We start from the raw sequence: 119,758 nt of genomic DNA on the forward strand, positions 1-119,758 counted from the left end.
GCTGAACTCTGGCTACTCTGGCTAAACTCTGGCTGAACTCTGGCTAAACTCTGGCTACTCTGGCTAAACTCTGGCTGAACTCTGGCTACTCTGGCTGCTCTGGCTAATTTCACGCACATATCGCTCTTATGGATTTTCCTTATATCAACTCGGAAACGTACAGACACGCTTATAATTGACCATTTAACATTTAACCTGCTAAATTTCTAAAACGAACTGGTCCATCATTCAATTTGGGAAGTACCACGTATTATTCAAAGGGGTGTTCACTGAAAATGTACTGACTGAATAGCGAACAATGCAGACCATGATCAGTTGATTTTGGTCTGCACTGATTGCAAATGCAAAATCACTTGCCGCCAGCAGGCTAAAGGTTAAACGTCTTGTTGAAGGTGAAAGTGATGAACTTGTTAGTAAACGGTGTTGTATAACAGTAAGGTAATAAAAAAAAGTCCTTTTTAAAAGGAATGGCTTGGCTAACTGAGGAAATATAGTACAAAAAGGCACCTGTTTCAGGCAAGTTAGTGTCCGGCGATTGAAAATGTGTATACTAGATATCCGGAAATTACTTTTTTTATCAATTGCTCAAGACTTCTGTGTTAATCAACGCTGCTGCTGATCGGCTAGACAACATAAGCATAGTAATTTGCGGCAAAATGTACCCCGCGATATCCATTTGGCAGATTCTTTCTAATATTGACATAAATGGTTAATGTATGCACAATCAAAAATGAAATAATAAGAGAGTTGTGTCCCTTGGATAAGATGGTCATGTTTTTTGTGCTCTGATAATAACTTAAAATTTTGGTGGAAATAAACTATCAACATTAAATAAAACTGCATAAAACAACTGTGGAATATAAAAGTATCTAATTGGAAATAAGAAATGTGTTTTTAACAAGAACAGGATTAGGAACTATGTAAACATTTTTGTCAAAGGTTATTGAATGGGTAGCCATTGTGTACATTGAGTGTATTGGATTTATCTATACATGGACACTGTGTAACAGAAACACATGGATTAGGTGGACTGAATCAGTGAGAGTATTGAAGTGACTATAAGGCCAAGCTAAAAAAAATAAAACTTAGGTATATAATATATAGTATATTGTACAACTGTAAAAGTTCAGGATGTCTGAAGATAGTAAAAGCAAAAATGCACGGGAAAGCGAAAACGAAATGAAATGAGTAGTGTAAGCGAAAGTGACACCAGCATGAGTGCAACACCAATTAAAAGTGACAAGAAAAAACAAAAACATGAAAAACAAAACGAAGAGTCAAATGAAAATACAATGAAAAGTATTCAAACAGAACTAAAGCAAATTAACAAAAAGCTAGAAAATGTTATGACTAAAAATGACGAAACTCTCAAAACGCTGATCAAAGAAACAATACAAACTATGAAAGAAGAACTACTAGCCTCAACAGAGAAGAAAGTGGAAATACTTGAAGGTAAACTGTTTGAGAAAGAAAAGGAAATTGACAAAATGAAGACAGAATATGATAAAATGAAGGAAGATATAAGCAGGTTGAGCAAGGACATGTCTGATCAAAATGCAAATATAGATAGATATAAATATGAAATGAGAGATAATGCTTTGAAAACTGATGAATACCTTAATGACTGTGAACAATATAGTAGAGTAAACAATATTCGAATTTTTGGTATTCCAGAAGAAACTTTTCCTAAAATACAAGTTAGAAATGAGAAAAAGAAACTTGATGAAAACATTGACACTAAACCAGCAGAAAAAGACACGAGTGAAAACAGCGAGAGTGCAGAGAAGAAAAGTGTGGAATCAAACCACGATACATACGCCATGAAAGTAAGTAACACCGAGGAGGAAAACGAAAAACAAGTATCAGAAAATGATGAACAGACGACAGAGATAGTAAGGAAGAAACTGAATGAATATGTACCGGGTTTAAACCTCAAACGTGAAGATTTTGTCATCAGTCATAGAATTGGGGCAAAAGGTGATAAACCAAGGCCGATTATTGCTCAGTTGAAATCTAGACTAGATAAAAACAAAGTAATGAGAAACAGAAAGTTATTTCCAAAATCAATATCCATAATGGATGACTTAACAGCTGAGAATTATAAAACTCTTCAATCGGTGAAATACAAAAAACCAGATCTGGTTCAAGCAGCATGGTTCCGTAATGGGAAAATTTTCTATAAAGATCAAACAGACCACGTTATTCAGCTCCATTATAAGAACTTTAGGTTCTGGCAAAACCTAGCATGGCCAGAAGCACCACGTAAAAGGGGAACTTCTAACAGGTTGGCATAACTATTCAAATGACAGTTTGAAGTATTCTGTACAGAAAATAAACATGCAGTAAAACACGAATTCTGTATGATTTGTAAAAATATGAAATGGACACAAAACATTGAACTTGATAACAGTGCATGTATTCACATGGTTTTTGATGAGATATGATTTGCTTTTACAATTTTTCAGTATTGTCCTGCTTGTGAGTCTTTTTTCGTTTTGCAAGACTTTAAAAAGTCAGGATATATGACTATTATTGCTCTTTAGATCAAACCCTTTTTATTTGACATTTTTTGCTTTCGACCCCTTTTCTCCCATTTCTAAACAGAATGTCACCTAAGAAAACGATGTTTGGTTTGTGTGGCCTAGTAAGATGAACTATTAATGGCCTGTAGGCTGTTTTGTCTACTGTCAAGTTGATAAATACACACCAAATGTTAATCCCTTCTCCATGATGTTAAAGGTGGTTAACCAGTTTTTATGTATATAATATTTCAGTACCCATTACATCTTTTGTTTTGAAAGCAGTGATTATACAACTGATTTTTATATAAAAAAGCAACAATCAAGAACAAAAAAAAGAAAAGAAATATGTTAAATGGAGAAGGTGTTACAACATCTATAAGTATCTACTAGCCAATTATGCTTATTGAATACCATGAATATTAAGCAATTAATGAAAACAAATGATTCTGTTTTTTAGCTTTTAAGCTAATAATTATTTCAAGGATCATCCGTATCACATGGAATGTTAAACAATACCAGTGAAATCTTTGCAGCTGCTTATAACATGTTACATCCCCTCTCATAATATGACTGGATAAGTGAATTATGCATAGAATCTTCTTTCCCCTTTGTTTTACCTTTTTTGGTTCTAGTAGAAATGCGTTATATAACCCATAGTACAAATGTATATAATGTCATTTTTTTATCAGTCTTATTATATGACATAGCAACTAATGAATTTGTAATTAAAATATGGTTGCACTCCTTTAACAAGCATCTGTGAAACAAGTAAAGGTGTAAAACAGGTGAAATATGATTGCCTATTTATAGCTTAGGTAAATCCCAGTCTGTGTAAATCATGGGTGAATGATATTTATAGATTTAGAATGAATATTGTAAACATAATGTTGCCCTTGTCAATTAGTTACAGACTGTATTGTTATTGAACATTGGTATGATACTGGTTAAACATATGCAAAATATGTACATGTATATATTTTTTCTGATAAGAAGGTAATGTTTACCATTATAGCAAGGACACGTAAAATATGTGCACATGTAAATAACAATGAATCACTGCTGTAATAATTACAATGTTTAGCATTAGACACTGAGATCCCAAATTTAGACCTTTTACGTAATGGTCAGATCAGTAAGTGTGTGATGTTGAATGACGTTGACCGTGGGTCAAGTTTTTTAATGAACACATTGTCATGTTGTTATACAATAAAATAAACGTGACAACCTCTACAAATGAAAGTACAATATATATTGCATTAAAATAGATGAGTACGATAGGATCCTTTTCTATTGGTGGATCAATTTAATTAAATATTATTAAACTCAGAATTTCATATATTGAGCCAGTTTTGACTACATAGAACTTTAATAATTTATATTAAAGTAAACTCTTATCATATATTGTATAGGACTGCATTTGTCTTTGTATGTAATTTTTAAAATTGACATTTGTATTGTATGCACTCAAATTGTAACTTTGTTACTTAAAAAAGTGTACCCATTGACCTATCTCACTAAGATGTGTATCAAACAAAGCAATATTTTTCAGAAATCTCCGCTCGTTTCCTGTCTTTATAATGATAAAACAGTTCTCACTCTATTTAATAGTATATGGAATCCATAATTACTACATTGAATGTAAGAGGCTTAGGAAACTCTAGTAAAAGAAAACAAGTGTTCCAATGGTTAAAGTCCACAAAAGCATCAATATTTCTGCTACAAGAAACTCATTTACCTGAAAATAAAAGTAAATTTTGGGAATTAGACTGGAATGGAAAAGCATTTTTCAGTGGAACTAGCTCTAATAGTGAAGGTGTAGCTATCCTTCTAAACATATCAGAACCATACAAAATTATAAACTATAAAGAAATAGTCAAAGGCCGTCTTGTGGCACTAGATTTAAATTATAAAGTTCAAGATATTACTATTATCAACATATATGGTCCAAATAATGATGATGAGCATTTTTTCAAACAACTTGAAAACTTTTTACTTGAAAATGACGACAAAAATTTTATTATTGGGGGAGATTTTAATGTTGTCTTAGATCCGTTGATAGATAAAAGAAATGGCCGCTTACATACACATACTAAATCTAGGAATAAATTGAAAGATATCATGAGGAATTGTTGTTTAACGGATATATGGCGAAAATTGAATGGAATCTCACACCAATATACATGGACCTCAAATACAAAACCTAAAGTATACTGCAGACTTGATTTCTTTATTGTTTCAGAGTACCTTTCAAATTTAGCGAGCAAATGTAACATAATACCGGGCTTTAAAACTGACCACTCTTCAGTTAGTCTAAACTTAAAATTGGAAAAAAGTAGTAGGGGACCAGGTTATTTTAAGCTGAACAACAGCATTCTACTAGATAATGAATTTAAGACAACACTCCAAAGAAATATCATTGAAACAGCTGCAATAAACTCAGAGGCTCAGCCAGACACTCTTTGGGAAATCATAAAGGGAACAATAAGAAACACAGCTATTAGATATTCAACCTTCAAAAAGAGAAATGATAACATACAAGAAGTAACATTAATAAAGGAAATAAATGAATTAAAAGAAGAAGCTGAACAACTTATTGACAACAACAACAACAATAATAATAATGACAATAATAATAATGACAATGATAATAATGATAATAATATAACGGATAGAATTTCAGAAAAAGAGAATGAACTGGAAAACCTGTATGATAAAAAAAATAACGGTATTCTGTTAAGATCCAAAGCTATCCATATTGATGGAAATGAAAAGAATTCAAAATATTTTGCAAATTTAGAGAAAAGGAGAGCAGAGAAAAAAAATATTTCAAAATTGATTATAGATGGAGAGGAAATTACTGACAATAATGCAATACTGACACAAGAAGTTAAATTTTACAGATCACTATATAAAGAAAAACCTCAAATCCAGTCAGATATAAACTTCTTTAAAGAAGATATTGTTAAATTATCTACGGAAGAACAAACTTCATGTGAAGGTGAACTCACAGAAAACGAATGTAAACTTGCACTCTTTCAAATGAAAAATCAGAAATCTCCTGGGTCTGACGGATTGACTACTGAATTTTTTAAACTATATTGGAATGATATTAAAACCTATTTTTTGAATGGTATAAATTTTGCCTATAGGAAAGGTGAACTCTCAGAATTACAGAAACAAAGTATAATAACACTCTTACCCAAAACAGATAAAGATCAAACAAATCTCTCGAATTGGAGACCAATAAGTCTGCTAAATATTGACTACAAAATAGCAACAAAAACAATCTCTAATCGAATAAAAAAAGTTCTTACAAGATCATTACTCATGAACAAACAGGCTTTATCAAGGGACGCTATATTGGAGAGAATGTCCGTCTAATATTTGAAATCATAGAATATATTGAAAGCAAAAATGAATCTGCCTTACTCTTTTTCTCAGATTACAGAAAAGCTTTTGATAGCTTAAATGATGAATTTATCATACAATGCTTGAACTATTTTAATTTTGGTCCATCACTTATAGACTGGGTAAAACTCTTCTATAAAAATATAAGCAGTATTATGATAAATAACGGATATCTGACAGAAAATTTCCCTATAAAACAAGGTGTAAGACAAGGATGCCCTTTATCTTCGTCCTTATTCATAATATGTATTCAACTTCTTACAAATGAAGTAGCCAGAGACACAGAAATTAAAGGAATAAAAATAAATAATACAGAGATAAAACAAACCCTTTTTGCAGATGATGCTACATATATAAATAATGGAGAAAAAACTTCCTTTGAAAAACTGATAAAAGTTATCAATGAATTTGGTAAAATATCTGGATTAGCATTAAATACATCAAAATCTATAGTATTAAAATTGGGAACCCTTAAAAACATTAAATTGAACTATGCAGAAAATATGAATTTTACTTGGACATCAAAACAAGCAAGAACCCTTGGTATAACTTTTCATACAGATTTAAAACGCAATACTGAACTTAATTTAGAACCAAAATTACAGGAATTTAAATTGTTTAAAACAATGGCAGCACAGAAAACTTACTCTGATGGGAAAGGTAACAGTAATCAAAACATTTGCTTTACCTAAACTTATATATCCCTTCACAGTACTTGAAAATCCACCAGAAAGTATTGTCAAAGATATAACAACAAAAATTTTTAAGTTCTTATGGGATGGAAAAAATGATAAAATCAAAAGAAACACTCTCTTCAGTAATTACAGTTTAGGAGGCCTTAAGTTAACAGATATTAATACATTCCTAACTTCTATTAAAGCATGTTGGGTAAAGCGCATAACTTCGAATGAAAATAATGGTTACTGGAAAGTCTTTTATGGAAACATACTTAACAGGGTTGGTAATACTTTCATTCTACAATGCAATATGAACCAGAAAGATGTATCAAGAATATGCACAGGTCACCCTTTTTTGAAAGATGTACTTGTTTCATGGTTTTTAATAAACAGTTATTATGCTGAAAACAATGAATTACAAAAACATATAATATGGAACAATAGTGAAATTAAACTTGGAAATAATGTAATCTACTGGACAAGATGGCATGAAAAAGGTATACAATTCATTGATCAACTTTTTGATTTTAGAACAAATACATGGTATCAATTTGAAGACGCAAAACAAATACTTGATCTGAATGAGACTGACTTTTTGAAATATCATCAGTTAGTATCAGCAATTCCGAAAAATCTTAAAGACCTTATTTCAATGCAATTTCTTTATGGAAGCAAAACCAACCACCTTATTGAGAAACTGAAATCAAGTAAAACCCCAAACAAGTTTCTTTATAACCTTTTAATGAGTAAGAAAACATATGAAAAACCAACAGCTATATTCAAATGGGAAAACATTCTTGATAATGAGGAAATTGATTGGAAAAAAGTTTTTAGTAACCAATTCAAAGCCACAATAGATAACAATCTTAGAAGTTTTCAATATAAATTGTTAATGCGCTTGCTCCCAACAAACAAATATCTTTATAAATGTAAATTGTCTCAAAGTAATTTATGTGATTCTGTTGCATGAGTAATGAGAGTATAGAACATTTAATTTGGGAATGTCCAAAGGTACAAATTTTCTGGAACAGACTACAAGTCTTTCTGGAAAATAAGGGATACAATGAGTTAAAACTAAATATAAAGGATGTTTGTTTTGGTTACATAGGTAACACAGATAAAGAAGATATCCTAAACTTTATCATTATTCTTGGTAAATTTTTTATCTTTAAAATGAAATATACAAAAAATGTTCCTTCTTTTGATAACTTTTTTACATTTTTCAAGCAGAGAATTAGAATTGAAAAAGAAATAGCAATGATTAATGACAGGCTCCATAAATATGAAGAAAAATGGTTAAATTTTACTGAAGTGGACTAATATTGAAATAAGCCAAGCCTCTCAGCTATACAATACAGTACCAAACTATCAATTACGAAAAACAGGAAACGAACAACACTATCCTTTAAAAATATCCTTCCTTATGCCTTTTAGGATCATGATTCCAAGTGACATAACTCAACTCGACTTACTCTTCTCACTCTCCCTTCTCATCCTTCCATTCTTGCCTGAATGATTATTATCTTTCCCACTGTCCTTTCACTTCTAAACTCGTTAACTTTTATTTAAATCTCTTAGATATAAACATGTAAATCTAGTTGTATTATTGTGTTTGAGTGTAATTTGAAATATAAACGATTTGTATGTTTGTATTTATGATTGAAAAATAAAAGAGAGAAAAAAAAAAAAAAAAAAAAAAAATGAAATAATCGTTACTGTCAATGAAGTTTTAGTACATGTAAATTACTTTCTATTTGAAGATCTTGCCATACTGCTGTTCATAAAACAACCTGAACTAAAAACATGATATAGCTGTCCAAACAAACCACTGGGACTTATGTTTGACTTAATTAACTCATCATCGCAAAATAAAACAACAATTAAATAACAACGCGGTGGCTCCAAACCAAAAACGAAAAATGTGTTAAAGCTGTCACACTTGTCTTAAAACGATAACCAGCCTTATCTTGTATCTATATATCTTGGTTCATATAAATTTATCAAGATCTACATCACCGTATCCAATCGTTAATTTGGAAAACCAGATCTGTAACGTATGATCTCGGATCAAATGGAGCGGTTTTGGTAACAAAATTGTCTTTTCCGGTTATTTAGAAATTATTGTCAGAGACGGCAAATAGCTTGGGCTTACTTGTTTTTATATACTAATAGTTAATCATTCTTCTGATGAAACTCCGTGTATTACTATTGATTTAAGGACTGGAATCCGGTCGCACTGTGGTCAAAATGTTTTGGACAGAAAAAGGCATGCATGTACTAAGTCCTGTTGTCTATATTTTCTATATAAAGTAAAAAAAAAAATATGTACAGATAGTTTGCCCCATTTCAAATTATAAGCACGCGATGGCGAGAAAGCCATTCTCGAGAAATTTTCCTGAGATCAAAATTAAAATGCTGTGACTTGAAACTACTTTTCATACTACAGTGTAATTTTATTTCGCACATCTATTGATGCGTTTCTACCGAAATGTCAAAAAACATTCGCAATGAACACGCACGTATTCCTTTAAGAATTCCTCAAGTAAGAATTTGCCCCCACCTACATGACTATTCTTAGATGATTCCCACCCTTGTGATTTTGCCTCCTTTAGACTAGTTTTTTTTTTTCTTTCTTTTTCAGACTAAAAGTAAGGCAAAAGCTTATGGGTCCTTGGCGACATTTTCACTACGAACTTTATTCAATAGTAAAAATCGACAGTATCTAAACGGAAGAATTACGGGATTAGCAATTCTTCAGCAGAAGTAATTCAATTTGTCTAAAAATACAAATTATCATACCACTGCTTTTCACGTTATTCTCTCATAATCACGGCCTGTAAACACCAGTTCCACCTCTTTTTGGAGGTGAGTTGGAAAAAAAGAGTTAGTGATACCCCATGGCAACGCTATAATTACCGGAACTTTAGAAGTTCTAAATGTAAGCAAAGAAAGAGGGTGAGTCGTTGCATTATTCTTTCATTGTTATCGCTTCATGTGCTACATATGCTATCAATCAAAATGAACAAAATCAAACCTAAAGAGACATATGAAAAGACAACAAGACAAAATTCGCCAGCGTAACAGATGTTATAAGTCATTATACTGTGCTGGCGAGCTGATGTAAACCTTCATGGAACAAGGAACCCAATGGTATGTCCACAGTGTAAAACGCTTTTTCTATTACAACCAGTATAATTGTATACCTTGTGAATCAGTACTGATTTAAGTTCTTATGTAAGTTGGAGCCGTCCTGTTTGTTCTGACTTCATGTATTCAATATTCATATATTTCAATTTAGTAGAAAACATATGGTGACGTGACTCTTACCAGATTGGAGCATTAAACATTTTTTTGATCATGTTGTTCTTTGTGTTGCCACTACTTATCACTGTTTTGATAGTAAAGGTTTGTTTCCCTTATAAACTGATGAAAACGAACACAGAAGAAAACTCAGAAGCTCCAATATTCATACTGAAGAATTGGGCAAAAATCGATTCTATTATCTTTCCTTGTTTATTGAGATCAACGCTACAATGTGATCACCTCGGCCTTTATGCTACGTATTTACCGGAGTATACGGAAATGCCCGATGTTGCACGATTGATCAACGCTATACCTTGTTGTCTCCCTTCGACTGTCTAGCTAAATATCGATCACTATCGGATATTTTTTAGTGAGTGTTGCAGATCGTTATGCATGGTTCGGCTATCTCCGCTTGTCGTATCACGGGAGGTGCCGATCATAAAAAACAAGGATTATAGATTAGAGATCTACTGTAAGGGTGATTTATTTCACACCAATTTTAAGTACCGGTAAAACAACAACAGCAAATATAGTCATCAACTTGGTTTAATTATGTTTTTCAATGTAAAATACGGGACCCTACGTTATTTTTAGGCGAGCATAACATACATGTAGATGAAAGAACTATTATCTTAAAAAATAGAAAGCTGGAAAAAGTTATAATTTTTAAAAAGTGCTTACATCATTGACAATTTCATTTTCAGTTATTATAAATAGATGTGAAATGCGGTTTTTTTTTATTATTATTATTACATCCAATGGAGTGAAAAGTTGAGTAATTAATCAGTTTATTGCAGAGTGAAACTTTAAGTAATAAATCAATTGATTGCATTTAATCATATTTAACTTGTCAAAATTAATTTTGCTATGTAATGAACATTTGAAAAACATATTGTCACACACTAATGAAAAATGAACAGAAAAACAAACTAGCAAACATACTTGACAATGTAAAAGGTATCTTTTTATGACACAAGAGCCTGTTAATTGGAAGTGTGACCTATTTGCCCTCGAGCCAGTCATTGTATAATAAAGTATGTGCGAATTATGACCTCAAGGTTTCTCAAAGGGACTGACTAACTGATTTAATAAATGTCCGATTTTTAAAATAAAAAGTGGAAAACCTAAGAACAAAACAAGCTCATCATAGTAAAAAGTATTTTAGGAAAGATTAAGGATAATGTGACACTAAAGTAGTGTAAAGGTTATTCATAATATTATCACGAATATTTTTACTAAATGAACAAGGGATTACAGCTTTTTCATATCTTTTAGCGCGTGCTATACCTTCTTGAGATTAGCTGTGCATACATTAAGTTCAATTCAATTTCGATTTATTGCATAAATATAATGTCTACAGCAAGTGAAAGCATTATATGATATGGAGCAGAGAGAGTACATAATAATTTTCAGGAGAGAAATAAACCAAAGAGCTATAAAAATGTATTTTATACTTCTTTGACTAAACTAATAAATCAATAAACGACAATTTTTCACAATGTTGTCACAAAACTTTTATAGTATGATATTTTCACTCTGAGGCGAACCTTCGAACCTTTCACACGTGTTTTTAATATCGAAAAATTAACCTGTATTCAGGACAAAATACTGTTAATCAAATACAAGTAAAAACTCAATCACTGTCACATTATCTTATGTATCTAACAACATTTGTTGTTGAAAATAAAAAAATATATATTTATTGTGTATTTAAGTCTCGTTCATTAAACATGCCCTTACGTTATCACCGAGAAGATTATTATCTGTGTAATAAAAAGACCTGATCGTCCCTAATCCCCTAATAAAAAGGTGTTGATAAGCAATAAACTTGCAAAAAGCTGTTAATTGGTAATAAGCAATTATCGAAAAGTGCTTTTATATGGCTGTTTCAGAGGCTCCGAAAACAATTTATTCAAAATGTTGCATCATATAAATTCTTTATAACATATTTATGGTTAAAACTTAAACTAAAGGGTATTAGTATAATCAAAGAAGTATAAAATACACAGAATGGCAACTGGCTGTAATCTCGCGTGAGCTCGTGTCAGAGCGTGATTCGGCGTTATCTTACTAAAAACAAACATCGGCGGGCATGGAGTTACAATTTGTACCTTTAAAACTATATATAAAATACATGTTAGCTTCTAAAACAAAATTAGTTTATTAATGAGAAATGGTCTTAAGACACGAAGTACAGGGTTTTTTTTTTTTGCCATCGAAAGAAGCGTGGTCATACGGTGATAATTATTTTACCGATGAATAATTGCTTTCGCATACAAAATGGCGCGTGGATAAAGCGCCACTTCCGGTAACGAGATCTCGTTTTTTTGTCACGGGAGGTTGGCGAGATTTGCTCTATTTGCCTTTCAAGTTGCCAATCTATTTATTTTTATAGCTCTTTGGTATAATTAAACGAATCTTTAAAATACTAGACAGTGGCTATATCTTTTTTTTAAGAAATATATATACTTGCAACGTGCATCATGTCTTATCATTTTGCAGTCGCTGATCCTGTGTCTTCTGCGTTACTGACCAGCACGGTCATGACTCGCCTTATATTGGTCTTCCAAGAAATATAATTCATCATTTATGATAAAATATGTTACAGGAATGTGTCAGTGATATCGTGGAAGTAGTAATTTAGTGTTTTTGTCCGATAACGTTCTGAAATAATACTTTTTCTGAGTCGTTGCATTGTTTACCTGCTATTTTCGCATGGTTTTCCAAAGTAATTGAGAAAAAATGCTTAGATTTACTGGAACTGAATGAATAGCAGCCGTGAATGAGTAGGCCTATATCATAATATTTGGAGCACATCTTACGCTATATGCCGTCCTTCACAACAAATTCTAAATAACAGAAAAATATCATTTTCGTACCCAAAATCACCAAAACCGCTCCATTAGATCCGAGATCATGCGTTACTGATCCTGTTTTTTAAAGGCGTACGCTAGAATTCCCTGTATATGAGATGGGCGAAAATTTTCCCAATAACAGAATTTCTTTAAACTTTGGATATTGAAGGACAATCATCTAAGAAACAAAAAAAAAATGCAATAAAAATCATAGGTCACCGGATTCGAAAAAGAGTTATCTGCCCTTGAAAACGTCATTTTTGGGGGAAATGCCGTTTTCAAGGGCAGATAACTCTTTTTCGATACCAGTGACCTATGATTTTTATTGCATTTTTTGGGTTTTTTTTAGATGATTGTCCTTCAATATCCAAAATTTAAAGAAATTCTGTTATTGGGAAAATTTTCGCACCAAATTCTAGCATACGTCCTTAAAGTAACGATTGGATACGGTGTTGGGCCTACTGACATCATATCCATACGAATAATTTAACCTCCATACTTAAAGATGCTAGAGCTTACAGTTATTCTCTCCACAAATATCTATGTATCTTGTAACAATGATGAAGCGTATCAACAGAAGAAAGAAAACTTAAATAGTTTTCCATTCTAAATGAATCGAAAGACATTTTGTTGCTGAAACAATTTCTGTAAAAGAAACTGTTAGATCTATTTGACGCCTTGTGTAAGACATTTCACAACTGTTTTGATGAGTTCACAGGTAGTCAGTTTTAAATGTAAATTATGTCTTTTTAAATGGTTTTAGTTAAAATGGTACGATAATATTCGTTTAACATCAAGGGTTTACGATATATTTAAAATGCGCGCCAAAACCCAATCGCTTTATGTTTTACCTCCCTTGGCTGAATAAATTTGACTTTGTAAAAATAAGAAAAATACATGTGGCATTTATTTTTTCAAAAAAGAAATAAAATCTTAATAGACACTTCTAACTTAAATGGTTTAAATACAGTATAACGAAAAGCTTTTAAGCTAACTTTGTTACTTGATTTTTAAAATATGTTAATTTTTTTTTCTATTGTATGATTTTATCAACACTGTTCGAATGTCTTATCATTTTCGTGACAACATATAAACAGCCAGTTATAACAGAATCTTCGGAGCGTGTGTCCCGGTTGACACATCTGAACATTGATCGCTGGCTCTCGGCTGATCTGTCCAGAGTAGCTGTCCCTCCACACGTTTCTGATACCGGCGCTCTCGCTGCCTAGTCGCACGATCGAGCACCATCAAAATTGGCCCTCAGTCGCTCTCATTGGGTAACTGTGTGTGCCGTAGGGTTTACGTTGTTTCTGCCTTGCTTCTCTAGTAACTTAGGTTCTAATTTGGGAAGTTTGGGGTAACTCAATGATTTATGACGCTCCCATACGGCACTGCAATGTGTGCAGTCTGCCATTCTTTTGTTTTTGTTCGTTTATTTTTCTAAAATAATAAGTACTTGTTGCACAGAAAATCGATATGCAGACACAAAGTCTAATTATATGTATTTTCATCAATACAAAAAACTTTGCCAAAACAAATAAGTATAAAATTGCTCTTTGGCCGAAATTAGAAATGAATTCAATCATAGCATATGCTTAACTGTTATGTTAAAATGCAAAATGCATATTCTGTAAGCGTTAAAAGGTAGCGTTCAGAGGTAGGCCTACATAATACACGTTAAAAAGTTAGTCCAATATGGAAATCATCCAAATTAACTTTTTGACTGATTATGTTAATAGTCTTAGCAATTTTTTTGACAGCGAGTCAATTTTAGCTGTGAACTGCAGTTTTGTAATTCTTTTAGATGGGCTAAGCACGCAACGTGCTAAGTATGCAGCTAAGCATAGTAATGCTTAGCCCATGTTAAAAAGAAAAAAAAACGTTTCTTTGATCTGGGTCTGTTATAGGTTGGCTGATTTTCAAAATGTGTGCCCCCCCCCCCCCCCTCCCCCCATCTGGAAATGCTTCCTACCCACCTGTTCTCAGTGATCCAAATCGTTACATTCGTGTTTCTACTGCACTCTTTGAATGCTTAGATCGTGCAAAGAAGTTTATTTTTATAGCTCTTTGGATCGTGCATATATCATTGTTTATGCATCAATAATCTTAAGATAACCTTCTTCTTGATGCATCAATTAATTGAAATATTTTCATTTTTTAACATTAAACGAAACTGTGGACAAGTCAGACTGGAAAATATACTTCTAAATACCATTCAGATTGATATGCTAATGTGAGGATAATTTCTTTGAACATTGACTACCATGGTTACTGATCAGAGGCAGGAAGGTCTAATACGGGAAGTAGAAACTCCGTATAAATCAATACATTTATCTGTATTATGCTGTCGTCCATACCTGTAAATATCGACCAGTCGTTAGCGATCGATATTTTGTTTTCGCCACTATCGATTAGCGTGTAATTAGAATATTACCTCATGTTAATCATGGAGCTATAACACTTATTGTTCAAAGGGTTTACCAGTCACATGTTAAGTGGCGATAATTAGATGATCAGAGATTGATCTAAAGGGATTCTGAAGCAAAAACAGCATGCGACTGCATGTGGTGATATGCTTAACTCGAGCTCACTTCCCTGAAGAAATATTTTACCAGGTAACTTCAAACCTTTATCAAAGGGCCGATTTTTGTTGGATTTGAATTTTAAAAAATGGAAAATAACAGAAAGCTGACACTTTTCTTAATCTTGTAGAGCCATAATTATAATTATTGTTTATAATGTCAGATTTCTAAATACAGAGACAAACATTCTTCTTGAACGTAGGGAATGTTTCAAACGAAATTGTTGTTTAAACTCCAAAAATTAGTTTAATAAATTTAATCTTAAAACTGATGTGTGAAAAATACAATGTATTTAAATTAAAATAACAATAATTTTTTTAAAAGGCCGACAACGAAGTTACATTTAGTATTCCGAACTTTTAGATAAAACTGCAGAAAATCATCTAGGTTTAACACGCATTTAAATGGTGAAGAACAGAGCAATATCATAAACAAATATTTTCAGGCAACAGTTTACAGTTTTGACTTGCTATTTTCATTAAAATATGTCCTAATTTTTTTGTTCTAAATACTCTGAATCAACAAGGCAAATATCATGTAAGAAACGACATCTTTCTCTCTGGGTAAGACAAGTCTAGATTTAGCCATTTTCACAGGGCGAAAAGTAACATTAATGTAGATATTTTCCATTTAAAAACAGATGCAGGCAATAATTTCATGGCAGAACTTTTGGTTTCAACAAAAAATTCAACAAATGCTTTCCCAGATTTTCACTGAAAGGACGAGTTAAACTGTAAGGCGTATGTGTTTGAGTAATAGCAGAATAACCTATGGCATACGCTTCCATTGGACGACAGAATAAGATAAGATAAATGCCGGTTTCCAGTCCCCGTATCAGTTGTTCCAGTCAGAGGTCAGAGGTCAGAGTTCCATAACAAAATCTGAAGGCATAATTAAACTACAAAAACTTACGCGATGTTCGGTTTTTTGTTTTGTTTGTTTTTTGTCAGTCATTTTGGACAGGTCCTAATGTACGGCTACACATGGAGTTATCATATAGTGAAGATTCATACACATTGTTTTCATAATTTTTGGTTAAAAAGGAATTGAAGGGTTACACCTAGAATATGAAATATTTTACACAGAAATATTATATAAATATCATATGGCAGCGTGTGTGGCAATATCAATGTAACATACGCTGCCATATGATATTTATTTTATTATACCAAACAAAATTTAGTACACAAAATGTTTAAAAATGTTTTTAATTCATTTAATTTAACAGTTTCATCTTTAGCCAGTACTCACGCGTGTACAAACTGAATAGCGACGTCACTACTATATGTGTACAAGGGAGGCAATCATATGGCTAACAAATTGAAGCAGTTAATTGCACTTAATATGACATTCAATATATCAGCGCGGTCACATGACCTGACAGTCACTTTCGCTTGGTCAAAATATCTCTTTCTCGGGTAACTGGATTTTATCATTGTAGACAAAAGAGAGGTATAATAATTGAAATTATCTTCAGCCATTTTTGAATAGTACATGTGGTTTAGTGTTTTTAACATCTTGGCTTACAAAACACAAAACATAGTTTTTGTACATTTTATTTTAAAAAGCATGGAATTTTGTCACTGTACCATGTCACAATTCAGACAAACTAATAAATGAATACAACATCAAAAGCAAACTTATGGTAAATCATGTATCAATTTAAAATGTAAAGTAGACAATAAATCTTCTTATAACTTTTAGCCTGCTGGTGGCTAGTGATCCTGCCTTTGCGACCAGTGCAGACCAAGATCAGCCTGCACAGATCATGGTCTGCACTGTTCGCTATTCAGTGAGTAAACTCCTTGGAATAATAAATGGTATTGCTAAAATTGAATGATTTTTAGAAATTTAGCAGGCTAAGGGTTAATTTAGAATAATCATATCATTAACAACTGTCATCTGATACAAATATACTGGTGATGAGATATCACTTTTTCTCAAAACCCTTGCAACTGACTGGTTGATTATGGGATCTATTCTGAAATGGACCAATAGCAAGATTGAAGTCTGAGACTTAATTGCCGCAAAACCTCAGCGTTATTGTACATTTTGTATTATTTTACTACACAATGTATATGCAAGATTTTGCAAATTATATACATTCTCCCTAAATTCCAAATTGGTCACAACATTTTATTAGATAGGCTTCATTGAACAAACATCAAGCACTGCAAGTGACACCAAAGTTATTTCTTCTTAACAGCCATGGTTCATATAGAAACCTATTTCAGCAACTTACAACTAAAAAAACAAGAGCTGTCCATAAGACAGCCAAGCTCGACTATTCGAAATATTGTCACAGAAGCAGGGAATTATTACCCAAAATGTTAAATATCAAAAGAGTTTTAAGTTCGAAACGGGACATAATTTGACCAAAATGCATATCAGAGTTATGGGACTTGATGCTATCAACTAGTTTAATAACCCCGAAGAAACATGTTAAGTTTCAATTCCATATCTGCATTAGTTTTGGAGATAGTAACTTGCATGTAAAACTTTAACCAGAATTTTCTAAGTCCAAAAGGGGGCATAATTTGCTCAAAATACATGTTAAGAGTTATGGAACTTGACCCAGTGAGGTTGGTAATTGACCTAGAAAGAGAATAAATAAGTTTCAAAGCTATATGCCTTTTGGTAATAGCTGTATGTACTTGCACGCAAAACTTTAACCAGGATTTTCTAAGTCCAAAAGGGGGCATAATTTGCCCAAAATACATGTCAGAGTTATGGGACTTGATTCTATCAACTAGTTTTATAACCCCGAAGACACATGTGAAGTTTCAATTTAATATCTGCATTAGTTTTGGAGATAGTAACTTGCATGTAAAACTTTAACCAGGATTTTCTAAGTCCAAAAGGGGGCATAATTTGGCCAAAATACATGTCAGAGTTATGGGACTTGACCCAGTGAGGTAGGTAATTGATCTAGAAAAAGAAAAAATAAGTTTCAAATCTATATGCCTTTTAGTAATAGCTGTATGTACTTGCACGCAAAACTTTAACCAAAATTTTCTAAGTACAAAAGGGGGCATAATTTGGCCAAAATGAAGGTCAGAGTTATGGGACTTGGTGCTATCAACTAGTTTTATAACCCCGAAGACACATGTGAAGTTTCAATTCAATATCTGCATTAGTTTTGGAGATAGTAACTTGCATGTAAAACTTTAACCAGAATTTTCTAAGTCCAAAAGGGGGCATAATTTGCTCAAAATACATGTTAGAGTTATGGAACTTGACCCAGTGAGGTTGGTAATTGACCTAGAAAAAGAATAAATAAGTTTCAAAGCTATATGCCTTTAAATGATAGCTGTATGTACTTGCATGCAAAAACTTTACCAAGGTGTGACGCCGACGCCGACGCCAGGGTGAGTAGAATAGCTAGACTATTCTTCGAATAGTCGAGCTAAAAATGGAAATGGCACCCTGTTGGTAGTTTTCGGGTATGACCAATGTTCCATTGTACGATACTTGATCATATGTTAAATGAAAAAATTCGAAAGTTTAATAATTTAGTATTTGTTTGTTTGTTTTGGGTTTTAATACTTTGAAAAAATTGCAAAATGAAAATTTATGTAATGTTTTTGAGGTAGTAATTGTATTCAAAGCATGCAAAATACTGTATCAGTTTTGTCCCCTGGAAGAAGTTGGTTGATGATTTCTAGTGGAGTTTTTAATAAGGCAGTGGCTATGATTACAGTACCGTAATCCTAGCCTTCGATTCTAGGATTACGGAAGTTCCGTATTCCTAGACAATCCTATGAGGATAGGCTAGGATTACGGAAGTATGTAACAGGCATCAAGTATATGTTAGAACATGTATAAATGAGGTTGTAAACTTACTTATTTCACTTAAAACAACTATTTTTCATGCCTGACGTACATACGGGTGTTGATTTCGCCTGATTCTATTTGCACGGAAGTCTAAAGTGACAGGCGAAATCAAATCATAAAATTTAAAGTATGAAATATTTTTTTAAAATCCTTTTTAGCTATCATTAAGAATATAATCCGTGTTTGTCTGTCAATTAAAAAAAAAAAAAAACAAAGAAAAACATTTAGTATGGTTTTGGAAAGAAAAACTTATAAATACGGGTGTTGATTTCGCCTTTTTTCGTGGAAAACTCGAGTGACAAACAAACTTATCTCATAAAATTTTAAGTATAGAATATTTTTTTTAATTTAACATTAACCCTCATTTTTCTATAATATTTCCGTGCCGCCATTAATATATCGTTTAAGTTTATACTAACATATATTCAACAATTAAGAGAATATTATAATCAACTTTAAAATTACATCGACTGTATTATATAGAAACCACTTGCTTCAGATAGTGTTTTAAAAGCCATAATGCTTTAAAAACAGTAGTTTTCATACAAGATACATATTTCATGCATGCTATGCTTAGAGAAAAAGATCAGAATAATCAAAATTCTTTCGAAGAACATTTCCTTAACACGGTTTTCACTCAAGCACAAAGCAATTGCAAAGCCAACAGTGACAGACATGCTTGATATCTCTATGTCCAAAGAGAGTGATACACAAAGCTCATATCAAATTGGTACATATATATAGTCCCAGGGTTATAAAGTTTTTAAGCAGGAGACCAGTCTAAAATATCAAGCATCTGATTGGATGGTTCCCAGTTCATTCTTGAAATTGGCCAATGACAAGACAGCATTCTGAGACTGGTCTCCAAATTCTTTTTCATAACCTCTTAGACTGGTTTATCACAGACAATCAATCTGAAGAATCCTGAGTCTATAATATTCCTGTGTCAGTCCATTGTAAATATTCTGGATGCTATATCATCTATAACCCAGTCAATTCCTTCTAGAAGATTTTCACCAGTTACTGCACTGCATCCCTGTATTAACCAGTGATGGGTGGTTATTTCATCTAAATTCAAGCCCTGAAATTTGAAAAAGTAAACACTGATTAAAGATAAAACACCAGGCACATGATCTGTATCTTGCATTACAGATTTATTAGTTACCGTACATAGTTTGTTGGTGATAGATCCTAAGGATAATGAAAACACATTGCAGCTTAGGAAATCCAATATAAGGTGAGTGTCAAAATGGATTTAAAGCTTGAATAGAAGGCAAATTTCCTGTTTTGTTACCAACAAACATTGTCACAATTACATAATACCAACTATGTTTAACTTCCATATTTGTTGAAATCAAACACTGGCACCAGACCAGAATGAAAATGCCATTATATATGTTATACCTTTAACAGGGAAGTTCTAAGTTTTTACTGTACTGATGACCAAAACATAAAGTACCCCCGAGTATCTCTGTGATAAGAAATACTAAGGCAATGTGACTGGTGCATGATAGAAGATAAATTACCACTTGTTCAGTATGCATTAATACCCATTTAATGCACTGTATGTTTTCGGTGAGAAATCAGCAACTGAAAAGAGCTAGTATATTTTCCATTTAACCCTTATCATGCTGGACACAACTGATTCTGCCTTTGCGACCAGTGTAGATCATGATCAGCCTGCACATACGTGCATTCTGATCATGATCTACTCTGTTCGCCATTCAGTCAGTATCTTTTTGGTAAGATCCGGTACCCCTTTTAACAGTTAATGGTACTGTGCAAACTGAAAGATGGACAAGTTCATTATAGAAATTTAGTAGGGTAAGGGTTAAGACTATGGTTCTCCTAGTATCCTTAGGAGTAAGATATAACATGTACAATAACATTTTCTTTTTGGTGTTGTGCCAGTGAATCTGGACATATTAATCCATAAAAGATTATTTCATTCAATGTGACATCAAAATTCAATTATTTCATTCAATGTGACATCAAAATTCAATTATTTCGTTCAGTGTGACATCAAACATCAGCTAGAAGATGCGTTTGCACAAAAGCACATGTCTCCTCCAAAGCAGTGTAGTACAATGCAACAGGCAAGAAGTGGACAGGAGCAAAAGTTAAAGTGACCCTGATGGTTGGCTTAGTGACTGCAATGCAAATGAGATCATTTACTAGGCATGTCTAATCATCCCAAGAAGTTTCAATGTTCTGGGCCAAGTGGTTCTCAAGTTATAGACTGGAAATGGTTTTCCATGTTCTTACCCCTGTGACCTTGACCTCTGACAGAATGGCCCCCAAGATCAACAGTATATATATATATATTATACCTCTGTACAAGATAAAACAATTTAAATAGGTTACCTTTCTTATTTCTTCAGCTGATAAAGCTCCTGGGAGATCCTGTTTGTTTGCGAACACAAGTAAGGTAGCACCTCCAAGTCTCTGAAACACAGAACACAAGTAAAGTGGGGCATGCCTCTGCACAAAAAATCTCATGTAAAGTAGAACATGCCAGTCCCTGAAATACAGAACTCAGGTGAAGTGGAACATCCTAGTCTGTGAAAAAAAGAACACAAGTAAGGTGATATCTGCTAGTCTCTGAAATATAGAACAGTGCATCAGTAAGGTGGCACCTGCAAGTCTCTGAAATATAGAACATCAGTAAGGTGGCACATGCAATGCTCTGAAATATAGAACACAAGTAAGGTGGCAGATGCAAGTCTCTGAAATATAGAACACAAGTAAGGTGGCACCTGCAAGTCTCTGAAATATATAAAACAAGTAAGGTGGCACCTGCAAGTCTCTGAAATATAGAACAAAAGTAAGGTGGCACCTGCAAGTCTCTGAAATATAAAACACCAGTAAGGTTGGGCATGCTAGTCTCTGAAATATAGAACACAAGTCAGGTGGCACCTGCAAGTCTCTGAAATATAGAACACAAGTAAGGTGGCACCTGCAAGTCTCTGAAATATAAAACATCAGTAAGGTGGGGCATCCTAGTCTCTGAAATATAAAACACCAGTTACGTTGCACCTGCAAGTCTCTGAAATATAGATCACCAGTAAGGTGGCACCTGCAAGTCTCTGAAATATAAAACATCAGTAAGGTGGGGCATCCTAGTCTCTGAAATATAAAACACCAGTTACGTAGCACCTGCAAGTCTCTGAAATATAGATAATCAGTAAGGTGGCACCTGCATGTCTCTGAAATATAGAACACCAGTATGGTAGCATCTGCTAGTCTCTGAAATATAGAACACCAGTAAGGTGGCACCTGCAAGTCACTTAAATGTAGGGCACCAGTAAGGTGGCATTTGCTGGTCTCTGAAATAAAGAACACCAGTAAATTGGAACATGCTAGTCTCTACAGTACAAAACACAAACAAGTGGCACATTCTAGCCTCCAAAATTTGGAACCTAAGTAAAGTGGAACATGCTAGTCTAAGAAATACCGAACCAAAGTAAAAAGGCACCTGATACTAAGCCTCTGTAATAAAGAGCATTGAATCAATGTCTACAAAGTGCAAAGTACAGAGTATACTAGTCAAAAAAAAACTGGGCCAAGTTAGGTATTACCTGCTTGTTGCAGAAATATAAAATGCAAGTAAAGTGAAAGGTGCTAGTCTAAGGGAAACAGAACACTAACAAGGTGGCACCATCTAGTCTCTGAAATATAGTACACCAGCAAGGGTGGTACTTGCTAGTCATTAAAATATAAAACTCCAGTAGTTAAGGTGGCACCTGCTGGTCTCTGAAATATAAAACATTAGCCTACAAAGTGAAAAGAAATCATTTTTATCTCATACAAATCGGCCTTTTAAATAGCTAATTTTACACCAAGATTCACAAAAGGCCCCCAGGCTTCATTATTGCACAAGTTGTGTCAATAATGACCAGAAGGCACAACGCAGCTGTTTATTATTCCCAGATTAGTACATTCTACTATAAATTGGTGTAGTTATATACCTCTTCCACAAGTAGACCGTGAAGTTCCTGTTTACAATCCTGTAACCTCATCCTGTCTGCACTGTCCACGACCCAGATAAGACCGTCTGTACTCTCAAAGTAGTTCCTCCAGTATGACCTCAGTGACTTCTGACCTCCCACATCCCACACATTCAGTTTGAATCTGCAAAAGATCATTAAATCATCACCTGGAAATCTTAGAAATTTGTACATAGTTGGGGAAAAATCTGCTGTCTACCTCTATAGTTTTGGGTTACACTGTACTAAATTTCAGTCCCATATTTTCAATCTGAAATACAAGCAAATCTCTCTGCCAACATATTACCCCATGACTAAGGTTCTAATAAAATTAAGTATTTTCCATTAAAAATAGCTGGTAAATATAAAAACTAAATGAGCCGCACCATGAGAAAACCAACATAGTGCGTCTGCGACCAGAATGGATCCAGACCAACCTGCACATCCGCAAAATTGCAAAAGGCTTTGAAAGCGAACAGCATGGATCCTGACCAGACTGCACGCATGCACAGACTGGTCTGGATCCATGCTGGTGGCAAAGCCACTATGTTGGTTTTCTCATGGCGCGGCTCCAATTATCTCTGACATACTCAAAGCAAACATATGGTAAGTAAATCTTATACTTACCCTCTATGCTCTAAGGTCTTGATATTGAATCCTAGTGTAGGTGATATTGTGTCAATATCTTCACCATTAAACTTCCTTAAGATAGTTGTTTTCCCTGCATTATCCAGGCCTCTGTATTGTTGTTAAAGTCAACAGATCTATTTTTTTTTCATATTAAAGTTACAAAATTCACTGAGTGAATTTAAATTACAGATCTACAAAACGTACCACTTGAGAACACAAAAGAAGAAATGGTAAAAAGGTTGTGAGCAAAACATATTACTGACATTTCTAACAAATTTTAGAATGGTGAACTGATTGGACAGGTGCTAAAATTCAGTGAAAGAGATAAGAAAGCAATCTGCTGTAATCAAAAAATGTCAAAGATGATTATAAGCATGCTAGGGTTCTCGCCAGGCTATTATCGCATGTCGGATATGACACACCTTCAGGCTTTGAGCTATATATTTTCTATTTTGAACTACACTAGAACGTGCCAAAAGAGTCATTTAAACCAAAACATTTCTGAGGGAGGCCCCTGTATGCCCTCCAGGAGGGAAAGTCCCTCCTTCAATTTCCCCTTTGCCGCTGTTGGTGTCTCAAATTTTCCTTGCAACATGCCTTCCAAAATTTCTGGCTAGAACTCTGGATGCCCCATGCAGGCAACACGGAAGTATATAACATCTAGCCCTGTAAAATATGGTCAATCACTGACAATCAGACAACATTTGAGAAAAGGGAAATATTTATACTGGCACCAGAAGACATATCTTCTGGTTTTAACTGTTCATCTTTTTGCACATGATTTACTTTGCCTTATTATGACTATAAATAGAAAATGATAACGAAAACGTTATTGGAAAAGTCGATTATAAATGTCTTTATTGGTAATTCAGTGTTTACTTCATGGTAATTAAATCAGGGTTTTCTTTATAGTCAATACGATTCAAAATTAGTACAACTATTTTGTCAGGGATAATGGTTTCACTACCCGATTTCCCTTTTCTCAATAATAACATAAACATGTTATTGTTACAAATACCGTGCGTGAGTAGTATCAGTTAATGTTTTTTGTTAATTAATATAGAATGTAGCATTAACTTAATTTGTAAAGAAAACATAGAATTTGATACCCTAGGCTAGGTACAAATCATGAAAGATGTTTGATTGTTTATCATGTTAACCTTTAGCCTGATAAATTTCTAAAATGGAATGGTCCATCATTTAATTTGGGCAGTACCATTTACTATTCAAAGGGGTGTTCACTCAAAATTTACTGACTGAATAGCAAACAGTGCTGCACTGGTTGCAAAGGCAGAATCACTTGATGCCAGCAGGCTAAAGGCAATAATGCAGCTGTAATGCTGGACATAGTTGTAAGTCCAAAACAATTAAACTTGATCACATAAAATTTAGCCATATGATAATAGATTAATTTCTATATAAGAAACAAAAACTTTATTTTTGAACAGGAAAACAATTTTAATGATTAAAGGGAGATAAATTTTAACTTAAAAAAAATGTAATATTTTGTTCTTAAATTTGAATAGGCCATTTCATCTCTATGACGAAAACCATAACATTTTTACGTATTTTCAATCACAAAATCAATCCTTTTGGTTGATTAAGTTAGAATCAATTTAATATATTTTGCAGAATTCAACAAACTTTTGGGATATTAAAATTTTAGAATAGATCAATAGATTTTCTTCTTTATAATTTTTTCATGTAAACTCAAGTATGAAAAACAAGAGCGCCGCCAAGCGGGGCAATATACGCCCGAAGGGTTACATCACAGGATGGGAGCAAAATTTAAAGAACATGACTGTTGAAGCCCAAAGGACAGGAACAACAAAAAGAAGAAATTCCAAAAAAAAAAAATTCTAAGTCCACAAAAAAATTCTTACCAGGTAAAGTTATGTCAAAATACATCTAAAAATTGGATGTACCATCCATGTTGTACCACAGAAGTGGTCTCGGTTTTTCCCTACAGCCAATAATAAAAAAGTTTCAAAATAAGCTATATATAGTAACAGAAAAGGGAAGTAATTTAAAAAAAAATTATTGTAAGAGAACAAAAAGTGATCTGCCAAATAAAAACAAGAGCACTGCAGTGCATAGCAATATATACATAGCAGAGTCATATATGACCTTTGACCCCTAAGTGTGACCTTGACCTTGAAGTTAGTCATCCAAAACAAGCACTCTGCACGTCGTCTCAGTGTGGTGAACATTTGTGCCAAGTTTCTTTGAAATCCTTCAAGCAGTTCAAGAGTTACAGAGCGGACACAGCAAAGTCATATATGACCTTAAACTCCTGTGACCTTGACTTTGAAGTTAGTCATCCGAAACAAGGGCTCTGCACGTCGTCTCAGTGTGGTGAACATTTGTGCCAAGTTTCTTTGAAATCCTTCAAGCAGTTCAAGAGTTACAGAGCGGACACGAAACACACTCATATAACCTTTGACCCCTAAGTCTTACCTTGACCTTGAAATGAGACATCCAAAACATGCGCTCTGCACGTCGTCTCAGTCAGAGTGTGGTGAACACTTGTGCCAATTTTCTTTGAAATCCTTCAAGCAGTTCAAGAGTTACAGAGCGGACACGAAACATACTCATATGACCTTTGACCCCTGAGTGTGACCATGACCTTGAAATGAGACAACCAAAAGATGCACCATGCACATCGTCTCAGTGTGGTGAACATTTGTGTCAAGTTTCTTTGAAATCCTTCAAAGGGTTGAAGAGTTAAAGAGCGGACAAGAAATTGCTAACGGACGGATGGACAGACGGACACCGGGACCATAACATAATACGTCCCTTTGGGCGTATAAAAATGGTACTCAAAAGGCAGTCATAGTGGAGGGTGTTATTATGGAAAACCTTATGAAATAAACACTATGAAGTAATGTAACATAATGTGTTCATAGCATTCATCCATTTACTGCTGCTGTATTCATGGTAATTGTAATACCTTTTTATAAAGGGCCACATGCTACTTGCCGACAATGCAAGACAAAATGAAGTTTATATTGTTACCTTAATTGTTGAGAAATCAAACTGGAAAATAAACTTCAAAAAGATGATATTAGACCATTTGAGCTGCGCCACGAGAAAACCAACATAGTGAATTTGCGATCTGCTCGCACTCTGGTCTGGATCCATGCTGTTCGCTAACAGTTTCTCTAATCGCAATAGGCTTTGAATGCGAACAGCATGGATCCTGACCAGACTGCATGGATGCGCAGGCTTGATCCATGCTGGTCGCAAATGCACTATGTAGGTTTTTTTAATGGTGCGGCTCATTTATACAAGGCCTTAAGCATATTCACTACGTGGACAAGTTTAGTTTAAGCAATTCATACAAAATTTTATTAATACTTACTCAAGGGCAATAACCGTATTTTACTGGGTGAATCAGGTGCAATTTTCACATGGTTATAATCATATCTGTAATGTCTGATGCTGTAGGTCAAATAGTGGTTTAACAATTTAGAAAAAAAAATGGCAGTAACTGTTACTGGGTAAAATCACAAAACCTCAAGTGTACAGCTTAACATGCTGGTTAAAATTTCAGTAAAGTTTCGTGTCTGTAGGTCATATACTTATTAAGTATCATACCACACAATGCTGTGATGCACAGAAAAACAAGGCAAATCTATAAAAACTTCGGGCTGGGTGTAAGGGAGGATGGGTACAAGACTTTTAAGGGTGACTGTGTAAAAGGATAGCGAGCATACGTACAGTAGACTATAATATAAGCTTCAATGACTTGATAAATAATTTTTAATAAAATGACACACCTGAAGATACGATGCCTTTCAAAGACATGTCAGATGATTCACAGTACTTGTAAAACTTATTATGAAGATGCACTACACTTTCAACAAAGAAACAAGTAATCTTGTCCAGAAAGAGACTGCAGTTCTATTTATACTTTGTTAACTGCTACTATTATTATAGTTGAAATGGTCTCCACTTACTATTAGAATAACAAGATTCACTTCATGGATTTTTATGTGTGTGTGGGGGGGGGTGTATATTTTTTCATCTTGAGATTATACTATTAAAATGAATATGAAAATATCTAAAAGATATTACATTTGAAAAAAAAACCAGATTATTATTATTATTATTATACCAGATTTGTTGAGCGCCCTTTTCATATGAAATATACGTTCTAGGGCGCTTTACAATTAAACATGTGACATATCACAGATATGTAGGAAAATCACAAAACATGGCATATGCAATATGGACCACAGCGGAAGCCAACCCGCGGCCCTGACAAAAAACTTGTAGCATCATAAACCAGCATCTTAGACCACTCAGCAGTCGCGGCAGATGACTATATAAGGAGGTGAGTATTTTTACTATAACCATTGATGATATCGTCTGTTTCCCGGCTCTGTTGGTAACTTTGACTGCCCAACACCAAGCTCGAATCTATTCTAGTATTCCTTGGAAAAGCAGTTTCTGTTGAAACGCTCGGAGTAAGTTGTCTTTACTTTTTATTGCATTGATAGTAAATGATAATTTTCAATTTAATCCAGTTCAATTTATTGACAAGCAGTGATAAATTCAAGTATTTTATTTTTTAACAATAATTACAGAGATATTTTTTTTTCATTTTTCATTATACCATTTTTATAATTACAAGCAGTTATAAATTCAAACATTTTAGCAGAACATTCCAATTTGAAAACCAATAGCAAAATATTTTTAAATGTATAATAAAATCGTTTCTCATACTAGCAACTGTACAGGCAATCAAATCCTGTAAGAACAACTTTAATTTAACTCAATCTTTCCCATAGAAATGTACGTTGTCAACAATTTCTATGGACTTGAGCTTATTAAATCAAAGCTGTTTTCACAAGTAATTATTGCCTATTCACAGTGCTACACTATGAGATACAGTTACTATATAATATATAGGTGGTACATTAGGTGTTAAAGTGGTACACAAAAGACCTGGTACATAATGGGGTAGGCCTAAAGTGCGAAAATAAGGTTATTTTCGCGAAAATAAGATTTTTTTACGAAAATAAGCCATATATTTTTTATTATATATCTAATTAAAATTTATTTTATATCATTATATAGAGATGATCATTTGACTCTTACAAAACAAAAATAAACGATTTTAGTCCAACAATTAGGAAATTATTAGCGATTTTAATTAACATGCGTCAAAATCGCTTGCGAAAATAACTTTTTATGTGCGAAAATAAGCTATATTTTATTTATTTATTATCTAAATGAACTTTAGTTTTTATCATTATAAAGATACGATCATTAGGCACTTACAAAACAAAACTAAACGATTTTAGTCCACAATTAGGAAATTATTAGCGATTTTAATTAACATGCGTCAAAATTGATTGCGAAAATAACTTTTTATGTGCGAAAATAAGCTATATTTTATTTATTTATTATCTAAATGAACTTTAGTTTATATCATTATAAAGATACGATCATTAGACACTTACAAAACAAAACTAAACGATTTTAGTCCAACAATTAGGAAATTATTAGCGATTTTAATTAACATGCGTCAAAATCGCTTGCGAAAATAACATTTTATGTGCGAAAATAAGCTATATTTTATTTATTTATTATCTAAATGAACTTTAGTATATATCATTAAAAAGATACGATCATTAGACACTTATAAAGCAAAATTAAGTGATTTTAGTCCAATAATTAGGAAATAATAAGCGATTTTTAATTATAATGCGTCAAAATCGCTTGCGAAAATAACTTTTTATCAGCGAAAATAAGTTATATTTTAGTTATTTTTTATCTAATTCAACTTTAATTTATATCAGTATATAGAGTGAATTATGAAGCGAAAATTAATGAATTAGTGAAATTTATTAACATACCTCAAATCGTAACGAAATAGCTTTTTATTTGCGAAAATAAGTTACTGAAATTTGTAGACTAGTTTATAAGAATAGAGATCGATTATCGTTTCATTCATTTACGATAATGACTTGTTTAAATTGCGAAAATAAGGCAACAGCAGCTGTTTTTTATTTGTGACATCATTTTGTTCAGTTTCGAGACAGGATATCCGAGTAATAGTGGTAGGTCACTGGTGGGTTTCAAAACAACACATAATGAATTCTAATTATTATTATTTTCACATGAGCATAAATATATACGAGTATAAATACCAGTAAAATTACAAAATTTTCTGTGTATTCAGTTACAAGCTCAAAATATAAGTTAACAAATATTCAAAGAATGTAAAGACATGTCGAGAAAGTTGTTGCTATTTGAGATACTATTCAATTACAAATCAATACAACATACATTAAAATAAATACACAAGACATAGCATATATGATAGTAAATAAATATCTAATCAGATATAAATATTGATGACATGGTATATTTACAAGCATATATTCCAAAAAAATAGCATGAAACACAGAAACATTTATGAATCAATACATCATTCATTGAGTTAAATACACATCAAAATATCACATCACATATATCATCCATGTACAATCATTACAGCATAAGAGTAATAGTACCTAATACATATCAAAGTATTACATCTTATCATCTATGACTGTATAATACAATACTCTACTAAATCATGAATATCTACATACATGCAGGAACATTATGATCATTACATCATTCATTGAATAAATACATATCAAAATATCACATCGCATATATCATTAAGAGTAAAAAAATGAATATTTACATACATATTCATAATGAAATCATGAAATAAACGGAAACAATCAAACATACAACTGTTGGCGTTAAGATGCCAGGATTCCTTTGATTTGTAATACAATACTCTATCAAATCATGAATATTTACATACACATTCATAATTAAATCATGAAATAACAGGAACAATCAAACATACAACTGTTTTCTTTAAAATGCCAGGATTTCACATAACAAAATATTACATATATCATCTATGATTTTGTAATACAATACTCTATTAAATCATGAATATTTACATACACATTCATAAGCATTTCACAAACAGGTCTGTATTTATAGCATATGTCGGCGCGAATCACGCTAGAGACAGTGCAACACTGTTCTGTTACCGACATACACTATTGAATTAGTTTCAAAACATACAACTATTTTCGTTTAGAAGCCAAGCATTTCACAAACAGTTCACTCCTACTAAAATGTGTTTTATAGCATATGTCGGCGCGAATCACGCTAGAGACAGTGCAACACTGTTCTGTACCGACATACACTATTGAATTAGTTTCCTTTTAGCAGATGGTGTTTGGCTTCTTTCAGCGCGTTTCCGTTTTATTTGATTTGGGTTTTCCCCCACTGAAGGTGTTTTCAGCACTGTTCTCAATCCATCAGTTGAAACAACAGTGTTTTGATTACATCTCCTTTATCAGATTTGAATTTATTTCCCGTTTTTCACGTTGTTCCTTTGTGAAACTGACCAACGATCAATGTCTATGAAATGGTGGCGCAAAGTTATTGTCAATTTAAAGTTACCAGCCCCCCGTATTGCTCGACACCTCTCAATCTGTTCCCCTAAAACAATATCATAAAATGTTCTAATGAAGTCTGGCAGATTTTTAAGTTTCCACTGAGTTGCGCTTTTCAGCACGTGATTGGCACTTTCGCTGTTGTTATAGGTCCAGTTGGTAGGGATTTTTCCTTGTTGCGCTGGTTTAATTACGTGTACTTGTAGAAGAGGTAACAGTTTTGACTCCCAGTAGACTTTAAATGTTTTTTCGCCTTCTCTTACCCGCCGGTCCTTTTCATCAATTTTTTCCCCTAAACAGTTAACTTTGTGGTTGAAAGTATCTGTGTCTTTCGCCTCGACTATTCCATTTGCACCGAATATATCATCCATTATCTCTTGTCTGTCTTTAATATGAAATCCCACTTGATCCTCCATATATCTATTCGCGTTTTGTTTTAAATGCCGCGTACAGAGAACATGCGTACACCGGGGAAAGCAGCGCCGAATGGCATTTTTGAAGGACAGTTCCTCGTCGCTTCCTATAGTCAACATTGAAATTTCATGGTCTGTTAAATTATCGGCAATTTGATGCATGAAGTGGGAGTAAGTTTTAGTTGTTGAACTTGTGTGGATGAAAGTTGGCCCAAAGCATATCGGATGCGTTTCAATTTCAGATTTTCGTTTCAAAACAGACTGGTCTTTATAAACAGTCGGTGTTACATGAAAGTCCCCTAAGTTGTAGGTTTTATCTATACCCAGCACACTTCCCCCTTCTTTACAACAGAATCGTTTAATGTCCTTAATTTGCTGTTCTGTGTATAATGTTATGACTGGATACTGTAATCCGCTAATATGCGAAACACTTTTGACAAAGTCGTGAGTCTTAGTCATTTCCTCTACACTGATTATATGATCGGCGACATTATTTGAAGATTCAAGTGGTGGGCGATTTTCTTTATTTATGGAATACTTTATGTTTTTTAGCATCTTTTCATTTCGTTGTTTTTCTGTTTCATTAGGAAATTGAATGTTCATTTGTCTTTCAACCACTTTCAACGGTTTTTCCTTGAGTTTTCCCTTAAGATTGTCCCTAACCGACTGTTTGCTTCTAATGAATACAGTGTTCTTATCCGCATTTAAAACACGACCATGAAACTGACGCTGAGGAAATGTTCCTATGTATTCTACGATTGCCACATTTGTTGGAAGAGACATGTTCGTCGGACAGTTCTCAAGCCATGAAATTCTTCTTTTGAATTGTTCTTTTCCAGTGGGAGAGGCTTTTAATGTCTGGTAAAGTCGATGTATTTCTAACACAGTGGTAGGATCTGGTTGCGGTTCTAATGGAATAAACTCCCTCTTTTTGTTGATCTGTTTAGCTGTGCAAAATACTCCATTTATTTTTACTACCGACACTAGCTTTCCTTCATGAACGACGTAGTATGTTGCTGGGGATGCGGCGTTCTTCCATGCTCCACAATCATCCCAGAAGTTTGAGCGCTTTCCTTCCTGTCTTTTTTCAATGTTTTCAGTATTGTTCAGTACATAATAGTATCCGTCTTTCCTTCCCGTTGGAATTTCATTTAACTGGCTGTAGGGTCCTTTAAGAATTCTTATGGTTTCCGTAATATCCATAAACTTATTGCCTAGTGGACCTGGATTGAACTCAACCTCTTCCTCTTCACTATTATCTTGAATACTGTCGTTAGGTGACTGAATGGGTGACTGAATAGGTGACTGAATAGGTGACTGAATAGGTGACTGATTAGGGCTTTCAATCTGTATGTGTGTGTCAATGACATCATCAGTTGGTGAAGTTTCCTCGGAATCACTGCCTGCACTATTCGTTACATTACTATTCAATGGTGACACTGTTTCTATGATATATTCACTCTCTTCAATAATGACAGACAAATTTTGAGACTTTTTTTTCAGGCGAGTGTGACACTTTTTGTGGAGACTGTGATTTTATCTCGGCTGTGATTTCCTGTACGTCGTTGTCAATCATATCCTCACATACAGGCTGATCTAAGACAGAAAAATTTCCGAATCTGTTCGGTGACGCAAACACTGATTTTGTTGTATCATTTCTTGCGCATGCGGCTGTACTCTCGCTATGATCAATTGGTTGTTCTCTAGTGGCATCTACCAGTGGCACGAAATGATTTGGATGCCATTCTCTCTTGGTTTTCTTACTGTTTGTGAAGTGGTTACTGTCTGGTCGCGACATGCTTGTCCACATGATTGTGATGCGCCCTTTTTCCGGATCCGCAAATGGCGGGCGGAATGTGGTGTTCAATGCTTGAAATGCTATGTGCTTACAGCCGTTGATTAATGGGTACACGCACTCAGTAGGTAGATTCAGGAGATTAGACAGCGCTATTATTCGCCACACAGAAGAGTAAGAACCTTGTTTTGCACAGTCAACACAATCCTTGTCGTAATCTGGAGAAATCAATTCTAATCTTGGAAACAATTTATTTCTCCTGATTTTTTGGCCATTTACGACCATTTCAACACAACACCGATACCTTAATTCAACACTCATAAGTGCATTACCCACCAAACAGGTTGATACTGCGTTAAACAAGCAGTCACCGTCACCCGTGCTCTGTAATGCCGCTTTGGAACTGGTGTGATAGCGCGCGAGTATAAAGTTAGACACTGAATCTTGTTCGTGACTGTTGAATTCATTGTGGAGCGTTGTATGTAATTTTACGTTCCTGAGAAATAGGACCTCCCTCTCAACGGCAATTTTCAGTTTCTTCAGTCCTTGCTTTGAACTCTGAATGTAAAGAAAATTATCCCTTTAAAAGCTGACAAACAAATCAGATCAAACTTTATGACATGTTTCTTACACATATGTTTTATACGTATCATAGACCATAAAATAATCTTTTTATATCCTGCCCAGAACATAAACAATTAGAAATGCAATTTATTAAATTATCATTACCTCCCTTTATATATCTTGTATACGTATGTTGGACTTTATCTGTCTTTAAAATGTAATGAAGCCGGTTTCCATTATTCATTTTATATACTAGTATACGTTATCATACTGCTGTTTCCCGCTATTGTGGGACTTACGCGCTTCATCAATAGCGCTTCTCACTCATGAAAAGAATGATTTTCCGATGTACTTAACCTAATTCAAACAATATATGAGCCGCGCCATGTGAAAATCAACATAGTGCCTGTTAGATCAGTATGGATCCTACTGAAGCCTATTAAATAAGCATGGATCCTGATCAGACTGCGCAATATATCATATATCTTTTTATTATTATATATTTGTTATATGATACGAGTCCGTCTGTTTAAGACAATGCCAACTTGAAAATGTCTTACAGATGACTTGACTTGTAATTGTCAATTATCAAATACACACAAAAAAAATAATTACCTGACGTAGCCTTTCTGACCCCATCAAGAAATCAAAAGAACCGTCGTCTTGACAGCGGCATCTGACACAGATGTAAGCTAGTGAGATTCTGGACCATTCTTTCTGGTCAGTTTTCTCCACGTTCTCACAGCTGTAGTGAACCCATGTATTGCACGTCTGAAAACAGAGGAAAATTCTATAACTATTCAGAATCGTAATATTTCTACAAATGATATAGCATTTATTTCTTTTTTTTTTAAGTATTTTTATTCAATTTAATTAATATAGCTCTAGCTGAACACCCGAAAGGGCGTTTATAAACTGAGTTCGGTGAGGCGTTACCTTGGTTTTGCTTTTATAAGAATTTTAACACACACACACACACACACACACGCGCGCGCACATTAACAAAAAAAATTCAAAAGTATTTAATAGTCTATTACTTCATGTATGGTGTTCTAGTATTTAAGATGAACAAATATTATTACTTCCCTTTAATTTAAAGAATGACCTTTTTTTCCTTTCTTAACAAAATGTAATATCCAATACTTTTTATTTATTGAATGTATCTTTAATTTTCAATAATCTTTAAATGGATTACTGTAAATATATGTTCAATTTTGTCCATTACTCTTTCCTTACATGTTGTCAAATAAGTTGCAGTTTATATTTACGTTTGTAATATGAAAAATTATCTACATCACTATATGCTGTATAAGCTACATAGTATTCTGTTGGAATTTACAGAATTTATACCGATATCCTAAGTGGTGCATATATGTCTATGTTAAATAGTACTTTCTACAAAAATTAATTCCGAAAATAGATGTCACGTAATGCTGAAGTTCGTAACACGTCACGTGCAAACTTGATTTAAAGGTAGTAATTATGTATATTGTTATTAACGCAAACAAAATACCTTAAAAATATTTTTCATATTTTTCTGGGATGTATTCACAGCTTACAGTACTAAATAATAATTTGACACTTTTAACTATAGACATGATGTTAATCACTCACCAATATATATATGTGTTACTTTTCCTTCAATGTCATATCAACCACTGCTGAATGAATGAAAAAAAATGTATGCTGTTTTTGGAGATAGCTATATTTCTCGTTTAGACGATTACACAACCAGAGGAAACAGAGATCTAAGACACAATTACAAATTTTATGGAGTACCAGGAATGTCAACACAAAGAAAGATGTGGAACAAATTCTATGAAATGGTTGCAGATAAACCAAGGTTAATACCGTTTTTATGTATTGCTTTTTAACACTAAACCTTTTCGTTAATGTTTTCCATTTATTAAGTATTTATAACGTGGCTATATTACTTACTTTTTTATTTCATATATTTCTATCTCTCCCGATTGTGCAGTTTTGCACGATTTGCACGTGCTGCAAATAGGAAATGCCCATAATGCCTAAATTCAGATGGGCTATAATTCAGAATTTATAAACGAAAACAGTATGTAACTACGACTTCGATGAGAATTTGTTGAAATGATTTATATTTTGATAACCTTGTATAATGCCTTAACTTCTATTATATATTTCAGATATGTGTTTATCAATCTAGGCGGAAATGATATATTGGACAAAGTGAATATAGACGATATCCTGGACTATCTAGTAAATATTGTGAAGATCCTTAAGGCGAATGGAGTTGAGAGAGTTTTTGTAGCCAGCATCATTGAACGTGGGTCGTTTTTTGACTGGACTGGAATGAACAGAAGCAGATTTAACAAGATCAGACGCAGCTTGAACGCAAAATTAAGGTTTAAATTTGGAAACGATTTCGTGAATGTTTGTAGGAAAATAAAATATCCAAGACATTACGACAGAGACCTTGTGCATCCTGGAAAAGTTGAAGGCGGCTTGAGGATACTGAGTTTTGTTATACACCGGTGTTTTATGCAGACCAATAAAAGGATGTAGATAATTTATACTGATTACACTTGTTTCGCTCGCCTTTATCATGCTTGTAGTTGTGTATTGTAGTTGTGAATAAATTATACATAAATTGACTTTTTCTTATTTTATATATTATACGGTTAAAATTGTCATTTTGTAGAATGAATATCCTTCTGTAATAACCATTACAACAATATTACAACAGTGGTGACTAAACCACGAAATCCACGAAAATAAGTCCCCCACTGCATATTAATGATTTCACAATAAATCATTCACATTTTACAAATAATGATATGTTGTAGACGATATAGTATGTACAAGTCTGTATTATATTTCTGTTCTATTCTGTTGTTTCGATTCAAATTTCTTAAATATACACTCATAGACAATTATTATCTGTCACCTATAATTTTCTCATACTTTTTAAGAATGCGCTAATAAATTTTAAAAGAAATCGTATAGGAAAATCATAGGTGACCGATTATAAATGACAGTCTTCGTAAGTAAAGAAAAAAAGGAAATAAACTCACCTCGCACAATATACAATCCGTCTTACAGTTTAGAGAACACACGTTACAAGCGTATTTTTTCGACATTTTGAATGAACGAAATATAACGCGCACAAAAAATTACATGCATATATACTGAGAGTCATAATTGCAATTTCTCAAATGAAGAAAGAAATATTTTCATAATAGTCGTACTTTTCTTTGAAGTTTAAAAACCAAAGCGTTACCCGATGTCAGCACAATCGCTTAATTGGTTGTTAATTGCAATGCGCATTGCAGATAATATACACGTGCTTTATATAAACAAACAATTAATCAAGGTGTGATAATCCAATCAGACGTGATATGTTGTTTGTAGTAGCAATTAAAGGAATATAATTATTATATACCACATTATTTCAAAGAGACATAAATCGTTATTTTGTAAGATATAAACTATTTTTCTATGTATTTTACGGAAATTTCACCATATAAGTAATTATTATTCCCGTTTATTAAAATGCGAAACTTGCATCTCTCTGCATATATAAATATATATAGGCCGTTTTCCTGTTGATGATTGTAAATATTAATATAATGAAGATGGTGACATCATAAACTATGAATAACATTACATTTATTTATATTTGGATGAAACCCATTGAAATGAGATGCATGTATCATTCATAAAAAAAATAGAAATAATAAAAAGAGATTAAAAATATGTAAATTTATTAAAGTTATTTTCGTAGTTAAAATCCCCGTAATCTAATACATAATTCCCGTTATTTTCGTTAATAATTCCCGTTATTCTCACTAAAAGATAAAAATGATTTATTTTTCACATAGAGGCATTATCTGTTATAGTCTTTAAGAAAGTCAAAGAAGAAATTTAAAAAAAAAAGTTTAAACGATATGGCTTATTTTCGCAATTATTACTGCTATTATCGTAATTGAAATCAGCGCGGCTGACTCATAAATGCTTACTATTTCGTTATTATAAGATTCAAATTAATCATTTTTCGTATGGGGGCATGTATTGTTATAGTCTTTAAGAAAGGTAAAGAAAAATATCTAAAAAATAAACTGACATAAAAGAAATAGCTTATTTTCGCATTTATTTCGGTTATTTTCTTAAGTAAAATCAGCGCTGTTGGCATATAAATGATGATTATTTCTTTATTATTGGATAAAAATCACTCATGTTTCGTATGCAGGAATGTACTAATACAGTCTTTAAGAAACTAAAAAAAGAATTTAGAAAAAAGAACTGATATAAAATATATGCCTTATTTTCGCATTTATTACGGATATTTTCGTAAGTAAAATCAGTGCGGTTTGCATATAAATGATAATTATTTCTTTATTATTAGATAAAAATCGCTCATTTTTCGTATGGAAGCATATACTAATATAGTCTTAAAGAAACCAAAGAAAGAATTTAAAAAAATAAAGAAATAAAAAATATATGGCTTATTTTCGCATTTATTACGGTTATTTTCGTAAGTAAAATCAGCGCGGTTTGCATATAAATGATGATTATTTCTTTATTATTAGATAAAAATCGCTCATTTTTCGTATAGAAGCATATACTAATATAGCCTTTAAGAAACCAAAGAAAGAATTTAAAAAAATAAAGAAATAAAAAATATATGGCTTATTTTCGTAAAAAAATCTTATTTTCGCGAAAATAACCTTATTTTCGTACTTTAGGCCTACCGTACATAATGGACTGGTACATAAATGGCCGCATTGGTCTAGTAGATCCAGTTAACTGTTAACTGTACCCTGCCAAAGATAATGTCTAAATCTTTCATACAACCTGGAAACTTTTCAAATGTTTGCATTATCATGTTCAATATCTTTGTTATCGTTCTAGAAACTCTGTGATACATGTAACAGGACTAAAAGCAGTTATGTTTTGGAAATTGAATGAGTAGAATTCGAATTATCGACTATCCGAAAAGCCCTCACTTCTATCAAGAGTTAAAGGCCGTTAACAGAAAATAATATACAAAAAGGATACAACATTAGAATTCTGACTTCTTTTTCTTTCTGTTTCATTTTCTTCAATATGGTAAGAAGTCCCATTTTGTCTTTAAAACGCAAAAATGCAAAATTATGACTAATATTTGTTTAGACACTGCTCTTCAATTTGAAGGTAGGAAGTGTCTAGCCGTCCGGTAACCGGACGACTAGCCTGCGTTCTAGTCGTCCGGTTACCGGACGGCTAGCAAATCCTCAGGGGATTTTCTAGTCGTCCGGTAATTGATTTCTTAATGAATAAGTAATTAATTTATATAGTTTTAAATGTTATTTACTTAAAATATCAATACTTATCTGATTTTTCAGTCGATTAAACGCAAGAGATCGTGTTTGTTTACAAATCCGTTGATATTCTATTTTTAGAAATGATAAAACATTGATCGCCGAACGTCCGTATAGTATGCTATTTTGTAAAAAGTTATGTTTTTTCTAACGGCCTAAACTTTAATTATTAAAACACAAATCTATATATATATTTTGAAGAATGGAAAGCTTAAAAAAGCAATTCATTCATTAATTTTGACTATAATTATTTCAAAATAAAATGGGTTAATTATGAACGCTTAACTACTGTTTTTCTTAAAGTTTTGAACATCACGCAGCCGCTTTTGAAATTAGTTGTCATTTAAAACAGTTATAATATTCATTAAAAAATATTTGAATACTAAAATATGAAAATTTGAAAGTACTTAAAAACTGTTTTAATTTTGAAAATCCAGTGAAAAAGTTGTTAAAATAAAAAAATTCCGTTCCCATAAAAGCCTCCAGATGAACAGATTTTAATAAGTGACGTCACGTCGATCTCGCCATTATTGAGTTCGGCAAACTTCCATTTTATCGGCTGAATAATGCAATGATTTATTGTAAATGTTTATATAGTATGTATTTTGTTTGCAGATAAGTATCGATATCTTAAGTAAGTAACATTAAAACTATATAAAATCATGTCTTATTCATTAGGAAATCAATTACCGGACGACTAGAAAATCCCTTGAGGATTTGCTAGCCGTCCGGTAACCGGACGACTAGAACGCAGGCTAGGCGTCCGGTTACCGGACGGCTAGACACTTCCTTGAAGGTAGGACAAGTTGATTTAAATAAAATAATTTTGGGCCTGATCCATGCTGTATTTTCTGGCTATAACAGTTCAGCTTCAGAGATGTACCGATTTGTGTCTCTGGCCTTTGATATTACATCTGTTGTAAGGATAGCAAGTTGAATCAACTTATTATAACCCCTTCTGGTTAGATAACCAGGTATTATCCGACCGTAGTCTTTAATGTGTATTTTTGTCACCTTTTAATATCAACAAGGCTTTTAATTTTATGTTAAAATCAGATGAAACAGCAGTCCAAACAAAGAATATGCATAGTTCAATGATTAGGAAAGACAAAGAGCTATAAAAATATGTATTTTTAGTTCTTTGGGAAAGACTACTTTCAATACTGAAAAGGTTATTAATAAAACCCGGCCCGGCCCGGCCCGGCCCGGACCAAACCACGGAAATAGCCGATTCCGATTGTACGGAAACCACCGGAAACTTACGGACGGAAGGCTAATATAATTACGAATGGTGATACCGTCATCTTAATCAATGCAAATTTATGTGTTTTTTATTTCATTATTACAAAAGTAGAAGCAAAGTATTTAATATTGACGATACGTATGTCTGATGAAGTATTGCACTTGACATAAGCAAAGACCTAAAATAACAAGATATTTGAATCACACTCAATCAAAGAAGTAATACGTTCGGCAATCGATGTGTCATTTTGTGTACCGGACAGACACGAGATAGCAGTTTACAGGATACTTTCAACAGAACTGGACAAGCTAGTTAATGGTACGTCGTTATTTCACACCTAACGATGTGACACTAGGTTGTGTAGTACGGCGAAGGGGTCTATACCGTGCACTGGAAGTAATTATAAAACTTGGTTGCCTGACCAAGATAGCGTTTTAGCATATTAAGTATTAATTCAATAAAAATATCTTGCCTTAGGGAACATATGAATATAAACACTCTTATATTAAAGTTGTCAAAGATTTGCATTGATAAGTACACATTCTGCGAAAATTAACTAGAAATGTAAGTTTATGAAATTATTATTATACTCCTTTTGCCTATCTCGGTTGCGCAACCAAGATAGATCGAAAATAGACGAACTTCGAAGCTATGCGCTGTTTTCATACCTTCCATTTGTTTCAGGTTGTTGAAGTATTCAAATTTGAATATAAAACTATAAATTATATCAAAAGCTAAAAACAAATAGTCCACTTTTTACATTTTTTTCATATTAAAGGGAGGCAATTACAAAATTTCATAAAAAGTATCAAAGTAAACATTTCCAAAAGAGGTATAACTCTATGTAATAATAGGTCTTTGTTCCTGAAATACAAGAAAACTGACAAAAATATCATAAAATGTTGCTCAAATGATAGATCATATGATTTAGCTTTAAACAAAACCGGGTGATATGTATGGAGATGATACCCGGAGTTACAGTAAGTTGTAGAAATGAATGAACTGGAGTATAAAATATGAAAGATCGGTCGCAAAGTTTTGAACCCGAACCCTCAACCCCACCCCGAAACATGCCCGCTCAGTCTGTTTAAAACAAAACAATAAAAAACGGTAAATATCTAATATGGATAAATGGGAGGGAGTGATAGCAATGAACTTTTGTGTTTTAACAATTTACTGCTAACGTTATTTTTGTTTTTAGATTATTTAATTTTTGATTTCTCTTTCTTTTATATTTGAAATAATACTAGCATATCTTTTTAACACAGAATTAAAAAAAACCGGTCTGGTCGGACTACGAACTATTTCAGCCTATGCTTATACAACTATTCACATCGTGAATGTTAACTTTTTTGTTTTTAAAATGAACATTTTAAAGCATGGATTACAAATGTGTGCAATTCAGATGTTAAATTATTATACCCCACACAATGTCCAATGCAATTTTCCCATTAGTTTAACTTGAATAATATATCATATTTACAAGCGTTTTTATATCTTGTGCGCAAAATCGTTATTTTCAATTTCTGCGCATGTGATATTATACAATAATTGCCTTTTGGTGAGGTCGATATGAGCCGCGCCATGAGAAAACCAACATCCGCGCATTCTGGTCAGGATCCATGCTGTTTGCTAACGATTTCTCTAATCGCAACAGACAGTGTTGGTTTTCTCATGGCGTGGCTCATATGTGGATTTATCGGCCTGATAAAAGCAATATCAACCTCTGGCGAATTTATCGACTTGATATCGCTTTAACAGGTCGATAAATCCACATATCGACCACACATAAAAGGCGACAATTGTTTTATTATCAAATCCAGCCTACTCAAAAGTATAAACATTAGATACAGATGTCTGCAGCCTTAGGTCATCTTTCGTGGTTAATTGTATACGACGTCACATTGTTTTAACGTAATAACGTGTGGACGTCACAATATGTATGTTTGGCTCCGCCTTCGAGAAAATACGACTTTTTATCGTTGAACATGTGACTACATCTAGAACAATGGAAAGGACTATAAATATAGATTTAATAATAAAAAAAATAATTTCATATCACATGCGCAACAACGCTATTTTGTTTTTCTGCGCATGTGATATTAAATTTTCATGTCTCCATATGAGAGATCGATACTTTCGTACTGATTAAAAGACGATGCGCTTATTTATACATAGGATTATATTACTTTATCTTGTGTTCATACACGTGTGAACCCGGCCTATTTTTCTTTTCTGCTTTTGAATGATTTTTTCTACATGCAACATTTTGAAAACAATTTTTCATCAAATATTAAACTGAAACTATCACCATCAGATTGGAAATTAACTAACTACTAACTACTAAGAAAATGGGTTCTCTCATTATATGTTCCGTAGTTATCGCCGTTTTTCGAATGTTACTGCTGCTGATTTTGTTGAAGTATGCCCATAAATTCAGCGATATGTAACCTCAAGACTATACCTATCAAAAAGTATTTTTATACAGCAAAGTCGCGACAATTTCTAGGTGCTTACTAGTAAAGCCTCCTTAATTCTGTCTTCATTATTTGGCAAGTAATAACTTTTTTTAAATGTTAAATAAATTATTTCATTAATTTTTCGGTATAATAAAATAAATAATGTATTCCTGAGAGGGTGACCCCTCGAAATAACTCTATCCGTGACTAATATTTTTCAATGCGACAATTGTAAGTTACTGTAGAGAAAGAGTTTAGTATTTAAAATGTAAATGTATAATAAAATGTTGACAAAATGGGCTTAAAATTCTTAAAGACCACACCAGGAAATAATTCTTCCCGGCTAATTCTGACTTTAAGTTGGTCGGGACTTTGATATGCACAGTCAAAATTTTCCTAGCTCCGCAGTAAGAAAATGTACCTGGTAGTCATTTTACAATTTTATTTCATTCAAAAACATTTCAGGAACATTTTCAGAAAATAAAAGATACATACTTAGTGGGAACGATCAGTAAAATGTTTAATAAGAAGTACTATATTATGTTTTTCATTACGCCGCTTTTGTGTGTAACATGTATTCAGGTATACACGCGTAACAATAAAGATCGGAAAGAAATCGAAAATGGCTAACAAAATAAGACTAGAAAATGCTTTTGTGAAAAAACGCATGTCTCCCCCAATCAGAGACACTGATGGTTGGCTGCAATAGGGATCATCTACTTGGCATGTCCAGTCATCCCGCTAAATTTCAACACTCTTGGCCTAGTGGTTCTCAAGTCACTGTTCAGGCTCCTGTGACCTTGACCTTTGATCAAGTGACCTCAAGATAAATAGGGGTCATCTACTCTGCATGTCCAATCATCCTATTAAGTTTCAACATTGTAGGTCAAGTGCTTCTCAAGTTATTTCCAAAAAATGATTTTACATGAACAGGCCACTGTGACCTTGACCTTTAATAGACTGAATCCAAAATCAATAGGGGTCATCTACTCTGCATGTTCAATCATCCTATGAAGTTTCAACATTCTGGGTCAAGTGGTTCTCAAGTTATTGATCGGAACTGGTTATCAATGTTCAGGCCCCTGTGACCTTGACCTTTAACGGAGTGACCCCAAAAACAATAGGGGTCATTTACTCTGCATGAACAATCATGCTATGAAGTTTCAACATTCTGGGTCGAGAGGTTCTCATGTTATTGATTGGAAATGGTTTTCCATGTTCAGACCCCTGTGGCCTTGACCTTTAATGGAGTGACCCCAAAATCGATAGGGGTCATTTACTTTGCATGTACAATCATCCTATGAAGTTTCAACATTCTGGGTCAAGTGGTTCTCTAGTTATTGATCGGAAATGGTTTTCCATGTTCAGGCCCCTGTGACCTTGACCTTTGATGGAGTGACCCCAAAATCAATAGGGGTCAATTACTCTTTATGACCAATCATCCAATGTTCAGGCCCCTGTGACCTTGACCTTTGACGGAGTGACCCCAAAATCAATAGGGGTCATCTACTCTTCATGACCAATCATCCCATGAAGTTTCAACATTCGGGGTCAAGTGGTTCTCTAGTTATTGATCGGAATGGTTTTCAATGTTCAGGCCCCTGTAACCTAGACCTTTGACGGAGTGACCCCAAAATCAATAGGGGTCATCTGCTTTTCAGGACCAATCATCCTATGAAGTTTCAACATTCTGGGTCAAGTGGTTGTCTAGTTATTGATCGGAAATGGTTTTCAATGTTCAGGCCCCTGTGACCTTGACCTTTGACGGAGTGACCCCAAAAACAATAGGGGTTGTCTCTCCAGCAGCCCTACAACCCTATGAAGTTTAAGGTTCTAGGTCAAATGGTTCTCCAGTTATTGCTCGGAAATGAAGTGTGACGTACGGACGGACGGACGGACGGACAGGGCAAAAACAATTTGTCTCCTGGGGGAGACATAAATATAATTAAAATGAAATTTATGGTGTTGTAAACTTTTTTTGGTGATTAAATTAATTTTCCCTTAGATACAGGCATTTGTATGTAAAAACTGAGTGTGCAATAGCTGCGCGTGAAAACTGGGTAGGAGAAAATTAAGAATACCGCGAAAACGAAGAAGGAGACCTCTGTTTATTTTCCACTCATATTACAATTCATTTTTTTTATCATGATTGTATTTGTGCAAAAAAAGCACACTACTTGGTCATTCCATTTGAAAACATATAGGTTTCAATGGGCCTGTTATACCAAATAAAACATAATTACTTTTTGGATATAATGGACAACCCAAAAACATAAATTAATCTCCGTAAAAACAGAAACGTCACAATTATATATATTTAAGTTTGAGCTAAAATGTGATTTCTCGACGCGATTTGCGTAAGAAGTACGCATCTTACCTTTTCAATACAATGTAATATCGGGTGAAGATCAACTTCTACTATTATTTAAACAAGTTATGAAGGATGCAACTTGTTGTTGGAAAATTCCGCTCATTACACTTTCTTTATCGTAGGTTGAAAAAATATGTAAAGGTAAAGGTCTTGTTTATTATAGTGCCACCCCTATTGAAAGAGCCAGCCAATTTGGCTTATGAGACACCTTTATTGTGCGTACCAATTACCTCCCAACTCCTACCACATGCCAGGCGCCAGGCGGATAGAAGTCGGTAACCATTCATTTAACTAGCTCGCGGCTCACGAACCGGCCTTTTCGGAACGAGTCCCATGACAAACATCCACCGGACGAACGCTCCCCATGGGGCTCGATCCTTCGGCCTCCCGATCCCGAGGCGGACGCCTTAACTACTGGGCCACGGTGACCGGTAATATGTAAGGTTTAAACTTTTCTGAGACGTTTTATGGATTTGGCCACACATGGGCAGTTTAACAAACCATTTTAGCCGGAGAATTACACCCAGATCCTTCGTAAAAACTGCAAACTATCGTACAATTACTCTGTATACAAAAAAGAGCAACAGTTTAATTTGTATAATTACAATAGGTTTGGTTCTACCAATGAAAAACTCACAAAACGTAGGGTCTAAGAATGCGACAGCATTAAAGTCCAAGTACAGTTCACTACCGGTGTGGTCACGTGACCATAGTAAAGTAAGCAATGTTAAAGTAAATCGTCTGCACTACACTGTGATGTTGATAAATTTACACACACAAAAAAATCTTAATGAAGAAATTTGTGAGATTTGAAAAAACAACATCCATTCAAAGTTTTATTTTGCTTTTTCCGGACTTATTTGTAAATTATGATTAGCGGGCTCAAACGGTTCTTCTGTTGGTATGTATCAAAAATGCCGAGCACTAGCAAACTGACTGAAAGGGCATTCTGTAAACAATAATATATCAAATCAACCTAAATAAATTGCAAGATATGTCTCACCATTGAAGTTTAATCTTGAAGTATCTAAATGCATAATCTGAAAGTGTAGAGCATTGGTAAATATCCAAACGAACCTTAACAAGTTTTTACTTGGTCTTTTTTTCACGAAACAGTGTGAATCGTTCTATATATTGAGTTCAGTTAAATAGTAATTTTGTTCCCATTTAAAAGATTTCTTTTTCGCGTCGAGTTTTGGTTCACCAACTAATGACACTCGATGACTGCTTCCTGGAAACTAACCAGTACTCGCACCGAAAGAAGGGACTGTTGGAGTCACGGTCAAAATCCGCTGACAGGATTCAACCCCGCGACCTCCGGATTACGAGACATCTGTACAAAAATGAAAAAAAAGGTAAAATTTGTATCTCGATTCTACTCTATATAGTTTTTAACTAATTTGAATATAACTTAAGTAAGTCAGTTTATTCAGAGATTACTTGCAAACTTGGAAAAAAAATAAATAAAAAAGATGTTAAAACATCATAGCAACCTGCCGAATATGAAATCGGTTATCGAAAGTGCAAAGACTATGCCACAAACTGCAATGTACCACAATATATTCAATTTGTGACTTTCATCGTACGTCAATTCAGTCGACTAGAGATACTCAGAATACTGCGTGAACAAACCTAATTCAGTATTTCTTTTTTATATATTTATACAGGAATGTTTAAAAAATATGTGATACCGTGTGTAAAACCTTTCAATATTCAACGCTGCATTCTTCGTGCGTAATCGGTATCCCGACCTATCCTAAATGTTTTACTTGACCCTAAATGTTTTATGGTCTTTGAGATTTTTTAAAAACGTTTTAATAAAAGTTTAAAAAAAACTGCTCATTCTGTTCTCAGTGATATTAGAAATTATTTGTATTCATTTTTTTTGACATAAAAATAATTTCCGTAAAGTCTCATTGAACAAAAAAGTATAAAAAAACCTGCCTATTTACTACCTGTTTTTTAGGCTTGTTACCGGACACTAAGAAATATTTAGGCTTTGGGAATGCACATGTGAAACAAAAACTCTTTGAGGTCAGAGAGGAATTATAACAACTTTTTGGACAAAACGTAATTATAAAATAGTATATAATAATAACGATACAAATTTTCGGGAACTAATTAGAAGCCTCGTCAAAACAACGCTATGTATAACGACTTCCTGTGTACAAGTTTACAAATTATATTAAGACGTTTTTGCAACCAGAAAGAACACGCAGTCTTAACCCATTCATCAAAGAAGTTCCTCGCGGGCATCATAAAGGTCAGTGTTTTTTTTTTTTACTAAATTCTAAACATGTAAGTTGATATCGACACGATATCATTCGTAATTATATTAGCCTTCCGTCCGTAAGTTTCCGGTGGTTTCCGTACAATCGGAATCGGCTATTTCCGTGGTTTGGTCCGGGCCGGGCTGGGCCGGGTTTTCAATACTACACATGAACTTATACTGTCAGAGTCAAACAGGGCGGTAATCAAAACAATGAATTCAATGATACTGTACTTTTTACTTTGTTAATCAAATATTCAACACTACTGTACATATATTTTATGTTCAGCCTTTAGGTAAAGATAAGTTTTATTTAACGATAAGCTCTATAGAGCTTTTCTGCGACCCTATATTAAGAACAGTTAAAACCAATTATACCTCACCCCCAGCAATTTGCTTGTACCCATTTACAGCTGGGTTGACTGAGGCAATCGTGATAAAGTGCCTTGCCCAAGGACACACCGCAGTGGGAATAGCCAGGATTCGAACCAGGGGCCTTCACCTCCGTAGGAAAGCGCCTTAGCCCTCTAGACCGATGTGTCCACGTGCCAAGTAGGTTTTTGAAGTCATTAAAGTCTGTGCTGCTACAACTCGATCCCTACCAGGCTGTTACTAATCTCGATACAAAGAGATGTTTTCGATTCTCTTTCTTGCATGGCTTTTTCACTGTTTCAAACCGATGTCAACAAGTATTCGAGCGATCGTTTAGTTGGAAGGAAATTTTATAGTCTATATCTTCCGGCCTGTTTATTCGTTAGTTTATAAACTGCAATCATATCTCTACGAAACCTTCTATAGGCCGGCCAGTGCTGGCTGGTAAGAACAATATTTTCAATCTTTCTTTATATGGAAGATGTCTTATATTAAGTACTAGCTTATATATTAAGGTTTCGATGGAGGCCTTGAGAAACAAAACTCAAACAACACCAAATCATAGAAAGAAAGAGTTATTTGACATGAAAATTGAACAGCATGTAAAACATGTATATTACTTTACGAAACAAGTGTCAGTATACTGATATAAACATTGAATTCCGGAAAAGGGCTGCCTTAAGGCGCTCCACTTCCGGACAGTTAAACGCCTTGAAAAACGCACCATTTTCAAAGAACTGTTACACATGTTTGTTTTGATGCATTTGCAATAGCGTGCGAGTGGTGAAATTTCACGTAACAAGGTGGAACATAGTTTTCAGCAATTGTTTATGTTTTTTTCTTTACAAATGGCATTCATTTTCAAAGGGAGACGACTTTTTCTCAGATTACTTAAAATAATCGGAAAAAGTTGTTTCCCTTTGAAAATGAATGTCATTTGTACTTAAAATAATCGGGAACAGTTGTCTCCCTTTGAAAATGAATGCCATTTGTAAATAAATAAAGATAAACAATTGCTGAAAACTGTGTTCCACCTTGTTATGCGAAATTTCACCACTCGCACGCTATTGCAAATGCATCAAAACGAACATGTGTAACTGTTCTTTGAAAATGGTGAGTTTTTAAAGGCGTTTAACTGTCCGGAAGTGGAGCCCCTTTAGGCAGCCCTTTTCCGGAATTCAATGCTTATATCAGTATACTGACACTTGTTTCGTAAAATAATATACATGCTTTACATGCTGTTCAATTTTCATGTTAAACAACTCTTTCTTTCTATGATTTGGTGTTGTTTGATTTTTGTTTCTCAAGGCCTCCATCGAAACCTTAAGCACGTTTTTTACTCTTTCAATAGATTTTATGCTTTTTATAACGTAAGATGAAAACATGTACGTCGGATGAGGCCTACGATCATATTTCTTTTATGAATATTATAGCGTTTATGTGCTGTCTAAATTTTAAATCGACATCAAATGCTACTTCAGAGTCCTTCTCTTTTATAGTATCCTGGATTTGCTTTATTATGTTGTTTCCATGGAAGTGGTAGGTATGGTTTGGATTTGCTTATGCATAATAACATTTCTTGATGTTATATTTTAGTAACCATTTATCACTCCAAGAGTTTAATCTATATATGTCATTTTGTATTTGTTCAATGTTTGTGTCGTCATTTACATTACTGAATTATTTTGTGTCGTCTGCAGAGTCGTGTGGTTTTTTATACTAACTTCAATATTTATGTATATATATTTATATACTAAACCTAAGCTCTAAAATTGTTCAAATTTCAGTAGAAAATTGTGGTTTCTTGAATGAAATAGATGTTACCATGGAAACGACGCCCGTGATCTATATATCAAAATGTAAAATTCAAAAGCGTTGACACTGGTCAATTTAAGGAACACAGCTTCGGCTTTTTATTTGCATTTCAACAATATCCATGAGAATAATAGCAGGATGCAGGACGATTTTTTCCATAATAAATGTCAGATGAGGGGCACTGCTGTAAGTATTTTAAGCTGTGAAATTTGTTTAAATAAATGCAAATAACACGAAAATATTACTTACGTTTGAAATAAGATGTTTTAAAGCTATATAAACAAGAAAGATAATTTTATTTAATATTTTTTATAAGAAATTACGATAAAAAGCAAGATATCAGCTATTAAAACATCTCTGTTGCCATGGTTACTTTAAACGTTAAGAAAAATAGGATATCTTGTAAAGTGCTTGGTATTTTGCAAATAATATTACCCTAATAATCCATGTATGTCATTAACAGAATGGCACCGAAGCCGTCGAAAACCCCGTTTCCATACATAGTTGTTTAAAAATGAGAGAAAATGCGTTACCATGGAAACACTAGCCCCGCGACATATACATTTTAAGCTTATATTAGAATGCTAACGCGCATACTGGTAAAAGTATCAATTATGCAGTCTTCTGCGGATAACAATGAAACCAAAATACACTGAAAAGTATTAAATATCCGTATTTTCCTTCTTTCAATATAAAATACCTTTGGAGGGTCATGTACTTCAAAAAAACAAAGACAAGTATCAAACAGGGAATGCTACGCATCAAAAACGCAAACCTGGATAACAATTTTACTTGAAGGGACAGAGATAAACGAAACTCAGATTGTAGCAGCTAAAACATTAAATTACACAAAATTATGAAAATATATAAAAAAAGATCTGTGGTTCAACTTATTTGAATTTACCCTGGAAACAAGGTAACCGACCTCCTTATGCTTGCATTAAAGGCTATAATTGGGTTGACAGAGGAAACTGTCACAATACAGATTCGGTGATCTGGTGGCTGCTGTGGCTTTCTTGCAATTCAGATTTCTAGTGCTCCCAATCTATTTTTTTAACGTGTGATGACAAAAAAAAACAAGGATGAAAATCAAACAGATAAAGCCACGTTACAAAACCACAGCTTCTCCCAAACCACAGTTACAGCACTGCCCACGACCATCACATACACATGTGCGTCTTGAGTCTTAGGAAATGCATCCATTATACATATAATATCTGACTGATGAATATAAACCAAACACTTCAGTCCTGTCCATTTATTAGAATAACTGCCTGCATTTCTATCCATTTTTGTCAATCATTTCTAAAGTCATTTTGTATCTATATTTGTATTACTGTTGTGAACTGAATTTACAGAGCTCACATCAAATACAGAGTTTGTACTATCCCCTTCATGGTCATTATCAGATCCTTCATTTGAGTCATGTGAACTACTTAATACACTGATACTATGATCATCCATCTGAGCAAGTACAGTATCTTCATTTAAAATAACTTGATCTGACACATTTCCATTTTGTACAATGATTTAACTAGACATATTGTCATTTAAAATAACATCACTTTAGTCACTAATATTGTAATCATCCGTTCGAGCAAGTACATTGTCTTCGTTTAAAATAACTTGACCAGACACATTTCCCCTTTGTACAATAATTTAACTAGTAGACACATTGTCATCATTTAAAGTAACATCCATTTGAGCAAGTACATTGTCTTAATTTAAAAAAACTTGACTAGATACAATTTGATCTTGTACAATAATTTAACCAGATTTGAATGAGGATAATTGTTCCAAAAATAGTCATTTGTATCTAGGTGGTAATCCACACAATCATACAAGGTAATATATGGGAAACGTAAGTCATATGACATTTGTTAAAAGTGAGAAGCAGTGCAATGTTAAAATAATAAAACGTTAAAAGCACTGTAGACGTTTTGCGACGTATACCATAAGTTTGCATTTTTAACAGGGCTTTTTGTTCGTTCACTTTGTCAAATGCTTTACTAAAATCTAATAGGATCATGTCAACCTGCTCTGTAAACACATCAAGGCTGGGGCTGGATTGTACATGATATATATACCGAACTGTGACTCTAGTTACCTCCCTTGAAGATCCGTAATATCAGACTGAAACGAATTGCTAATGACAATTACTAGACTGTACATGACTTTGGTATAACCTATCTATCTACCTTCCTGTACCAGACCGTAGACACTTTCATGCGCGTCAAGCCACAAAGATTGTTAGTATCGGGCCAAATAAAAGTTAAAGGAATGCATAAAAGATAAAAATAGGAGTGAAAAGTCAGGTAATGGTGAAGCATGTTCAATGTACTCAGTGGTTGGGAGGAAGTGAATTTCAGGTGGGAATCTATTCAATATAACTATTCAGTCAAAGGGAAAGACGACTATTTGTAAGAATCGTTAACCTGTAGGACAGTAGATATTGGTGTGTTTTCCTTGTTCATGTTGTTAGGTGAATGAAATAATCTTCTACAGGGATTGCAACATGATGATTAAAATTTTATTCATAAGAGAAAGTCGACAGTCTATGCGCTGGCGGAGATCTAAGCTGCGCCGTTTAGACTGTACAGCAATTCAGCAATTCAGTCACACCGAGAGTGCGACCAAAGTCGGACATAGTCCAACGCGCTGTCCGTCTTTCAACCGCTTTTATTTGAGTCTGTATGTATGGAGACCAGATATTGGTTCTATATTCCAGCTGTGGTCTGACGAGGGTCTAGTGAAAAAAAAAACAAGGATAAATATCCAACAGGGAAATCCACGTTCCAAAAACGCAGCCTCCCCAAACAGCAACTCACAGCACACGGACGTGAACACATACACACGCACACACACACACACACACACACACACACACACACACACACGCACACCCCCCCCCCCCCACACACACACACAAAGTAAACGCATGAAGACATGGACTTAAGGGGTTTTGCATTGACCTTTTATATTCTTGCGAAGGAAACCTAAAGTTTAATTTGCTTTTTAGTTGACCTTTGTATGTGGGTGTCCCACGAGAGGTCGTTTAAAATATCCGCGCCAATGTATTTTGCTGACGTGACAGCTTCAAGTGGTGTATTTTACAAGACCTGGTAGTGTTGTGTGGGAATATCCTCTTTGATTATCTTATATAAGTAAGTGACATGTAGTATAAAAAGACGAACTTTAGAATACCAAGCACGGACACCTCCAGAAGTGACATGTATGGGCTCTGCACTTGTACAGTTTAGGATTACTAATTGAAGCCGTTTGTCGATGAACCTCTTAATCCATTTTAGGGTTTTGCGACGTATACCGTAGGTTTGCATTTTTAACAGGGCTTTCTCATGGTTCACTTTGTCAAATGCTTTACTAAAATCTAATAGGATCATGTCAACCTGCTGTTTGTTGTACATTGATTTGTCAAGGTTATTTGCAAGCAAAATTAGTTGGGTCACACAGAATGCTTTTCTTGGAAACCATGTTGGAGATGGTGCAGAATGCCAAGGTTTGTAAAGCGTTATTGTTTTTTTGTTTTTTTCCCTGTAATTAATGAATTAATGAGGTTTGTAAAGCGTTGTTTTCTTTTCTGTAATTGATAATATATGCTCCGGGGTTTTGCAAAGTACACATAAGTGATATGGGTATGTAATTGACAGGGTCTGACCTGTCGTCCCTTCTTGTAGATTTGGGTTAAATTTGCATTTTTCCACTGGGAAGATATTACTTATAAGAGGATGGGGATACACAAGGGTTATTATTTCAAATTTTCCACAATACCTAACACTTCCAGTCCTGTTCCCACTGTCAAAGGGCATACACTTATTTGTGGAATGGAATGAGATACTTATTCCATTCCATTCCATTCCAATATCTCATTCCATTCCATTCCATTCCAAAACTTACTGATTTGTTTACATCTTAAGGTCATACCTCGTTGCCCTCATTGCCAAAGTTCAACTTCAGGTAGACTGTTAGCTAGACAGTCTCCAGGGATATGACTTGCAGAAAATCTGGCAGTTAAATGTTATTGCTATATTTGAAATTATTCAAATGGCTATGTTTTAGTTGTTTTGCCAGGAATAACAATTAGATTCCTTTAGAGTCTTATTTTTATTTAATTAAGGTGGAAGAGAGCGGGTGGGATGGGGGTGGGGGATAGGCACTGATATCAGAATGAATTAGTTGTCTTGACTTGCTTTGAAACATATGGACAGGTTATTTATTCTGATATTGGCACTTGTGATTAAGTCCTGCAAATAGGTCGGAAATCATTGGTACATATTCAATAATCTAATCTTTGTCAACATTTTCAAAGGAGAAGTATAAAAATAATATAACAGATTTTGATACATTTTTTAAAGTTATACCAGTATAATGGTATGTTTTATTAATGGGGGGGGGTGTAAACACTTCAAACTCAAAACTTTTCATAACATACCACATCCAAAATGCGGACTGAGTAAAGTGAGATATTGGGACAATTGTTGTTAAGCTCCAGCGCGTGTAATTCTTGGAAGTGTTACAAATATCACTGGCACTGACTTTAACTTCCTGTCTGAAGTGAACATGGTCTGAACCACACAGGTACCTAGATATAGAATAAAAAGGTTATTTAACATTGTACTGTACAATACGAGATATATGTGGACACGTACCCACCTGAGAAAACCATACTGAGCTCGCCTAGCGGCTCGTCCAATATGGTTTTCTCAGCTGGGTATATATAGCCGGCCACCATGGCGTCCACCTCGGGATCGGGAGGTCGAAGGTTCGAGCCCCATGGGGATCGTTCGTCCGGGGGATGTTTGTCATGGGACTCGTTCCAAAATGGCCGGTTCGTGAGCCGCGAGCTAGTTAAATGAATGGTTACCGACTCCTATCCGCCTGGCGCCTGGCATAGTGGTAGGAGTTGGGAGGTAATTGGTACGCACAATAAAGGTGTCTCATAAGCCAAATTGGCTGGCCCTTTCAATAGGGGTGACACTATAATAAACAAGACCTTTACCTTTACCTTTTATATCTCCGTATTGAACAGAACAATGTTAAATAACCTAATAAAGTAGTATTTAGAAAAAATGATAACCTCCAGCTTTTTTTTTAGAGAAGGCACCCATCTAGTATGGAAGTTGATCTAACAAATAAAGGCCCCATCACATCTGTCAAGAGCTTACTGCATCCTAAGAATATTGATGAACACAGAGAAAATGTGTAGAAATCTGCACTTTTTTCAACAAAAATGCCATTACAAAGTTCCTACTACATCCTGCCATTGTTTGCATTACTTTCGTACTATCACACTCCAAATACGTCATATAAGATGAAACTACGTTATTGGTTTAGTTAGTAAAGTCATACCATGCTCTTATATTTGCGTTCCACGTAATCACTGCATATGGGGGGATGCGGGTTATAGAATGTTTTTAGAAATCAACATAAAGGTGCATTTTTCTGAACATATAAATTTTGTATAAATTTATTTTAAAAGAAAACAAAATACAAAAGCACAATAAAGGCAAAGTTTTAAATGTATATATGTCGAAAATGAGATCATAGCAGTCTCCGAGGTATCCCCTGGCCACTAATAACTCATGAAGTTATCACCAAACTAATCCATTTTAATACTGCAGTAGCTGCCAGATTTTAGCAGATATTTTCATTCAAAACAATTGGCATTCATTTCCAAGGTCAAGTTATAACCTGTTTTATTTCAGTACAGTAGTGGTAATTTAATTTGAACCCAAGTTAATTTCCAGAATTACTGGATACATAATTAGAAAAAATTAAAGGCCAGTCTGGTGTAGGCCCCACACGTAAACTGAATGAGGAGCTTCCTAAATATGTGAATGTGAGTGAGGTCAAGAACTGGTTAGTTTGTTCCATCCAGGTGATTCAGCTGACTGACCCTGATAAAAGATATTAGTAGAGTATTTGATCCCTGTTGCTGATCAACTATACATGTACATATGGTCAGAGGAAGTATTTATAATTTACTGCTAGGATTAGTTGAGTGAAGAAAAATGGAAGATACATAAGTGAATTGTGTTGTACTCTTAACAGTTGAATTTCAAACAGGCTCTGGTAACATGGTAAAAAAATTAGGGTTTGTAGGTCGGACATATTTTTTCTTTTTGGATATTTTTTTATTAAGGGATACTTTTCAGAAATTATTTTTGTGTCAAAACATGAATACAAATAAGGGGTAATGCCTTTAGAGCATCAGTAAGTTTGTCTAACATAAAAGATATTCTCCATGACCATAAAAACATTTAAAGTCCGGCCAAAAATTTATGGTAGGTCGGGATACCGGAAACAAACAATTTTTATGCCTAAGTTCTTATCTATTTCAAAAATGTTAATTAAAGGTACAGGAAAATATCTCATTGGAGCAAAATTTTGCAGGCGAAATTTGTTTGTTTCTTTGAATATGCAATGATTGACATTTTGTGGCCCAGGAGCCTTTCCTTTTTTACTGAGCACTGGCAAGAAATCTCCAGCAGCTTTTATATAGCAGAGCCTTTGCTTTGCTAGAAAGAACTCATGTTGTTTTTTTACATACGCCATGGCACCAATGTAGCAGATGTGAAAAATCCACAAAGAAACGTATAACGCTAGGACAGGAATTTGAATCCACATACACAAGGCAAACACTTTACCTCGCCATAAGGCTGGCTCAATGCTTAATATTTACAAGACAACTATATATATATACCAAATTAGTTAACGGTTTGATATTTATGTGGTTTCAAGATTGACAGATATATTTTCTGCTATTTGATCTGCTAACTTCGTTTTTGGTCCCACATGATCAAGTTGCACAGACATGGTTTCCCAAATATCTGAACATGAGGCAATTTTTTTGACCCAATCAGATTGGCATCAGATTTGATTAAATTGTGGTCTCTAGGGTAAAAAGAACTCCCTCTGTTTTCTGACCTTGTGTCCTCTTCTTTGTTTCCATTCCATTCCATTCCAAAATGAATGGAAGTTTGGAATGGAATGGAATGAGATACTGGAATGGAATGATATTATATCTCATTCCATTCCACAAATAAGTGTATGCCCTGTCAAAGAGCATGCAGCTCAATTTGAAAGGTTTGGGGCACAAATTATAATGTGGCTTTACTTTTTATATAATCAGAAAGGTTATCAATGAAGGAGAGAAAAATCTTAATTTATACGTATTTGTAGATAATTGACAATATTTTGTATTTCAATTCGATTAATTATAAGAATTTTGTTGAACAAAAATCGACCGAATCAAAATGGCTGCTTCCTCCTCTTCGCAGGAGAAAATTTGGTATTTTGAAGTTAATGACCCAACTAATCATCCAAAAGGCTTCACAATTTACAAAATCACAGCTAAGGTATGATAACTGCTTTGATTAATTTCAGTTTGAATGATGCTGGGTCCAGATTCGGTCTCACCTCAAGTTGGCTTACATTTGACAGCCTGGGCCGTTTGACAGAAAAAAAAATATTTGTCAGAGAACTTTACATTCAATTCAGAGTGCATACCCATAAAACAGGTTACAGTGATTACAAGAATCTGTATGTTCACTCAGGGTTTAATAATATGAATTAAGGCACTGCCTAGCATGGGGATTTATCTTTTATATATCTACTTACGAAGAAATAATCAACACTCAAAAGAAAGTGAAACTTCGCTCTAAACATTTAGTGCCATCATACCTTTTACAGCGAATATCATACTTTGCAAAATTTATGGGAAGCCGTGACGGTGATGTCATTCACCGCATTCTCACCTGGCTTTAGGATTTTTTGTTTGTTTGCACTCCACACAGAAACTTGACGGCCTTTACACTTCCTTACTGTTTTAAAAGTGTTTTTGCATGTACAGTTTTCATTACGAAAAAGAATCATGTTGGCGCGGTTTACGAATTTCTGTGACTGATTTGGGGTGCTCGGATGTTCTTGCAGACAACCAGTCTGCGTTGTGTACATAAACCGGAACCGGAAAAATTACCTCAGTATATGCAGACAACAAAGACGAATAACTATATACGGACGTTACCGTCTCGGGGATTTTCATCCCCTATGAAAAAGGCAAAGCATCTGAGCCTCTGAGCGTGCATAGCTTAAACGACAAATAAACTATTCACTGCTCAAAATAATTTGTGAACCTATATCATACGTTGCAAAATTTATGGAAAGCTGGTGTCACGGTGACGTCATTACCTATTTGCCGCGTTCTTGTGGCTTTATGCTTATTAATGACATTTTTTCCCATTTTCTGGCCAATGCTTGATCTTTTAAAAGAAAATAATATTTTTTTCTACCAACTGGAAATCTTTCTTGCATTATTTTTAAGTGATGGTTAATATTCAGCAGTCAAATGAAGTTCTGTATTCACTGCGAACAAAGCATTTCCTGTGAGCACCTGTCCGCTAGGGTGCGCTTTTCGTAAAATAAAAGCAAAATTGAAAATATTTCCATAACATAACTTTTTAAAAATAAAGACATCTAAATGAATATAGAGATTGAAACTCAAATATGAAATTAAAGCAAAACAAAAACAATTTTTTCCCGACTTTGACAGAAGTAGAAAAAAATGGCGGCCCCCTGACATCAACAAAGGTTTTTCAGCTACATCACTTTGCCTCATTCGGCACACTTTTGTTATATTTGCCTACCATTGCCGTAAGGTGAGCTACGGGCTCGCTATAAACATAGTGTTATTTCTAGAGCTCAAAAAGGGCAGGGTGCTGCCAAAAAAGGGCAGGGTGCTGTTTTTAACAGGAAAGTTACTGTATTTGCGTTTCTATATGTTTATAATTACGTATTCATTACATTTATGATTACTGTACACTCATGAATTGATCAAAGAATAAAGTGGTAAAAGGTATCTTCCCAAGACCAGTAACAGAGCTTACATAGGGTTTTTACATTACTTTATATTTCTGGTCAAAACATTCAAGCTTTTTTCCTAAAAAATGTCAGCTTATTATATTATAATTATATTACATGCCATTTAAGTTTGAAACCATGATCATGTTACAACATATCAAAAAGGTCTGTTTCATCTAGGTTACATTATAGACAAATACGTATCAAAATTCATGTTATATTGATTAGGTCTATTGTTAATATTTCATTAACAGAAAATTGCTAAAAAAGTCTGTAAAAAAACATATCCAAAATGTACTATCCGGATACTGGTACACTTTATGAATATCGTCTGAAAGTGGTTTTTACTCAGTTTATTTGATCCGTTAGGGTAAACCAGAGATAGTTCCTCAGATTTTGATGTTACTTATCATAAAAAAATACGCTTATAGTGAGCTTTTTTGAAGAATTATGGAAAAATTGCATACGAAATCGGGTGTAATTAGAATCCTGAACGGACATTCTAAACTTATTTTTGCTTTCGTAATTCATTAAAATGTACATTTTCCAGTTGAAATTACGGTAGGATCAGACTACATTGATGTATTTTTATTATATACTAAACAATTGTCGAATTTAAGGCTTGCATGAAGAAATCTTACAGGGCACTTTTCACGTGCTCGGTAATCAGCTGGCCGCTTACGGGCAATACATTAATTGGCGCCATTTTGACAGTACACAGGATCAATACTCTTTATCAATTAGTTTTAACACTTCACTGATTCTCGTTGCCTGTGTGTACTTGCCGTGACGTAATTTGCTGATAAAAAAATCGACCAGGCATGTCTACAGGATAAATGGCGGAATTTAGCAGAAGATCAAAGGTAGGAGGGCACATTTTAAGGGCAGCGTGGCGGCAGTTAAAAAGGGCAGGGCGGGGCGCCCCGCTGCGTCGCTCTAGAAATAACACTAAAACAGATCTTTAAATTTGTGCCATCTCATCTGAATGTTAATATGAAAACGGCAAAGCCTCTTAGGGAGCGTAGCTTAAACGACAAAGAAACTGTTCACTGCTCAAAATAATTTGCCAGAACCTATTCACTTGAAAAGAAAAGGATTTAGTGTCATTATACCTGTAACAGCGAATATCATATGTTGCAAAATTTATGGAAAGCCGATGTCACAGTGACGTCATTACCTATTTGCCACGTTCATCAACTTCATGTGGCTTTATACTTATAATGACATTTCCCCCATTTTCTGGCCAATGCTTGATCTTTTAAAAGAAAATATTAATTTTTTCTACCAACTGGAAATCTTTCTTGCATTATTTTTGAGTGATGGATAATATTCAGCAATCAAATGAAGTTCTGTATTCACTGCGAACAAAGCATTTCCTGTGAGCACCTGTCTGCTAGGGAGCGCTTTTCGTAAATTAAAAGCAAAATTGAAATTATTTCCATAACATAACTTTTTAAAAATAAAGACACCTAAATGAATGTAGAAATTGTAACTCAAATATGAAATTTAAAAAAACAAACAATTTTTCCCCGACTTTGACAGAAGTAGAAAAAAATGGTGGCCCCCTGACGTCGACAAAGGTTTTTCAGCTACATCACTTTGCCTCATTCAGCACATTTTTGTTATATTTGCCTGCACATTGCCATAAGGCGAGCTATGCTCGCTAATATGAATTAAGGCACCGCCTAGAATGGGGATTTATCTTTCATATATATCCGCTTACAAAGAAACTATTCACCGCTCAAAAGAAAGTGAAACTTCGCTCGGAACAGAAAAGTTAACATTTAGTGTCATCATACCTGTTACAGCAAATATCATATCTTGCAAATTTTTACGGGAAGCCGGTGTGACAGTGACGTCATTCGCCGCATTCTTGCACTGGCTTTAGGATTGTTTTTTTTTGTTTGCACTCCACGCAGAAACTTGACGGCCTTTACACTTCCTTACCGTTTAAAAAGTGCTTTTTGGTTGCATATACAGTTTTCATTACCAAAAAAGAAATAAAAGAATCATGTTGGCACGGTTTACGAATTTCTGTGACTGATTCGGGATGCTCAGTTGTTCATGCAGACAACCAGTCTGCGGACTGTACATAAACCTGAACCGGAAAACATCGAAAAAATTGCCTCAGTATATGCAGACAACAAAGACGTATAATTATATATGGACGTTACCGTCTCGGGGATTTTCATCCCTTATTAAATAGAGGGGTTATGTAATCTGAAAAGCTTGCAACTTCAGTATACAGATCTATTTTACACTTGGGTATCAGCCGATTCAGTCACTCAGCCTCCCCTCTTTCCTGCAACTAGTACCAGCTGTCAGCCAAATTGTTATATCTTTTAGCCTTTAAAAACGTAATGAGCACAGGTATTGGTCTAAAAACATGTTTTCTTAAAAGAAGTGTCTACATGACTCACGGATCCATACCTCTAGATAAATGTGACTGTTACTATTAAGGTTTTTCTAGGGCCTGGGGTACTGACCTCTTTTTTCCAGAGTTATGGTTACCCGGCATTATTTACATCTTAAATTTTGTTGAAAATAAAATAACAAATAAGACTGAATCAATGTGCACCTTAAACTTAGGTTTCAAAATGCTTTACAAATACCATAGTTTACCCGATATTGATTTTTTACATTTTCTTTTAAAACGTAAATAACTGAGGAACACCAAATAAATCATACATGTGAAATCGAATTTGCTAAAGAAGATTTACGATTAACTAGACAAGATAATGTTAAATGCATTGTGACAAACTATCTTTTTGAATAATAATTCAGGTATAAATTTATGTTTTCCACACAGTTGGTGACCATTACAAGATCTATACAAGGGAATATTTTACAAACAGTTCCTTTTACTTGTGTTGGATAATTGATTATAAATCAAATTGTTCCATGCCGAATATCTTGTTACATAATGTAGGGATCACTTTTGGCAGAGTCCTTTCTGAGATTAATTCACATTTGTTTCGAATCAGTGAGATTTTGACAAAATGAATGGGATTTTTTCTTTTTATAATGAGATTTTACACCGGCGGACAGCCTTTATTTCACTGAAGTTGTAGCCGAGTGCAGGGTCCACATGCATTTTTCCTTTCAGTAAGGAGTTAACTTTGAACTTTTACTTCAAAGCTGCTCTGTCTAAGTGGAAGTTCAGTTATATTTAATATGTCAGGATCTGATACACTTCCATTAGGCCAGAACAGCTTTGAAGTCAAACCCTACCCTCACCCTGGATGTGCAGGCTGATCTTGGTCTGCACTGGTCGCAAAGGCAAAATCACTTGCCGCCAGCAGGCTAAAGGTTAATGATATACTGGTAAGTGTCCTTATTTATATGATGACTTTGTTCTGGTTCCTGAGCATTGCACTTTTGTAATTGTAGACAAAATTCTGGCAGTTTTTATGTAATGCATGTAGAGAGTTTTATGTCAAATACTGTCTTTTATTAAGCTGTTTGAGAATTGAACAGTCTTCCAATAAAAATAAAGGAAATAAATAAATACAATAATGTAACATTATGCAGTAGTACACAAAATATGCAGAGCTGTCTTATAAATTTAGGGCTTTTCATCCCTATGTAACAGAGGCCAATATTTGGCCACTTCCCAACTGAATAAAAAGGTGTTGCAGAGAAATTTCCCAAAATGTAAAGAGCTTCTTTTTAAACTGGCAATAAGGAAGTAATGAGCTCATTTAGGATTGGGAAACCACCAAGTTTCATTCTCTGTTACAGACATCTTTTTGCAGAAGAAAAAAGGGCTCCATTTCAATAAATGTTCTTTTCCCAAAATGAGCAATTGTTGTGTATTAATTTCCCAATTTCAAAGGCCAAGGTTCTTCCTATTTTCCTGATGGAAACCCCTGAAATTAAGAAAAAATATGATTGAAATCAACCAGTAATTAATTTGTTTCATATTGTTTGAACATGTTAGAGAGAAAACATCCTTCAAATTTTTTTTGATTATCAAAATATCCATTTCAAAAAATATTTCCTTTAGTTTTCTTCATGTACATCCACAGAGAGCTGGAATTGCATGTGTTACACATACAGTGCATTTTATTTGACCAGGCAGGGCGGAGTTAATCTCTGGCTTATGCAAATAATGGTAATCTCAAAAAAACAAGCAAAACATAGGTAGAGCTACAGTGGTTACAGTGTAAGGTAGATGGCCAGTGAATATAAAAATCAGGTTGCCGAATATACTACATATCCTGCACAATGATGCAGCGGACCGTCGCAAAACCCCACCCCGCCAGGTCAATTAAAATGCACAATATCTGACATGGGATTACCACACCTTTGGTACTTACAATACAATAAATTGACACAATAAGCTGACTAGGACATGGAACACACAGATGTAACCGTGTTTCATTAATTATTGAAGTACTAGGTAGAAGTTGCAAAGTAGAAGTGGGTCTGGGGTCTTCCCATTTAGAACTTTATGTGCTACTGGAAAAGTAGATGGGCCTGCAGACCATTACACAGGGGAGGAGTGGGGGGACTCCCTGGTCCTTTACTGAAAAATGTAATTGATGGTATAAACCAAACCTCTTTTATCAAAAACATGTATTTAATGACTACCAATATCATTCTGTTAAATATGAACGTTAGTTAATTAATTGCTGAGTGAGAATTTCATGCCTATGGTATGTTTATCGTCTGTGATATGTTTATTATATGTATTTCAGGTATTCCCAGTACATGCACCAGAAAGTCTTACTGAGGTAAGTACTGTTTTGTTCCTTTTACGTGTTTTATATTGTTTAACCTTAAGCCTGCTGGCGGCAAATGATTTCTGCATTTGCGACCAGTGCAGACCAAGATCAGCCTGTGCATCCCTGCAGGTTGATCACGGTCTGCACTGTTCGCTATTCAGTCAGTAAGTTTTTAGTGTACACCCCTTCGAATAATAAATGGTATTCCTCAAATACAGTGTATAATGATAGACCAGTACATTTTAGAAATTAAGCAGGATAAAGGTTAAGTAAAATGTACCTGTACATTGCATTTGATGTATGCTAACCATGATGGAATGACAGTACAGATACATGTCAGTCATTGTGATCAAAGTCAGTCTTTCTTGTTAGAAGTGATCCTTATTTGTTAACATCTGAAGAGCACCCTTATAAATTAACGGAAATCTGAATTATTTTGCATTATTTTCAGATTATTGTGTGGAAAAGATACAATGACTTTAAACATCTTTATAAAGCAATGAACAATCTTCACAAATCACTACACAGAAGAGAGGAGTTTCCAACATTTGCCAAGCCTAAACTTTTTGGTAAGTTCATATATACATATTAGAAGACAAGTGTATTATGTTTAGCACAGCTCATCTATTTGTTACAACATTGATGTGTAGCAAGCAGGTGAGTATGTCCTGACCTATAATAAAGTATGGGATAAAAAACCCTTCACAGCCGAGTAGGTCGCTGACTCCAAATCGCTTGCCCCTCACCATTGTGGGTTCGGGCCTCGCTCGGGGCATTGAATTCTTCATATGAGGAAGCCTTTCAGCTGGCTTGTAGAAGGTCATTGGTTCTATCCAGGTACCTGCTCTTGATGAAATAATGCATGGAATGGTGCCTTGGGTCTTCCTCCACCATCAAAGCTTGAAAGTCACCATATGACCTATAATTGTGTCAGTGCTATGTTAAACCCAACATAAGAAACTTCTTAAGGGAGGGACAAAAGCCTCATGCTAAAATTAAAGATGGACAAAAATATTTCAAGGTGGAATAAAATAATTTCTTGATTTTGAACAAGTAGAATAAAATCCCGCCTATAAGGTTGGCATTTTTACTAGTTGTGAGATTGTTTGCCTAAATTTTCAGTAGGAGGGGATTTGTTTTGTTGTCTTGGAATTTTGTGACGAGTATTTTATTTTCCAACATTGTAGAAGCAACAGGAAGATTTTTGTCAAGCTCCCACTGCATTATACTAGACAAATGATTTATCCAGAAAGAATGAGTGTATTACTTCAGCATATAGTGCTAAATATTGATTGGAGCCAAGGGGATGCATAATCTTCAAATAGAAACTTTTTAGGTGAGCTGTACAGTGCACACACATTATCATTTTATCTTGAAAAACATAACCTGGAATATGAGAAATTTAATGAATCTTTGTTTGTATGATGGTAGCATAAATTTTAATTATGTTTTACAGGGAGGTTTGATGAACTGGTTATAGAAGAAAGACGCTCGAGTGCCCTTGAACTATTGAACTTCATTGGGAGACAGTCACATCTTTACAAGTCTCAGATATTTATCAAGTTCTTAGAGGTAAGTCAGTTGTCTGTGCAAGGGGAGGTAAGTCAATTTCTATTGCCAAAAGGGAATGCAAGTCAGTTTCTGTTGGTCAATGGGAACAGATTTACCACCCCTACAATACAAGATAAATACAAGTATAAAGTTTGATAGAGAAATTTAAATGGGAAATAATTTATTTGTTAAATAATTTTCATATTTAAAGATAGATTTATATAAAGAGATATAAAAATACTGGGATAATACTGGTTAAATTCTTATTCTTTTTGAACAAATTCATTAGCATGCACTACATTTATCTTCCTATTGACTTTTATAAATTATCTTAAAGTTTCCTTCCCCAATACTAAAGCTATATGAAGCATCCTTATTTCCTTTCCTGATATTTTTTACACACTATAACCACTTTAAAGAAAGCCAAAATACAGTACCCTGTATATGATCTGAACTCACAAACTGGGAATATAAAAAACTTCATAGAACTGAAGTAATTATTTCTTAGATTTCTTCTTAATAAGGCATAAAAAAAATGTTTGTTTCCAGTAACATGCTAAAAAAAATTATGATAGGTAGGTCGGTAATTTTTTTTGGGGGGGGGGGGGGGGGGGGGGGGAGGTTTTTTTTATTAAGTGGGACTTTTTGTGCCCACCCCCATGAGTGGTGGGGGCATATAGATTTGCTCTTGTCCGTCCGAAGTTCGTGACGCGCCTAGCTCGAAAAGTATTTTATATAAATTGATGAAACCTTGCATGAGTCTTTATCATGATATGAACTTGCGCACCTCCTATTTTTCGTCTGGCTCCGCCCCCTATTTTCAGAGTTATGGCCCCTGAAAAAGTCAAAAATGCACATTTTCACCTTGTGACACGCCTAGCTCAAAAAGTATTTGATATATATTCATGAAATCTTGCATGAGTCTTAATCATGATATGAACTTGCACACCTCCTATTTTTCATCTGGGTCCGCCCCCTATTTCTAGAGTTATGGCCCCTGAAATAGTCAAAAATGCACATTTTCACCTTGTGACACGCCTGGCTCAAAAAGTATTTGATATAAATTGATGAAACCTTGCGTGAGTCTTTATCATGATATGAATTGCGCACGTCCTATTTTTTGTCTGGCTCCGCCCCCTATTTTTAGAGTTATGGCTCCTGAAAAAGTCAAAAATGCACATTTTCACCTTGTGACACGCCTAGCTCAAAAAGTATTTGATATAGATTCATGAAACCTTCATGAGTCTTAATCATGATATGAACTTGTGCACCTCCTATTTTTCATCTGGGTCCGCCCCTTATTTCTAGAGTTATGGCCCCTGAAATAGTCAAAAATGCACATTTCCACCTTGTGACACACCTAGCTCAAAAAGTATATGCTATAAATTGATGAAACCTTGCATGAATCTTTATCATGATATGAACTTGTGCACCTCCTATTTTTAGCTCGACTATTCGAAGAATAAGTAGAGCTATCCTACTCACCATGGCGTCGTTAAGTTTTTCGTACCAGTCCACATTTTGACAAAGTCTTTTGAGATAAAGCTTTGAAACTTTCAACACTTGTTTACCATCACCATGGCCAGTTATAGGCAAGAGTACATAACTCCATCAGGGATTTTGGCTGAATTATGGCCCCTTTTGACTTAGAAATCATGGTTTAGTTTTTCGTACCAGTTCATATTTTGACAAAGTCTTTTGAGATAAAGCTTTGAAACTTTCAACACTTGTTTACCATCACCATGTCCAGTTTTAGGCAAGAGTACATAACCCCGTCAAGGATTTTGGCTGAATTATGGCCCCTTTCGACTTAGAAATTTTCGTACCATTTCATATTTTGAAAAAGTCTTTTGAGATAAAGCTTTGAAACTTTCAACACTTGTTTACCATCGCCATGTCCAGTTATAGGCAAGAGCACATTACTCCATCAAGGATTTTGGCTGAATTATGGCCCTTTTTGACTTAGAAATCTGGGTTAAGTTTTTCGTACCAGTTCATATTTTGACAAAGTTTTTGAAGATAAAGCTTTGAAACTTTCAACACCTGTTTACCATCACCATGTCCAGTTTTAGGCAAGAGTACATAACTTCATCAAGGATTTTGGCTGAATTATGGCCCCTTTTGACTTAGAAATCTTGGTTAAGTTTTTCGTACCAGTTTATATTTTGTGTAAAGTGTTTGACATAAAGCTTTGAAACTTTTATCACTTGTTCAGTATAATAGTCTCTATCTGTAGGAAAGAGTACATATTAAACTCTGTCATATATTTTGGCTTAATTATTGCCCTTTTTGGACTTAAAATTGGTTCTGATTTCATACAAGTCCACGTTTTGTCAAAACTATTTGACATATGGCTTTTAAACTTTGAACACTTGTTTATCATCATGATTTCCATCTGTAGGCAAGTGTACATAACTCTGACAACTATTTTGGCTGAATAATGGCCCTTTTTAGACTTTGAAATTGGTTCACACATTGCCATTTAGTGCAGGACTTATCGAAATCCATAAATATGGGAACATTGTTTGTCTAATGTATTTTTTTCTTTTGTCTGAATATCTTTAGAAATATTTTGACCCCATTCTTCAATCAATTCTTCAAATAGTCGAGCGCGCTGTCATCCGACAGCTCTTGTTCATCTGGGTCCGCCCCCTATTTCCAGAGTTATGGCCCATGAAATAGTACAAAAATGCACATTTTCACCTAATTATGTGCCTCAGTCAAAAAGTATTTAATGTAAATTCATGAAACCTTGCTTGAGTCTTTGTCATAATGTGACCTTGCACACTTGGCATTCTTCTTGAGAATTCTAGCGTTTATTACAGAGTTATGGCCCTTGAAATAGCCAAAATAGTGGATTTTTTGTTTGTGATGCACATAGCTCAAAAAGTATATGGTATAGAATAATGAATCCATTTCATATTTTTTTTTTTTGAGGCTATACCCCATTAAGACTGCAAACATTTAAATTATTTCCCCTTATTTGTGACAAATGTACCAGTGGGGGGCACACTCTGTGTCCTACAGACACATTCTAGTTGGAAATTATTTTGTGTCAAAAAATGTATACAAATAAGGGGGTTATGCCTTTAGAGCATCAGTAAGTTGATTTCTAACATCACTGACCATGTTTAAAGCATAAAAAGTGCAGTTTTGCAACTTTTTATTTAAAAAAATTCTTTAAATATCCAAGGCCATGAAAACATTTTAAGGTTGAGCCAAAAATTTAGGGTAGGTTGGGATACTAGAAACAAACTATTCATTTTTTTTTTGCATCTAACATGATCCTGAGAAAAAATTGGCTTATTCCAGGGAGGCAAGGTAGTTGAAGGGATCTCTGGCAAGGTGTTGAAGCCATCAAGACTGGACATCCTGGGTGCAAACCCAGACCCTGTGATAAAGCCAGTGCTTGAACCTCAACAAACAGACGTTATAGTCACAGCTAAAGATACAGAATCCAGTTCAAGTGTGCCTGTTCTGTCAGATAGTGATAATAACCAGAAAAAGTGAGATTTTTAACTTACCTGAGCACAATGTGCTCAAGATGAGCTATTGTGATCACCCTGTCTCTGTTGTCTTGAAGTGCACATGTCACATTTCAAGAATTTGACTAGAGGTCACACTTCTTGCCCAATTTTGATGAAACTTGTATAGAATGTTTGCCTCAATAAAATCTCAGGCAAGTTCAGTACTAGGCCATGTAGTCAAAAAGTAATTGGTCAAATAATAGGAACACCTTATTACACTCTGGAGGCCGTATTTTCTACTTTATCTAACCTGGTCAGAATGTATGTCTTTATATCTAGGTTGAGATAGAAAATGGACAAACTTCTGGCGTAAACTAGGTCGCAAGGTCAAATCACAGAATGAATTCATTAACATTCTACAGGCCATATTTTCAACCTGATCTATTTGAAAACCAGTCAAAATGTTTGTTTTCTTGAAATGTAGGTCAAGGTCAAAACTTGATCATCTGGAGTCAAAAACTAGGTAAATCATAAAGAAACCTGGTAAACATACTACAGGCTGCATTTTCTACCTTATCTACATGAAACAGGGAATGTTTGCTCATATGAAATCTAGGTCAAGTTTGAAACTGGGTTATCTGGCTTAAAAAATAAGGTCACACCATAGAAAACCTTGTATGTTCTGTAGAGGCTTAATTATATAAAGTATGTATAATGATACATGGTCAGAATGTGTGTTTTTTTTTTGTTTGACCCAGTTCAAAAGTGGGTCATCTGGGTTCACAAATTAGGTCAGTGCATCAACTCATAGAGACACATTGTTCACACTCCAGAAAACGTACTGTCTCTTAAGTGGTCACATTGTTTGCATTTGTCTTAATGAAGTCAAAAGCAGTTGTGATACTGGGTCACATTTACATAAAATCTAGGTAACTAGGACAAATAATGGAAGAAGATTAACAGTATAAAATTTCAATCTTATTATTAAATGGATCTTCATGAAACCTTTCTTTTCCATCTTGTTTTTCACTAAATACTGTTTTTGTTGTTGCCTTGTCATGACACATTCAAGGTCAAACAGTCAAGTCCAGGTGAGTCACTCAGGGCCATCCTGCTTCTCTTGTTTTATATTTATTTCGGAATGTTTCAGTTTTCTCTCTAAGTGTGCTAAATTTCAAACATCTGTCTTTAAATTTTTTAGCTTTTCTCCAGACTTCCTGCAGGAATCGACATCTCATTTATTATCTGTTATTATTTCATATATCTTGGATAAAATCTGTCTTGATTTCTCTCTTGCAAAAAAAAATTGCCTTGTAGACATATAAATTTCCCAGGTGTTATTTGCATCTAATACAGTTCACTTTCTGTATCTTTTACAGTGGAAATAAGGAGCCCCTGCTGGAAGGTGTGTGGAATTTTCCGCAGGTACCAGATAACATCAGTCTTAACTCGTATGACGAGGACACAGATGTTGATTCAACTCTCGGAACACCACTGCCTGACTCAGATATGGCGTTCTTCGACCCTCTGACAGAGAAAGACAAGAGTGGACAGGGAACAATTCGTGCCAGCAAGAGCTGGATCATGGAAGCCGTCAATACTTGTAATGGTACTGAAATTTGTGATCATGTGTTAAAATAATTTCTTTTGTTTTATCTGGAATAAAACCAGTTTGCAACAATAATAGGAAATATGAAAGTTCCTTGATTTGAATATACAAGGGCCTTGTGTTACTTAGAACGTTTTGCCCTTTGGGTGATAGCTTTGCTTGGGCGTGCAGTTTTTAATGAATTTTGTCGTTCTACACATTTGTCTTTTTGGTCCGAATTAAAGGGAGATGTATTGTTGCTGTAATTTTGGTCATTTATTCATTCAAGGCAAGATTTTCAAAATCTTCCGAAAATCGTTTGGGTACCGGTATTGATCAAAGTGGTAGCCATTTTGTTTCCAACATAGTGCGTTTGCGACCAGCATGGATCCAGACCAGCCTGTGCATCCACGCAGTCTGGACAGGATCCATACTGTTTGCTTTCAAAGCTTATTGCGATTAGAGAAATCATTAGTGAACAGCATGGATCCTGACCAGACTGCGCAGATGCGCATGCTGGTCTGGATCCATGCTGGTCGCAAATGCACTATGTTGGTTTTCTATTGTGTGGCTCAATAATGGTATTGCTTATGTTCTTGTATTTATATGAACTGTATTTTGAAACTAATCACTCTTGACTAGATCAAGAAATTGTAATGCTTTATATCTAAAACTAAATGTAGATGGAGTCTATTTAAAGGGTGTTGTGTATTAATGAATAATTCGGCAATTGTTATACACATTAAAATAGCTGCCACCGCAATATATATTACCTTTAATTTTCAAACTGCAATATCTTTCAACAGTGGTCTGATTCTAAATAATGAGCCGTGCATGGGAAACCACATAGTGGGTTGCGACCAGCATGGATCCAGACAGCCTGCGCATCGCGCATTGGTCAGGATCCATGCTGTTCGCTTTTAAAGCTATGGAACGGAGAGAAACGTTAGCGAACAGCATGGATCCTGACCAGACTGCGCAGATGCGCATGCTGGTCTGGATCCATGCTGGTCGCAAATGCACTATGTTGGTTTTCTCATTGTGTGGCTCAAATAATGGTATTGCTTTATGTTCTTGTATTTATATGAACTGTATTTCTGAAAACTAAATCTACTTCTTTGAACTAGATCAAAGGAAATTGTAATGCTTTATATCTAAAAACTAAACTGTAGAATGGAGTCTATTTAAAAGGGTGTTTGTGTATTAATGAATAATTCGGCAATTGTTATACACATTAAAATAGCTGCCTCCTCAATATATATTACCTTTAATTTTCAAACTGCAATATCTTTTTCAACAGTAGTCTGATTCTAAATAAATATTTCAGCTTTTAAATGGTTGGAGGATGGCTCATTTTAAAAAAAATTACAGTTAAGCATTTCTTGCTCTTTTAGCCTAGAGGATGTATAACTCAAAAACTGCGTGAGTGTTACTGAAACCCAAGCAAGAATGAACAAAACTGACTACGCCTACTCAAGGACAGTTTTTGTCTGAACTGAAATGTTCAAACTGTTTAATTCAGGGTTAGACTAATATACGTTTTTATCATGCATATACTTGATTGACATCATTTTGGTGATGGAAATATAACTTTTCAAATACAATTAAGACAGGTTTCACTTTCAGAGGTCTCTTCAAGTCAAACAGAAACAAACATATAATTAGGATTGTGTGAAGGTATGTTGTGATATTGTAAATATTTTAAAGATATAACTGTGAACTGTTTACTTTCAGATGATATAACTGCGAACTGTTTACTTTCAGAGTTGGAAACTGATAGTCCTGCTCTGCCAGGGTCAACAGAGCTGGAGGATTCCACTGATACAGGGTTACAAGTAAGAAACTTAAATCATGATTCAAATACATACTGAGGCCTTGTTGGGCATTTGGTAAAGATATTTTACCTGCTTTTAATCCCAGAAGGTATAAAGCCTGTAAAACTACTAAAACTGATGTAAGGAAGCCATCCAGCTGGCTTACAGAAGGTAGATTGTTCTCCCCAGGTGCTATTCCATGTCTGAAATAATAATGGGAGGAATGTTTTGGACTCTACATCATTAAAAAGCTACACCATATGCACAGAATTATGGCAGTGACTTTAAAAACAAAATAAGCAGAACCTCGTTCTGTGAAATCATCATTTGTAGGAGGAGGATTTCTGAAATCTATGAAAATTAGCCCTCCAACAAGTATTAATGATTTTATATTAAGGGAATTGAATACACATGCAAGTGTATAAATTGCTTCCAGTATTGGTTGTTTAGCCTGTAAAATTTTTTTATAGTACCGTCACCTGTAATCTATATAAATTATAAATGTATCACCTATATCCTATAAAATGCATTGCCCTCATGATGCTTTATAACCTAACTCATTAACACACACAATTGTGATTTCAGATGACTGGAAGTGTTGGCAACTTAACCGACTCTATCTCCGACACTCTGACACAGTCCAGTTCTCGTACACATTCAACCAGTACCCTAGATGTCAGTGAGTTTGACCCTCTGACCCAGAGTACTGGAAGTGGCAGTTCAAGGGTCATGGTTGGGAAAGGTGACCTTGACATTTCACAGTTAACCTCTGGGTTCAACTCTGGTAGTTCTACAAGTCTGGATTCCTCATCCAGTAATGTATCTTCACCTAGACATCAGGTAATTAGTGCTTAAAAACACATCTGTGTTATCATATTTATATCCTTGAAGTTCAAAAAGGAGTATTCTTAAATATGCAAGACCACTTTCAGTTGTTTATACCAGAAATGAAATAAGGTTCAAGCTTTCTTAAGACATGTATATTACTGCAACAGTTGGTATTTCCTTTTCTATCAAACACTTTCCTTTATGAATCAGCCTTTGTACTTAAAAACAAAACTTCTGTAATTCAGACTCAGTTCTCTGTACTGCAAGTTATTACTAGTTTAAGAAAACCTTGCCAGTTTCAGACTACAGTGAAATCATTTGAATTTGTGGGTATAAAGTTTGTATCTCTCAAAGTATTTGACCTGGAGTCATAAGACATCACAGGATAGATATTCAGCATGAGAAGTTTTAATTGGGATTTCAAAAAGCCAGATTAGAGTTATGGCCCTTGACTTTGTTCAGTGACAGGAGTGGGGGTACCAGTATCCTATAGACATACATCTAGTTTTTTCTAACTTCAGAAACGTTCAGCTAAAATAACTGCATCTCCACGACAGAGATCAGTGACAAAAGAGAGTGTATCGACAATGGACCTAGGTAGTAAAGAAGACTATATTTACCTGGCGGCCAGTCAGATCTGTAAGGCACAAGAGTTTGAGGCCAATGGTGACTATGAACAAGCATTTGCTACATACAAGAGTTGTGTTGGTATTCTGTTACATGGTGTTCAAGGTACCTTGACATTTTCTTCCATAGTTTTCTCTCCGTAGCCTTCTTGGATTTGAGCCTTACCAGTCTTGCTTAAAGGTGGTCAATCAGATTTCACTCAAGTACCGTAATAAACTTGTTCAAACATTAATGTCTGATTATTTATACTAGTTTGTGTTTATTTATTGCTTCATTCATTTATTACTTAATGCAAGTAGATTTTCACTTTTCGTGTTTTCCTGTCCTGGTTGCTATGTAAGTACATGTATAAGTATAAATTTAATAAGCATATTTTGCCATAGGAATGCCTATTGGGTTATTCTAGTTTTAAGATTTACATTAACAACTATATAATTCGCAAGGTTAATTGAACCCACAATATTTAGCTGAAATTCTTTTATGCAAGATTGCAAAGTTGTTATTATCTCCCTTCGTCTATCTTTTGCCTCTAAGATAGAATAAGGGTAAATGAACTGACACAGTTTTGAAACTTGCCTTTTGATTTAGATTGTTGAAAGTACCTAATATCTATCAAGTGCAAATGTAAAACTAGAAATTATATTTAAATAAAAGATACAGATTTTTGAATAGTTTCATATTGAAGGGGCATAATGCAAATGTTTTATAAAAATAAAACATACATTTTATAATGTTATAAAATACTGCTTAAATGTGATTGATCACCTTAATGAGGGATCTTACGACTGTAGAAAAAAAACTTGGAAGGGTTTCAAACCAACCCGCTTTTCCTCAGTTTTGAGGTAAGATATTTTCACCCTCACAAAGTACTACGAAAATACCTGGTTTGATGGTTTCATAGGATCAGTCAAAAAAGGTTGAAATAATGAAGTTATCCACAAGTAATTCACAGTATATTGAGAACTTTTGTTTGTGCATCAGTTTTGAGTTGGTCAGCAGTCATCAGACTTTAGAGACCTCCAATACTAAGTGGTTACGGTTGCTGACTGCGAATCACATGCCGGTTTGAAATCTGGCTTGGGGTGTAGAGTTCTTATGAGGAAGCCATCTAGCTGGCTTACAGCATTCTCATCCATCAGAGGTTCGTCAAAATCCCGAGACGAACCTCTGATTTATTTCCATCGTTTACTTGGTGAGCATGCGCACTCGTAATTACTGTCGGGAGTGGTTTCAGCCAATCATTGTTCGCCATTATTTGGAACTCCGAATTGAAACTTCAAAAAATATGTAAACAAGATACTTGCTTACGATGGATAAAGGCTGTATTCCATGATTGTGATAAATAAAGATTTATTCCTGTAATTCGACGTTAAGAGATTTACTTTAAGAAATAATAATATTCGTCGTAAATGGACATCGTATTCCCTCGATAATATTGAAAGGACGCGGCATGCTTTTCACGGACGATTTTGATTGGTTCGCTACGATTTGTCGCGAAACGACGCTGATTGGCTGAAACGTTTTACCTGTAATGTAACCAAACCATAAATATCGGCGAAATGTGCCAGAGGTTCATCCGGTGAACCACGGTAGACCTCTGGTATGCGAGAATGGCTTACAGAAGGTCTGTGTTCCTACCCAGGTGGGGGCCAATGCTTAAAACAATGCAGGTGGGGCAACTGGAGTCTTTGTCCATCATCAGTAGCAGGAAAAGTTGCCATATGACTTTAACCTTTAGCCTGCTAAATTTCTGAATTGGACTGGTCCCTCATTCAATTTACACAATACCATTAATTATTTGAAGGGGTGTTCACTAAAAATTTACTGACTGAATCACGAACAGTGAAGACCATGATCAGCCTGCATGGATGTGCAGGCTGATCTTGGTCTGCACTGGTTGCAAAGACAGAAAATCTTGCCGCCAGCAGGCTAATGGTAAATTGCATTGGTTTGACTCTTAACAAACCTTTGACTTTATTATGATAATAATATCAAGATTTAAATGCTGTATAATTAAACGTCAGTTTATTTTTTGCTATGTATCATGAATTGATTCTTTAGGAGATTCAAACAAGGGTCGTAGAGATGCTGTACGGAGAAAGACTGCCCAGTATTTAATGAAGGCTGAGGATTTATACAACAGACATTTGGCAAAGGAAGCTTCAGATGAACAAAGATGGGCTGTATGTATAATCACTAATATAACTTGTTACATGCAATTTTCTAACAGCAGCACCCAAGATCATTTCAATACTGACATGCAAACCTCAAATCAGGTGCATGACGTCTTATTAATTTGTTCGGTTGAGCTTAAAAGTTAATTAATAGTGATATTTTCAATGTTACTGATACTTAACCAGTAATTAGTGTCATTTATATGATATTAAGAGCGGGAGGGTATGCATTGGTTTTATTAGCAGAATAATATTGTGCTCCTGAAGTAGCATGTTTCTACTGTTCTCCGTATAAAGCTAATAACTGTTAAATATTTGTAGCTACATACCTTCAGTTGAGGAGTCTGGTTGTCACAAAGCTTTATCTTTTGCCTTATCAGTTTTATCGCTTAAGCAGTTAAGTTATATATATATATATATATATATATATATATATATATATATATATATATATATATATATATATATATATATACTCTCTTTTTTTTTTCTATCCAAATCTGCTGTATTCAGATTAATTTCAGCTTAAGACTAAAATTTCAGTTAAAAATTGAAGGAATTAGATGCTTTGTATATGTTTATTCACAAACAGACTTATTTAGCAGAAAAGTAACTTTTTGCTTCACCACAGGAGAGTTCCTTCCCATTTATGGTTGTAACAGGAGTACATTGTTTTCAAGGACATACACAGTCAGGTTGGATTTACAGAAATTATTCATTTACTGATATTTCAGATGGACACTGCTTTAAGCCCTTCAACAGAGGTTGATCCCTCCCTGACCTTTGTGAGGGGACCAGCCAGTGAGTTAAAGAAATATAAGGTTTTAGGGACTATAGACAAAGTTATTCTGGTGCTGGATAAAGACACTGAAGAAACTTACGTTATTAAGGTAAGAAGATAAAATTAACTTAAGGTAGTACTGCATTATTCTTGCATACCAGACGGGGATTTCCGGTATCTTTACCGGTGCTGGAAAAATCCATCTTACACCCCGGGGTGTAAGATGACTCTCGTGCTGTAAATGACGTAAAACGAACTACATATATATAGAAGATTTATGTAGTAATTTATATTTTATTTAAAAAATGGAATAAATATTCAATACCTTGACAATTCCTATTGGTTCCTGATAGTATATTTCTCGATTCAAATCATGTTATTTTATCAAAAATTCATAACGTTACCCTGCAACTGGTAAAACAAAACCGGAACTATACATTGTTGTTTGTTTTGAAACATCATGACGTCTTTCCTGTTTATGGACGTTGGTTTCCCGCGCTTTGTTTAAATACACTGCCATAAGAAATAGTTCTAAAAAGAAAGCCGTTCGATTGATTTTATTTTTATTAGCTCGACTATTCATAGAATAGTGAGCTATTGCACTCGCCCATGCGTCGGCGTCCGCGTCGGCGTCCGCGTCCGCGTCCCGATTTTGGTTAAGGTTTTGTATGTAAGCTGGTATCTCAGTAACCACTTGTGGGAATGGATTGAAACTTCACACACTTATTCACTGTGACAAACTGACTTACATTGCACAGGTTCCATAACTCTATTTTGCTTTTTTACAAAATTATGCCCCTTTTTCGACTTAGAAATTTTTGGTTAAGGTTTTGTATGTAAGCTGGTAACTCAGTAACCACTTGTGGGAATGGATTGAAACTTCACACACTTATTCACTGTGATGAACTGATCTACATTGCACAGGTTCCATAACTCTATTTTGCTTTTTTACAAAATTATGCCCCTTTTTCGACTTAGAAATTTTTGGTTAAGGTTTTGTATGTAAGCTGGTATCTCAGTACTTACTAATGGGAATGGATTGAAACTTCACATACTTGTTCACTATCATGATCTGACATGCACTAAGCAAGTCCCATAACTCTACTCTCTTTTTTTTCAAAATTATGCCCCTTTTTCGACTTAGCAGTTTTTGGTTAAATTTTTGTATGTAATCTGATATCTCAGTATCTACTAATTGGAATGGATTGAAACTTCACACACTTGTTCACTGTCATGATCTAACATGCACTGTGAAGGTCCCATAACTCTACTTGGCATTTTTACAAAATTATGCCCCTTTGACTTAGCAGTTTTTTGTTAAGTTTTTATATGTAAGCTGGTATCTCAGTATCCACAAATTGGAAAGGATTGAAACTTCACACACTTGTTCACTGTCATGATATGACATGCAGTACAGAGGTTCAATACCTCTACTTTGCATTTTACAAAATTATGCCCCTTTTTCAACTTTTGTATTCATTCAGTTGACAAGGCTGTTGAATAGTCGAGCGTTGCTGTCCTCCGACAGCTCTTGTTATTATTTCTTGAAATCTGTATGCAAGAAAAAGATTCTGTCACTGGTTATAGGTGCAGATGGGAATATCCGGCTCTCGGGTAACTGTTTAGGCGGTAACTCGGTAGGAACCTCGTAACCGCCTAAACAGTTACCCTCGAGGCCGGAAATTCCCATCTGCACCTATAACCAGTGAAAGAATCTTATATTCATACACAGGATGTCCTGGTTTTAATAATGGCATTTTTCTGGATAAAACCCGGATTTGGCATTCAGAAACAAAAATTTCTCACAAATTTGTGGCAATTTTTGTAAGTAGCAACATGTCTAAAGATTGAATATAATAGCTAAAATGGATGCACATGAAATAATTTGAATTAATGTAATAGGGTTGCTTATTTTGGTTTCTCTAATACTATAGGTAAATATCTAAAAATTAGACCCACAAGCCTGTACATTTTAATATTCTTCATGTGAGGGAGCCATCCAGCTGGCTTATGGAAGGTCGGTGGTTCTACCCAGGTGCCCGCTCATGATGAAATAATGCCCGGAGGGGCACCTGGGGTCTTCCTCCACCATTAAAGCTGGAAAGTCGCCATATGACCTATCATGTGTCGGTGCGATGTTAAATCCAAAACAAAACAAAAAATGTACATTTTGTGTATAAAACAGAGTAAACGAGTAAATTTTGCTATTGTTGGAAGTTTTGTTAGTCCACTACTGCTTGAGAACCAGTTTTAGGGCCAAAGGTTTGCTCCTCATTGATTTATTAGTCTTTTCAGCTAGTCTGTCCCATTCTTGTCCAGTCCATAACTCTTCTGTTGATTTGATATTGTAGAGGTATATATCCATTCCAGATCTTTATTTTAGGTCCAAGATAACGGATTTTTGCATACCAGACGGGAATTTCTGGTATCTTTACCGGTGCTGGAAAAATTCATCTTACACCCCGGGGTGTAAGATGACTCTTGTGCTGTAAATAACGTATTACGAACTACATACATGTAGAAGATATATGTAGTAATATATATTTTATTTAAAAAAACGGAATGAAAATTTAATACCTTGACAGTTCCTATTGGTTCCTGATTGTATATTTCTTGATTCAAATCACATTGTTTTATCAAAAATTCATAATGTTATGCTGCAACTGATAAAACAAAACCGGAACTAAACATTGTTATTTGTTTTGAAACATCATGACGTCTTTCCTGTTTATGGATGTTGGTTTCGCGCGCTTTGTTTAAGTACACTGCCATATGAAATAGTTCTAAGGATTACTGTCACTGGTTGTAGGTCCAGATGGAAATATCCGGCTCTTGGGTAACTGTTTAGGCGGTAACTCGGCAAGGAGCCTAGTTACCGCCTAAACAGTTATGCTCAATACCGGATATTTCCATCTGCACCTACAGCCAGTGAAATAATCTTATAAACTCCAACAGTCTTAATTAGATTTAGTGTAAAGATAATAGAATTAAAGTGGTAGCAGACCTAGTTAGCCATTATTGTGCCATTTGTACTTGACTGATTTTTAAGCAGTGTTGGTTTGAGAGTGAGTTTTTTGTAAATAAAACAGAAATCTGATGGTGGGAGGGGTTGGGATGTAACCATGGTCAGCATAAAGAAAATGGAAATATAAAAAGGAGTCATCTCCCTTTATTTCTGAAATAATAAAGTGTGTTGTCAGGTTTTGTTTCTGATTTTTTAATGATTTTGAAATTGGATGCAGAGTATTTAAACTTTTAATGTGTTAGAATTTGTTTATTATGTCTCCCCAGGAGACATATTGTTTTTGCCCTGTCCGTCCGTCTGTCCGTCCGTACGTCACACTTCATTTCCGAGCAATAACTGGAGAACCATTTGACCTAGAACCTTCAAACTTCATAGGGTTGTAGGGCTGCTGGAGTAGACGACCCCTATTGTTTTTTGGGTCACTCCGTCAAAGGTCAAGGTCACAGGGGCCTGAACATTGAAAACCATTTCCGATCAATAACTAGAGAAACACTTGACCCAGAATGTTGAAACTTCATAGGATGATTGGTCATGAAGAGTAGATGACCCCTATTGATTTTGGGGTCACTCCGTCAAAGGTCAAGGTCACAGGGGCCTGAACATTGAAAACCATTTCCAATCAATAACTAGAGAACCACCTGACCCAGAATGTTGAAACTTGATAGGATGATTGGTCATAAAGAGTAGATGACCCTTATTGATTTTGGGGTCACTCCGTCAAAGGTCAAGGTCACAGGGGCCTGAACATTGAAAACCATTTCCGATCAATAACTAGAGAACCACTTGACCCAGAATGTTGAAATTCATAGGATGATTGTACATGCAAAGTAGATGACCCCTATCGATTTTGGGTCACTCCATTAAAGGTCAAGGTCACAGGGGCCTGAACATTGAAAACCATTTCCGGTCAGTAACTTGAGAACCACTTGACCCAGAATGTTGAAACATAATAGGATGATTGGTCATAAAGAGTAGATGACCCTAACGATTTTGGGTCACTCTGTGAAAGGTCAAGGTCACAGGGGCCTGCACATTGAAAACCATTTCCGGTCAGTAACTTGAGAACCACTTGACCCAGAATGATGAAACTTCATAGGATGATTGGTCATGCAGAGTAGATGAACCCTAACGATTTTAGGGTCACTCTGTTAAAGGTCAAGGCCACAGGGGCCTGAACATGGAAAACCATTTCCAGTCAATAACTTGAGAACCTCTCGACCCAGAATGTTGAAACTTCATAGGATGATTGTTCATGCAGAGTAAATGACCCTTATTGTTTTTGGGGTCACTTCGTTAAAGGTCAAGGTCACAGGGGCCTGAACATTGATAACCAGTTCCGATCAATAACTTGAGAACCACTTGACCCAGAATGTTGAAACTTCATAGGATGATTGAACATGCAGAGTAGATGACCCCTATTGATTTTGGGGTCAGTCTATTAAAGGTCAATGTCACAGTGGCCTGTTCATGTAAAATCATTTTTTGGAAATAACTTGAGAACCACTTGACCTACAATGTTGAAACTTAATAGGATGATTGGACATGCAGAGTACATGACCCCTATTTATTTTGAGGTCACTTGATCAAAGGTCAGGGTCACAGGAGCCTGAACAGTGACTTGAGAACCACTAGGCCACGAGTGTGGAAATTTAGCGGGATGACTGGACATGCCAAGTAGATGATCCCTATTGCAGCCAACCATCAGTGTCTCTTTGACTCGCTCCTGACCCCTATTGACTTCTTGCCTATAGGACTTTGCATTGGGGGAGACATGCGCTTTTTTACAAAAGCATTTTCTAGTTAACTTTTGGGTTTTCTTTTTCAGAGAGTTTATAAGTCTACAACAGGTAACAGAAAACTGAAAAATATCCTGCCGACCTCCTGTCCATACATGGTACATCTGCACAGGTTTTACGAGACATCCAGTACTATATATCTGTTACTGCAGTATGCTAGTGGCGGGAAGCTGTGGGACTACGTCGGGGCCTACCTGAGATACGCTCAGGAGCATGCTCGTGAAGGAGGCCCAGGTGGGGATGATGGGTATCCAGCCCAGGACTTCCAGAATGTTTATACGGGTTTCAAAATTCATACGGATGACAATCAGAGAAAATCGTTTACAAAAGACGTGTCTACAAATCATTTAGAGAAAATGGGGAATGGCGATAGTAAGAATTTAGGAGATAAAGTTACATTCAGTAAAGAAACTAATGATGTTGTTTTAGGAAAACCTGAACAAAGCACAGTAAAGGATTTAAGTATAGGAGATTTCCAGATAGATACAGATGGAAACAAAAAGGAAATTCATGATTTAGTGCTAGATACTGAAGGTGACAAAAATGAAAATAATGAAGTTGAGGCAAATGATGATACTTCAGAAAGAAGAACAGATTATAACAGATTTACCAGTTTTTCATCTGAAGAGAATGCTGATGATGAAGGGGAGGGGGTAAATTTTAGCCCTGCCCCATTTGAGAGGCAGAATTCACAAGGTGGTCAGTTTCAGGATTTGTTACAAAAAAATACGAACAAAGCAACACTAGAGAATTTTAGTATCAATAGTTTTGATAGTACTGAAGGATTTACCAGGGTGGATAGTAACGTGTCTGATCAGATAGAAGTCATACATGAAGTAAACGAGCTTAGCTGTGATACTGAGGTCTTCAGTAGTGATAAAAACACAAACGTAGATATGAGGAACAAAACTGAAGACAGTCGCTTAACTCCTGGTTCGCAGGATCAGACATGTTCTAGTCAAAACGGCAATAGGTTGTCAGATGTTGATAGTGATAATTCCGAGGATGTATCAGATGACATTATTCGAAATTCGAAACAGTTATTAAGAACAGTGGAAAGAACTTTGTCTCAGATTGATAGCGAAGTTTCAGAGAAAATAGAAAACACACCTTCAGAACAGCCTAATTCTCCACTAACAACAACCACTAGCTCAATTACTATAGACAGTCCTGAGGAGCCAAGTATATATGACCTTCATCGCCATGGCGATACATCAGACAGTCAGTCTGATTCAAGGTCACTGTCTGAAACAAGGTCGCGGGAATTTGACAACAGTAGGCCTACATCAAGTGAAATTAATATAAATTCCAATAATCAGTGTGATTTGATAGTCAATGATATTCTAAAGGTGACTAAAACTGAGGAAATAATGTTTGACATGAATAGTTCAGATACGGGTCAAAGGTCAAGAAATGGGTCAGGCTCAAGGTCAAGGGTAGAATCAGATGTAACCAAAGGAATAGGAAGAAAGTTGTCTTTGTCAAGAATTAATTCTTCAGAGTTGAGTAGGTCTGCATCGAGTGATTACGAGTCTAAATCACCCTCTAAGTCAAGACACAGGACTATTTCCCACTTGTTTGAACAACTGGATATGTCTGCACAAAGTCCGGATCAAGTGAAAATACCAGAATCATTCATCCGGCGTTGGGCTGCTGAAATCATTGTAGCATTATCAACATTGCATTCTTTAGGAATTGTATGTAGGTAAGTGTCATTCAATTTTAAATTAAACTGTTTGAATACAAACTAATGATGATACTTTTGCTATTGGCTTGAAGAGAATTTTGTAATGCCGGCTGCTTTGTAGAAACTTTGGGTATCATGGTGACATTTTCACATATAAAGCTGTTTGAATTTGAACTAACTTATGTACGAATTACTTGTTTTATCATTTAGTAAGTTATAAATTACTTGTTTTATCATTTAGTAAGTTATATAGTGGACAAATAATGATAGGCACCTGTCCTTCAAACTAATCTAACCAAACGTGAACCATTTCTGCCTCACTGATTTAATATTGGGTCTAGACAAGTAAATATTTTAGTGCTGTACGGTACCACCATATGGACATGGCACAAGTATTTGCTAATACAAAATAAAGCTGAAGTTATTCACTCACTTGTCAAAGAAATGAAAACTGTGAGGCATTGAATAATTTGAAAGGTCTGGTCACACAGGTTTAATAATGTAGTCCAGATTGTATTCTATTGAACAGTGTGTGTTAATAATGAACACTTACTCTGCCAACATTGTACATTTGAGAGAAAATGTATGCACATTAGAAGGCAGTGAAATCAAAGCTTGTTTTTTCTTCTTTAGAGAGTTGAAACCTGACAATATACTCCTTGGAGACCAGGGTCATGCGACATTGACATACTTCTGTCAGATAAACCAGGTCACTGACAGTATAGACTTTGAGGCTGTACATCACATGTATGTTGCACCAGGTAGGCAATACTTCTTTTTACTTTACAATAGGATTTTGCTAAAAATTGGCATATATCTTAACCTCATGAAGACAGTAGGGAAACATTGTCCAAGCTCTACCAAAGTTGTTTGCAAACAACTGAATACATTTGAAAAATTAGAATATACTTTACTCTGAAACAGTAGGGGATTTCAAGTCTAAAAAGTTTTTCACAATTTAAAGAAAATAATGTCTGTTAATTCTAAACAAAAATGTTAACTAGACTTACTCGTTAAGAAAAGCCTGTGCTTTTAGAATGCATTTTGAAGTATTTGTGCAGCCATATTTCTTTTCTTCTAAACTAAAGTAGCTGAAGAAATTGCCATCTCATAGACTAGCTTGTATTATCAGCAGCAGACAGTTTTCTAGACCTGTGTATAAAACTGCTGAATTTTTTTGTTAGCATACAAGACATTTAATATATTTCTTGCGTACATATTTGCTCATGTACAAAGGAGAACAGCTGATGCCACTCGGCTGTCATTTTATCTTGGAATGCAAATTTATTATTTTAATATAAAATTGAGCTTGTGAAAACTTAACTCAGAGGAAAGAATTATGAGTTTTAAGTATGTTACTATGAAGCATAATAGGGGTGTCACGATAAACCGGTATACCGATATATTGCAATATGTTTCCAAAACTGTATTGCACCGCGATACGCACCCAACGTACCGGTTTTCTGCGGTATTTCCTCGCATTTATTCAATGTCAATTGTGTTTCGCGAATTGCCATTTTTATCATGGTCTGCTCAGTTGAAATATAAATTCCAAAAATTTAATCGAATAGACAAGTGTTCCGGGTCATGCAGGTGCTTACAGCAGTTGATTACCGCATGAATCCAATCTTTCTATGACAATGATTAACTATAAACAACGTGGCAGACAGAGGAGCCGGCCTTAGAATTGTCACGAACTAAAAGGCAAAGAGAGAAATTTAAGGTCTCATTTCGGGTTGAAATTCGTTCTGCAGACAAAGAAAATAGTCAATGGTATTGTAATCTGTCGTTTGTGCAGTGGTACCATAAAATGCAGAGGCAGGACATTTAACTTTAAAACACAAAACCACCGGTAGACTCCGAGAGTGAAACTGATAGTTGGACACATGTCCATACTCTAAAAATAAGTTGTAGAAAACAATCATGAACTAAACATGTTGAAACAGTGCAATAACTTTCAGAATGTAATTGACTTGCACACATATACATTCGATAAGGAGTTTCCGTCTGTTAATTTTTTAGCTCACCTGTCACAAAGTGAGCTTTTGTGATCGCGCGGTGTCCGTCGTCCGTCCGTGCGTCCGTAAACTTTTGCTTGTGACCACTCTAGAGGTCACATTTTTCATGGGATCTTTATGAAAGTTGGTCAGAATGTTCATCTTGATGATATCTAGGTCAAGTTCGAAACTGGGTCACGTGCCATCAAAAACTAGGTCAGTAGGTCTAAAAATAGAAAAACCTTGTGACCTCTCTAGAGGCCATATTTTTCATGAGATCTTCATGAATATTGGTCAGAATGTTTATCTTGACAATATCTAGGTCAAGTTCGAAACTGGGTCACATAGGGTCAAAAACTAGGTCATTAGGTCTAAAAATAGAAAAACCTTGTGACCTCTCTAGAGGCCATATTTCTCAATGCATCTTCATGAAAATCGGTCAGAATGTTCATCTTGATGATATCTAGGTCAGGTTCGAAACTGGGTCACGTGGGGTTAAAAACTAGGTCAGTAGATCTAAAAATAGAAAAACCTTGTGACCTCTCTAGAGGCCATATTTTTCATGAGATCTTCATGAATATTGGTCTGAATGTTCACCTTGATGATATCTAGGTCAAGTTTGAAACTGGGTCATGTGGGGTCAAAAACTAGGTCAGTAGATCTAAAAATAGAAAAACCTTGTGACCTCTCTAGTGGCCATATTTCTCAATGGATCTTCATGAAAATTGGTCAGAATGTTTACCTTGATGATATCTAGGTCAAGTTCGAAACTGGGTCATGTGCGGTCAAAAACTAGGTCAGTAGGTCTAAAAATAGGAAAACCTTGTGACCTCTCTAGAGGCGATATTTTTCAATGGATCTTCATTAAAATTGGTTAGAATGTTTACCTTGAAGATATCTAGGTCAAGTTTGAAACTGGGTCACATGGGGTTAAAAACTAGGTCAGAAGATCTAAAAATAGAAAAACCTTGTGACCTCTCTAGAGGCCATATTTTTCATGAGATCTTCATGAATATTGGTCAGAATGTTCATCTTGATGATATCTAAGTCAGATTCAAAACTGGGTCACGTGGGGTCAAAAACTAGGTCAGTAGGTCTAAAAATAGAAAAAACCTTGTGACCTCTCTAGAGGCCATATTTCTCAATGGATCTTCATGAAAATTGGTGAGAATGTTCAGCTTGATGATATCTAGGTCAGGTTCGTAACTGGGTCATGTGCGGTCAAAAACTAGGTCAGTAGGTCGAAAAATAGAAAAACCTTGTGACCTCTCTAGAGGCCATATTTTTCACGAGATCTTCATGAAAATTGGTGAGAATGTTCACCTTGATGATATCTAGGTCAAGTTTAAAAGTGGGTCACGTGCCTTCAAAAACTAGGTCATTAGGTCAAATAATAGAAAAACCTTGTGACCTCTCTAGAGGCCATATTTTTCAATGGATCTTCATGAAAATTGGTCAGAATTTTTTATCTTGATGATATCTAGGTCACATGTGCTCAAAAACTAGGTCACTATGTCAAATAATAGAAATAACGATGTCATACTCAGTTGAACACTGGGTCATGTGGAGATAGGTGAGCGATTCAGGACCATCATGGTCCTCTTGTTTCTAAATCCTAACCTTGAGAGTGATATTTGTTATAGCTTATGTTTACTTTCTACATCTTATTTAAAGAGTATGGAGGTGTATAAAGGTTTTATAGTAGTAAAAGAATCTCAGGTCATAGCTTTAGTTCAAGAAGCAATATATTGAGGTACATATTGCAATACGACGATAATGTATTGCAGTATATCGTGGTACATTTCAGGCGTATCGTGATACCCCTAAAGTATAATGAGAAAAAAGTATATATTTTGTATTTATATATATCGTTGTTAGTTTTTGAGGTATTAAAAAAAGTCAGAAAGGGAAAAGAAACATGATTTTCTATCACTTAGTGTCAAAATTCTCAGCATTATAACTTTTTGACAGATAGAATTTCTAACAGTTAAAATAAACTGAATATGGCCTTTCATTTATTTTAGAGGTGAATACAATTGGAGGATACTCAGAGAGCTGTGATTGGTGGAGTCTAGGTGTCCTACTTTATGAACTCCTGGTTGGCAAGGTAACAGAACGCTTATGCAGTTCTTTATAAGTTTTCTTTACCTAAGATTTTTTATATGCCCGAAGGGAAGTATTTCTGTTATGACGCCGCTGTCCGTCTGTCCCTCCGTCCGTTAGCAATTTCGTGTCAGCTCTGTAACTCTTGAACCGCTTGAAGGATTTCAAAGAAACTTGACACACATGTTCACCACATGGAGACGACGTGCAGAGCGCTTGTTTCGGATGACTAGCTTCAAGGTCAAGGTCACACTTAGGGGTTAAAGGTCATATGAGTGTGTTTCGTGTCCGCTTTGTAACTCTTGAACTGCTTGAAGGATTTCAAAGAAACTTGGCGCAAATGTTCACCACACTGAGACGACGTGCAGAGCGCTTGGTTCGGGTGACTAGCTTCAAGGTCAAGGTCACACTTAGGAGTGAAAGGTCATATATGACTTTGCTGTGTCCGCTCTGTAACTCTTGAACCGCTTATAGGATTTCAAAGAATCTTGACACAAATGTTCACCACATGGAGATGACATGCAGAGCGCTTGTTTCGGATGACTAGCTTCAAGGTCAAGGTCACACTTAGGGGTTAAAGTTCATATGAGTGTGTTTTGTGTCCGCTCTGTAACTCTTGAACCGCTTGAAGGATTTCAAAGAAACTTGGCACAAATGTTCAATACACTGAGACGACGTGCAAAGCGCTTGTTTCGGGTGATTAGCTTCAAGGTCAAGGTCACACTTAGGAGTGAAAGGTCTTATATGACTTTGCTGTGTCCGCTCTGTAACTCTTGAACTTGGCACAAATGTTCACCACACTGAGGCGACGTGCAGAGCGCATGTTTTAGTTGACTCGCTTCAAGATCAAGGTCACACTTGGGTGTCAAAGGTCATATATGACTTTGCTTTGTGTATATTGTTCTGCATTGCAGTGCTCTTGTTTTTATTTGGCAGATCCCTTTTTTGTTCTCTTACAATAGTTTTTTTAGCTCACATGTCACAAAGTGACAGTGTGAGCTTTTGTGATCGCGCAGCGTCCGTCGTCCGTCCGTCCGTCCGTCCGTGCGTCCGTCCGTGCGTAAACTTTTGCTTGTGACAACTCTAGAGGTCACATTTTTCATGGGATCTTTGTGAAAGTTGGTCAGAATGTTCATCTTGATGATATCTAGGTCAAGTTCGAAACTGGGTCAACTGCGGTCAAAAACTAGGTCAGTAGGTCTAAAAATAGAGAAACCTTGTGACCTCTCTAGAGGCCAAATTTTACACAAGATCTTCATGAAAATTGGTCAGAATGTTCACCTTGATGATATCTAGGTCAAGTTCGAAACTGGGTCACGTGCCATCAAAAACTAGGTCAGTAGGTCAAATAATAGAAAAACCTTGTGACCTCTCTAGAGGCCATATTTTTCACGGGATCTGTATGAAAGTTGGTCTGAATGTTCATCTTGATGATATCTAGGTCAAGTTTGAAACTGGGTCAGCTGCGGTCAAAAATTAGGTCATTAGGTCTAAAAATAGAAAAACCTTGTGACCTCTCTAGAGGTCATACTTTTGAATGGATCTTCATGAAAATTGGTCAGAATGTTCACCTTGATGATATCTAGGTCAAGTTTGAAACTGGGTCACGTGCCGTCAAGAACTAGGTCAGTAGGTCAAATAATAAAAAAACGTTGTGACCACTCTAGAGGCCATATTTTTCATGGGATCTGTATGAAGATTGGTCTGATTGTTGATCTTGATGATATCTAGGCCAGTTTCGAAACTGGGTCAACTGTGGTTAAAAACTAGGTCAGTAGGTCTAAAAATAGAAAAACCTTGTGACCTCTCTAGAGGTCATATTTTTCACAAGATCTTCATGAAAATTGGTCAGAATGTTCATCTTGATGATACCTAGGTCAGTTTCGAAACTGGGTCATGTGCCTTCAAAAACTAGGTCATTAGGTCAAAGAATAGAAAAACCTTGTGACCTCTCTAGAGGCCATATTTTTCATGGGATCTGTATGAAAGTTGGTCAGAATGTTCATCTTGATGATACCTAGGTCAGTTTCGAAACTGGGTCAGCTGCGGTCAAAAACTAGGTCATTAGGTCTAAAAATAGAAAAACCTTGTGACCTCTCTAGAGGCCATACTTTTGAATGGATCTTCATGAAATTTGGTCAGAATGTTCACCATGATGATATCTAGGTCAAGTTTGAAACTGGGTCATGTGCCATCAATAACTAGGTCAGTAGGTCAAATAATGAAAAAAACCTTGTGACCTCTCTAGAGGCCATATTTTTCATGGGATCTGTATGAAAGTTGGTCTGAATGTTCATCTTGATGATATCTAGGTCAGGTTCAAAACTGGGTCACATGAGCTCAAAAACTAGGTCACTATGTCAAATAATAGAAAAAAAAACGACATCATACTCAGTTCAAAACTTGGTCATGTTGGGACAGGTGAGCGATTCAGGACCATCATGGTCCTCTTGTTTTGTATTATTTCCCTTTTTATACGCCCGTTTGAAAAACGGGACGTATTATGGGAACGCCCCTGGCGGGCGGGCGGGCGGGATAGCGGGCGGGCGGCGTCCACAGACTTTGTCCGGAGCATATCTTCTACATGCATGAAGGGATTTTGATGAAACTTGGCACAGTTGTTCACCATCATGAGACGGAGTGTCATGCGCAAAAACCAGGTCCCTAGGTCTAAGGTCAAGGTCACACTTAGAGGTCAAAGGTCAAATTCAAGAATGACTTTGTCCGGAGCATATCTTCTTCATGCATGGAGGGATTTTGATGAAAGTTGGCACAATTGTTCATCATCATGAGACGGAGTGTCATGCGTAAGAACCAGGTCCCTGGGTCTAAGGTCAAGGTCACACTTGGAAGTCAAAGGATACAAGAAAGAAAACTTTGTCCGGAGCATAACTTCTTCATGCATGGAGGGACTTTGATATAACTTGGCACAAATGTTCACCACCATGAGGCGGAGTGTCATGCGCAAGAACCGGGTCCCTAGGTCTAAGGTCAAGGTCACACTTAGAGGTCAAAGGATACAAGAATGAAAACCTTGTCCGGAGCATTTCTTCTTCATGCATAGAGGGATTTTGATATAACTTTGCACAAATGTTCACCACCATGAGGCGGAGTGTCATGCGCAGAACCAGGTCCTAGGTCAAAGTCAAGGCACACTTAGAGGCCAAAGGTCAGATACAAGAATGACTTTGTCCGAAGCATTTCTTCTTCATGCATGGAGGGATTTTGATGTAACTTGGCACAATTATACACCATCATGAGACGAAGTGTCATGCGCAGTTCCTTTCTTTAGAATTACTTCCCTTTGTTGTTACTATAAATAGCTTATATTGTAACTTTTTCATTACTAGTCGTAGGGAAAAATCGAGACCACTTTTCTGTAGTACAACATGCATGCTACATCCAATTATGAGGTGTATTTTGACCAGTCTCTACCTAGTAAAGATTTTTATGTGGACTTACAATTTTTTTATGGATTTTTTTTTTTTTTTTTTTTTTTTTTTTTTTTTTTTAAGATTATCTTCCCTTAGTTGTTACTATAAATAACTTATATTGTAACTTTTTTATAATTGACCGTAGGGAAAAAACAAGACCACTTTTCTGTGGTACAACATAGATGTTACTTTCAAATTTTAGGTGTATTTTAAGGTATCTCTACCTGGTAAGGAGTTTTTTTGTGGACTTCGAAAAACAAATGTCTTAAATGATTACTAAACAACCACAAAATTAAAATTCCATTTGCAAATACAGGTGCTAGAGTAAAGAAATTTGCTGTGACGGGCGTATATTGTGACATTCTGGCACTCTTGTTTGTTACTATAAATTGGTCATTTTGAAACTTTTTTATTATTTGCCATAGGGAAAAACCGAGACCACTTTTCTGTGGTACAACATGGATGGTACCACCAATTTTTAGGTGTATTTTGACATAACTTTACCTGGTAAGAATTTTTTTGTGGACTTAGAATTTTTTTTTGGATTTTCTTCTTTTTGTTGTTCCTGTCCTTTGGGTTTAACAGTCAAGTTCTTTAAATTTTGCTCCCATCCTCTGATGTAACCCTTCGGGCGTATATTGCCCCGCTTGGCGGCACTCTTGTTTACTATGACTGGGGCCTCTGTTGTCAAGTGGTTAAGATTGCCGACTTGGAATCACATGCCCATCACCACTTTGGGTTAAAAACCTCCCTTTTGGTGTAGAATTCTTTCATATGAATAAGACATCCAGTAGGCTTATACAGACTTTTGGTGGTTCTACGAAGGTGCTCGCCCATGCATAAAATAATACCCAGCAGGGCACCTTGGGACTTCCACCACCATCAAACACTTGAAAGTCACCATATGACCTAGAATGTGTTAATGTTATGTTAAAACCAATAAAGACTAACACTTAACCATGACAATTCAGAACCAGATAGGTCAAGCACTTAACAACAAAGTTTATCTATAGATTAATTGATACTGAAAACACTTCATTATTTAAATATTTTATTAATGAAATACGAGATCGTTTAAGATAACTAAAGGTCATTGTGTCAGACTGATCAAGCTTGAAATCTATTGCCCCTTACCTACACCAGGTTCAGGCTGCCCTGCTAGCTTAATAGGTAGATCACAATACTGTGAATTGAGCAGTTACAAGTCAATCCCTGGGAAATACATAGTTCTACATGAGAATTTTACTTTAGACAATATGTCTGAAGTCATTAGTCCAGTTCTCCAGATTCAAGTGAGGAAGTTGTCAGCGAAACATGGAGAACAGCTGAGTCTTTTTACAGGATCCAGGACCAACATAATTGAGCCACGCCATGGGAAAACCAATATAGTGGGTTTGTGACCAGCATGGATCTAGACCAGCCTGCGAATCTGCGCAGTCTGGTCAGGATCCATGCTGTTCGCTTTTAAAGCCTATTGGAATTGGAGAAACTGTTAGTGAACAGCATGGATCCTGACCAGACTGCGCGGATGCGCAGGCTGGTCTGGATCCATGCTGGTCGCAAACCACTATGTTGGTTTTCTCATGGCACGGCTCATTTATGGCCTTTGTTGTTTGTGTAACTATAAACGCAGCTAAACTAAGCCCTTCATATGCAACATTGACATGACTATAAACCGAATAAAGAAACAACTCTTCATTTACATGTGTATAAACCAAACTAAGCTCTTTATTGACCTGACCCAACTGAACTAAACTCTTCGTTTAACACCTCTTCATTATTTAATTGTAGACATTACTGTCTTGCCATCCTGGAGGTATCACATCCCACTCTCAGCTTTACATTCCAGACCATCTGTCAGAGGAGGCTCGATCTTTGTTACAACAGGTTTGTTTGTATATATGTGTTTTAATATACACTATTTTTAGCTCATCTGATTTTTTGGGGGAAAAATGATGAGTTATTGTCATCACCTGATCGGCATCGGCGTCGGCATTGCCTGGTTAAGTTTTATGTTTAGGTCAGCTTTTCTCCTAAATTATGAAAACTATTGCTTTAAAACTTGCAACACTTGTTCACCATCAAAAGCTGACTCTGTACAGCAAGAAACATAGCTCCATCCTGCTTTTTGCAAGAATTATGGTCCCTTTTGGACTTAGAAAATATAAGATTTCTTGGTTAAGTTTTGCATTTAGGTCAACTTTTCTCCTTAACTGTCAAAGCTATTGCTTAAAACTTTGTGCAGTTATTCGCCATTAAAAGCTGACGGTGGACAGCAAGTACCATAACTCTACATTGCTTTTTGCAAGAATTATGGCCCCTTTTGGACTTAGAAAATCATGGGTAGGACAATATTTCTATTATACAGAGACAAACAAAAATCAGATGAGCATCTGCATCCGCAAGACGGTGCTCTTGTTGTATGTATTATGAATCATTTAGGGAATATTTGACGTAGGTATTCTTTGTAACAAACTTGACTGGAAATAAGATGCAACATCTTTGGTAAAGTTGTGCAGTTGGCTTGCATATTTCAATAAGTCTAATGCAATTGTAAATATGCCAGATGCAAGTTAACTTAACTTAACTTAAGCATATCAAGCAATAGTCAGCTGTCAGTTAATTGGTGCAAAATGCAAGTTTAGATATGCCAAATGCCAGTTAAATTACACTAAACTTGTGCAAGTTTTAAGTATGCCAAATGCAAGTTTTTAGTATACTAAATGCAAAAAAAAATGAAGTTAAAAAAATCTGGCAAATTCAACATAGAATGTGCCTGATGTTATTACAGTAAGCTAAATCAAAGTCAGTATATCCAAAATAAAAGTTTTAAGTAAGCTGAATGCAAGCTTAGTAAGCTAAATGAAAGTTTAAATTTGTACATTATATGAGCCGTGCCATGAGAAAACCAACATAGTGGGTTTGCGACCAGCATGGATCCAGACCAGCCTGCGCATCCGCGCAGTCTGGTCAGGATCCATGCTGTTCGCTTTTAAAGCCTATTGGAATTAGAGAAACTGTTAGCGAACAGCATGGATCCTGACCAGACTGCGCGGATGCGCAGGCTGGTCTGGATCCATGCTGGTCGCAAACGCACTATGTTGGTTTTCTCATGGCACGGCTCATCATTGTTTACATTTTGGGTCACTTCAATATTTTACTGTTTCAGTTGCTGGTTTATAACCCTAGAGAGAGACTGGGGTCTGGACTACATGGTGTGGAGGAAATTAAAACACATCCATTCTTTACTGGTATAGACTGGAACGCTATAGAACTGTAGCTGCCATACATTTATATTCACATGAACATATTGAATTAAGCTCAAAAGGTCTTTGGATCATAGTGTCTCGAGCTAGATCCCCGGGTGAGGCGTATATTCTCCAAAATATCTTGATCATTTCAGCCTCAACCTCTGAATTAGTTTATAATCGTTTATTTTAGCTTGATTGAAAGTTTCAAGCTTATTTAAGCCACTCCTAAGTCCTGGAAAAACTAGTACAGGTGTCATATGAGAAGGCATTGTTGTGACACCAGTGGGGCTTGTACCCATAATCCCCCCCTCCCACCCCCATGACCCTTAATCATTAGACAACCACTCCCCTTGAGAATTTGGCAGTTTTGTACTTTTGGAGAACTGATGCAGTCAGGAGCCCTGGTTAGGATAACTGCCAGCTGTTACATGTATATAACTTAAATCATGTTGAAAAATGGCACATTTGATCCTTGCAAAAAGAAAGTTGGCCCTTATCATGCTAAACATGACTGATTCTGCCTTTGCGACCAGTGTAGATCCTGATCTGCACTGTTAGCTATTCAGTCAGTATTTGTTGATAAACACCCCTTTTAACAGTTAGTGGCACTGTCCAAATTGAAAGATTGGCAAGTTCATTATAGAAATTTAGCAGGGAAACGGTTATTTGTTCATGTGATTAATGATAGCAGTGTTTGATTCATCAATCATTTGTATTTCTGCTTGCATTTTTTGGCCCCACAAGACTTTCAGGTTTTGAGTTTTTTTAAAAATTTTTTCCATGAAAATTGAAAAAAAAACAGTGCTGCATTCCCTGCTGTACGGGTTTCATCGTTTAAAAAAACAAGATACTTTTTTTTTTAAAAATTTTTTAAACCCCAATTAAATTACTCTGTAACTGTCTGTTAATTATCTGTGTCATGTAAAATTTGATTTAAATTTTTTAGCTCGCTATTCAAAAAAAGTAAGCAATCCTCTCCCACGGTGTGGGCCCCGTCGGTTTTTTCACCCCTTTGGGTTTAAAATTTTTTTCGAAACCCGTCCACTTTTTTTTAAAAAGGGTAATAACTCCATAAAGGGATTTTGGCGGGTTTTTTTTTGGCCCCCCCTTTTTAAATTTGAAATTTGGTTTAATTTTTTTGTACCATTTTCACTTTTTTTTGAAAAGGGGTTTGACATAGGGGTTTAAAAATTTTAAATCACTTGTTTATTAAACGGGCTCTTCGTGGCCCAGGTACTTAACTCTGCAACTTTTTTTGGTTTTTTTTTGGGGTTTTTTTTGGGAAATTGGGTTTTGGGTTAAAATTTTTTTTAAAAGCCCTGTTTTACAAAATTTTTTGACATGTGGCTTTGTAAAACTATTTTGGCTAAATTAAAGGGGGCCCTTTTTTGGAAATTGGGAAAATTTTTCATTTAAGTTTTTCATACTAGCCCGTTTTTTTGCCTAACCTGTTTGTCTTTATGGCTTTGAAACTTTGACCCTTGTTTACCCCCTATCAAATTACCTGGGGGCAAGAATTTTACTCATTTTTGGGCCCTTTTTTTTTGGAAAACATAGAAGTTGTTAATTTTGGGGTTTTCCCATTCGATTTTTGTCTTTTAAACTTTTGATTTAGGGTTTTTAAAACCTTCCCTTCCCAACATGGTCCCCATTTCCATATAGTGCGGGCCTTACCCCAAATCCACAAATTTACATTTTTTGTTTTAAACATTCCTTTTCTTTTGTTTTAAAATTTTGGGAAAATTTTTTGGGGACCCTATATTCTATAAAAGGGCTTCAAATGTCGGCCCCCGCGTCAACAGAAAAGCTCTTGTTTAAATTAAGCTAATTTTTGGCAGTTTATAAAATGTAATTTTTAATTTTGATTCCTTTTTGTTTTTCATGCAAAATTTGAAAAGGGAAAAAATCGGTAGCTTTTTTTCCTTTTTTTTGGTTTACTTAGTGTGTTTTTTTAGAAAAAAAAAATGATTTTGGTCTATTAGAATTATTTATTTTAGGAAAAGAAACAAAGTGAAAATTACCTTTTTTAAATTTTTTATTCTTTTAGAAAAAAAACATTTTGGGGAAATTGTCGTGGTATCCTTTTTGTTTGCATACCGTCTCTCCATTATGGTTTTTTGATTCAATTGGGAAAATATCAGGTTCCCGGGAACAAGAGCAAAACAGCTAACAAAAAAATTAACTTTTCATTTTCTCCACATTGCGGGAAATTTTCTTGGTTTTTTTTTTGTCAAAAAATTTAAAGTTTTATACATTTTCTGTTTGTTATGTTATACGTTGCGTCTGATTTTTTATTTTTTAAAAAAAAAGGTTTTTTTTTTTGGGGCCGAAGCACATTCACAGTAAAACAGAAATATTGTCTGCAGAGGTTTTTGACAGTATAGTAGGGTTAAAGGGGATTTTTTTTTTCACCACCCGGGGGTTTAAAGGGTTTTCCCGTCTCGGGCTTCAATCACCCCCCCTATTAAAACCTGCTCGGGGTTGCAATAAAGGAAAGGGCCATCTTCCTGCCCTTTTTGGAAGGTTTTGGGACTCTATTAGCTGCTCTTTTTTGTTTCAGATTTGTTTTAAAAGGGGCACCTTATGTTTTCTTGGGCCCCATTTAAGCTGGGTGTTCCCAAAAAAATTGAAACCCTTTAAATTTGGTTTTGGTTGGTTAAAACCAAAATGAAAACAAAAGAAGTTACAAAAAAAGCCAGTATAAAATTTTAAAATCTTTTTTCCCATCTTTTTTGGGAGAGTCCCTTTTCCGCGGGCTCTAAGAAGGAATTTTCCCCACTTTTTTTTTTTCTAATTTAAACATCAGTCCCTTGAGCATAAAAGGCTCATTTAAAGGCTTATTATGTTGCCCCCATGGTCATTCCCCCCTTATATTTCTATGTTTGGTTTTTCTCAAAAAAACCCCCTTGAGAGTCTGGGCATTTTTGTATTTTATCATTTTTTTTTTAAAACTATTTTTAATTTTATTTTTTAAAATTTTATGAAAAAAAAATCTATATTGTTTTTTGTTTTCTTAATGAAAAGGGGTTTTTGTTAAGGGGGCCTTTATGAAAATTTATGCGCTTTTATCCCAAACTTCGTGTTAAAGGTTTAAATGATTTTGGAATTTTTTTCCCTTCCTTTTTTGGGGGTTTTAGACCTCAATTTGGGTTTTTAAATTTTCTCCAGGTGAGGAAGCCACAAGCTTGCGGGAAGAAGAAAAGTGATTCACGGGGGAATTTTGCGTCCCCGAGGGGGAAATTTTGGGGTTATTTCTCTGAATAAAAAATGAAACATAAACGTTTCTTGTTTTTAAAAGACCCCCAAACCAACACGGGAAAAAATGTGTTTTAAACTTCTGATGGTTGGAAAAACCCCAACTCCCCAGTTCCCCCACAGGCTTTGGGTTTCGGGAAAGGGTTGGCACTTTGGGGGGGACCCCCAAACCCTTCTGTAACCCAAGGGTTTTTTTCCCCTCATTTTTGGAGCCGCCCATGAAAAAACCCCCAAACATAGTGGTTTTTCGCCAGCTTGGATCCAGCCCACCCGGGGGCACCCGCGCATTGGGTCGGGGATTTTTTGCTGTTGGGTTTTTTAAACCTTTTGGGAAATTGGGGGAAAAAGGTTAGTGAACAGCATGGTCCTGCCCAAAGTTCTGCCCCAAAAGGGGCAGGCTGGTCTGGATCCTTCTGGTCGCAAAGCCACTATTTTGTTTTTTCTCAGGGAAAGGGGATTTTTTTATGATCTTATTCTGCCCCAAAAAGCAAGATTTCTAAACGAGACCAGTGAGAGGCAAGTGTTTAAAAGTAAATAAACCTTACCCACTCAGCTATGGTCATTTAAAACCAACAAGTTAACAAATTTAAAATTGCCCTTCTTTTGTTTTTTTGAAAAATTGGGGCCTGTGATTTTGTGAATTTTTTTTTTTTTTCCCCAACTTTTTCAGCGTTCAGGCAAACTTCACTTTAGCATGTCATCACCCAGTTCAGAATTTCCCGGAAATCTTGAAACAACTGTAAAACCCATTAAATTTGCGAGGGCAATTTTGTTGTTGATTCAATCCAAAAAATTTTTAAATCCCAATAAACAAAGGGTTTTTTTTTTTTTTTTAAATTTCAAAATTTAAAAACCCAAAGAATTCAAAATCCTTCCCTTACAAAAAAAGCTTCTTGGCCCAAACCACGAAATTTGTCCCTTTGAAATTAAAACGTTTTCACGGGTTTTACAAGATTTTTGTGTGGAAAAAAATATTTTTCCAAAAACCAAAGAAGATATAAATCAAGCTATTGGGGCTTTTAGTTTTTTTTAATCCCTCATTTTTATTTTTGTTTATTTTTCCGTTTTTTGTTTTTTGGGCTGCGGGTTTCTTTTAAAAAATTCAAATTTTAAATTTTTTCGTAAAAATTTGGTTTTTTAAAAATTTCTGCCCTTTAATGGGCTATTTAAAACTTTTTTAAAAGGGAAAAAATGAAAATTTTTGGGAAAATGCCCGCAAAATTTTTTTGTTCCCATTATTTGTTTCCCTTAGTTAAAAACTTATTTAAAAGATTTCTAAAGGGTTTCTTTTTTTCAATTGTCCTTTATACCTTTTTTTTTTTCAAAAACCCAATACTCCATGTTCGTTTTTTATCAATCCCATATTTTTGTCTTTTTGAATTTTGTAAAACCCCACCAGTAGAGTAAAAAGGGAGTATTATTAAAAGAAGTCATGAATGTTTTCCCTTTGGGAAAGGGGAGCGTTCTCTATGAAAGTTGAGGAAAAGCCCGGGCAATTAATTTATGTGAAATTCCCTTTTCCTCGGGCTATTGTGAGCTCCTACCTCGTTTGAGGTAAAGGGAATTTGCCTTTAAAGTGGCCATCCAGTTACCCTTAGGAAAAATTTAAATTTTTGGGGGTTTCTAACCCCTTTTGCCCCCAGGGCCTAAAATATGCCCAGAGGGCACCTGGGGCTATCCACTAGCTCCCCCAACAAAAGTTTTGAAAAGTCGCATATAAACCTAAATTTTGTGTCTGTGTTCTTTAAAACGCAAAAAAAAAAGAAACAAAATCCATCTTTTATTTTTTAACAACATCCCCCTATTAATTCTTGAACAAATTCCCCCTCTTATCTTTAAACCCAAATCCCCCCCAATTCTTGAAAAAAATTTCCCACCTCTTATTTTTGGCAAGAAATTGTCATTGTCTTTTGCAGAACTGTGTGATGCGTCCCCAAAATTTCAGGGAAAAGGGTTGGGTTAACCTTTAGCCTGTTTGGCGGCAAGTATTCGGGCCTTTTGCGACCAATGCAGCCCAAAAACAGCCTCCCTTTTCCATGCGGTGATCAGGGTCTGCACTTTTCGCTATTCAGTCAGTAATTTTCATTTGAACACATTTTTTTTGAAAAAAAAATGGTACTCCCCCAAAATTGAACAAAAAAACCACTCCAAAAATTTAAAACGGGAAAAAGGTTGTTTACTTCCATCATGAAGCATTTATTTGGAAAAATTTAAAATACCATACCTAAAAAAAATTTTAAGAAAGCTTGGAACATCTTACGTGGTTTTTTAATATATTTTACAGTGAAACCCATCAAATTAAAGGCATTGGGGGCTCGGAAACCAGGGTTGGTTTTTTTTTTTGATCGTTTAAACCCCGGGGTTCTTTTTGGCAGTTTGCTCTTGGGCCTTCACCTTAAAGTAAACCAGTCCCCAGTTCCAAGGTTAAATTTTGCTGTTAAAAACACGCCCTAAAAACTGAAAATAAAAGGGGGTTTATTTGTTTAAACGCCATTTTAAAATTTAAAAACATTTTTTTTTGGCTTTTTTACAAAAGTTAAAAATAAAAAATTTAAATATAAAATATTTTAAAAAGTTTAAATTAAAAACGAATCAAAATAGAAATTTTTAAATTTAAAAGTCAATGAAAATACTTTTTTTTTTAAAATTATTTTTTTAACTTTAAATTATCCAGAAAACTTAAAATTTTTTCACTGGTCCCCACATCTTTTTTAAAAAATCGTCAAAATTTTGAATAATGAAAAGTTTTTCTCTAAGAAATGGTTTTAAACCCCCTTTTCCAAAAGAAGCCCAATTTAAAGAACTTTGTCTGATTTTTCAACGGGAAAATTTTTCCCACAACTTTGGCCCTATATATTTTAAAGTTTCTTCACTAAAAGTTTTTGGGCTTTTAAAAGGGACGATGAAACAGTAAACTGATGCCCGGGATCTGGGGACGCGGGGGGTTTTTCCCGGGGGTTTTTAAGATTTTTAAATAAAAAGGGGGCAGGCGCACCCCCAAACTTGGCAATTAAAACAGTACGTCAAGATCTTAAAGTTTTTTTGGGTTTTTTGTCGGCAGCCAGGCAAATCGTAGAGTGCCTGCTTAAACTTTTCCCCTTCTTCTACGATTCAAAACAAATTTCCCGCCACTTTTTTTAAATTTGCCGTTGCATTTTTGCGATTTCAGAATCAAAAATACCGTAAAAATAACATTACAGTAGTCTAAAGCGAAATCCCCAGCGTTAGCACTAAGGTTTCAGTTTTGGCATCATGAGTCAAATTTTTGCAAATTTTTTTGATTCAAAAAAATTCAACATTGCCGTTCTACACTTTATTTTTTATCCCTTTTTGGAAATTTAAAGGTTTCGTCCAATAGGCCCCCCAAAATTATCTGTTTTACTCTGTTCTTGTTTTTTATCACCCAAAAAATCTATCTCGTGAATTTTTTCCCTTATTAAACCCTGGGGGGCCATTTCCCAAAAGGCAATTTGTTCAGTTTTTGAGGAATTCATTTTTATTTGTTTTGTTCATCCCTCATTTGAATCTGTGGGGGAAAAAATCCTCAGGTTTCCCCAAAGGGATTTGCCCGATGGATGGTTGGGGGCAAAAAACGTGTGCTTGCGGTGTGGTCGTCGGCAAAGCCAAAAACGGAAAAGGCGGGGGAACAATGTCAAAAATTCGTTCCCGCGTACGTGGATGAGCCACTCCCTTTAAAAACTTCCTTGGGGGGGACTACACGTAAATAAAATTTTGATACAGTGTTTTTATTTTCCCTCCCGCGGGCACTCCCCTGGCCTCAGTTGGTTCCCGGCCAAAGAACACCAAAAGACACCCTACGACCTTTTTAAACGTCCAAAGAAATCGTGATCTACCGTTTTTTAAAACCCGCCCCTAAGGTCAATGTATCAATGGGGTTTTACTTTTAAAGTTTCCCTAGCGTCCCAAGATGTCATTGATAAGTTCAATTTAAAACCGATTCCCCCACGGAAAAGATGTTGCCTGTATGCGGGCTGATTTTTGGGAAAGGGGATTATGTTTTTTTTACATGTTTATTAAGTAAATTTCCTGGCTGCTTTCTTTTTTTCAGTTTGGCCCGAATGTTTTTTTTGCTCACTTGGGGTTTAAATTTGAGATTTTAAATTCGGGGGACCAGCTTTTCTTTTTTAAAAGAGGGCAAAAAACTATTTTCCTGTTTCCCTGCACTGGTAACTCCTTGAGTCCCAAAGAAAAATTCACTAGTCTATTTTAATTGGGAGGGCTCTTTTAAAAAAAGACTTTAACACTTTTTTTTTGGAATTTCATCAATTTCCCCACGACTTTGGTTTTTTAACTGGTTAATGGTTTTTTTAACTTTTTCCTCACTTTGGGTTTTCCCCCAAATTTTTCCAAAAATTTCCCCACATTTCCCATTGATGGTTTATAGTTTTCAAAATCTTTTTAAACTGCCCCCCTATTTTTTGAATCTTTTCCATTAAAAAGTCAGCAAATTTGTCGCTACTTTTTTTTCTTTTTTAAAAAACAGGGATTGGTTTTTGCGACTTGCCGCGGGGGATCTGTCACAAATTTGTAAAGTTTTTTTTGGGTTTATCCTTTTTATTCGGGACTTTTTTTTTAAGAGTTCTCTGTTTTTTTTTCTGTTTTATTTTGGGGTTTTTTTTTAAGCAGTCTTTAAAATTTCATAGGGCCTTTTGGATTTTGGTACCTTTCCCCCACAAAAAAGTTTTGGATTTTCGCAGAATTTTTTTTTGGGTGGGGTATCCCCATTTTTAAAACCCCGGTTTCGGATTTCGGGCAAAAAAAAAAAATTTTTTTTTTAAAGGGGCGTGCCCTTTTCAAAGAAATTTTTAAATTTTATTTGGAAAAATTTTTAACAAAAACTCAATTATCACTTTCCTTTTTTTAAATTTACCAGGTCACTAGCAAAATTTTGAGTCATTTATGTCATTAAAGTTCCGGGGAAGTAATAGCTGCTGATGATGTTTTTTCCTTTTTTTTACTTTTTTAATGCCTTTTTCTACCGATGGTCGGTTAAAAAAAAAGGGGCCCCGGGGTTTACAGGGGGATAAGTTCAAAAACCATTTTTCACCCCTGTGATCACAAATCAAAGCTCTGACCGAACATTGTTTTGGGAAAAGTACATGTTTTTGCAACCCCCATGCACATAAACAAAATGGTTTATTTAGAAAAAGTGGTTTGGGGGCGTAGTATATTTAAATTTTAAAACCCCCCCGACATGAATTTTGGGGGCTTTTTAAATAACGTCCCTTTAAGAATTTTGAAAAAATCTTTCACAAAAAGCGTAGGGGTCGCCAAAAGTTGGGGGGTCTATTAAAAGCCTTCCATTAATGTTAGTTTTTTTAAAAACCATTTGCCATTCTCCGTTCAAAAATTTTGGTTTTTGGGGCCAGATAACAATTTTGGGGCATTTGAAAAACTTCTTTTCAAGTAAGGGCAAAAACCGCCCCCCCCCCGTTTTTTTTTTCTACATTGCAAAACTGAGTTTTAACCTTTTTTGATTTTAAAACTGTGTTTCGAATGGGTTTTTTTTCAAAATGGAAAACCGGTTTCCCTCAAAAGTGCAAAATCAAAGTTCTCGTTTACGAACATTGTCCCTCCCCGCACATCCTTTTTACTACTGAAAGGCGTTCAGTTTTTCCCGGTGACTTTCTTTTTAAGTTACTGAGTGTGTTTTATTTATTTTTGGGTATACAAAATTTGACACTTTTTCACCATTTTTGGGTTTTTTTTTGTTTTTTGGGCCCTTTTGTGTATTGCGCTCCTTATCTTTTAAATTCCCAAAGTTTAAAATCCCCAGACCTTTTAACTTGCCAATTTAAAGGGTTGGGGAGGTTAAAAAACCATTGTCGGGTATTGATCTATTTTTTCATTAGTTCCCTTGCATTTAGGTTTTAAAACCCGGCCCTTTGGATAATCCATTTTGTGTAAACCTTTTCGTGCACTGAGATGGGGTTTACCCCGTTTGAAAATCCTTTTTTTAAAATTTCCATTGTTTTGGACACAAATTTCTCCAAAATTTCAATTTTGTAATTTCCAAAAACGAATGATTTATTTTAAAAATTTTTTCTTTATTCTTTTAACTCCAGAAAAAAAATGAAATTTTTCATAGTAAATTTTAAAACCCCAAAATCCCATTTATTTAGAGGAAAAACCCAATTTTTAGCCCTTTTACATTTGGCGCTCAAAATGGATCCATGCCAAATGCCCCAAATTTCTGTTTTTCAAAGTATTAAAATTATTAATTTTTTTTCCTTTCGTTAAATTTTAAAAGTAGTTTTTTTGCAAGTTTTTTTGTGTTGGTTGTCGGGTTTCTTTTTTTCTGCTGGCATTCCACCAAATGTTTCACCCGGGGCCCTTTTCTGTTTTTAGATATATTTGTGGGAATCTGTGCCATGTTATATTCTTTATTTTTTTCATTTTTTTTTTATTTTACGTTTTTTAGAATATTTGTAATTTTTTATTTAATGTTAAATTTATGTTTTTCTGGGTTTTTATTTTTTTTAAAAGTTTTTCCGTTTTTCTGCTTATTTGTTGAGTTGAAAATTTTTTCGGGCATTTTCCTGTCTGGAAAAAGCCCCTTCAAAAAGGGAAAAAAAAGGCTATATTTTAGGTATTTTTTTCAGGAGGTATAAAACATTTTTTGCTGCAATATTTAATTTGGGAAAAAATGTGGTTTGGGCTTTAAACCCTTTGCCTGCTGGCAAAACTTTATTCTTAGTTTGGGGAAACCCTGAAGGCCCGATCAAACCCGCCGTCCGTGCGGGGGGGTCTTGGTCTGGCCTGGGCGCTTTTCAGTTTATTTAAAATTTTTAGTGAAAACCCCCCTTTGATTTGTTTAAAAAGGGACTGCCCAAAAATTTAAAAGTTAAATCCTAAGTTTTTTTGTTTTTAAACAGGGCAAGGTTAAAGTCGGGTTCCCCCTGTTTACATGTGATCTGTGCACGGGGGTTTTTTTTTGTAAATAGGGGCCTCCCTGGGGGGGGTTAAAGGTTTGGGTGACTTTAAAACCCCTTTCCCCTATCGTTTTTGGGGGTAGCCCCACTCGGGGCTTTTAATTTTTTCATGTGCGAAGAATCCGGGGGCTTCGGAAGGTCGGGGGTTTACCCAGGTGCCCGTTGTGTTTAAAATTTTTCTGGAGGGGCCTTTGGGGGCTTTCCTCCACCCTCAAAAGTGGAAAAATCCCCATTTTTCCTTTTTTGTCGGGGGGGGTGGCGTTTTAAAACCCCAAAATTAATAATTTCGGGTTTATTTTAAAGTTTTTTTTCATTTATAATGTCTGGGAGAAAAACCCATTTATTGGTTGGGGAAAGAAGAAACCAAAGTGCAGTTTTTTCTTTCTCTTTGCATAAAAAATTTAAAAAAACTAAATAAAATTTAATTATATCAGTAAAAAAATAAGTTCCTTAAATTGTTTTAGTTAGGCCTTTAAGGGGGTTTTTCCATTTCGTTTCCCTTTTTTAAATGTGGTTTTACAAAAGATATGTTTTCTCACGTTTTTGTCCTTGTTTTAAAAATTTTTTTACTCTCCTGTTTTAAAAAACCCTTTAAACCAGAATAAATTTTTTTTATGCCAAAATTTTTAAAAGAAGTGTTTTTGTTTGAATAAGCGTATATGCATAGAACTAAACTTTAGTATATTTGTGCGATTATTTTAAAGAGTCCATGGAGTTTAACTCCCATCTTGCTGGACACGATTGATTCTGCCTTTGCGACCAGTGTTAGTCATGATCAGCCTGCACACACGTGCAGTCTGATCAAGATCTACACTGTTTGCCATTCAGTCAGTACCCCATTTAACAGTTAATGGTACTGTCCAAATTGAAAGATGGACAAGTTCGTTATAGAAATTTAGCAGGGTAAGGGTTACAAAGTATTTGTTCAAAAGTGAAGAGAATATAACAAAATCATTACAACCAAGTCCTTCCACAATTGTGTTTACCGTATAAATATATTAAAATCTGTATGTTTTGCTTACTGCTCGAGTACATGTGACAGAATGTTGAATCAATATTGTTTTGGTTCACATCTTTCACTACATGCATTTCCTAGTTTTTGTTTAATTAGTCTCCCGCTACACAGTGGTGTGGGAGACATATTGATTTACTCCTGTCTGTGTGTGCATGTGTGTCTGTCTGTCTGCCACAATCTTGTCTGCACTCTTGTCGAACATTTCTCATCCGATCTTCACCAAACATGAACAGAATGTGTTTGCCAATAAGTCCTCGGCCAAGTTCGATAAGTAGCCAAATTGGACTAGGCACTTCGGAAAAATGGCCCTTGAAACTTGTTTTTAGCTCGACTATTTCAAATGAATAGTTTTGCTTTTCTACTCACCCTGGCGTCGGCTTTGGCGTCACACCTTGGTTAAGTTTTGAAATGCAAGTACATACAGCCTCAATTTAAAAGGCTATAGCTTTGAACTTTTTTTTTCTTTTTCTAGGTCAATTACCAACCTCTTGGGTCAAGTCCATAACTCTGACTGTATTTTGAGCAAATTATGCCCCCTTTTGGACTTAGAAAAATTTTGGTTAAATTTTTACTTTGCAAGTTACTATCTCCAAAATAATGCAGTATTGTTTGAAACTTCACTTGTGTCTTCGGGGTTAATAAAATATTTGATAGCAGCAGTCCCATTTAACCCCTACTTTCATTTTGGCCTAATTATCCCCCCTTTTTGGACTTAGCAAATTCTGGTTAAAGTTTTGCGTGCAAGAACTACAGCTATTTACTAAAAGGCATATAGATTTGAATCTTTTTTTTTTTTTTCTAGATAAATTTTCTAACCTCACTGGATCATCCCATAACTCTTACATGTATTTTGAGCAATTATTCCCCTTTTTGGATTATGAAATTCCTGGTTAAAGTTTTGCGTGCAAGTAGTACAGCAATTTTCTAAAGGCATATAGATTTGAAAATTATTTTTCTTTTTCTAGATCAATTACCAAACCCCACGGGTCAATGTCAATAAATCTGGCATGTTTTTGGGCAAATTTTGCCCCCTTTTGGACTTTTGGAAATTCTGGTTTAAGTTTTACATGCAGTTTTTATCTCAAAATAATGCAGGTATTGATTTTAACTTCACATGTGCCCTCGGGGTTATAAAACTATTTGATGGAATCAAGTCCCATAACTGATATGGGATTTTGGTCAAATTATGCCCCCTTTTGAACTTAAAACTCTTTTGATATTTAACCTTTTTATGCCCCCGAAGGGAGGCATATAGTTTTTGAACCGTCTGTCGGTCCGCAATTTTCGTGTCCGGTCCATATCTTTGTCATCGATGGATGGATTTTCAAATAACTTGGCATGAATGTGTACCACAGTAAGACGACGTGTCGCTGCAAGACCCCGGTCCGTTGCTCAAAGGTTTAAGGTCACACTTAGACATTAAAGGTCATTTTTCATGATAGTGCATTTCGTGTCGGGTCCATATCTTTGTCATCCATGGATGGATTTTCAATAAATTGGCATGATGTGTACCACAGTAAGATGCGTGTCGCGCGCAAGACCCAGGTCCGTAGCTCAAAGTCAAGGTCACACTTAGACGTTAAAGGTCATTTTTCATGGGTAGTGCATTCGTGTCCCGGGCCATATCTTTGTCATCCATGGATGGATTTTCAAACAACTTGGCATGATGTGTACCACAGTTTGACGACGTGTCATGCACAAAACCCAGGGCCCTAGTCAAGGTCAAGGTCACACTTAGTTTTTAAAGGTCATATTTCATTATAGTGCATTTTATGGGCGTGTCCGGTCCATTCTTTGTCATTCATGCATGGATTTTTTAAAAATTTTTGGGCATGAATGTGTACCACAGTTTGACAAAGTGTCGCACGCAAGACCCAGGTCCGTGGTCAAGGTCCTAAACTCTAACACGGCCAAATATTCATTCAAATGCCATGGGAAGCTCTTGTTTGGTAATTTTTTCCTGTTTCGGGGACTTTATTTCGATAGTCGGCTTGGCTGATTAAAGGCAGTTTGTTTTTTTTGAAATCAAAGCTCTAAAGTTGGGTAAGGCGGTTTGGGTCTTGGTGCGGGTTGATATATTACTATTCAGTGTTTAGGCGTTGGGGAGACATGCGCTTTTCTAAAAAGCGCTCTGTTTTTGTTTTTTTTGGATTTTTGTGGCTTCCTTTTTTTAGAGATCATTTTTTAAGGTTTGTTTTTGTCGGTTTTTTAAAAAGAATAATTTAGGAGCTTATATAAAAAAATTGTATGTTTTTTCATGAAAAACTTCTCAATTTCTCTCAAATAAAATTGAATAAAGGTAAAAAAAAAGTGGCCGTAATTTGGGGATTCAAGGGTTTTCAGCTGATTTGCTTTGTTGAACATTTTTCATTAATTTTTCTGCAACTCTTACTAAATGGTTTATTTGCTTATTTGAGATTTTGTGCATTAGGGCTGTGGATCCGCTGGGCTTGGTCATTCACTCCACTTCATTTTGAGGTCTCTTTGTAGCTGCTTTAACTTTTTTGTTGGATGAAAAATTTTTTCTTAACAAAATGCCCCCCACTTTCCTTTTTGTTTTGTCCCCAGACAAAAAAATTTTTTGGGGGGTATCGGTTTCGGTTGTTGTCCACCCGTTGATCTTCCTTAGCCGATCCTGTGACACAACTTCTTCTCCCTAACCCAAATTGAATGAAAACTTCCAAAGTTTTCAGTACAACAGTGTTTTCTGGTGCATGTTAGGTTCTTTCAAAATTTTTTTTTTTTGGTTCGGGCTTTTTTTTTTTTGTTACTATACTTTTACTAGGGTCTGCTAAGCAAATTTTTCCAAACCCATGCATAAATTTAAAAAAATTTAACCAAGGATTGTAAAAACCCTGATGGCTGGGTAGTTGGTTCTTTTCAAAAAAAAACTCCAGTTACGGACTTTTTTTTTTGTTTTATACTTAAAAATACGTCTGCTATGCAATTTTTTCCCCCCTAAACTCCCAACCCTTGCCCAATTTAATGAAATTTTAACCAAGAAAATCATACTAACCCTAGTTGTGCATGGTGCATGTTACGTTTTTTAGCTCACCTGTCACAAAGTGACAAGGTGAGCTTTTGTGATCGCGCGGTGTCCGTTGTCTGTCAAGCGTCCGTGCGTCCGTAAACTTTTGCTTGTGACCACTCTAGAGGTCACATTTTTCATGGGATCTTTATGAAAGTTGGTCAGAATGTTCATCTTGATGATATCTAGGTCAAGTTCGATACTGGGTCACGTGCCGTCAAAAACTAGGTCAGTAGGTCTAAAAATAGAAAAACCTTGTGACCTCTCTAGAGGCCATATATTTCATAAGATCTTCATGAAAATTGGTCAGAGTGTTCACCTTGATGATATCTAGGTCAAGTTCGAAACTGGGTCACGTGGGTTCAAAAACTAGGTCAGTAGGTCTAAAAATAGAAAAACCTTGTGACCTCTCTAGAGGCCATATTTTTCATGAGATCTTCATGAATTTTGTTCAGAATGATTATCTTGATGATATCTAGGTCAAGTTCGAAATTGTGTCACGTAGGGTCAAAAACTAGGTCATTAGGTCTAAAAATAGAAAAACCTTGTGACCTCTCTAGAGGCCATATTTCTCAATGGATCTTCATGAAAATTGGTCAGAATGTTCACCTTGATGATATCTAGGTCAAGTTCGAAACTGGGTCACGTGGGGTTAAAAACTAGGTCAGTAGATCTAAAAATAGAAAAACCTTGTGACCTCTCTAGAGGCCATATTTTTCATGAGATCTTCATGACTATTGGTCAGAATGTTCACCTTGATGATATCTAGGTCAAGTTTGAAACTGGGTCATGTGGGGTCAAAAACTAGGTCAGTAGATCTAAAAATAGAAAAACCTTGTGACCTCTCTAGAGGCCATATTTCTCAATGGATCTTCATGAAAATTGGTCAGAATGTTCACCTTGATGATATCTAGGTCAAGTTTGAAACTGGGTCATGTGCGGTCAAAAACTAGGTCAGTAGGTCTAAAAATAGGAAAACCTTGTGACCTCTCTAGAGGCGATATTTTTCAATGGATCTTCATGAAAATTGGTCAGAGTGTTTACCTTGAAGATATCTAGGTCAAGTTCAAAACTGGGTCACGTGGGGTTAAAAACTAGGTCAGTAGATCTAAAAATAAAAAAACCTTGTGACCTCTCTAGAGGCCATATTTTTCATGAGATCTTCATGATTATTGGTCAGAATGTTCACCTTGATGATATCTAAGTCAAGTTGGAAACTGGGTCACGTGGGGTTAAAAACTAGGTCAGTAGGTCTAAAAATAGAAAAAACCTTGTGACCTCTCTAGAGGCCATATTTCTCAATGGATCTTCATGAAAATTGGTGAGAATCTTCAGCTTGATGATATCTAGGTCAGGTTTGTAACTGGGTCATGTGTGGTCAAAAACTAGGTCAGTAGGTCGAAAAATAGAAAAACCTTGTGACCTCTCTAGAGGCCATATTTTTCACGAGATCTTCATGAAAATTGGTGAGAATGTTCACCTTGATGATATCTAGGTCAAGTTTAAAAGTGGGTCACGTGCCTTCAAAAACTAGGCCATTAGGTCAAATAATAGAAAAACCTTGTGACCTCTCTAGAGGCCATATTTTTCAATGGATCTTCATGAAAATTGGTCAGAATTTTTTATCTTGATGATATCTAGGTCACATGTGCTCAAAAACTAGGTCACTATGTCAAATAATAGAAATAATGACGTCATACTCAGTTCAACACTGGGTCATGTGGGGATAGGTGAGCGATTCAGGACCATCATGGTCCTCTTGTTTAGATAAATATTCTGCAGAGTTATGGGACTTTGATGGGTTTTTTACTATGCTATATAAATAGAGTCTGCACGCCTGATCTGCTGAAACATTGCACACATTTTAATGAAACTTCACATAAGTGATCAGTACCAAAGTTATTTGTGCATGGTGCATGTTAGGTTTTTTGAGTCAAAGAAGTCTTCTTTCAGAAAAATATTCTGCAGAGTTATTGGACTTTGTTTTTGTTATTATACTCTATACATAGAGTCTTTATACATACAGTCCACATAATTATGCAGTCTTGTTTGCGTCAAATTGCAATGTACTGTGTCAGTGCGTGTGGGGGGTACATTCATCACATCAGTGATAGCTCTAGTTTTTATCTGACATTGACAATGTTCTTCAAGAAAATGTATGTTGCAGAAATTTTAAAAGTATCCTAGTGTTTTCTGCAGCCCTTGGAAGTTTTATAGAGAATAAAGATCGCCAGAAATTTAGTGTGTTAATGCCTGTATCACTTATTTCACTTGGTCTGTAGCATACTATTGTACTATTCTTGTTTACTAGACCTTTGTGTAGTGTGCAAAGTAAACTCAATTAGGGAGACTTGAGATTTATTTGTTATACAGGGGCTGTAACTCTGTAGATTTGAGTTTACTAATTAGTAGTGGAACAGATTATGTGCTCTTTTGGGGTGCCAGTAGATATATTTTTTTCATGTATTGGCATCAGAATTATTTCTAAAGTTTCAAAAATTATGCCCCTGTATGACTAAGAAAGTTTGGTGAAAGTTTTGCATGTAAGCATGTTTTATTAACTGTTATGGTCAGAGACCACCAATTCAAAAAAGTACAGGGAACTTACTGGGAATGAGGTAAGTGTATACCTGGGAATAAGGTAACGTCTGTGCGTTCTGATTGGTCATTCATGTAAACAAACCCAGGAAGTGATTATTTTTTCAAAATTGATATTTTTTCACTGCATTTACAGTATTTTATTATACATTTTGACAAAATTTGCTACATTTTATGTGTATTGAAAAAAAGTTTTATCAGACGAATTTCTCCCGCCATGCCAACGATGTAAACAGGGGGTCATCTCATTCACACGAAAATTACTTAAATAAAGTATCACTATTCATATGTTTTTCGTCCAATATTTTGGTAGAACTAAGATAGTTCTTGAAAAATATGTAGTTAGATATACATGTTTCGATGTATGGAAGGCCGTACACGCCATAATGTTATAATGTAAGTCTATGGGAAAACAATTGGTGGTCTCTACCCTATATTAGAGCTAAAACATGACTTTCGTCGGAAGACATCACAGGTAATGTTAATGGTCACAAATCTGTTGTAAATGATGTAGAAAGACGTTTTCGTGCAAAAATAAGCGTGAAATTTGAATATTTTTTAAATTTTGGCCTCTTTTTTGGACAAATGTGCACATTTTTATCTGAGCTTTTGGGCCAAAAAGGATCATTTTTATCTCTGTAATGTCAGAGAATGATCAAAATTAATAGACTTTATTTCTGTTAATTACGGAATGAATCATATTTCAGCTTCCAAGTCAAATCCAATGCAGATAACTTAAATCTTCACGAAAAATTGCAATCAGACGATGACAGGGACTGAATCTGGGCATATAATCGACAGGGGGTGACCTAAGTAAACTGTCCATATCTTTCTTAAAACTGAACATTTCTTGATGAAACTTTGTAAGACATTTGGTACTGGATCATGTTTGACAATATCACTGTAAAATTGGAAAATGTGATACAAAACATTCATCTAAAGGTCAGAGACCACCAATTCAAAAAAGTACAGGGAACTTACTGGGAATGAGGTAAGTGTATACCTGGGAATAAGGTAACGTCTGTGCGTTCTGATTGGTCATTCATGTAAACAAACCCAGGAAGTGATTATTTTTTCAAAATTGATATTTTTTCACTGCATTTACAGTATTTTATTATACATTTTGACAAAATTTGCTACATTTTATGTGTATTGAAAAAAAGTTTTATCAGACGAATTTCTCCCGCCATGCCAACGATGTAAACGGGGTCATCTCATTCACACGAAAATTACTTAAATAAAGTATCACTATTCATATGTTTTTCGTCCGATATTTTGGTAGAACTAAGATAGTTCTTGAAAAATATGTAGTTAGATATACATGTTTCGATGTATGGAAGGCCGTACACGCCATAATGTTATAATGTAAGTCTATGGGAAAACAATTGGTGGTCTCTACCCTATATTAGAGCTAAAACATGACTTTCGTCGGAAGACATCACAGGTAATGTTAATGGTCACAAATCTGTTGTAAATGATGTAGAAAGACGTTTTCGTGCAAAATAAGCGTGAAATTTGAATATTTTTTAAATTTTGGCCTCTTTTTTGGACAAATGTGCACATTTTTATCTGAGCTTTTGGGCCAAAAAGGATCATTTTTATCTCTGTAATGTCAGAGAATGATCAAAATTAATAGACTTTATTTCTGTTAATTACGGAATGAATCATATTTCAGCTTCCAAGTCAAATCCAATGCAGATAACTTAAATCTTCACGAAAAATTGCAATCAGACGATGACAGGGACTGAATCTGGGCATATAAATCGACAGGGGGTGACCTAAGTAAACTGTCCATATCTTTCTTAAAACTGAACATTTCTTGATGAAACTTTGTAAGACATTTGGTACTGGATCATGTTTGACAATATCACTGTAAAATTGGAAAATGTGATACAAAACATTCATCTAAAGGTCAGAGACCACCAATTCAAAAAAGTACAGGGAACTTACTGGGAATGAGGTAAGTGTATACCTGGGAATAAGGTAACGTCTGTGCGTTCTGATTGGTCATTCATGTAAACAAACCCAGGAAGTGATTATTTTTTCAAAATTGATATTTTTTCACTGCATTTACAGTATTTTATTATACATTTTGACAAAATTTGCTACATTTTATGTGTATTGAAAAAAAGTTTTATCAAACGAATTTCTCCCGCCATGCCAACGATGTAAACAGGGGGTCATCTCATTCACACGAAAATTACTTAAATAAAGTATCACTATTCATATGTTTTTCGTCCGATATTTTGGTAGAACTAAGATAGTTCTTGAAAAATATGTAGTTAGATATACATGTTTCGATGTATGGAAGGCCGTACACGCCATAATGTTATAATGTAAGTCTATGGGAAAACAATTGGTGGTCTCTACCCTTATACCAAATGCTTTTAATGTCTTCATAAGTTTTTAGCATCATGCAATTACCACACTCGGGTTTCATAACTCCAACTTAACTTTACAAAGTTAAGCCCCTTTTTTAACATAGAAAATTTTGATAAAGCTTTTGTTTGTAAGCTTGGATTATATGGAATGCTTTCATACAGTAAAGTTTACTGTCATTAGACAGCTCTTGTTCAAATAGTCTTTTAACATTTTCTTTATTTTACTATTGACATACAAATTGTTCCATGTGATATACTCGATTACATTGTTGTAGTATAAAATAATTATTTTGTGATGTTGAAAATAAAAAGCTTAAAATACAAAGGGTAAAAGTCTTCATTTGCTCACCTGAACACACAGTGCTCATTGGTGAGCTATTGTGATCACGCTTTGTCCGTCGTGTGTCCATCCATCAAGTTTGTCCATTTGTTGTCAACAGTTGTGTTTAAAAGGCATCTCCTTCAAAACCATTGAATGGATTTTGATGAAACTTGGTGTGGATGTTCATTAGATGGTCCTCTACCAAAGTTGTTCAGACAGTTCCGCTTGGTTGCACATAGGGGCCACCAGAGCTAAAAATAGAAAAATCTTCAAACGACAATTCCTAAACCGATGGTCCAATTTTGAAATAATTTCATTCGAATGGTCCTTATGTCACCTACCAAGATTATTCAAATTATACAGATTTGTCAAAAAACATGGCAGCAAGGGGGCGACGTCACTTTTCCCTAAATGTATATAGTGGAAGTTAAAAAAAATCTTCTCGTGTGAAACTGCTAGTGCTATTTTAAAATGATTTTTCACAAATGGTCCTTGCGTGACTCTACCAAGATTAATCAAATTATTTTGATTCGTCAAAAAACATGGCCGCCAGACTGCGTGATCACTTTTCCTTATATGTATATAGTGGAAACTTTAAAAATCTTCTTTTATGTGAAACTGCTAGCCCGATTTTAACATAATTTTACACAAATGGTTCTTGTGTTACCCTCTACCAAGCTTGTTCAAATTATTACGATTTCTCAAAAAAAAAACATGGCTGCCAGGTGGCATGGTAACTTTTCCCTATGTGTTAGAAACTTGTATAAAACTGTCTGATTTTAAAATAATTTCACACAAATTGCCCTTGTGTGACCTACAAATAGTGATAAAAATTTTCTGATTCATCAAAAAACATGGCCACCAAAGGCCGTGGTCACTTTTCATCAACAGTTTCTTTAAACAACATCTCCGAAACCACTGTATGGATTTTGATGAAACTTTACACAAATGCTTTCTGGGTAGCCCTCTTTCAAAGTTAATCAGATGGTTCCAGTTCATGGAACATCTGGGTCTTTTTGGTTAAAAATAGGTTTTCAGCTATCAGACTTTAAAAATCTTTTTCTCTAGAGCTTTGATATTTGGCATGTGATATAAGGGTTTGACTCTCTACCATACTTGTCCAAATTATTGCCCTAAGGTCGAAAATGGTCATGCCCCTGTGTGTGGCATGTACTTACTACAGGCTGATATATAAGAAACTTTGAAAATCTTCTTCTCTGAATCAATAATAGCTAGAGCCTTGATATTTGGCGTGTGATATCAGAGTTGTTCTGTCTACCATAATTGTTCAAATTGTTGCCCTAGGTTCAAAAATGTGTGACATGTATATAATATAGGCAACCTAACTCTGTACTTGTACTATTACGGTATATATATACACACTTGAAGCCTTGTACACAGGTGAGCGCTTTAGGGTCAATGACCCTCTTCTTTTACTTATTGATACTACCCTCAAGTCTTCCTTTTCCCATTCCCTGTTCCCAGCTGTAAATAAAAATACAATCTTTTTAGAAAAGAATCCGGCTTAGCAATGTACACAAGGATCTGTAACTTGATCTCTATTTGCATTTACATTTCTGAAGTCGCTCATATTAGCTAAAGATAACATGGGTATATAATATACATTTTTCTTCAATTCTGATGGTATTTTAAATCTATTTGCTGAGCTCAATAGGTAGAACACAATGCCTCCAGTCTGAAAATCGTATGTTCGAATACGGATGAGGCATAATTAATTAAGATAACACGTTATTCGTTTTTAGCTTGACTATACAAAGTATGGAGAGCTATCCTACTCGACCTGGCGTCTGGGTACTTCCGCGTCCGCACTTGCGTTAAAGTTTTGGTGCACTTTCTCTTTATTTTTGTTATTACTTGATGGAATTACTTCAAACTTAAAATAGTTGTTCCTCATCATAACCCGCATCATATGGCACAAGGGTCATAATTCTGGCACCAGTATTTTATGAATTATCCCCCCTTTTTACTTAGAATTCCAGGTTACAGTTTTGGTGCACTTTCACTTTATCTCAGTTATTACTAAATGGATTTGATTCAAACTTAAAATAGTTGTTCAACATCATAACCCACATCATATGACACAAGGGTCATAACTCTGGCACCAATATTTCATTATTTATCCACCCCCCCCCCCCTTTTTAGCCCACCATCATCAGATGGTGGGCTATTAAAATCACTCTGCGTCCGTGGTCCGTCCGTCCGTCATTCCGTCCGTCCGTTAACAATTTCTCGTTATCGCATCTCCTCAGAAACTACTGGGGGGATTTTGACCAAACTTTGTCAGAATGATGTATTGGTACCCTAGTTGTGTCCCCCTGAAAATCAGACTGGTTCAACAATTTATGAGTGAGTTATGGCCCTTTGTTTATTTCTATATTTTACATAGATTTATATAGGGAAAAGCTTTGAAAACCTTCTTGTCCAAAACCACAGAGCCTAGGGCTTTGATATTTGGTATGAAGCATTATCTAGTGGTCCTCTACCAAGATGATTCAAATTATTTCTCTAGGGTCAAATATGGCCCCGCCCTGGGGGTCACATGGTTTATATAGACTTATATAGGGAAAACCTTTGAATAACCTCTTGTCCAAAACCACAGGGCCTAGAGCTTTGATATTTTGTATGTGACATCATCTAGTGGTCTTCAACTACGATTGTTCAAATTATACCCCTAGGGTCAATTATGGCCCCGCCCTGGGGGTCATATGGTTTACATAGACTTATATAAGGAAAAACTTTGAAAATCTTCTTGTCCAAACCAAAAAGCCTAGGGCTTTGATACTTGTAATGTAGCATCATCTAGTGGTTGTCTACCAAGTTTGTTCAAATTATCCCCCTAGGGTCAAAAATGGCCCCGCCCCGGTGGTCACATGGTTCATATAGACTTATATAGGGAAAAGCTTTTAAAATGTTCTTGTCAGTAACTACAACATTCAAATTTGGACCACATGTATATTTTTGAGTGGCAAGATGAACCTTGACATGAGTTGACCTTGATTTTGACATAGTGACCTACTTTCACATTTCTGTAGCTACAGCCTTCAAATTTGGACCACATGTATATTTTTGAGTGGCAAGATGAACCTTGACATGAGTTGACCTTGATTTTGACCTAGTGACCTACTTTCACATTTCTTTAGCTACAGCCTTCAAATTTGGACCACATGCATAGTTTTGTGCACTGGAAAAAACTTTGACCTTGATTTTGACCTAGTGACCTACATTCACATTTTTGAAGGTACAGACTCCAAATTGGACCATATGCATAGTTCCGTGTTTCAAAATGAAATTTGACATTGATTTTGACCTAGTGACCTACTTTCACATTTCTCAAGCTACAGCCTTCAAATTTGGACCACATGCATAGTTTTGTGTACCGAAAAAAACTTTGACCTTCACATTGACCTAGTGACCTACTTTCACATTTTTGAAGGTACAGGCTTCAAATTTGGACCACATGCATAGTTTTGTATTCCAAAATAGAATTTGACCTTGATTTTGACCTAGTGACCTACTTTTACATTTCTCAAGCTACAGCCTTCAAATTTGGACCACATGCATAGTTTTGTGTACCGAAATGAACTTTGACCTTTACATTGACCTAGTGACCTACTTTCACATTTTTAAGGTACAGGCTTCAAATTTGGACCACATGCATAGTTTTGTATTCTGAAATAAAATTTGACCTTGATTTGACCTAGTGACCTACTTTTACATTTCTCAAGCTATAGCCTTCAAATTTGGACCACATGCATAGTTTTGTGTACCGAAATGAACTTTGACCTTTACATTGACCTAGTGACCTATTTTCACATTTTTGAAGGTACAGGCTTCAAATTTGGACCACATGCTTAGTTTTGTATTCCGAAATAGAATTTGACCTTGATTTTGACCTAGTGACCTACTTTCACATTTCTTTAGCTACAGCCTTCAAATTTGGACCACATGCATAGTTTTGTGCACTGGAAAAAACTTTGACCTTGATTTTGACCTAGTGACCTACATTCACATTTTTGAAGGTACAGACTCCAAATTGGACCATATGCATAGTTCCGTGTTTCAAAATGAAATTTGACATTGATTTTGACCTAGTGACCTACTTTCACATTTCTCAAGCTACAGCCTTCAAATTTGGACCACATGCATAGTTTTGTGTACCGAAAAAAACTTTGACCTTCACATTGACCTAGTGACCTACTTTCACATTTTTGAAGGTACAGGCTTCAAATTTGGACCACATGCATAGTTTTGTATTCCAAAATAGAATTTGACCTTGATTTTGACCTAGTGACCTACTTTTACATTTCTCAAGCTACAGCCTTCAAATTTGGACCACATGCATAGTTTTGTGTACCGAAATGAACTTTGACCTTTACATTGACCTAGTGACCTATTTTCACATTTTTGAAGGTACAGGCTTCAAATTTGGACCACATGCTTAGTTTTGTATTCCGAAATAGAATTTGACCTTGATTTTGACCTAGTGACCTACTTTTACATTTCTCAAGCTACAGCCTTCAAATTTGGACCGCTTGCATAGTTTTGTGTACCGAAATGAACTTTGACCTTTACATTGACCTAGTGACCTATTTTCACATTTTTGAAGGTACAGGCTTCAAATTTGGACCACATGCTTAGTTTTGTATTCCGAAATAGAATTTGACCTTGATTTTGACCTAGTGACCTACTTTTACATTTCTCAAGCTACAGCCTTCAAATTTGGACCGCTTGCATGGTTTTGTGTACCGAAATTAACCTTGACCTTAAGTTTGACCTAGTGACCTACTTTCACATTTCTCAAGCTACAGCTTTCGAATTTGGACCACATGCACAGTGTTGTGTATGGAAATGTAATTTGACCTTGAGCTAGTCAGTAAGTCTTGAAATTTGGAACACTCAAAAATGGCACATTGGTGGGCGCCAAGATCACTCTTTGATCTCTTGTTACTTAGAATTTCAGGTTAAAGTTTTGGTGCACTTTCACTTTATCTCAATTATTACTAATTGGATTTGATTCAAACTTAAAATAGTTGTTCAACATCATCACTCCTATCATATAACACAAGGGCCATAACTCTTGCACCAGTATTTCATGAATTATCCCCCCTTTTTGCTTAGAATTTCAGGTTAAAGTTTTGGTTCACTTTTACTCTATCTCAGTTATTACTAAATGGATTTGATTCAAACTTAAAATAGTTGTTCAACATCATCACTCACATCATATGACACAAGGGCCATAACTCTTGCACCATTATTTCATGAATTATCCCTCTTTTTACTTACAATTTCAGGTTAAAGTTTTGATGCACTTTCACTCTAACTCAGTTATTACTGAATGGATTTGATTCAAACTTAAAATAGTTGTCCCACCTTTGCACCCACATCATATGACACAAGGTCCATAATTCTGGCACCAATTTTTCATGAATTATGCCCCTTTTACTTAGAGTTAAAGGTTAATTTTGATGCATTTTCACTATATCTGAAGTTATTACAAAATGGATTTGATTCAACATGACACAAGGTGCATCACTGTTGCACCAATATTTCATGAACTATGCCCCCTTTTTGCTAAGAATTATACTTAATATTTAATGTTTTGATACACTTGATCCTTATCACTCTTATTACTTAATACTTTTGACACAGACTCAAGCTATTATCCAATATTTCATCCATGTTGGAGTCATTAAACACCCAAGTGACAGCTCCAGCTTCGTCAAATGTGCCCAGTTTCACTATCCAGCATCGAAATAGTCGAGCGCGCTGTCTCCTATGGCAGCTCTTGTTTATTCCTCCAATTCATGTGGGGAAGTTGACATTTATTTGCGGAGAACTTGCTGGTACTGGTATGAACTGAACGAGCGCCAGTTACTACCTTTTATTTAAAAAAACGTGTCATTTTCGTGCACTCTATCAAATCTACTACATGGAAAAGTAGAAAACTGAATCGAGAAGGAATAGAATACAGCTGAAAACTGCATCGGCCTTGTTGCGTGGGGGGATAAAAACCAGTTCAGTCATATTCAATAATATAGACTATTAGGTACTTTTTGTTAGGCTAACACTGATTCAATTTTAGTCGCACGGCGCCTTTGTAGCACGATCACGGGTGCTCGCGCGGACCGCTAATTATGGCACGAGACGGACAACTTCCAGAAATGAGATCATTTTATATCTCGTTCAGGATTTCCAGCCCACAGAGACGAGTCGATTTCGCTTCAAAGTTATAGAAACCCCTTCAATATATCACACACTCAGACTAAAAACCGCTAGATCGCAATTTAATGATGAAAAAATATAATGCATCAAATCGGTTAGTAGTGACACCCACCTTTTCAACGATAAATTCTGCTTATCATCACAATATGATCTATAATGTATTCAAGAAAAATATGGTTCATTGAAAAAACAGGAAATTTGAGTCAGACACCAATACTTTGGACATTATTATCAAAACATTAAGATGAAAAATATTAAAATCTGATACTTTATTTATGCACTATATTACAATGGACGTCGTGCGAACGATTTCACAATATTGTGTGA

General features: G+C 35.2%; 3 protein-coding genes across 3 annotated transcripts; 2 read left to right on the forward strand and 1 right to left on the reverse strand.

Annotated features, from left to right (window-relative positions):
• The first annotated feature begins 1,292 nt into the window (after nucleotides 1–1,292).
• Nucleotides 1,293–2,294, forward strand: LOC128546645 (uncharacterized). The gene has a single exon (XM_053517670.1). The coding sequence runs from the start codon at nucleotides 1,293–1,295 to the stop codon at nucleotides 2,292–2,294; it is 1,002 nt and encodes a 333-aa protein (XP_053373645.1).
• A 14,593-nt stretch (nucleotides 2,295–16,887) lies between these two features.
• LOC123534244 (ADP-ribosylation factor-like protein 2) lies at nucleotides 16,888–39,219 on the reverse strand. Its single transcript, XM_053550717.1, has 5 exons — nucleotides 39,079–39,219; nucleotides 23,795–23,905; nucleotides 23,150–23,312; nucleotides 21,546–21,626; nucleotides 16,888–20,262 (listed from the first exon to the last, which is right to left on the reverse strand). The coding sequence occupies exons 1-5, from the start codon at nucleotides 39,141–39,143 to the stop codon at nucleotides 20,128–20,130; spliced, it is 555 nt and encodes a 184-aa protein (XP_053406692.1). The 5' UTR covers nucleotides 39,144–39,219; the 3' UTR covers nucleotides 16,888–20,127.
• A 17,919-nt stretch (nucleotides 39,220–57,138) lies between these two features.
• LOC123534242 (ribosomal protein S6 kinase delta-1-like) lies at nucleotides 57,139–94,335 on the forward strand. The gene is made up of 16 exons (XM_045316394.2): nucleotides 57,139–57,285; nucleotides 63,487–63,522; nucleotides 63,965–64,082; nucleotides 64,970–65,085; nucleotides 68,377–68,570; nucleotides 69,911–70,140; nucleotides 71,884–71,954; nucleotides 72,519–72,773; nucleotides 73,283–73,493; nucleotides 75,450–75,571; nucleotides 76,297–76,452; nucleotides 81,194–82,869; nucleotides 83,485–83,612; nucleotides 86,873–86,955; nucleotides 92,177–92,272; nucleotides 93,555–94,335. Exons 1-16 carry the CDS (start codon nucleotides 57,184–57,186, stop codon nucleotides 93,663–93,665), a joined length of 3,705 nt encoding a protein of 1,234 aa, XP_045172329.2. The 5' UTR covers nucleotides 57,139–57,183; the 3' UTR covers nucleotides 93,666–94,335.
• The last annotated feature ends 25,423 nt before the right edge of the window (nucleotides 94,336–119,758 follow it).

The sequence above is a fragment of the Mercenaria mercenaria genome, chromosome 1 (genome assembly GCF_021730395.1).
Source record: "Mercenaria mercenaria strain notata chromosome 1, MADL_Memer_1, whole genome shotgun sequence".
NCBI lineage: Eukaryota > Metazoa > Mollusca > Bivalvia > Venerida > Veneridae > Mercenaria > Mercenaria mercenaria.

Excerpts from the sequence above, each read along its gene's own strand:
- LOC128546645 (XM_053517670.1), top strand. The coding sequence starts at position 1,293 with ATGAAAAGTATTCAAACAGAACTAAAGCAAATTAACAAAAAGCTAGAA.
- LOC123534244 (XM_053550717.1), bottom strand. The coding sequence starts at position 39,143 with ATGGGACTTCTTACCATATTGAAGAAAATGAAACAGAAAGAAAAAGAA. Across the intron at positions 23,906-39,078 it reads GAAGTCAGAATTCTAATGTT|AGGCCTGGATAATGCAGGGA; the intron begins GTATCCTTTTTG and ends ACAACAATACAG. Across the intron at positions 21,627-23,149 it reads ACGGTCTACTTGTGGAAGAG|AGACTTGGAGGTGCTACCTT; the intron begins GTATATAACTAC and ends TCTGTGTTTCAG.
- LOC123534242 (XM_045316394.2), top strand. The coding sequence starts at position 57,184 with ATGGCTGCTTCCTCCTCTTCGCAGGAGAAAATTTGGTATTTTGAAGTT. Across the intron at positions 63,523-63,964 it reads CACCAGAAAGTCTTACTGAG|ATTATTGTGTGGAAAAGATA; the intron begins GTAAGTACTGTT and ends CATTATTTTCAG. Across the intron at positions 76,453-81,193 it reads AAGAAACTTACGTTATTAAG|AGAGTTTATAAGTCTACAAC; the intron begins GTAAGAAGATAA and ends TTTCTTTTTCAG.